Source organism: Lithobates pipiens, unplaced genomic scaffold, assembly GCF_037356315.1.
Source record: "Lithobates pipiens isolate NorthernLeopardFrog02 unplaced genomic scaffold, aLitPip1_a1.2 Scaffold_19, whole genome shotgun sequence".
In the NCBI taxonomy this organism is placed as follows: domain Eukaryota; kingdom Metazoa; phylum Chordata; class Amphibia; order Anura; family Ranidae; genus Lithobates; species Lithobates pipiens.
Window position 1 is genome coordinate 492,233,169 of NW_027507764.1, and position 140,483 is coordinate 492,373,651.

Here is a 140,483-nt window from a genome sequence, read left to right on the forward strand (position 1 = left end):
AATGTATTTTATGTGAAAATCAACACAAAGTGGCATACAATTGTAAAGTGGAAGGCAAATGATAAAATGGTTTTCAAAAATGTTTCACAAATAAATATGTGAAAAATGTGGCATGCATTTGTATTCAGCCCCCCTTTACTCTGATACCCCCTAACTAAAATCTAGTCTAACCAATTGCCTTCAGAAGCCACCCAATTAGTAAATAGTCCACCTATGTGTAATTTAATCTCAGTATAAATACAGCTGTTCTGTGAAGCCCTCAGAGGAATCGTAGTGAACAAACAGCATCATGAAGGCCAAGGAACACACCAGATAGGTCAGGGATAAAAGTTGTAAAGAAGCAGGGTTAGGTTACAAAAAATAAAAATAATAATATCCCAAGCTTTGAACATCTCACAGAGCACCATTCAATCCATCATCGGAGAATGGAAAGAGTATGGCACAACTGCAAACCTACCAAGACATGGTCGTTCACCTAAACTGACAGGCTGGGCAAGGAGAGCATTAATCAGAGAAGCAGCCAAGAGGCCCATGGTAACTCTGGAGGAGCTGCAGAGATCCACAACTCAGGTGGGGGAATCTGTCCACAGGACAACCATTAGTCGTGTATTCCACAAATATGGCCTTTATGGAAGAGTGGCAAGAAGAACGCCAGTCTCAATCAGAAGAAATTATATAGAGGTGAATAAAAAAAAAAAAAAAAAAAAAGGATTCACAGAGCTACTCATGCTGTGAAATTATGTGTATATTTGTTTTGTACGAATCGTGGCAAAAAAGAATTACACTATTTTCTCTCTAGGTCGAGTGTATGTATGTATATATATATATATATATATATATATATATATATATATATATATATATATATATATATATATAATTTTTTTTTTTATTATTACACACACACACACACACACGTTGGCCACTAGATGGGGCTGATGATCACGGTATAAGTATATAACCACTTGACCCCCAGAAGGTTTACCCTTTTTCATGAACAGGCAATTTTTTGCAATACTGCACTGCATTACAATTGCATGGTCATGCAACGCTGTGCCCAAATAAAATGTAAAATGTATGCTTCCCCCCCCCCCCCCCCCCCGAGCTTTTTGCTGGGTTTTTAATTTTTGCACCTAAAACAAAAACAGCAGACAATTTTGAAGAAAAAAAAGAAATCTAAATTTCTTCATAAATTTAGGCCAATATGCATTCTGCTACATATTTTTGTTAAAAACAAAAAAAAAAAACAAAAAAAAAAAAAAAAACATATACTAATAATGGTGGAGAGTAGCAATGTAGAGCAGAACTGTGATATTGCGGTGGACAATCGCATAATGAAACTTTTTGGGAACCAGCGACACTAGGGCCTCACACTTGTACAGCCTGAAAGTCGCGCGACTTGAAGCAATGCCTGTGTAAACTTGGTCTAGTGAGCTTAAGTCGCATCAAAAGTTAGACCAAAGTAGTGCAGGGACTGATTTGAAGCTGCACAGATATGAACAGTACTTATTGGAAATCATGGGGTACAACTTGTCATGCGACTTTGCAATCTCAAGTCACAGGACAAGTTGCAGAAGTGTGAAAGGGGCCCAATACAGTGATCAATGCTAAAAATATGCATGGTCACTGTACCAATGACACTGGCTGGGAAGGGGTTAAACATCAGGGGCGATGAAAGGGTTAAATGCGTGCCTAACCAGCAGATTTTTTTAGTACTGTATGTACTGTTTTTACTAGGGGAAGAGAGGGATTTTATTCACAAATTGGCTCAGTGATTTATCGCAGCAGAAGCTGGCACCCCCAAGGCTGAAGTGCAGAATCACATATATACGCGATTCTGCACAGGAAAGCCGCCCTGTAGCATTAAAAGTAAAAAGGAAACTATCTTTTCATTATGGACAGAGTGGAGAGGGATGAGAACCCCTGTCAGTTTTTATTGCCATCTGTGCCCCATGAGACTTAATTCACATTCAGTATCTCACAAAAGAGTACCCATCCCTCACATTTTTGTAAATATATTTTAGTCTCTTCACGTGACAACACTGAAGAAATGACACTTTGCTACAATGTAAAGTAGTGAGTGTACAGCTTCTATAACAGTGCAAGTTTGCTGTCCACTCAAAATAACTCAACACACAGCCATTAATGTATAAACCACTGGAAACAAAAAAGAGAGTATACCCCCAAGTGAAAATGTCCAAAAATTGAGCCCAATTAGCCATTTTCTCTCCCCTGTGTCATGCAACACCTTAGGGTTAAAAGGACTCAGGTGTGAATGGGGAGCTCTATATAGATGGCCTAGGCCAGTGATGGAGAACCTTGGAACCCCAGATGTTTTGGAACTACATTTCCCATGATGCTCAACTCCACTGCAGAGTGCATGAGCATCATGGGAAATGTAGTTCCAAAACATCTGGGGTGCCAAGGTTCGCCATCACTGGCCTAGGCTATAAGAAGATTGCCAAGACCCTGAAACTGAGATGCAGCACAGTGGCCAAGACCATACAGCGGTTTAAAAGGATAGGTTCCACTCAGAACAGGCCTTGTCATGGTTGACCAAAGAAGTTGAGTGCACGTGCTCAGCATCATAGCCTGAGGTTGTCTTTGGGAAATAGATATACGAGTGCTGCCTGCATTGCTGCAGAGGTTGAAGGGGTGGGGGGGGTCAGCCTGTCAGTGCTCAGACCATATGCCTAACACTGCATCAAATTGCAGTGTTAGGCATATGGAAGCCTCTTCTAAAGATGCACAAGAAAACAGACTAAGGCCATGTATTACTGGAACCATGTCCTGTAGTCTGATGAGACTAAGATAAACTTATTTGGTTCAGATGGTGTCAAGTGTGTGTGGCTGGAACCAGGTGAAGAGTACAAAGACAAGTGTGTGTTGCCTACAGTCAAGCATGGTGCTGGGAGTGTCATGGTCTGGGGCTGCACGAGTGCTGCCGGTGTTGTGTCAAATACTGTCCCCCGTTGGATAGTGTCCGCCCTGTACTGCGCTTGCGCAGTATGGAGGAAAAGCACTGAAGGTCTCCAAAGATGCGCACCGAGTCCAGGTTCAAGCCCCACCATCCAAGTGGACATAGAGTTAGAATAAAAAATAGCCGAGCAAAGAGAGGCAGTGCCAGAAGCATGGTGAGCGAAGCGAGCCCGCGAGGGGCCCTGTTACTATGTGCTACCGTATGTCCACTTGGATGGTGGGGCTTGAACCTGCACTCCGTGCACAGGCGCCGTTCATCTTCGGAGATTTTCGGAGTCTCCTTATCCTCCGTACTGCGCAAGCTCTGCGCAGTACGGGGCGGACACTATCCGATGGGGGGGACAGTTTTTGGCAGAACACCGGCACTGGGGAGCTACAGTTCATTGAGGGAACCATGAATGTCAACATGTACTGTGACATACTGAAGCAGAGCATGATCCCCTCCCTTTCGGAGACTGGGCTGCAGGGCAGTATTCCAACATAACGACCCCAAATGCACCTCCAAGACAACTACTGCCTTGCTAAAGAAGCTGAGAGTAAAGGTGATTGACTGGCCAAGCATGTCTCCAGACCTAAACCCTATTGAGGGCGCAAGGTCTCAAACATCCACCAGCTCCGTGATGTCGTCATGGAGCAGTGGAAGAGGACTCCAGTGGCAACCTGTGAAGCTCTGGTGAACTCCATGCCCAAGAGGGTTAAGGCAGTGCTGGAAAATAATGGTGGCCACACAAAATATTGACACTTTGGGCCCAATTTGGACATTTTTACTTAGGGGTGTACTCACTTTTGTTGCCAGCGGTTTTGACATTAATGGCTGTGTGTTGAGTTATTTTGAGGGGACAGCAAATTTACACTGTTATACAAACTGTACACTGAAGAAATTACACTTTGCTACAATGTCACTACTTTACATTGTAGCAAAGTGTAATTTGTTCAGTGTTGTCATATGAAAAGATAATAAAATATTTACAAAAAATGTGTGGGGTGTACTCACTTTTGTGAGATACTGTATATCTTCATACAGGTCCCTTGCGCTTCCGTTGGTGTTAAAAATCTTGCTTGCTGCATTTTTGGTGAGAAAAGCACCAAAAACTCACTTCCCCGTTGAAATGCATTGAAAACACAACAAGAACGCATCAATGCACCTGTGTTACCGTGCAGTAAAATCATGTGCGTTTTCAGCACCTCTCTATCACCAAAAACACAATTTTCAGCCGCGAATATTTCAGTGCAGCTTGACTAATGCGTTGGGCAAAAAAAAAAAAAATAGGCCCAACGCTCACACGCCACACATGTCTGTGCCGAGGGCCCACTTCCAGGACAGACTGGAAGTGCGCCCTGTCCAAACTAACAATCAGTATCTGGTGGGGCCAACTCATAATCGTGACCACTGTGACAACGCGGAATTTTTCTTTAGCAGGCGCTTATGGTGGCCATACATATGAAGATAAACAATCAATCCACACGGGACTTGTTGATCAATCAGCACAATACATTTTGGCCCCATTATGTTGTATTTTTCTCCAGGACTGACTGACTGATCAGATTTTATGGCAGCAATTGTTTTGTAGAACCTCCTAAAAAGCTGAGATCCTTCAGCAGAATGGTCCTACTGAATGATCCAATCTTTACATACACGTTCGGCGGGCTTTGTCCGCCAAGCACTGAACATTGGAAGGAGGCGAGTGTAACGATGTGTTTTCGGCTGCAGAATTTGGGTCCTGGCATGCTGCCAATGTGCACTGCAGCTGTCTGCTTGTTGGGGAATTCCCCACAGATGTCTGATTGCAGCTTCCTGAGATCGGGGCGCAGACAGATGTCGGGACACTTTGAGGTCTTTGGGTTGGAGGTGTAAATCAGATTGTCCAAATATTGTGTCATTCTGTGTGACTTGTGCCACCTGAAAATAGCGATCTGATGACTGCCACCCCGCTCCTCCGATTTCACTACTTTCTATGTCCCTGTCCTGCAAAAAGTGTTCAATTTAGGTCAGGACTCCATATTTGTGTCAATGTCTTTAAAGGTGCAAAACTCTGGAGCAGCATGACAGATGACAGCTGGATGTATTTTTCTCAGCTGTTAAAGGGGCAGTGATTACAAAGTTTGTCTAGCTGTGTTTGGTATATACATTGGGATAACAGTCTTGACCCAGCTAAACATTTTTCAGTGATTTACTAAAGAAGTTAGTATATTTCACTAAACCTACCAGTAATCATTGATACACTTAATACACATTATTAATACACACACACACACATACACATACACATATACACACCTCATTCACAATACTCCATGCAGCTTTCACACAGGCAGTGAAAGGCGGCTGGTGGTAAGCCGGAAGGATTCACCGCTGGCTTCCCACACAGTTAACATGCCAGCGCCAGGGACCCAAAAGACCAGGCCCAGGTAAGGGCTCCACTGGATCCTTGGGTAAGGACTGGCGGCAGAGGCAAAAAGATTTCAATGAACACAGCAGCCACCAGCACATGGGACATAAAAAGTTAACCAAAATAAAGAAAAAATAATAATTAGCTTTTTTGTTCTAATCAACATAGGAGATGAATTAGACCCCCCTCATGTTTATTGCAGTGTGTGCCCCTATTGGGGAGATTCACCCTCTCCATTTGTCCCGTTTACTATTATCACCAGATGTAACAGAAAATCCTAAATTTGGGTTGTCTCCAGAATAGTATGAGGAACAATCTTCCAAAAGGAACATTAGCTCTGGTTACCTACCAGGTATTCCCCTCACATTACCGATTTCCTTTTCGCTTTCTGTTTGGCGATGGGACAGGAAGTAAAGGGAAATCTCCTCAATGGGACACCTGGCAAAAAAGCATTTTAGAGGAGTTATAAGTCTCCTTCAGGCTGGGTTCACACTGCTGCGGCTGGGAGACCCGGATGTGATTCGCACCGCACTGCAGTGCAAATCACATCCGATCTCTGTGCGATGCGAGTTCGGCTATACAGATAGTATGGCTGAATTCGCATCGCACCCGCTCCAAACTCGCACAGGACCCTTTTTTGGTCCGCAGCAGAATCGGATCACATGGGTGTTCACACCATGCGATCCGATTCCTGTCTGAGTTTGCAGATAGCACTGCGCTATGCGAACTGATCTGGGGGTGTCATTAACGTTTCACTGACACGCCCAGCAGTCCGCATAGGGCAGTGTGAACTGCCGGCAGGAGGCATGCGATGCAGGAACCCGCCGCGGATTTGTGCCGTTCCCGCATCGCTTCAGTGTGAACCCAGCCCAAGTCTTGGTTCACACAATATGTAGGTGCAGGACTACGTGTGATCGCACACTTTGCTGCATCCGCATCAAAAACCTGCTGCTATTAGCAGACACGGAGAATGATTGGGGGGGCATTAATTCTTAATAGTGCCCCCACTGGAACCCATATAGTACGTTTTCCCATGCTGGGAACCTCAAAGCACCATGTGGTTTCCTTGCCACTGCAATTTTGGAAAAGGCATGGGGACCTTTTTCTGCGTTTTCATGTGTACAGCAGCCCATTCTAATGAAACTGCAGTAGTGTGAACCTAGCCCTACTTTAGCCAAAATGAAAAAAGTTCATGCCTTTACTTGTACTTTAAAGAGTAACAACTTTTGTGAAAAAAAAATAAAAAAAGAATCTAGCATATACAATTGCCAAAGTCATATTGTAAATGAATGGTTTAAAAAATTTTTTTTTTAAAAAAATGACCTTTTACAATCTGCAGTGCTGGTATTTTCTGCAAAATTCAATATGGCACAGCCGTTTTCCCATGTGCTCTTGTGTTGCTCTGCAGCTTAATGGAAATCATGTGACTGAGCCCCAACAGTAAACGTTTCCTAAAGATCCAACAGGGGACTCTTTTGCGTCCTCATGCACACTGGGGGCTCTGATTGTAGGTTGGGGTACACTGCCTGCTGGCCGAAGTGGTACTAACATTCACGGCAGTATGTGCCCAGGGACAAATGTTCAAAACGCAGACTGCATTACAGGTATTTCTTATTCCTTACACACACAAACACACAAACACACAATATTCTGACAGCGAGACTCTGCTGTTACAATAAATGGATCAGTGACTGCAACCACTAAACGGTAACAATTTCCCAGCAAGTCCCTTCTACAGAAGTCCAACGATCAGCTTCTGTTGATGAGGAAATGCCACCCATGGATCATAACTTGGCTGATCCCTGCCAACATCAGTCTATGGGCGGCTCAGGGCTTGGCTCACACCCATGCGTGTCAGGAACATGCTTTCCTGACACACACAGAAGTACGTGGCTCTTTAGAAGACACGCAGGGGTACACATCAGCAAACGCACATGCCGTGCCACAACACTACACGGTTCAGTGCAGCACAATTTTACATAAGAGTTGGGGACTTTCCAGTTTCTTTTCAATGGGCTGCCTTGTGGGAATGCACAAAAAACGCACAGACCCGCTTGTTCTAAGTTGCATTGTACTGGTGTGACCCTAGCAAAAATCGCATATATATTTGGAAGACATACTCCCTCATCAAGGCACCTCTGTATGGTGCGGTCCCTAACTAATGGTGGCGACACACACACACACACACACACACACACTTCTATAAATGCTCAGATTCCTCCTGTATTGAAGTGTATTGCAACTGTACCGTTTCCACTAAAGTTGTTAATGCGCTGCGCAAACTGTTGGTGCTATATAAGGAATAATAATAATTCTCTTTAAATCAAGCCATTTCTTCCAAACATCACACACGTGGAATTTGATTGATGGTTGGAAAACGGGATCATAAGTTATTGATTGCATCTCTAATACTATCAGACAACCTTAGAATATGAGTGAATTCATTCTCGAATCATGTCAGTACCAAAGTTTAAGGCAAATAGGTTTTTCCTCCGTCACACTTTTTCGGAGCGTGTCAGATGTCAGCGGACATGTCACCGCTGACACCCTTCCCTCAATAGACCTCTATGGACTGTCCATTCAGGTCTGCCTAAAAAAAATATGACAGGCAGACCTGAACGGATTGTCTGTGTGAAATGGGCCTAATACATGTATTGCTCTGCATGCCCAGGATCTGAGCTCGCCTATGGTGGCTACATGCTTTAATCTGCTTCATGTGTGATTCAATCAAACAGATTGAATAGCCATAGCTTCCCTTGTGATCAATTCTGAAACTGGGTTTAGATCAGATTTAATCGGCCATGGTGGAAAATGTATAATTTTTTTCCATCCGTCTGCGGACCGGATGCCGACGGACTCTACAATCCGTCTTCATCCGATCCCCCATAGGGGAGAGCTGTGCTCTGACAGGTCCGTCCCTGCAGTGTGCAGAGACAGACCTGTCATCTTCCTGCTCAGCGGAGATCGCCAAAGTGATCCCCCACTGAGCAGAGCGGGCTCCGTACATGGACACGTCCGTGTGAAGGAGCCCTTATTCTAATTATTGTAGTGTATGTCCAGCATGGGCGCTCCATATACAAAGCAAGTTCAACCAAACACTGTAAAAACTAGCCAAATCACAGCAACAACCACCTTGACCAAAAAAAAAAAAAAAAAAAAACACCACACACCGCACAAGCATTGAGTCAGTCTTTCCAACCAAAGTCCCATCACAATAACAAACAGATAGGTCTTTCGTGCCACCCTGCCATCCAGCTAAGTACAATGATGGCAGAATCCATTGCTGATTTGCGCCAAGCTCACCACCGACCAAAGTTCCTCCAAACAGACCGCCGTGATGAGTCCTGGGATGACGCCTATTGCCACAAATCGTCAGTGATATGCTATGTTTTTATGCTTGTCATAAGCTGCATTTTATTGGGGGAGAGATAGTGTTGTACCTTTTTATTTAAATCAACAATGTGGCTGTGCCAAGCAAGTGGAAAGGCATAGATAGGATTAGATAACTAACTACTATCTAATAGATAGTAGTTAGTTATTAGGTTAGATTAGGTAATAAATGTAGTGGTACCTGCATAAAAGTTTTGAATGAGGGCAGGCAAGGCATCCAGCTTGACTCCTCCAGAATTCCTTCACTTGGGCTGACACAGGCTGAACGCCGCGCTGGGGGTGACGTCAGCGAGCAGCTCGCCGCCGGGTTTACCAAGATGGCCACCAGCTCCGGAGCTAGGCCGAAGCCGCGGTCTTTCCTAAGACCGCGGCCCGTTCCGCGGATCACATGGTGCGGACCAACTAATCGATAATGAAAATCGTTGACACCGATTTTCATTATCGATAATATCGATTAATCGTTTCAGCCCTACACGCAAACCAATTATTATACACTTAACCAAATTTTTTTTTTTTACCAAAGACATGTAGCAGAATACATTTTGGCTAAAATTTATGACAAAATTCGATTTTATTGGATTTCTTTTAAACTAGAAAGAAGAAAATATTATTATTTTTTTCCAAATTTCCGCTCTTTTTTCGCTTATATCGCAAAAAATAAAAACGGAGTCGTTAATAAATTACACCAAAATAAAGCTCTATTTGTGCAAACAAAATAACAATTTAATTTGGGTACAGCGTAGCATGACCGCGCAATTGTCATTGAAATTGCGAGAACGCTGAAATCTGAAAATTGGACTGGGAAGGAAGGGGGTGAAAGTGCCCTGTATTGTAGTGATTAACCACTTAAACATGAGACCAACAAATGTCAGAAAAAGGTTTAAACTTAAAAAATTACTTAGAACCCCCAAACATTATAATTTTTTAGTAGAGACCCTAGAGAATAAAATAATGGTTGTTGCAATATTTTATGTCACACTATTTGTGCAGCAGTCCTTCAAATGCAATTTTTTTTTTAAAAACAAAATTACACTTTAATGAAAAAAAAAAATAAAAAAAAAAACACAAAACTAAACCAGTAAAGTTAGCCCATTTTTATTTTTATTTTTTGTATAACGTGAAAGATTGTATGCCATGAGAATCGTGATCTTTTTATTCTAAGCAAAAAAAAAAAAAAAAAATTGTGATTCTCATTTTGGGCAGAATCGGCTAGCTCCATCATACAGTATTTTGATTATATTCCTCTCCACCATCGTTTTATCAAGGGATTCCAACAGGTGGTTGAGACTTATGATTGTTTATAAGGCCTCATGTAAACTGGACATTTAACCACTTGCTTACAGGGCACTTAAACACCTTCCTGCCCAGACCAATTTTCAGCTTTCGGTGCTCTCACAATTTGAATGACAATTACTCAGTCATGGAACACTGTACCCAAATGAATTTTTTGTCCTTTTTTTCCCACAAATAGAGCTTTCTTTTGGTGGTATTTGATCACCTCTGGGGTTTTTATTTTTTGCGCTATAAATGAAAAAAGACCGAAAATTTTGAAAAAAAACGCATATTTCTTTGTTTCTGTGACAGAATTATGCAAATTATTAATTTTTCTTCATAAATTTTGGCCACAATTTATACTGCTACATGTCTTCGGTAAAAATAACCCAAATTAGTGGATATTATTTGGTCTTTGTGAAAGTTAGAGAGTCTACAAGCTGTGGTGCGAATCGCACAAAATTGATCACATATGATGTACTGGTGGCCTATCTCGCTTCTTGTGACCCGAACAAGGCAGGAAAGTACAAATACCCCCCAAATGACCCCTTTTTGGAAAGTAGACATTCCAAGGTATTTAGTAAGAGGTATAGTGAGCTTTTTGATGTTGTCATTTTTTTCCCACAATTCTTTGCAAAATTAAGATTTTTCATTTTTTTTTTTTCTCCACAAAATTGTCATTGTAATAGGTTATTTCTCTCACGTGGCATGTGTATACCACAAATGACACCCCCCAAAAAATTCTGCTACTCCTCCTGAGTATTACAATACCACATGTGTGGGACTTTTTCACAGCCTGGCCACATAGAGAGGCCCAACATGCAGGTAGCGCCATCATGTGTTCTAGGAACATAAGTTACACATCTAACTTGTTGACTATTTATTACACTTTTGAAGCACCAGGACAATGACACGTGACACTGATGACAGATGGCACTGATACGTGGCAATGATGACAGGTGGCACTGATGACAGATGGCACTAATATGTGGCACTGATGACAGATGGCACTAATATGTGGCACTGATGACGCGTGGCACTTATACGTGGCACTGATGACACGTGGCACTAATACGTGGCACTGATGACACGTGGCACTGAAACGTGGCACCGATGACAGATGGCACTAATACGTGGCACTAATATGTGCCACCGATGACAGATGGCACTAATACATGGCACCGATGACGCGTGACACTGATGACAGATGGCACTGATAAGTGGCATTGATGACACGTGACACTGACAACAGATGGCACGTGACACTGACAGGTGGCACTGATGACAAATGGCACTGATACGTGGCACTGATGACAGATGGCACTATGTGGCACTGATGACACGTGGCACTGACAGCAGGTGGCACTGACGGCAGGTGGCACTGACGGCAGGTGGCACTGACGGCAGGTGGCACTGACGGCAGGTGGCACTGGGGTGGATGGCACTGGGGGCAGGTAGCACTGGGGTGGATGGCACTGGGGGCAGGTAGCACTGGGGTGGATGGCACTGGGGGCAGGTAGCACTGGGGTGGATGGCACTAGGGGCAGGTAGCACTGGGGTGGATGGCACTAGGGGCAGGTAGCAATGGGGTGGATGGCACTGGGGGCAGGTAGCACTGGGGTGGATGGCACTGGGGGCAGGTAGCACTGGGGTGGATGGCACTGGGGCAGATAGCACTGCTGGGGGCGGATGGCACTGCTGGGGGCGGATGGCACTGCTGGGGGCGGATGGCACTTTTTATTTCATTTTTTTAATTTTTTTTTTTTCCAGAATCAGAACGGCTGCCGCTGCAGCCGTTCATCTCTCCCCTCTCGCACTGTCTGTGCGAGGAAGGAGAGCGGCGCTGCGAGATGATCTCATATGTTTACATATGAGATCATCTCCCATTGGACACGCCGATCACGCTGTAAACGGCCGCTGTGATTGGCCGTTTACAGCGATCTGTGTTTGCCTGTCCCCGGGGGACACGGCGAACACAGAACTTCCGCGATGCGCGCCCGCGGCGGCGCGCATTGCGGAAGTAAACATCAGGCCGTCCAGGGACGACCGCCCGAACGAACGCGCCTGCTCTACGGCCGTAATTCGGCTATAGGGCGGGCGCGAGGAGGTTAAAGATCCCTTTCACAATGAGGGGCTTTACAGGTGCTACAGCGCTAAAAATAGGGACTGTAAAGAGCCCCTCCTGTCTCTCCAGCGTTAAAGCCTGAGTGCTTTTTACACTGGAGCGGTGCGCTTGCAGGATGGCAAAAAAAAAAAAAGTCCTGCTAACCGCATCTTTGCAGTGCTGTAGGAGCAATGTATACACCACTCCTAAAGCGCCCCTGCCCATTGAAGACAATGGGGCAGCGCCACCAAACCACCACTGCAGCAGCGCTTTGCGGGCAGTTTTAACCCTTTTTGGGCCACTATCAGGGATTAAGGCTGGCCCGATAGCAGCCAAAGTGCCGCTAAAAATAGCGCCGCATTACCATTGCCGCCAGGCTCAGTGAGAAAGGGCTCTTACAGCTTCTGTTTTAGGCTTCAGGCATTTTTTTCTGCAGCCAAAAAACTCCTCAACATGAGATCCTATGTATCCATGCACACATTTTTGGCAAGAGCGATTTCTGGCAGGAAGAAAACCCCAAATCTAGAGGGTTGAGAGAAGTATTCGGCTGTAAAAATTCAGCTATTCTGTTTATCAGCGTTTTTGAGGAGATAGAGATTATATATATATATATATATATATATATATATATATATACATATATACACATATATACATATACATATACATACACACACTTTTTTTTTTTTTTTTAACAAGCTAAAAACTCTTTCCACAGCGAACGCTACTGTCCAGTGTGCATGAGGCCCAAGTGTCTTTTTATGAGTGATTTGAGGTCCTGATGAAGCATTTCCACTCAGGAAACGTGTCAACCCTCACTGACCTGGAAGGATATCTATGCAACAAATCCTTTCTCTACTTAAAAAGGGCAAGTTGACCTTTAAAGAAAAATCTGTAAGGTGAACTCACACAAGACCCTTTCCTTCATCCCCCCCCCCCCCGGTCCCCTGGCATTCACCCTCACCCACATGGGTCGTCGCTTCACTGGTCCAGGGCTTAGAAATCCCCTGGCTCAATCTCCTAAACGTACCTCATCAGGAGATATGTATAGGACCATTCTGATTGGTTGGCACCATCACATGGGCGGCGCTGACAAATCAGAACCCACGCAGCCTGTCCTGTCACCGCAGGCGAGAAGAGAAAGCTACTGGGATTTCAAATCCCCTGACTGGTAAAGTGGCAATACCATCTGTAACAGGAGATCGTCAGACTCCAGGTTAGCGGGACCAGCTGTGATGGGAAGGGGGTCCCGTGTAAGTTCACCTTACAGGTTTTCTGTAAAGGTGAAAATACATTTTAAATGGGAAACAAGTGCTAGACTCAATGTCAAAATGTTGTGTTTTTAATGATGAATTTGTAACCAAATAAAGACATGTTGAACTTTTAAAAACAATTTTTTGGAATGTATGATTGTCCATTGGAGGGTTAAAGTCCCATCACACACACGGTTTTATTTACTAAAGCTGGAGAGTGCAAACTGACTTCTGTAGAGACACCAATCAGCTTCCAGGTTTTATTGCCAAAAGCTTAATTGAACAAACTGAGGTTAGACGCGGATTGGTTTCTCTGCAGAAGGGAGACGGATTTTGCACTCCTCAGTTTTAGTAAATAAAGCCCACAGTCTTGCTCTCTGAAATATTTAATTTAGGTAACCACCCTCCAATGGTAAACAAACATTCAGGACCATGCCCATGCATTTAATATAGCCATGTACAACAATGGCAGTAATTTGGTAGAATCCATTGTTAGGGGTTATAGGAAGGAAGTGCGGAGAGTCATCCCACCTATGGCTATCATAGGAGTGAGCCATGGACACCCAACGGTAAACCACAACCAACGTTTTAATGCAAGCTTCTGGTCAACATACCACCTTGATTCCCCCTTGTGGGGTTTACATTTAAAAGTTGGTTGGAAAAACTCAACGGTTGTTATGGGGCTTTGACCAACTTTTAAATGCACACACCAATGTAGTCAAGGTGTTATGTTACCATGACTGGCTATCTTTGCAATGGAACAGTTGAGGTTGACCACTGGGTGTCCATGGCTGGCTCCTATGCTGGCTGTAGGTAGAACTGTCCAATTCCATCACACCAAACGAGGAATCCTGCAAAAAAATCGCCACCATTGATGTACACATCTAGATGGCAGGAAATTGATCTTATCTGATATTGCGATGGGAAGTTGATTGGAAAGGCTCAATGGTTTTTATGGAACTTTGACCAACTTAACATCACAATACCAAACCGATCAGGTCAATTTTCTTCCACCCGGCTTCACTGCAAAAGGTAGCCAATGACAGTAACATGCCACTTTAACTTCTTTGGTTATGTTCACATTTAAAAGTTGGCCAGAGTTCTATAAAGACCATTGAGTCTTTCGAACCAGCTTCCATCCACAATAATGAACGGATTAGGTCAAATTCCTGCCACCCTGTCTAGCTTTACACATAGATAGATTCCACCAAATTGCCATCGGTTGCAATGTGAAGGAAGCAGAGAGCCATCGCACCTAGGACCAGCCATGGACACCCAATGGTCAACCTTAACCAACGTTCCATTGGAAAACGCTAGCTAATCATGGCAACGTACCACCTTGACTCTGTAGATCATTTTCACAAATAAAAGTTGGTCAAAGTTCCAAAAAGTCTATTTCGCCTTTCCACACACAATGGGCAGATTCAGTCAGATCCCCACCACCCTGCCATCTCATCTAGGTACATTGATGTCGATAATTTGGCCAAATCCATTGTTGGGTGTAATGGGAAGAAAACAAAGATCAATCCCACCTACGTCCAGCCATGGAAACCCCCCGGGTCAACCTCAACCAATGTTCCATTGCAAAAGCTAGCCAATCACGGCAATGTACCACCTTGACTCCTTAGATCATGTTCACAATTAAAAAAAAGTTAGTCATTGTTTCATAAAAGCCATTGAGACTTTCCAACCAACTTCCCACCACAACAGATTCAATCGCCCTGTCATCTATCTACAGGCAGCGATGGCAGTTATTTGGCGGAATCCATCGTTGAGTGCAATGGGAAGCAATTGGAGAGTTATCCCACTTACGACCACCATAGAGGCCACCCAATGTTCTTACCGAGAAGACCGCGTTCTGCAGTCCGAAGGGGATGGGGGTGAGCCTGGCCAGAGCGACCACCTTGAGCCCACCGCCCCCTTCCACCACCCGGATGACGGCGCCCAGCCTTTGGCTGCTCTCGATCTTGGCCAGCACCCAGTGGGTGAGCAGCTTCTTGCACAGTAGGTGGGCGATGAAGGTGCCGATGAGGACCCCGATGATGACCAGTCCGATGCCCAGCACCAGGCCATACAGGTAGCCAGCAGCCACATTGAGGACAATGTAGCCCCACACACAGGGCAGGGAGACCAAGATGAAGCCCACAATGAAGAGCAGCACTCCCACCACACTGTCCAGGCTCTCCACCCACAGCAGTAGGTCCTTCAGGTAGTGCCGGGCCAGCGCTAAGGAGGCGCAGCACACAGCGCTCAGCGCACACAGCAGCACCAGGCTCCGGCACCAGCACAGCCCTCCCCCGGGACAACTCCACCAATCACCCGGCGGCGGGCTCGGCGTGTGATGGTCCTCCCCAGGCTCCGAGTCCAGCAGGCTGTCAGAGGGATCCCTACCGCCACCGTTCATCCAGCGGCCCAACGTCTGGCGGCCGAGGAACTGCAGCGCGGAGCCCGTCATAGCGCGTCACGCGGCCGCCCGCAGCGATCTCCCGGCCAGTCCCCGGTGAGGCGGCATCGCGTATAGCGGAAGGCTGAATGGTTACAGACGGCGCGTCCCTGCCAGTGCTTTTCTCTCCGGGGCACTACGCTGCGACTGTGCTCTACGTCACGGGGCAGCGCCCGCCCACTACACGTATACCATTGGCTGCGGGAGGCGAAGCAAGAAAACAATCGCCAGCATCCCACCCGCCCTCCTGCGGGGGCGTGGTCAGGCTGGCCAGCGAAGCGTTTGTGTAGCGCGGAGAGACACGCCCCTTCATAAAAGTTGGCTTACGAAACCACGCCCCTTGGTCCGGGGATTCTCTTTCTGTACGGAGGAGACCGAGAGAATAGTCCCTGCAATGTAATAAGCACACCAACTACTTCCCACCCAGGATAATTCTGCCATTTATTTCCTACATCTAAAAAAAACTTTTTCTTTTTATTAGAAAATTACTCAGAACCCCTATACTTTATATATATATATATATATATATTTATATATACACAAACAGCACTGACTCCCGAAGGAGCAGCTGGTTTTAATGGGCTTACCGTTACCTTCATCACTTCGATTTACGTCGAGGGGTTCCCCGTGGTAGATGGCCCAGAAACTCTAGAGACTGACGACAGATCCGCTTAACCACTAGAGATCCGCGCTATAGCCAAATGACGGCTACAGCGCGGACCTCCTTTTCCTGGGACGACGTCTATTGACGTCGTCCCGTGCACGAGCGGCCTGCGCGCCCCCTGAGGGGCGCGCTCTGTGATCGGCGAGTCTATGAGACTCGCCTGATCACGGATCCGAGCAAGGGGTCGATCCCGACCCCTTACCACGTGATCAGCTGTCAGCCAATGACAGCTGATCATGTGATACAACGGAGCCGGTAATCGGCTATTTTTCCTCCTGGCGCTGAGAGCGCGAGGAGAAAAAAAAAGAGCCGATTGCCGGCGGCCATGATCGGGACATCAGTCCCGATCACGGCCAGCTTACCAGTGCCCATCTGCCCCCTGCCAGTGCCACCTCAGGAATAAATAAGTGCCCCCCGTCAGTGCCACCCATCAGTGCCCATAGTGCCACCCAGCAGTGCCCACAGTGCCACACATCAGTGCCCACAATCTGCCTCAACAACGGTGCTGCACCCCAGTGCCACATATCCGTGCCCATCAGTGTCATCTACCAGTGCCCATCAGTGCCGTCCATCAGTGCCCAGCAGTGCCACCTATCAGAGCCACCTATCAGTGCCACCTATCAGTGCCCATCAGTCCCATCTATCAGTGGTACCTATCAGTGCCCCTTAGTGCGACCCATCCGTGCCACCCATCCGTGCCATCTTATCTGTGCCCATCTTTGCCCATCAGTGCCGCCTTATCTGTGCCCATCAGTACTGCCTTATCTGTGCCTATCGGTGCCACCTTATCTGTTCCTATTAGTGCCGCCTTAACTATGCCTATCAGTGCCCACCAGTGCAGCCTATCAGTGCCCACCAGTGCAGCCTATCAGTGCCGCCTCATCAGCGCACTTCAATGAAGGAGAAAAATGACCTGTTTTCAAAGTTTTATAACAAACTATTAAACATGATTTTTTTTTTTGCATCTTTTTTTGTTTGTTTAGCAACAAATAAAAGTCCCAGCTGTAATTAAATACCGCCAAAAGAAAGCTCTATTTGTGGGAAAAAAAATGATAAAAATTTCATTTGGGTACAATGTTGTATGCCCGCGCAATTGTCATTCAAAGTGCATCAGCGCTGAAAGCTGAAAATTGGTCTGGGCAGGAGGGGGGTTTAAGTGCCCAGTAAGCAAGTGGTTAAAGGGATTTTTATTTGCAAAAACGTAGTAAAAGAGGAAGTAAACCCTGATGGGCTTTGTCTCCATGCAAAGGTAAAGCATAATGGGCCACTATGCATCAACATGAAGCAATGTCTTGTGCAATCTTGAGGTCTATGGACCTCAAGTCGCATCAAAGTCGGACCAAAGTAGTGCGGGGACTACTTTGAAGTCACACAGATATGAACGGTAGTCATTGGAAATCATGGGGTACAACGTGTCATGCGACTTTGCAGTCCCAAGTCGTAGGACAAGTCACACAAGTGAAAGGGGCCTTAGAATTATTGCTCTTGCTATAACGTTTGCAGCAATACCTCACATGTACGCTCCAAAGACATGCTGGTAGGTTAATTGGCTTCTGTCCAAAATTGGCCCTAGTATATGAATGTGAATCGGAGGCCTGGATTGTGGGCTCCTTGAGGGTAGGGTGCAATGTATGTGTGGAGCGTAGGGATGGCGAACTGTTCGCCCGGCGGTCGGTTCGCGGCGAATTTCGGCTGTTTGCGGTCCGCCCGTTCGGCGGACTATTGCCGCTGTTCGCCCGGCGGACTTACCTGTTTACTGTGTAAAAGAACTTTGACCTATGATGACACATCCATCATGGGGTACAGGACAGCCAATTGAGACATTACAGCACATGGACACTTGGACATTCCCCCTAACTTATAAATAGACCCGATCCGGCGGCCATTTTACATTCTTTCGTATGTCACTATAGGGAGAGGTTGCTGTGTGGAGCAGGGAGAGACTGCAGTGACCCAAATCGCTAGCTATTAGGTCCACAAAAGTTCTTTTAAGGACTGGTATGGTATAGGTGTAGTTCAGGATATAGGTTTGAGGCACTGCTATTCAAGTCATTGTTGCAGCAGCCTGTTTTTTGTCAGTGCAGAGAGGGACAGGATGCTGTGTGCAGCAGGAACAGTCAGTTTAATCATTAGCTGTTACTATTAGGTCCACAAAAGTCCTTTTCAGGACTGGTATGATAAAGTAGTACAGGATATAGTTTTGAGTGCTATTCAAGTTATTGTTGCAGCAGCCTGTGTTTTGTCAGTTTAAATAGGGACAGACAGGAAGCTGTGTGTGGCAGTGAGGGACAGTCAGTTTAATCAGTAGCTGTTACTATTAGGTCCACAAAGGTTCTTTTCAGGACTGGTATGGTAATAGGGTTGTACACGTACAGTGGTGTGAAAAAGTGTTTGCCCCCTTCCTCATTTCCTGTTCCTTTGCATGTTTGTCACACTTAAGTGTTTCGGAACATCAAACCAATTTAAACAATAGTCAAGGACAACACAAGTAAACACAAAATGCAATTTGTAAATGAAGGTGTTTATTATTAAAGGTGAAAAAAAATCCAAACCATCATGGCCCTGTGTGAAAAAGTGATTGCCCCCCTTGTTAAAACATACTATAACTGTGGTTGTCCACACCTGAGTTCAATTTCTCTATCCACACCCAGGCCTGATTATTGCCACACCTGTTCACAATCAAGGCATCACTTAAATAGGAGCTGCTTGACACAGTAAGGTCCACCAGAAGATCCTTAAAAGCTACACATCATGCCGAGACCCAAAGAAATTCAAGAACAATTGAGAAAGAAAGTACCGTATATACTCGAGTATAAGCCGAGATTTTCAGCCTCTTTTTTGAGGCTGAAAGTGCCCCCCTCGGCTTATACTCGAGTCATCGCTGTCTGCCCGCTCGATCAGCGTGTCGAGCAGACAGACAGCGGCCATTCTATAATTCAAAAGCCGCGCCTCCGGCTCCGCCTTCGCCTGTGATAGGCGGAACACTGAATTTCCCAGCAGCCTGTGTTCCGCCTATCACGGACATCGTATCATCCTCGTACTACGGACGAGGATGATACGATGTCCGTGATAGGCGGAACACAGGCTGCTGGGAAATTCAGTGTTCCGCCTATCACAGGCGAAGGAGGAGGCGCGGCTTTTGAATTTTACAATGGCCGCCGAGGCGCCGACGAAGAGGGCACGGGACGGAGGCAAGGCAAGGCTCGGCACGGGACGGGACGGGACGGAGGCAAGGCAAGGCACGACACGGGACGGAGGCAAGGCACGGGACGGAGGCAAGGAGGCAAGGCACGGGACGGAGGCTCGGGACAAAGGCTCGGGACACAGGTAGGCTGGACACACACACACACACACACACACACACACACACACACACACACACACACACACACACGGATGGGTGGATGGATGGAGACACACACAGGGATGGATGGAGACACACACACACAGGGATGGATGGATGGATGGATGGAGACACACACACACAGGGATGGATGGATGGATGGACACACACACACACAGGGATGGATGGATGGATGGACACACACACACACAGGGATGGATGGACGGACACACAGGGATGGACGGACACACAGGGATGGACGGACACACAGGGATGGACGGACACACACACAGGGATGGACAGGCATGTCTCACCCTCGGCTTATACACGAGTCAATAAGTTTGCCAGTTTTTTTGGGGGTAAATTGGGGGCCTCGGCTTATATTCGGGTCGGCCTATACTCGAGTATATACGGTAATTGAGATCTATCAGTCTGGAAAGGGTTATAAAGCCATTTCCAAAGCTTTGGGAATCCAGCGAACCACAGTGAGAGCCATTATCCACAAATGGCGAAGACATGGGACAGTGGTGAACCTTCCCAGGAGTGGCCGGCCGCCCAAAATTACCCCAAGAGCGCAGCGACGACTCATCCAAGAGGTCACAAAAGACCCCACAACAACGTCCAAGGAACTGCAGGCCTCACTTGCCTCAGTTAAGGTCAGCGTTCATGCCTCCACTATCAGGAAAAGACTGGGCAAAAATGGCCTGCATGGCAGAGTTCCAAGGAGAAAACCACTGCTGAGCAAAAAGAACATCAAAGCTCGTCTCAATTTCTCCACAACACATCTTGATGATCCCCAAGACTTTTGGGACAACATTCTGTGGACCGATGAGACAAAAGTGGAACTCTTTGGAAGGTGTGTGTCCAAGTATATCTGGCGTAGAAGGAACACTGCATTTCATAAAAAGAACATTATACCAACAGTAAAATATGGTGGTGGTAGTGTGATGGTCTGGGGCTGTTTTGCTGCTTCAGGACCTGGAAGACTTGCCGTGATAAAAGGAACTATGAATTCTGCTGTCTACCAAGAGATCCTGAAGGAGAATGTCCGACCATCTGTTTGTGTACTCAAGCTGAAACGAACTTGGGTTCTGCAGCAGGACAATGATCCTAAACACACCAGCAAGTCCACCACCGACTGGCTGAAGAAAAACAAAATGAAGACTTTGGAGTGGCCTAGCCAAACTCCTGACCTGAATCCTATTGAGATGTTGTGGTATGACCTTAAAAAGGCCGTTCATGCTCAAAAACCCTCTAATGTAACTGAATTAGGACAATTCTGCAAAGATGAGTGGGCCAAAATTCCTCCAGGACGCTGTAAAAGCCTCATTGCACGTTATCGCAAACGCTTGGTTGCAGTTGTTGCTGCTAAGGGTGGCCCAACCAGTTATTAGGTTTAGGGGGCAATCACTTTTTCACACAGGGCCATGATGGTTTGGATTTTTTTTTCACCTTTAATAATAAACACCTTCATTTACAAATTGCATTTTGTGTTTACTTGTGTTGTCCTTGACTATTGTTTAAATTGGTTTGATGTTCCGAAACACTTAAGTGTGACAAACATGCAAAGGAACAGGAAATGAGGAAGGGGGCAAACACTTTTTCACACCACTGTATAATATTTCTTCCAAATATAGAAAGAATATTATACTTGACTGCTGCCCTTCTGCTGCAGTAGTCCTTTATGAGTATAGGGACTGAGGTACAGTTTGCTAATCACAACCTACTAGTTGCACAAAGGTCCTTCTAAGGACTGGTAAGGTATAGTGTACTACAGTATATAGGGTTGAGTGAGGTACAGTCTGCTAATCCTTAAGGACTGGTATAGGTCCACAATATATAGGGTTGAGGTGCACTACTGCTGACTGCTGCCCTATTCTGCAGCAGTCCTTTATCAGTATAGGGACTGAGGTACAGTCTGCTAATCACAACCTACTAGTTCCAAAAATGTCCTTCTAAGGACTGGTAAGGTATAGCGTACTACAGCATATAGGGTTGAGTGAGGTACAGTCTGCTAATCACAACCTACTAGTTCCGCAAAGGTCCTTAAGGGCTGGTATAGGTGTACTATTTGGTGTGCAGTATATAGTTGTGTAATACACGTATAAAATACTTGCACATATAGAAAGCATAGTATAGTGCGTTTCCACTGTCCAGCATTGTGACTGCTGAGCGGTTCTGCAGCGATATTACAAAGAGTGACAAATGCAATCCAAAAAAAAAGTATTGCAACTGGTGTGATAGACCAGTGGCCCCCAAAAACAATAGATTGAAGCGGGGTGTTATATACCTTCTTCCACATACATACTGCACTTCTGTAGAGAGTTTTGTCACAGGGTCATTTAAAAAATGACAGGCAGAGGAAGAGGCAGGCCCTTCCGCAGGGGTGGTAGGGGTAGGGCAGGAGCAACAGGCTTGAGCCAAAGTGGGAAATTGCAGAAGGTGCGTGCGATTACGTCAAAGGAAACACCAGAATTGGTTGAGTGGCTCACTCAGCCTTTCTCTTCTGCACCCTCTGCTGTGCATATTATGAGGGGCTCCACCATCCCTGTGCTATGCTCATTATGAGGGGCTCCCACCATCCCTGTGCTATGCTCATTATGAGGGGCTCCCACCATCCCTGTGCTATGCACATTATGAGGGGCTCCCACCATCCCTGTGCTATGCACATTATGAGGGGCTCCCACCATCCCTGTGCTATGCTGACTTCCTCCTGGGGCTGCTTATTATGAGGGGCTCCCACCATCCCTGTGCTGTGCTGACTTCCTCATGGGGCTGCTTATTATGAGGGGCTCCCACCATTCCTGTGCTGTGCTGACTTCCTCCTGGGGCTGTACCTTTGCTGTACATATTATGAGGGGCTCCCACCATCCCTGTGCTATGCTCATTATGAGGGGCTCCCACCATCCCTGTGCTGTGCTGACTTCCTCCTGGGGCTGCTTATTATGAGGGGCTCCCACCATCCCTGTGCTGTGCTGACTTCCTCCTGGGGCTGTACCTCTGCTGTGCATATTATGAGGGGCTCCCACCATCCCTGTGCTATGCTCATTATGAGAGGCTCCCACCATCCCTGTGCTATGCTGACTTACTCCTGGGGCTGCTTATTATGAGGGGCTCCCACCATCCCTGTGCTATGCTGACTTACTCCTGGGGCTGTACCTCTGCTGTGCATATTATGAGGGGCTCCCACCATCCCTTTGCTATGCTCATTATGAGGGGCTCCCACCATCCCTGTGCTATGCTGACTTACTCCTGGGGCTGCTTACGGTGCAGGTGTCAGTGCTGTATATCACGGTGCTGGTGTCAATGCTGTATATCACGGTGCTGGTGTCAGTGCTTTATGTCATGCTGCTGATGTCAGTGCTCTCTATCACGGTGCAGGTGTCATTGCTGTATGTCACGCTGCTGATGTCAGTGCTCTCTATCACGGTGCTGGTGTCAGATCACGCTATCACGGTGCAGGTGTCATTGCTGTATGTCACACTGCTGGTGATCATCTCCTGCACCCTCTTCTTTGCCTACCCTGACCTTCCCTCTCCCTCTTGCCTTCATGCACTCCACTGTCCTGAATTGTCACAATTTCACATATAAAAAAAAAGAATGCTTGTAGTTGTCGATCCCAGATTCACCTCATACATGTGTTATGTCATTGGCCATGTGGTGGGACTATGTGTGCACAGCTAGTAATTATTTTGTGGCTGCAAATTTGACCTGTAGGTTTGCAAAGTTCGCCTCCCATTGAAGTCAATGGGGCCCGCCGCAAACGTTATGGTTCGCGAACTATCGGCCGCGTTTGCAAAACGTCCCGTCGGAAGTTCGTCCATCACTAGTGGAGCGCTGCATAAATTGACAGCGTTATATGGGTACCTTAAATAAATAATAATATAATAGATGAGCATCTTAATGAGACACAATGTACAGGGATAGGGAAAATTGTAGAAACTCACACTCATTCACTCAGGTTGAACTGGATGGACTGGTGTCTTTATTCAACCTTACTAACTATGTAACTGTAACTATGTATGGTGCGAACACCGTTTACATATGCAGGCATGACCTACGTATGGGTTGGCTATGACTACGCACCTTTAACCACTTGACATCCGCGCTATGGCCAACTGACGGCCACAGCGCAGATGTGAATTCCCGGGAGGCCGTCATATGACGGCCTCCCATGTGCACGCTCCCTGCGCGTGTCGTGATCACCGAGTCACTGAGACTCGGATGATCACCGATCCGAGTAAGGGGCCGGTCCTGGCCCCTTACCATGTGATCAGCTGTCAGCCAATGACAGCTGATCACATGATCAAAACAAAAGCTTGGTGATCGCTTTTTTTTCCTCCTCACGTTAACAGCGGAGGAGAAAAAAAGCCGATCACTGGCTCATCTTAAAGGGACACCAGTCCCGAAACAGAAGAGGCAATTATGCCTCATTTATGCCATATGAAAGTGCCCACAAGTGCCACCTATCAACGCCCACAAGTGCCACCAATAAATGCCCACAAGTGGCACCTATCAATGCCCACCAGTGGTGCCAATAAGTGCCACCTAGAAGTGCTGCCTATCAGTGTAACTGATCAGTGCCCATCACTGCCACCTATTGGTGCCCATCACTGCCACCCATCAGTGCCCATCACTGCCACCTCATCAGCGTACATCAATGACAGACAAAAATTACCCCTTTTAAATTTTTATAACCAAATTAAAAAAATAAACATTTTAAAAAAATAACAAATTCGTCCTTTTTACATTTTTTTAACAAAAAATAAAAATCGCAGAGGTGACCAAATACCACCAAAAGAAAGCTCTATTTGGGGGGATGATAAATTTCATTTGGGTAGAGTGTTGTATGATTGCGCAATTTTCATTCAAACTGCATCACCGATGAAAGCTGAAAATTGGTCTGGATAGGAGGGGGGTTTAAGTGCCCAGTAAACAAGTGGTTAAAGTGGTGTGAAACGCGTCAGTATTTGTGCTTTTATTTCCATTGCTGTATGAACTGTTTTTCAATAAAGGAATGCATTTTGGAGTGCGGCCATCTGGACTTTCTGTTTGCTCACAATTATCTTGTGTACTGAGCCGGTACCCTGTCTAATGGGGAAGGTGAGATGAAGCTATTTGTCATAAACTAACAGTGACCAGAACTGTGTGACTGCGACAGAGTGAACCAGACATGAATAGGTGAAAGTAAGTTTAATAAAGTAAATGCAAATAAATGTGAATACACCACCAATACAAACTGAGTGAACAAACCAAACAACCCAACAGTGAAGATAAACAAACAAACCAGCATATGTAGCAAAAGGGAGTACCAGAATCGTAGTCAAGCCAGGCCAGGGTTATAAATAGGAGGTCAACAGAGGGGGGGACAAGGAGAAAGGGATCAGGTTGCAGGATAAGGTTCCAGGGTTCCAGGTTCAGGTTCAGGATCAGGATCAGGATCAGGATCAGGATCAGGTATCAGGTCAGGGCACAAGGACAATACCAAGGCAAGGTGTGTGTGCACTTGCCAAGTATTTATACAATGGCTGCTATCAGTCATGTGACGCCTGACTGCAGAAGGTAATACCTGCTCCACACTGCCAGGATCCCTCCGCTGGTGGACGCCAGTACTGCGGGCCAAAGATGACATAATTCCAGCAGGGAAAAGCTCTTCTGACAGCTCCAAACTTTCAGGAGACACCTGCTGGTGGATCTCAGTACTGCACGCCAAATGATCTATATTACCAGCGGAGGGAACCTTTCCTGACAGTACCCCCCCTTGAAGGAGCGACCTCCGGACGCTCCAACTAGCGCTTGCTGGGGAAAGTCCATTGCGTCAAGCTGGGCCATAAGCAAAGTCACATCAGGTTGGGTAATAAGTACGTCAAGCTGGGAAGCAAGTACGGGCACATCAAGCTGGGCAGCAGGCACGGGCACATCAAGCTGGGCAGCAGGCACATCAAGCTGGGCAGCGGGCATGGACACTTTAGGTTGGGAAGCAGGCACTTCAAGCTGCGCAGCAGGCAAGGGCACATCATGCTGGGCAGCAGGCACATCAAGCTGAGCAGCGGGCATGGGCATATCAAGCTGGGCAGCGGGCACATAAAGCTGGTCAGCGGGCACATCAGGTTGGAAAGCAGGCATGGGCACATCAAGCTGGGCAGCAGGCACGGGCACATCAGGTTGGGAAGCGGGCACATCAGACCGGGAACCTGGCACATCGGATTGGAAGGCAGGCTACGGCACATCAGGCTGGAAGGCAGGCAGCGGCACATCAGGCTGGAAGGCAGGGACGTCGCACTGGTCAGCAGGCACTGGAATGTCAGGCACATCAGACTGGAAGGCCTCAGACTGGAAGGCCAGGACATTAGACTGGAGGGCATCAGACTGGAAGGCCGGGACATCAGACTGGAGGGCATCAGACTCAAAGGCCGGGACATAAGACTGGAAGGCATCAGACTGGAAGGCCGGGACATCAGACTGGAGGACATCAGACTGGAAGGCCGGGACATCAGACTGGAGGACATCAGACTGGAAGGCCGTAACATCAGACTGGAAGACATCAGACTGGAAGGCCGGGACATCAGACTGGAAGGCCGGGACATCAGACTGGAAGGCATCAGACTGGAAGGCCGGGACATCAGACTGGAAGGTCCATCCCAGAACTTGCCCAGGTCGGATCAGGGTAAGGAGATCGCTCCCAGGAAATCCACTACAGAAACGGGTGAGAAATCTGGGGAAATTGTGTTAACCGGGACTGTATGTAACTATCTACCAGCAGAGGAGTTGCGGGATTCAGAGATAGATTCCCTCTCCGATGTGTCAGGGGTTGATGATTTGTTTGAGACTTTGTCCCAAGAGATGTTGTGGGCCAATGCAGATGATGTAGCCGCAATCTGCAATGGTTCCGGCTGGTTAGCCCTTAATTCGGGGAGTGAATCGCCTCGGGCGATTTAACTTTGCCTAAACCTGTAAATTTGCCCGAACCCAAGAAGATGTCCTTTGCTATGGTGCGCAAATCACCAAACTCCTGTGTGCCTCCCGGGGATGGAAGTGCTTGAGCCCTGCTTAGGCTCGCACGGTCCCAGCGGCTGCTGAACAATTTTTTGCAGATCCAAAGTACTTGAACTTAATCCTAAGAGCCGGTTCACACAGCGGGCGATGCGAGGCGACACGACTCGCCTCGCCTCGCTCTCGCAAGTCGCCCCCGTTCTGTACAATGGAACCGTTCTGAGAGGAGCAACTCGAGTCGCTCCGACTCAGAAAAAAGGTTCCTGTACTACTTTTGGGCGACCTCGGGGCGACTTGCATTGACTTCTATACAGAAGTCATCTGCAAGTTGCCGCTGAGGTCGCGGCAGGTCGCGGCGAGGCAAGTCGGAGTCGCCTCGCCTCGCCTGCAGTGTGAACCGGCCCTAACCCTCTACCCTAAACTGAGAGACTCTGTTTATACTTCAAATAAATAACCCAAAAGAAAATTCAGTGTCAGTTTTCACATTTCTTTGGGCCATCTACCAGGGGAAACCCTAGAAGGAGAAACAGTCAAGAAGGTAACGGTAAGCCAAATAAAACCAGCAGCTCCTTCAGGGGTCAGTGCTATACATTATTTATATATATATATATATATATATATATATATAAAAGAAATAATGCGATGACTGTATTCCACCATGTGAGTCTCTTTGTATGATCCAATCCATCCATCCATGTGGAATTTTTGTGGAGCTGTGGAGGAATTTCCGCAGCTTCAGATGCTGTGATGGTGGATTAATTACCTTAGCCACTTCAATACCGTCAAACGGCCATGGAGATCCTTAGGTTAAAGTGGTTATACCGGGATGACAGCTCCACTTGCAGGCATCATCCCGGTATCAAAATTTTCAGTTGGCGATTCCCTCTTTGGCAGAAGTGACTGACTCAGAGGAACTGCAGTCTGGTCACATAATTTGTAATAAAAACATCTTTGCCATTCTGAAGCTTCCCTCCAACCACTTTGCATATTATTGTATATATATATTGTGATTCTGTACTTGCCAAATATGCTGCAGAAATCTCCCTCCACTGAGTCTGGCTGCATCCATTTTAACTGGATAGCTGAAGCTGCTGCCTGTTCACTTCTTGGATTTACACAGAGGAACACCTCCAGCTCTACAGCTTTCATCCTCTCTTCCTGGCAAACTCTCAGAAGAGTGAGAGAGAGCTGTGCACGTCATAAGCCTAGGCTTTTTACGAGGCAAGAAACAGGAAGTGGACTGTATAAGGTATTTACTGGCTGAAAAATATGTTTTATGTTCCATGTTAAAACAATAAGAGGATGAAAAGTTGAAAAAAATACTGAAGGTCCACTTTAATACAAAAAAAAATTAAAGAGACAGTGTGAAAAAAAAGTTTTGGATAAAATACATAATAAAAAAAACAAAAAAACAAAAAAACCTTTGTGCTTACGTGCTTATGCAAATGCATACGCAAGTCCTGCATGCATACGTAAATGGTGGTGCACTTAGTGCCAGACCTTCCGTTTATCTCTGGTAAGGTGTTTAAAGCATTACTTTTGGAGAATTTTAAGTACCGTAGTTTTGCACCATTCCACGCGTAGACACAATTTTAAAGCATGACATATTAGGTATCTACTTACTCCGCATAACATTATATTTCACCAAACAAAAAAAAAATGGGTATTATATTGTGTTTGCATGCAAAATAATGAAGATGTGTTTTTTTCCAAAAAATTTTATTTGAAAAAAAGGCTGCGCAAATATCATGTGACATAATAATAAAAGTGCAACACCCACCATTTTATTCTATAGGGCCTCTGCCAAAATTATATATATATATATATATATATATATATATATATATATATATATATATATATATATACATATACATACACACACACACACACACACACACACACACACACACACAATAATATTTAGGGGTTAAAAGACATTTTATAGCACAAAAAGACTTTTACATATATGTGAGAGGTATCAGAATTGGCCCGGTAGGAAAAGGAGATAGGAGCCCTGTTAGGCAAGTTTTTCTGGTGAGATTTCAAACATTGGGCGAAGGGATTGAAATCACTATTATTTGACGATTCACCAAGTGCTTTCTGGAACTGCATTTCTTTTTAACTTTAGTTTGATTTAATTCAAATTTTTAGCCTTATGCCCCCTACTAGGGATGAGCTTCGTGTTCGTGTCGAACATACGTTAGACTCGAACATCGGCTGTTCGCCCGTTCGGCGAATTCTGAACGTTATGGGCCGTTCGTGCCAAATTCGTGTGGCGCTCACGGCCCACAATGCGCTGCGTCATCGCAGTGCATTGCTGGCTCATGATTGGCCAAGCATGCACTGTGACCCCGCATGCTTGGCCAATCACAGCGCCAGCAGCGAGGAGAGCCATGATTGGCCACAGGCAGGATGCCTGTGGCCAATCATAGCTCAGGCTGTGTAGTACACGCCCCACACTATATAAGGCTGCCAGCGCGGCGGCCTTGTGTAGTGTGTTGGCGTCTGAAGCAGTTAGTGGGTGTTCTGTGTACCTTCAACACAGTACACACCGATCGTTATCGGCCGATTTTCGATCTTGCTCTTCTGTAGTGGTTGTTGTCTGCTTGCCCTGACCGCAGTATACACCGCTATATTCACCTCACCTATATAGCTAGTGATCTATCTTTTATAATAGAGCTTGCAGTCAGTAGTGTTAGGAGCTTGTGCGTGCTGTCTGCGTGCTCTGTACCCAGTACACACCGCTATATCCACCTACATAGCTCTTCTCTATTTGAGCCCACTTGCCATCTGCAGGAGTTATTGGAAGTTGTGTGTGCCTCCAGCACAGCACAGTATACATCTGTATATACCCCTTTATCTCTGGTGTTCTATAATAAAGGCATCTGCAGGAGTTAGTGGGTGTTGTGTGACTCCAGCACAATATACACCTGTATCTACCGTTTATTGCTGTTCTCTAATAGAGCCATCTGCAGGGCTTAGTGGGTGTTGTGTGACTCCATTACACTGCTGTTTTACCCAACTCCCTTCACGCCATTACCATGTCTGGAAGGCCAGCAAGGAGAGGCAGACAGGCGCGAGCCGATAAAAGAGGGCAAGCAGGCTCTGTGTCTAGAGACAACAGTGCTGGTCGTGGACGCGGTGCATTGTCATCAGCACGTGGCCATGGGACACGCTTGTCCTTCTTTTCGGCAGCTGGACATGTTGAACCGCAACATGCCAACGACTTGGTAGAGTGGGTGACCAAGCCCTCTTCATCCTCCTCATCCTCTCTCACCCAGTCTCAGGGTACTAGCAAAGCAGCTGCCAACGCATCATCTTCCCTCCTCTCAATGTCATCATCAGTGACTCCTTCCCTAGACCCACCACGTCCTCCTGAGGAGTCTCCTGAACTCTTTGAGCACAGTGTTGGGTACATGCTCCAGGAGGATGCCCAGTGTTTTGTAGGCTCTGATGATGACACTCAGCTAGAGGAAGGCAGTAGCGTGAGCGCAGAGAGAGGGACAGCAATCTGGCAGTCATGTTCCACAAGCTGCAGCATACTGCCAGGTTTTCTACAGCGATGAAGAGGGAGGGGATGATGAGGGCACTGACTCAACGTGGGTGCCTGGTAGGAGAGAGGAGGAGGAGGAGGCACATGTCCAACGAGGCAGGATGCCCTCCGGGGGCCAGCTTAGGGGCAGCACACCGACTGAATCACACCGCAGAGCTCCGCCTGTGCAGGGCGCTGCCTCTGCGCGTTATTCTAAAAGTTCTTTGGTGTGGGCCTTTTTTGAGACGAGTGCATCAGATCGCACCGCTGCTATTTGCAACATATGTCTCTCGCGTATCTCGCGTGGCCAAAACATCAGCCGCTTGGGCACCACATGCTTGACCAGACATATGTTGACCTGCCATGCAGCTCGTTGGCAAGCGTACCTCAAATAACCCACACCAAAGAACAAAGCGGACCTCTCCTTGCTCCTCATCAGCTGGCATCTCCAACCCCACTAGACCTTCAGTCCTCTCTGAAACCTGCTCTGAGAGGAATAAAGGTGTAGAATTAGGTGTGTCACAGCCAAGTGCTTCCGGGCACTCTGCTAGCAGTACACCCACGTCCGATTATAGCAGGCAAATGTCCCTGCCCCAGCTGCTGGACCGGCGAAAGAAGTTCACTCCCAGCCATCCACATGCCCAGCGGTTGAATGCTAGCTTGGCTAAATTGCTAGCACTTCAACTGCTGCCTTTTCAGTTGGTAGACTCGGCCCCCTTCCGTGAGTTTGTACAATGGCACTCAGTGGCAGGTCCACAAACGCCACTTTTTCTCACGGAAGGCGATTCCGGCTCTCTACCGGCATGTGAAAGGCAATGTCCTTGCCTCGCTGGACAGGGCGGTCAGTGGTAAGGTGCATATTACCGCTGACTCATGGTCCAGCAGGCATGGACAGGGACGTTACCTGTCTTTCACGGCCCATTGGGTCACTCTTCTGGCAGCTGGGAAGGATGCAGGACAAGGTGCAGTAGTGTTGGAGATTGTTCCGCCACCACGCCTCCAAAATGCTACTATTGGTTGTGACACACCTCTCTCCTCTACTCCCTCCTCTTCTTCTTCCTCCATGGCCTCTTCCAGTGCTCTGTCCTCAGAACCAGCAGTGCTCCGTAGGCATTCCAGGGGCTACGCAAGTACGCAAGCAAAACTATGCCATGCCGTGCTTGCGCTGGTTTGTTTGGGGGACAGGAGCCACACTGGGGCGGATGTTTTGTCAGCTCTGCAGGGGCAGGCCGAGAGGTGGTTGACGCCACGCCAGCTTAAGCCAGGAATGGTGGTTTGTGACAATGGCACCAACCTCCTCTCCGCCCTCCGACAGGGACAACTGACCCATGTGCCCTGTGTAGCTCACGTCCTTAACCTGGTGGTGCAGCGGTTCTTGGGCAGGTACCCCGGCTTACAGGATGTCCTGAAGCAGGCCAGGAAAGTCTGTGTGCATTTCCGCCGATCATTTAATGCATGTGCTCGGCTGGCTGAGCTCCAAAAGGAGTTGAACCTGCCCAAGAACCGCCTTATATGTGACATGCCCACCAGGTGGAACTCAACGTTGGCCATGCTTCAGCGGCTGCACACGCAGCAGAGGGCCATCAATGAGTACCTGTGCGACTACGGCACCAGGACAGGGTCAGGGGAGCTCGGTTTTTACTCACCACGCCAGTGGGGCATGATCAGGGATGTCCTGTCACCATTTGAGGAGGCCACAAGGATGGTGAGCAGTGACAGTGCATGCATCAGTGACACTATACCTCTTGTCCACCTCTTGGAGCATACGCTGCGTGGAATAATGGACAGGGCACTTGAGGCAGAACAGAGGCAGGAAGAGGAGGACTTCCTTGCCTCTCAAGGCCCCCTTTATCCAGACAGTGTTCCTGCTGTGCCACCCATCACACAGGAAGAGGATGAGGAGGAGGAAGAGGAGGAGGAGGATGATTGTGTCAGCATGGAGGTGGAGGCTGGCACTCAGCATCAGCAGCAGCAGTCTTGTAGGGATGATTTACAGTCCCAAGAAACACGTGGACTTGTACGTGGCTGGGAGGAGGTAGCTGCGGATCATGTTGCCCTTCGTGACCCAGAGGACTCCGGACCGAATGCCTCAGCTAACCTACGCGGCATGGCCTCCCTGATCCTGCAAAGCCTGCGTAAGAATCCTCGTATTCTTCGGATCAAGGAGAGGGACCATTACTGGCTGGCCACTCTCCTTGATCCACGGTACAAGGGTAAGGTTGCCGACCTTATCTTGCCATCACAGAGGGAGCAGAGGATGAGACATCTCCGAGAGGCCTTGCAGAAAGGTCTGTGCAACGCGTTCCCAGAGACTGGGAGGTTACAAACTCCTGGTCCTGGACAACGTGTTGCTGAGGCATCGGTCAGAAGGAGCGGTGGAGAAGGTGGCCGTCTGACTGATGCTTTCAGACAATTTTTTAGTCCGCAGCCCCAAGGTATGATCGGTTCCAGCAACCATCGCCAGCGTCTGATTTACATGGTGCAGGAATACCTAGGGGCAAGGTCAGACTTGGACACCTTTCCCACCGAAAATCCTCTGGCTTACTGTGTCTTGAGGATGGATCACTGGCCAGAGCTTGCACAATATGCAATTGAGCTACTGGCCTGTCCTGCATCCAGCGTTCTTTCGGAACGCACCTTCAGTGCTGCTGGTGGCTTTGTTACCGATCACAGGGTGGGCCTGTCCACCGAATCAGTTGATCGACTGACCTTCATCAAGATGAATCAGTCTTGGATCACCCACAGCTATCAAGCACCTGAAGCTGATGTAACCGAATAATTTTTTTTGAAATATCACATCCCTTCAAGACTGCCTATGCTGATGCTGAGTGACTGTCCTGTTATGTTGATTGTCTATCCTCTTCCTCCTCCGCTGATATGTTGGAAGAACATTTCTGGTTCTGGGTGATGCCATCAGCCCAATTTTTCTGCCCCTGTTTAACAGGAGCGTTTTATTACAATTTTTGATGCAATGCTTTGCAGCAGGGCAAATTCCTGCAATAAAACTAGAGTATATGGGAGAGGTTGCAGTGTGGTGGCACCAGCACCAGTGCCTAAGGCCCAATTTTTCTGCCCCTGTTTAACAGGGGCGTTTAATTACAATTTTTGATGCAATGCTTTGCAGCAGGGCTAATTCCTGCAATAAAACTAGAGTATATGGGAGAGGTTGCAGTGTGGTGGCACCAGCACCAGTGCCCAAGGCCCAATTTTTCTGCCCCTATTTAACAGGGGCGTTTAAGTACAATTTTTGATGCAATGCTTTGCAGCAGGGCTAATTCCTGCAATAAAACTAGAGTATATGGGAGAGGTTGCAGTGTCGGGGCACCAGCACCAGTGCCTAAGGCCCAATTTTTCTGCCCCTTTTTAACAGGGACATGTAATTACAATTCTTCATATAATATTTCACAGGAGGGCCCGTTCCTGTGCCCACCCAGAGTAACTGTGAGGACTTATAGTGTTGTGGCACCAGCACCACAACCACCAAAGGTCAATTTTTCTACCACTGTTCAACAATGGCATGTAATTACAATTCTTGATATAATCGTTCACAGCAGGGCGCTCCAGCGCCCAGCAAGAGTCACTTTGAGGGCTTACAATGTTGTGGCAAAACCAACACCTTGTTCCGCCATTTCTGCAGAGCATATAGGGCAGGCCCCTACTTTCAAACATCCAACTTACAAACATCTCCTACTTGCAAACAAAAGGAGACAACAGCAAGTGAGATGAAAAAAGATGTACGACAAAACAAATTATACAGGGGTGATAACCCTTCCCTATGTTTTCCAAAAAGCTTAAAAATCGTTTTTTTGACTGGAGCTACACTTTAAAAATGTACCAGTTGAAAATTACAAACAGATTCAACTTAACACAACAAACCTACACAGTCCCTGTCTTGTTTGCACCGCCTGTATACTCCTGTTCTGAGTATATGGGGCCTGGGGACCACACGCATTTCCTTTTTTTAATATGGGTACCGGGTTCCCCTTAATATGCGTACAAGACCCAAAGGGGCTGGTAATGGGCAGGGAGGGCTACCCATGCCATTTTTCTCAATGATTTTCAACCATATTGCAGGAACCAGATATAACATTAAAACCGCAAGCAGTTTTAAATGATGTTATTTCTGTTTAATGTCATTTTGTGCAGGGACTGTTCTAAACATGGGAAACACGTGGCACTTCACAGGCATACTACAGACACCCCCCAGGCACCATATTTAAAGGAATATTTCACTTTTTTTTTTCACTTTAATCATCATTAAAATCAGTGCTCACGCCAAAACGGCCATTTTTAAAAACATTTCAGGCATTGACCCATGTCCCCTGGGGCAGGAGCCAGGTCCCCAAACCCTTTTTAGGACATTATCTTGCATATTAGCCGTTAAAATTAGCACTTTTAATTTCGAACATTCGAGTCCCATAGACTTCAATGGGGTTCTAAAGTTCGTACGAATTTGGGGTCCGTTCGAAAGTTCTGGTGCGAACCGAACCGGGGGGTGTTCAGCTCATCCCTACCCCCTACACATGATCGGAAATTCCGCCAGCAAAAGTCCGATGTAAGCTTTTGGTCGGAAACTCCGACAGTGTGTATGCTCCATTGGACTTTTGCTGGTGGAATTTCCCCCAGCAAAAGATTGAGAGCAGGTTCTCTATTTTTCCGATGGAAAAAGTTCCAATCGGAAATTCCGATCATCTGTAGCAATTTAGATGTGCAAAATTTCTAAGCATGCTCGGAAACAATTTGACGCATGCTCGGATGCATTGAACTTCATTTTCTTGGTGCGTCGTAGTGTTGTACGTCACCACGTTCTTGATGGTTGAAATTTCAGAAAAATTTTGTGTGACTGTGTGACCGCATACAAGCCAAACTTGAGCGGAATTCCGTCAAAAAAAACATCCAAGATTTTTCAGATGGAAATTCTTCTCGTGTGCATGTGGCATAATGCCCCTTTTACATGATCAGATGGATCAGGGCCACCTGCCAGTTTTTCAGGCAGACCTGTTTGAACGCTCCATTATCTATGGAGCTGCAGATGTAAACGGACTTGTGTTTGGTTACACCAGCCGACATCCAATGCGATCCACTAAAAACAGACGTCTAGTGGAGGATTGGATGGCAGTCTGTTTACATCTGACCAACCATAGAGGTGAGCGGGCTGTGTCTGTGTCCGCTCTGCATAAGAGGAGCGCACCCACCATCCACCCGCTCAGTGGGAATCAGCGGTCAGATTCCCCACTGAGCAGGAGTCCGCTCCGTGTGCAAGGGGCCCTTACACCACCATAAGCGGTGTGGAGGGGACTTTATTTTTTCATTGATGAACACTTTTTGTGAAACACGAGACATAACACTGTTTATTTTGTATCACTTTATTTTATGTTTTGGAACATTGTATATTAGGATTGAGCACTGTATTTGTGAGAGATGTGGAGTTCTTCCTTTCTCACATCTTGATACGTGTTTCAGTGTTGCTCTGCAGTTGTCGCTGGATCACACGTATGTAGACAGTGGTTGCTGGAGGCTGCAGAAGATCAGCAGTACTATGGTGTAACAAATCAAAAAAGTTGCAAATATGTAATTGTTTATTTTTCTATGGACCAATAATAGACATTGCTGGGCAAAAATAGAAAATGTTCTATTCTTTGCAACACAGGAATGATAAAGCCAAATCCTTTTTTCAGTTTTAGATAGAGTGGAGAAAGGTGCACATGTCTATCAGGATTTTATTCTTGTTTGTCTGTCCATGTCCAAGTGGATCAAGGTATTTGAATCCATATAGTATGGCATTTGTGTTTTTTTTTTTAATGTATGTTGATCATTCATGTGAGAGTATTCCATGGCTTTGAGAAGATTGTGATGTCATTATGGCATCATTGGAAGCAGCAGCCAGTGATGCCGCATACACACGATCGGACTATCCGGCCGACTTAGTGTGGGCTCCGGCTGACTTTTTCTTCCCAAAAGTCCAACGGACTTTGAAAGAAGACTTGATTTAAAATTGTCCGCCAGACTCAGCTTTCTGGCGGACAATCCGCTCATCTGTGTGCTAGTGTGCCGGACTTTCCAAATGAATGGACTTGCCCACACACGGACTAAAGTCCGTGTGTTGACAAGGAAAGGTCGGGAAAGGGGGTGGGGACGAGCAACCGTACCCGGCCGCGTGCCCTCCACATGGGGGGGTGGGTGCTTTTTGGCTCGTGTGTGGGCTCCGTGTGTGGGCTCCAGCTGACTTTTTCTACGCATGATTGCTTAATAATTTTTAAAAGGATAAAGCACTAGCCAGTTTTTACTTTGCATGTGGGTGATGTGAGAGGAGGGCCCGGGAGATTATCAGGAAGGAGTATTACATGATGGAATCGGTTGCCTAAAGATATCTACTAAAGGAGGGAGGAACAAATAAGAGGAATACCCTAGAGCAGGGATATGCAATTAGTGGACCTCCAGCTGTTGCAAAACTAGTCCCATCATGCCTCTGCCTCTGGGTGTCATATTTGTGGCTGTCAGAGTCTTGCTATGCCTCATGGAACTTGTAGTTCTGCAACAGCTGGAGGTCCGCTAATTGAATATCCTTGCCCTAGAGGATTAAAAGTCAGGAGCTACAAACACTGTAGAAAGGAATGCTGAACTTCCGGCTCACTTTGCCACAGAGCCGGAAGTGGGAGCGGGTACCTGTCAAATCCAGGTATCTGCTCCCTCCCCCCCCAAAAGGTGCCAAATGTGGCAGCAGAGTGGAGGAGAAGGCAGACAAGTGGAGCGCTTGCCATTTTGGATGGAGCTTCACTTTAAAGAACTCTAGAAAAAAAAAAATATCTGCATGGGTCAACTGCTAAATGTTTTCTAGGGGTAAGGAGAGCAGAGATATACTTACCCAATCCACTGGTCCCCCGAGCATAAGACCTGTCCCTGCCACTTCTGCCCCCCTACACACTAGCGGTCTAGTGGATGAACTCTTTCTTACATCATCACACCCATAGACCGGCTCTGGACATGAGAACAGCAGGAACAGTTTGCCTCTGGACATGGGAGAGCGCTGTTTTCTGAAGGATGGGGTAAGTATAGCCTTTCAGTGTGCCCCTGGACAAAATAAGCGGACACAGCCCCACTGCATGAGAATTTTTTTTTCCTGGAGTTCTTCTTTATGTGATTGGTGATTAGTGACACCATTTGACAGTTCAGTTGAGATCACATGTAACTGTGACAGTTATCATTCATTGCATGCTTGTTTTCGGAAACAGTCACATCAATGGGATTAGATTCGCTTTACCAACAATATTGTCTTGAAACCCTGATTGGCTGAAAGAAGAAGCAATCCTGCAAGACTTTGAAGTATGCGAGCTGTGTGGCAGGTGCTACATCAGCAGCTGCCGTCACAGCTTGCAATAGTAAGTGCCGCATGATGAGAGAACCCAGAGGAGGAGCACAGCTATTCTGCTCACAGGACATGCAGGGAGAGAGGTGAGCTGAGGGAGGAACATCAGTTTGGGGTGGTAAGCTGAGCACAATACCTGGCAAAGTTTAATGCCAGGAGGGAAGTTTGTGTGGAAATATGTGAAGGGTTGGAATAGCAGCGAGTGTGTGTTGGAGCCCTGCAGAGTTTGCAGCCCCCCAAGCTAACATACATCTCCTAAGCAGGAACACATCACTATCTCCCCAAGCATTCTGTCCAGATAATGTACAGTTCATTTATGACCTTTCCATTTAACCCTGTGTTATCCAAACTCTGTTCAATGAAAAGTGTAAACTCACCACATAAACACTCTATATACAAAATAACATTCCCCAATAAAGATCAGAACATGATGTTCACATTTTCATGGAAGCACAATTGAATGAATGCTGATTATTCAGAGAATTACCATATTTATGATTATTGATGATTGTTTTTTTTTTATGTACTAACAGCTAAGCTTCATACACACAATACGAAAATTGGATGAAAAATACCACTTTTTAAGCGTTTGTGCATATGAGCGTATCAATTTAATTTTTTTGGAGGGGGAGTGGATCTTGGGTGGGAGTTCCCACACTTTTTTCCCCAGGACTTGACCCCTGGGAGTACTGTCAGTACCATCGATGCGGTAAGTGCCGGGGTGGTAACCCAACCGACCGACCGACTCACGGGGGGGGGGGGGGGGATGGGTTGGGGGGTGGTTGCAAGTGCATTGCTTGCTGCACCCCCCAAAAGAAAAAAGAGCACCAGCCATTACTGTTGTGCACCACCTTGGATAAACATAATTCCTTATAGACCCCATGGATGTTGCAAAAGGATATTTTTTTTTCTTTTACTTGGCACCCGGATCTCGACTTTCCCTTTATTCTTCTCCTCCTATTTTTTTCTCTTCCTCTTTCCTCCCTGTCTTCTCACAACCTAATGGTTTATATGCACATTTGCTCCATTTCAGTTAAGGGCATTCCTGGAGTTTTTAAACGGATAATAGTTATGTAACATTTAGGATTGGACCCATGTCTAGCCTTTTATTCAGAACCTGGGGTGGGGGAGGTGAGGGAGCTATGGAGGAGGAGAAGAGATCCTTCAAATTATCTTCTAGAATTTTTCTGTAAACTCAGAGAGTTTGAGCTTTTGGTTCTAGGGTTTACCTTGTCTGACGTTTCTCCTCCCTGGCTCTGCTTTCTGGGAATAGTATTATATTTCATGTCACATTATAGGTTGCATTTCACAATGTATCTTGGTAATCTGATGAGTCTAACAATATCCACCCCATGTACTCCAACACCTTTCTTTCATTTCTGTTTTTGTATGGTGAAAATTTCAATAGAAATACATTAAAAAAAGAAATGTGTTGCTCTTGAATTACATGGTTTGACTCACTCTAAAAATTATCAGGCACAAAAAACCCTCAAGGAATCTGCAATCAACCACACTCAGGACCAGTGAAACAGGACTTTCACAAGAAATTGTGTGATATAGCCACACAAAATTCTTTAGTTATATACAGTTTGGTCCATATATATGTAGACACAGGCCCAATTTTTTTCAGGTATTTACCAAAATATATTCAAGCTATAGTTATATAATAGATATGGGCTGAACATCCAAATCGGACGAAGGGTTTAGGAAGTAACTGGACAATTGAATCAAAACTGTTTCATGGCCAGGTGCGGGCTACTCCTGCATTAATTGTTCATAAAATAAGCAGGTAACAGGTCTGGAGTTGATTCTTAGAGTGGTATTTGCAGTTGGAATCTATTGCTGTGAACCTACATCATGCATTCAAAGGAGCTGTCCATGCAAGTGAAACAGGCCATTGTAAGGCTTGAAACAAATTCATTAGAGAGATAGCAGGAACATTAGGAGTGGCCAAATCAACAGTTTGGTACATTCTGAGGAAAGAACTCACTGGCGAGCTCAGTCACATAAAAAAACCTGGATGTCTATGGAAGACAACACTGGTGGATAATCGCAGGATCCTCTCTAAGGTAAAGAAAAACCCATTCACAACATGCAGACAAGTGAAGGACACTCTCCATGAGGGGGGCGTATCATTGTCAAAGTCAACAATCAAGACAAGACTTCATGAGAGCAAATACAGAGGGTTCCCCACAAGGTGCAACCCATTCATAGGCCTGAAAATAGAAAACCCATATTAGGCTTTGCCAAAAAACAGCTAAAAAAAGCCAGACCAGTTCTGGAAAAGCATTCTTTGGACGGATGAAACTAAGATTAATCTGTACCAGGGAAGAAAAAAGTGTGGAGAAGGCTTGGAACAGCTCATGATCCAAAGTGCACAACGTCATCTGTAAAACATGGTGGAGCTTGCAGTGTGATGGCATGGGCATCCATGGCTTCAAGTGACCCTGGGTCATTGGTGTTTATTAAAGATGTGACAGAAGACAGAAGCAGCCGGATAACTTTAGAAGTGTTTAGAGATATACTGTCAGCCCAGATTCAGCCAAATGCAGCACAGTTAATTGGACGGCGCTTCACAGTACAGATGAACAGTGATCCAAAACACACTGCAAAAGCATCTCAGGAGCTTTTGAAGGAAAATAAATGTAATATTCTGCAATGGCCGTGCCAATCACCTGATCTCAACCCAACTGAGCATGCATTTCTCTTGCTGAAGGCAAAACTAAAGGCAGAAAGACCCATAAAGAATAACTGAAGACAGCTGCAGTTAGAGCCTGGAAAAGCATCAGAAAGGAGGAAACCCAGTCTTTGGTAATATCCATGGATTCCAGACCTCAGGCAGTCATTGCCAGTAAAGGATTCTCAACAAAATATTAAAAATGAACATTTTCTTTATGATTATATTCATTTGTCCAATTACAGTCGAGCCCCTGAAATTGGGGGGGACTGTGCATAAAAAATGGTTGCAGTTCCTAATGTGTACTTGATATTTATGTTCAATCCCTTAAATTAAAGCTGAAAGTCTGCACTTCAGATTCATTTGGAATGTTTTGTTTTCATTTTATTCTGGTGGCACACAGAGCCAAAAGTATGAAAATTGTGCTTGCGTCCAAATATATTTGGATCTAACTGTATTAGTTAGAGTATATGCTCCTTATGACTGAGGACGTAAAAGTCAAATCTGCCAGATAAACAGAGAAATATATACACTTGTGGTTAATATCATAAGAAAATGTTTGGACCTTACTGGCACACAAGCATAAATTTAGATAAAATCATATACAATTGTATTTATTCCAAATTACACAATAAAAACACATAATGACCAATAGATCATAAAAACATGGCCTATTTGCAATGGAAAATTATATTATATTATTATAAATTATATTATAAATAAATTATAATTATATTATAAATTATATTATATTATATATAAGTAATATTAATTTCTTAATTATCTTCCTAAAATTATAACCATTTATGTTCCATAAAGATAAGAGCCTCTGCAGAAGTCCTCATGGGTCAACACGTTTCTCGTTTTGCTTTTCCAGGACTCGTAGAGGAAGATTGCACTAGTGTTGTTCTGTACTACTACCCTACCTTTGTCCGCCTTGTTTGTGTCTTAGCGCCCACCTAGGGAGTTCCTTATATGAGAAATACATTGACCCATGAGGACTAATCTTAACAGACTATTATCTCTATGGAATAGGAATGGTTATAATATTAAGCTAATAATTTAGGATTGAATATTACTGTATGAGATAGAACAGACAAAAAAGGTCCTATGCACCTCACATCATTCCAAGACCCTGTGGATATGTGAAATGACAACCTCAGCCGGGCTCCAGCCAAGCCATGCAGTGCTGTGCAGTGTATAGGACCTTTTTTGTCTGTTGTATCATTGGAGGTGGGATAAGTTCTGTCCTTGTCAGCACTCCCAGCAATGTACTATAGGAGAGAATCTGGCTGGACCCCCTATTTGTTGTCTAGTCACTGTATGAGAGGCCGCAGTTGGTACTCATTTACCATTGCATATAATGTAGGCTATGTTTTTATGACCTATGGATTGTTGTTATTGTTTAATTTGTAATACATACATTTGTATAAGATTTTATATAAACTTATGTGTGTCCCACTTGTGTGCCAGTAAAGTCCAAACATTTTCTTTGGGTACAAGTTTGGTAGATATTGTGGATGTGGCATTATAGGAGTCAAGGTTGATAAAAAAAATAAATAAAAAAAAAACATGCTTGGTCATACATTACATTTGCCAAAATTGAGGTTGAGACTGGTGATGAAGTTAAAGAGGGAAATATTAAAGCTGGTATGTCAGGTAGAAGACACGTTGCACCCGTGGCATACCTGTATTAGCCAAAGGCGATACAGCAGAAAAATTACACCTGTACAGACTTTTTCTGGACATCCTGAGTCCTGGTATCAGATTATCTCAAGTGACAGTCATTGACCCTCCAAGAATTCTGGGGACCAGCCACTCCAGAAGTACTGGCGCAGCATAATGGACCATGCCATCTTTTCAGAGCAGCCCAAGTTGACATGGTCACAGGCATTGAACCACTTCAGCCCGGAAGGATTGCCCCCTTAATGACCAGGCCATTTTTTGTGATACAGCACTGCCAGTAAAGTTGATCCGAGGAAAATCCGATTGCCTCTCGGGGGATCAGGCAAATTGGATCATGCTCTGCTGGGGTTTTTCGCCTTCCTCTGGATCAACTGTGGGTATAGAATTGGGTATATGGGATTGTATGATATTATTTATTTATTTATTTTTGTGGTTGAACTGGATGGACTTGTGTCTTTTTTTCAACCTGACTAACTATGTAACTGTGTCGCTTTAACTGTCAGTTGTGCGGTAGTGTGACGTTTTGTACCCAAACAGTTCAGAAAACAGAAAAGTCCTTTCCCACAAATAGAGCTTTTTTTGGTGGTATTTGCTCATCTCTGCGGTTTTTATTTTTTGCGCTATAAACAAAAAAAAGCGTTTGCTACAATAAATATCCCCAAAAAAAAAAAAAAAAAACATTATTCTATCAGTTTAGGCCCAATATGTATTCTTCTACATATTTTTGGTAAAAAAAAAAAACACAATAAGCATATATTGATTGGTTTGCGCAAAAGTTATATCGTCTACAAAATTGGAAATAGATTTATGGCATTTTTATTATTATTTTTTTTTACTAGTAATGTGATTTTTAGTGGGACTGCGACATTGCAGCAGACAGATTGGACACTTTTGACACTTTTTTTGGGACCACTGACATTTATACAGTGATCGTTGCTATAAAAATGCACTGATTACTGTATAAATGTCATTGGCAGGGAAAAGGTTAACACTAGGGGGCGAGCAAGGGGTTAGGTGTGTTCCCTAAGTGTGTTTCTAACTGTGGAGGGAGTGGACTGACTAGAGGAGGAGCCAGATCGCTGTTCTACTTAGTAGGAACAAACGATCTGTCTCTCCTCTCCTCCCCTGTCAGAAATCCCCATTCTGGCTCACATGCCCATGACCACTGGTGGCCGGCAGCGATCGCGCCTGATATGGCTCTTAAAGGAGCCGCCGTACATCTACGGGGATCCATGCAGGAGAGCCAACCTGCCGCTATATATGTATGTGAGCCGGTCGGGAAGTGGTTAAGGTGTCACTAAACTCATATCATAAAAAAATAACTATCTATAAATGCTGCATTACATGCTGGTGATATGTGCCCAGACACTATAAGATTAGTTTTGTGTATTCTGCAAAAAGCCTGGTTGATCCTGCTGCTCTCTATCTCCACCCTCTGTTCATGACCCCAATTCAGCTAGGGATTTTGCAGCTGTGGTGGCAACTTTGCACATGCTCAGTTTTCTCAGTGATTCTCTATGCTGTGCATTTTCTCCCTATCATATCTGAACAGCCCATGTGACTATAAAGTCACACATGTGAATGTATACCCAGTGGGAATGGCAACCCACTGCCTCCCTCCTCCAGTCCATGCCCACTAACCAGCTAAACACAATGGGGGCAGGATATTACATGTATATAAATAGAGGCTATACCTCCCTCTTATTATAACACATGGACTGGAGGGGCGTGAAACAGCCTGTGACTGGCAGAAATCCAGCCACACCATGATACTTTAACAAAATAATAAAGATTTGAGTTCAAATATACTGTATATTTGTATGATGATTTAAAACAGTTTGACGTTGTTTATTTTTACTCTGTATTCCAAGGGATGTTTTTGAACATGTGACCAGCAGCAGAGGACTAGAAGCTCCTCCTGCTTATGTTTCCCTGCAGACAAGCTGGGAGAGAGCTGGGTCATGTGACAGCTGTATGTTGTTTAGGAAAATGGTACTTAGATTTTTTTTATTAAAATAGTTCCAGTGCCATCATCCACATACAGAAATAGAAGGGACACTGTAAATTAAACAGTGTGTGTTTAGTAGTAAGGGGTATTGAATCTTGCAAATTGAATATTGGCAGACATTGGGTTGAATCTTCTGGCCAGGGGCCTAAATGGGGTTGTCATACCCCAAGACATGATAAGTTTCACTTTGAGGTGAAGTGTGTCGCTATGTTGCCTTAAAGTGGTTGTAAACCCTGTACTACCACTTTTACCTCCAGGTAAGCCTATAATAAGGCTTGCCTGTAGGTACTGTGAATATCTCCTAAACGTGCAGCGTTTAGGAGATATTCACTGCACTGATATTCGGTACATGCAGATACTGTGAATATCTCCTAAACGTCTCCCTCATGCCGTTTCTTCAGTAGCTGTGCCGTGACCGGCGGCTCACATGCGCATGTGCGGGGGTGACGTCATTGCGGCTCCAGCCAATCACAGCCCGCAAACCTGGAAATAACTCCAGGAGACATGTCCCCGGCCACAGCGGTGTACGTGGCCGCTGCGGGGGCATCGATCTAAAGGTAAGTATTTCATAATGATCTAATATGCAATGCATACTAGCTCATTATGCCTTTGTCTTGCAGGTTGTTGTTTTGTTTTTTTGAGAGAGAAAGTTTACAACCACTTTAAGGAAGGGTTGAAACATCGGCTGCATCTGACAACTGTGGCATTTTATTGAGAAAAGTGCAAGAACATTGCTGGCTTTCTGCTGAAATTTTGCCTTTCCATATTGACTTTGCACTGTGACATAGGGGGTTATTTATGAAAGGCAAATCCACTGTGCACTACAAGTGCAAACTACAAGTGCAAAGTGCAATGAAAGTGTACTTGGAAGTGCAGTCACTGAAAATCTGAGGGGTAGATCTGAAATGAGGGGAAGCTCTGCTGATTTTATTATCCAATCATGTGCAAGCTAAAATGCTGTTTTTTATTTTCCTTGCATGTCCCCCTCGGATCTATAGCGACTTTACTTCCAAGTGCACTTTCAGTGCAATTTCAAGTGCACAAAGTGGATTTTGCCTTTAGTAAATAACCCCCACAGTTTTCTATCATTTCAAGCACCCCCCCTGCTACACCAGTCGAACACTGTAAGGAATGCAGCTGATAGCTTCAATATTCAAACTTTTCTTTGCTCTATTAAAGATTGCCCATTCAGGCGTTGATCATGGTTGGGCCTGGCATTTGGCCCCTCGGAACCTGAGCACTGCATCCTGGAAGAAAAAGAAGAAGGTCCTAAGCTCCCCTATATTGAAAGTCCCAGGTATTGCTGTGGATGGGCAAAGTGTCAGGTTACTTTTATAGCGACTCTAAACTACCTTTTTACTTTGCATTTGCAGTGAAGATAACATTCAACTACACCGGTAGACAATGTATTACCTTTTTGTCTCCAAATATAGAAATATGACATGCAACCTTTTTTGTTACAGCTGTTATAAAATACTAATGCAAAATAAAAAAAATATTATTTGCACTTATGAATCACCCTGGTATGTGGTAATCCTTCCTGTGCTCATGAATCACTGACAATCATTTTACAGGCTGCTAAAGGTTTGTGAAAAGACAGTTTAGAACCAACAAGCTCCAAAGTCCGGATGAGTAATTATCCTATACTTTGCTACCGAATGCTTGAATGTCAGTTGCTTTACTTCAAGAGCTAATAAAAGCAGATTGTTTTTTTTAAAATAACAAACATATTATTCTAATGCCGCGTACACACGATCAAACAATCGGGTGGAAAAGTCCGGCAAACTCAAGTCCGCCGGACAATCCCCCCATGTGTAGCCTCCGGCAGACTTTTTTGACCCGAAAGTACGGCGGACTAAGAAAGTTGTTTTGCACGCCAATCTTCCAGCCGGACTCGCATTTCGGCGGACAATCCGGTCGTGCGTATGCCAGTCCGCCGTACTTTTGAAATGAACGGACTTTTCCCGCCCGGAGAAAAGTCCGCTCATTTTGAGCGGGTCTCCAGATAGGCGGGAAGGAGACGTCGCTGGCCCCGCCACCTGGTATGGACTTAAAGGGGAACCCCAACGCCGAAAAAAATCGGCGTGGGGGTTCCCCCCAGGTCCACATCAGGCCCATGTCCGAGCACGCTACCCGGCTGGCCAGGAAAGGGGGGGACGTCGCCGCCTTCTGTTCTTTTCTTCTCTTCTTCAGATGTTGACTCGTCGCTCCCTCTGCTCACAAGGACGGGGACCAGGCGCGTGGCGACTTATATAGGGGCATCAACGGATGATGTCCCCGCCTATTATGATGTCACAGTCCCAGCATCCTCTGGGACTGTGACACCATAATGGACGGGGACGTCATCCGGTGATGTCCCTATATAAGTCGCCACGCGCCCGGTCCCCATCATTGTGAGCGGAGGGAGCGATGAGTCAACATCTGAAGAGAAGAAGAGAAGAAAAGAACAGAAGGCGGCGACGACGACAGTGGCGACAGAAGACCGGGCCACCGCGCCTGTAAAAGAGCTATAAGAAGGCGCGGTGGCCCGGCAGAAGAACCGAAGAGGAGGACAAGACCCCCGAAGTCTGAAGAAGAGGCCTGCGGTGAGGAAGAAGAAAGGAGTCCGGCGAGAAGACCCCCGAAGACGGAAGACCCCCGGAGCAATGCAATAAACTATTTTTACCCGGTGTTGTGTTTTTTTTTGTACTTTTTTTCACAGGTGAATGGGTAGGGGAACATTGTACCCCACACTCATTCACATAGGGTGGGGGGCCGGTATCTGGGGGCCCCCTTATTAAAGGCGGCTCCCGGATTCCGATAAGCCCCCCGCCCGCAGACCCCGACAACCAACGGCCAGGGTTGTCGGGAAGAGGCCCTTGTCCTCATCAACATGGGGACAAGGTGCTTTGGGGTGGGGGGGTCGCGCGGCCCCCCCTTCCCCAAGGCACCCCCCATGTTGAGGGCACGTGGCCTGGTACGGCTCAGGGGGGTCGCTCGCTCGTCCCCCCCCTTTTCTGGCCGGCCGGGTAGCGTGCTCGGACAAGGGTCTGATGTGGACCTGGGGGGAACCTCCACGCCAATTTTTTCGGCGTTGGGATTCCGCTTTAAGTCCATACCAGGTGGCGGGGCCAGCGACGTCTCCTTTGCGGGCCCCGCCTACCTGGAGACCCGCTCGAAATGAACGGACTCTCCTCCGTGTGTGTGGGCGAGTTAGTTCATTTCAAAAGTAGGGCGGATAGTACGGCGGGCTTAGTACGCCGTATTAGTCCGCTGAAAAAGTGCCGTGTGTGGGCAAGTAGCCCGTTCGGAAAGTCGGACGGACAGTCTGGCGGGAAGTCCGCCAGACTAAGTCCGTCGGATAGTCCGCTACGTGTGTACGCGGCATTACTTGCTCTGTGCAATTGTGTTGCATAGAGCAGCCTGATCCTCCTATTCTATAATGCCCTTGCTTCTCCCTCCTGCAGAGTTTCCCCATAGCAAGCTGCTACACCCAAGCGAGCCACTGCTCTGTGTGTCCATTCACTCATGGGCCCCACTCTCTCCTCATTGGCTCACTGGCTATGATTGACAGTAGTGGGAGCACATACAGTGCCTTGCGAAAGTATTCGGCCCCCTTGAACTTTTCAACCTTTTGCCACATTTCAGGCTTCAAACATAAAGATATAAAATTTTAATTTTTTGTGAAGAATCACCAACAAGTGGGACAAAATTGTGAAGTGGAATGAAATCTATTGGATTTTTGAAACTTTTTTAACTAATAAAAAAATGAAAAGTGGGGCGTGCAAAATTATTCGCCCCCCTTGCGTTAATACTTTGTAGAGCCACCTTTTGCTGCGATTACAGCTGCAAGTCGCTTGGGGTATGTCTCTATCAGTTTTGCACATCGAGAGACTGAAATTCTTGCCCATTCTTCCTTGCAAAACAGCTCAAGCTCAGTGAGGTTGGATGGAGAGCGTTTGTGAACAGCAGTTTTCAGCAGCAGTTTTCAGCTCTTTCCACAGATTCTCGATTGTATTCAGGTCTGGACTCAGTCTTCTCCTTGTCTGAGCTGAAAGTTTAGAGGGACGGCCAGGCCTTGGTAGATTTGCAGTGGTCTGATACTCCTTCCATTTCAAAATGATCGCTTGCACAGTGCTCCTTGGGATGTTTAAAGCTTGGGAAATCCTTTTGTATCCAAATCCGGCTTTAAACTTCTCCACAACAGTATTACGGACCTGCCTGGTGTGTTCCTTGGTCTTCATGATGCTCTCTGCGCTTTCAACAGAACCCTGAGACTATCACAGAGCAGGTGCATTTATACAGAGACTTGATTACACACAGGTGGGTTCTATTTATCACCATCAGTCATTTAGGACAACATTGGATCATTCAGGCTGGGTTCACACCACAGCGATGCGGGAATGCCGCGAATCCGCGGCGTTTTCCCGCATCGCATTACTCCCGCCGGCAGTTCACACTGCCCTATGCGAATGGCTGGGAGTGTCAATGATATGTTAATGACACCCCCAGATCCGTCCGCATATCGCAGTGCGATCTGCTGACTCGCACAGGAATCGGATCGCATGGTGTGAACACCCATGCGATCCGATTCTGTTGCAGACCAAAAAAAGGGTCCCGTGCGAGTTTGCTGCGGGAGCAATGCGAATTCAGCCATACTATCTGTATGGCTGAACTCGCATCGCTACGGAGATCGGATGTGATTTGCACTGCAGTGCGGTGCGAATCACATCCGGATCTCCCCCCGCAGCAGTGTGAACCCGGCCTCAGAGATCCTCGCTGAACTTCTGGAGTGAGTTTGCTGCACTGAAAGTAAAGGGGCTGAATAATTTTGCACGCACCACTTTTCAGTTTTTTATTTGCTAAAAAAGTTTAAAATATCCAATAGATTTCGTTCCACTTCACAATTGTGTCCCACTTGTTGGTGATTCTTCACAAAAAATTAAAATTTTATATCTTTATGTTTGAAGCATGAAATGTGGCAAAAGTTTGAAAAGTTCAAGGGGGCCGAATACTTTTGCAAGGCACTGTAGCTACCTCTGCTGTCTCAGCCAATGGGGAGCAAGAGACCTGGGAGAGAAGCTCCTCTCGTGCACATTACTGGATAGAGAAAATGCAGAAAATGCATGAAGGTAAAAAACCTTGGGCCTCGCTCACACCTAAGAGCTTCGTTCACGTGCTGTGCCGTGGTTTTTTAAGCTTTTTGGAGAGACACCATTCATTTGAATGGGCATCCCTCTGCTCCAAAAATGTGCCAAAGAAGCTCATGTACCAAATTTTGGAACAGAGACAGGTGCGCTTTGCATTGTGTTTTTGCCACGATTATCGTGCGTTTAGTCGCATGACAACACGTTTGGGGTGCCATTAAGAAATAATGGAGTCACAAATATGTCCCATGTTATGCTGCAAATCTGGAATCGTGGGCAGAATCCTGCGATTCCAAAAAGCTCATTTGTGAATGGGGCCTTAGTCTTTACAACAACTTTGAGCTCCAGCTTTGTACTGAGTTGCCAATTGCCAGCTACTAGCTTAAGGCAGACATGTGGTGGGCACGCCTGCTCTATAAACTGTTGCTGACTGGTAATTCAAAGAGCAGGCAGAAGGGGGAAGGGCATCAACAAACATTTTGCAGGAATGCAGACGCTGAAAAGGGTTGTCACTTTCCTTGTGTTGGGCACATAGCTTAGCAAGGTTGATGGGTCATAACGAGGTATAAGAAAAATCCTGAAAATTTGCCACAAATTAAGAGATTTCAGCAAATTGTTGCCATTTTGGCAGAATGCATTGGAGTGATTTAGGAAGGTGAAATAAAAGTTATTTGGTTACAAAAGCTTCTTCTGGCTATTCTCGGCCCTGTTATTTTGCCCAAAACACCTCAAATTAGTCACATTATTTTATGTATTTTTCACAGAAAGGAATACAGACAATGAAATAAAGAGTAACAAACAAATAAAGTGATAGAACACAAAAATATAGAAATAAAAAAAAAAAGAAGAAAAACATAAATACAAAGAACAAGTGGGGGCTGGTGGCCGGAGCTCCATTTTTTTTTGGGGCGTGGGTGGCAAACAAACCCCCCCGCCTGCTCACCCATTTGCCAGCCCTGCACTTACCCCATCCAGGTCACGGGTTGCTTCGGCGGCTTCCACAGCTTCTCCTCCCGGCCTATCTGGTCTAAGGACCCGCTTCCTGTCCTGATTGGCTGGGAGGAGAAGCAGAAAGACAATAGCAAATGTTGATTCTCTTATGTCACAAGTGGGTGAGCTCAGGGCACAGTGCTCTGCGCCCCGAGCCCAACCTTTTTGATGCCAATTAGAGCCTCTGGCTCTAATCATGTGCTTAAAAAATAAATAAAAAACTCGTAGAACTCGTGCAGCGCCCCTGCTCCCCTTATGGACCCCGCTGCAAAGAACATTGAATTAAAAGAAAACGACTATAACTATCCAACCCCCCCCCCCTCCCCCCTCTGAAAAAAAAGGATAGCATTCCAAGTACATTTAGCCTGAACAGCTTATTGAGGAAAATTAAGAGTTTCAAATTTGGCTAAATTTTGCTGATAACAATTGCTTGTGCATAATTTTGCTAAAATCTAGGTAATTTAAAAACAGTTTCCACGAGTGTTTTTTTTATTTTTTTCCTTTTTATAGCACAATAACAATTTGCTGGATTAGGAAAGTAAAGAATAATTTTTGGATATAAAGGCCGTCCCCGGTTACAAACATCCGACTTACAAATGACATACTTACAAAGGGATACAACAGGAAGTGAGAGAAAACCTCCCCCTTTGAAGGCAAATTCACTCCTTTAATGCTGCATACACACGATCAGAATTTTGTTTGGAAAAAGCTCTGATGGTTTTACCGACTGAATTCCAACAGGATTTCGCTCAAGCTGTCTTGCATACACACAGTCACACCAAATTCCGACAGTCAAGAATGCGGTGACGTACAACAACTATGACGGGACTAGAAAATAGTCAGTAGCCAATAGCTTCCGTCTCGTAGTTGAATCTGAGCATGCGTGAGTTTTTGCACGTCGGAATTGCATACACAATATTTCCGATAGAAACTTTTTCCCTCTGAAAAATTGAGAACCTGCTCTCAATCTTTTGCTAGCGGGAATTCGGCCAGCAAAATTCCGATTGAGCATACACACAGTTGCATTTTACGAACGGAAAGCTCTCATCGGTCTTTTACTGGCTTCCCAGCGTGTGTACGCGGCATAAGAGTTATCATGGGAAAACGTGTCTCCACTGAAGTTTTATCACCAATCTTTGTTTCCACAACAACCCAAAATCTTGAAAATCCAATTGTTATAGGGACAGAAAGTGAGGTGAAATCTTCTGAACAGGGGTACAGACAGCAATCCTTCCCTATGCTATCCAAAAAACATAAAAAATATTTTCTTGCCTGGAGCTACACTTAAAAAATGTACCTCTTTGGACTTAAAAACAAATTCTACTTAAAGTGCTTGTATATCCCTTTAGCACATTTTTACCTACAGGCAGGTCTTTTTTTTCTCAGAGAATAGGTGCAGGAGCTCAGCCATGCCTGCCACACACACATATCTGCCAAATGGCTTCAAATAGTAGCTCTTCCCTCTGCATACCAGGGGCGGATCCAGAGCCTAGTCTCGGGAGGGGCGTTGCCAGAGAATATGTTTTTTTGGGGTAAATTTATCAGGGAAATGGCTGGTATTGGCGCTTCAATCATCACGGCGCCATGGTTGTTATGGTGTCAGGATGATTTAAGCGCATTACTATTATTACATTGTTATAAAAAATCAAATGGTTCAACTCACCATAATGCAGAATCAGTGGGAGCCCCGAGCGTGTCACCTGCCACTGTCACCTGCCACATGTTGCGGATTGTCACTTGCCACGTCGCCTGTCACCAGATGCAGATTGTCACTTGTCACGTCACCAGATTCAGATTGTCACTTCTCACGTCACCAGATGCAGATTGTCACTTGTCACGTCACCAGATGCAGATTGTCACTTACCACGTCCCATGCCACACGTTGCAGATTGTCACTTGCCACGTCACCTGTCACCAGATGCAGATTGTCACTTACCACGTCCCATGCCACACGTTGCAGATTGTCACTTGCCACGTCACCTGTCACCAGATGCAGATTGTCACTTGTCACGTCACTAGATGCAGATTGTCACTTCTCACGTCACCAGATGCAGATTGTCACTTACCACGTCCCATGCCACACGTTGCAGATTGTCACTTGCCACATCACCTGTCACCAGATGCAGATTATCACTTTCCACGTCCCATGCCACACGATGTAGATTGTCACTGGCCACGTCACTTGCCACGTCCTATGCCACATGATGCAGATTGTCACTTGCCATGTCCCATGCCTCACGATGCAGATTGTCACTTGCCACGTCGCATGATGCAGATTGTCACTTGCCACATCCCATGCCACATGATGCAGATTGCCACTTGCCAAGTCCCATGCCACATGATGCAGATTGTCACTTGCCACATCCCATGCCACATGATGCAGATTGTCTCTTGCCACATTCCATGCCACATGATGCAGATTGTCTCTTGCCACATCCCATGCCACATGATGCAGATTGCGTCTTGCTCTGTCCCAGGCAGCAGATTACCAGTCAAGCAGCAGAGAGATGAAGTAATCTCTCTGCTGCCGCGGATGCCTGCACACTGCACATTGAGGCCAGCACTGCAGGGATGCAGGGCGGGTGCCAGGCGGTGAGAGATGATGTCATCTCTCTGCTTTCCCACCCACCGGCTCCCTGATTGGCCAGCAGCCGCTCACACACCGTCAGTGAGCCGAGCCACCCGCTGTCTCTCAACGGAGCCGCCCGTGCTCTCAGCAGTGGAGTTGCCCGCCGGCTCTCTCACCCACGGCGACACCTGCCCACCCACTCATTCGCATTCTCAGAGGGGGCAATTGTCCCGTTGCCCCCCCCCCCTGGAACTACCCCTGCTGCATACAACCCACACCCTCCACTGCCCTCATCTTCTCCCCTCTCCTTAAAAGCTCCACTATCTGTCATATGTTTTACCTTTGTTGCAATATTAATCTGAAACACCTATCCAGCTGTAGTACCTCCCAGCATACTATACTATATTACAGTCACTTGCAAGGGAGATTATACATTAGGAGAATCAACAACTGGTCACCAGGGAAAAATGGAGACCACAGAGGGTGAAGCCTACCACGCATACTCTCCTGCCCATGACTGCACTGAACCCTGGGCACCTGTTCTGTATCGCCCTTGTCCCTGTCCGGCACTCAGTGGGATCTAAGCTATGTTAAGCTATCACTTGTAAATGCAGAAGCTGGACTTTAGTGTTACTAAGTGATAGTTGTGAGCAGGGAACAGAAGATCTGAGCCAGAGGTGGTGTTACCGAGTTCCCCCTAGTTCCTGCTGAAAAAAAACCTGCCTACAGGTACATTGCCTATAATAACGCAAGTAGGTAAAGTGAATATCTGTATGGTTACTTTAGGAGATATTCACCTTACATGCAGCCACTGACGTCAGTGGCAAATGCGCTCTGAAGGTCCGGTGGATGCTGCTGGAAAATCAGAGCTCCTTGCTGGAAATTAGCATTGCGGCTCCGACCAGAGCTGCGAACCCTGAAGAGACACAGAGGAGAAAATGTCGACTGGAATGCATTAAGCATTTCATAATGTGCTAGTATGCGGTGCATGCTAGTTCATTATGCCTTTGCATTACAGGTTCTTTTTTTTTTTTGCAGGTATACAACTGCTTTAAGAAGAAACCTACAGATCCTATCTTGTTTGTAACCCGGGGACTTCCTGTATACAGTCCAAACACCTGTTTCCACTAATTAGGTGACCTGTTTACACCTTTGTTGACCTACCACTGTTTATGATACCAGTCTAGTGTTTACCAGTTAATTATTCATGGTAATCTATAGAATCCCAGTTTAGTAATTACTTTTCCTATTTGCCATTAGTGCTCTCCAATAGATTGCTTTGCAAAGACTACGTTTTGCAGTGTCATATGGGGTTTGGATTCAAGTTACATGCACTTTTTAAATAGTTATTTCATTTTTCATTAAGGCTCGGCTCACACTGGAACCGACTGCGGATCGCACAGGAACACTGCCTGTCCCTGTTCTCCGGTTCAGGGACAAATCAGGGATGAATCTTTGTCTGAATTTGGCCCTGAAATGGAGCTAAAGATGCACAGCGTTTCTGTGCATTGCGCTCCACGCACGCAACGGAAATGTATGAACCAGCTACATAGAGAGCCGCTCACATTTTCCTGCTATGCTAATTGGATGCAGAGAAACCCGTATAGGTGTGAACCCAGGCTTACAGAAACCATAGCACAACATATTGGCTTTGTTAACCACTTCAATACCGGGCACTTAAACACCTTCCTGCCCAGACCAATTTTGAGCTTTCAGCGCTGTCGCACTTTGAATGACAATTGCGCGGTCGTGCTACACTGTACCCAAATGAAATTTTTATCATTTTTTTCCCACAAATAGAGCTTTCTTTTGGTGGTATTTGATCACCTCTGCGGTTTTTATTTTTTGCTAAACAAATAAAAAAATACCGAAAATTTTGAAAAAAAAATGTTTTTTTTTGTTTCAGTTTCAAAACTTTGTAAATAAGTAAATTTTCTCCTTCACTGATGGGCACTGATGGGGATACACTGATGGACAATGATAAGGCGGCACTGATGGGCACCGATGAGGTGGCACCAATGAAGTGGCACTGATGAGGTGGCATTGATGGACACTGATATGTGGCACTGATAGACGGCACTGATGGGCACTGATAGGTGGCACTGATGGGTGACAAGGATGGGTGACACGGATGGGTGACACGGATGGGTGACACGGATGGGTGACACGGATGGGCACTGATAGGTGGCACAAATTGGCACTGATAGCTGGCATGGATGGGCATGGATGGGCGGCATGGATGGGCATGGATAGGTGGCACAGGTGGGCATGGGTAGTCGGCACAGGTGGGCATGGGTAGGCGGCACAGGTGGGCATAGGTAGGCGGCACAGGTGGGCATGGATGGGCACTGATAGGTGGCATGGATGGGCAATGATAGGCGGCACGGATGGGAACTGATAGGCGACATTGTATTATTATACTGTACTAATGGATGCCAATCAGTGCCAAGCAATAATGCATGCCAATCAGTGATGCCCATTGTGGGCACTGATTGGCATCCATTATGGGCACTGATTGGCATCCATTGTGGCACTGAGTGGAATCCCTGGTGGTCTAGGGTGGCATACCTTATCCTGACCATCCCTGGTGGTCTGGTGGCGTCCCTGGTGGTCCAGTGTGGGCATCCTCGGGGGGGGGGCTGTGCTGATAATAGATCAGCACAGGCCCCCCCTGTCAGAGGAGCAGCCGATCGGCTCTCCTCTACTCGCGTCTGACAGACGCGAGTGAGGAAAAGCCGATCACCGGCTCTTCCTATTTACACTGTGATCAGCCGTGATTGGACACGGCTGATCACGTGGTAAAGAGTCTCCGTCGGAGACTCTTTACCGAGATCGTAGTTGCCGGGTGTCAGACTGACACCCCGTAACAACGGTCACCGCGATGCGCGCCCCCGGGGGCGCGCAGCAGCACATAATCCTGATCACGTCATATGACGTCCGATCAGGATTATGAAACCACTTTGCCACCGTCATTTTGTAATAGGGCGGGCGGCAAGTGGTTAAAAAAAAAAAAGTCCAGAAAAAAAAATATTCTGTGTTGCTCTTACCAAAAATACAAAACAAAATGTATAAAAATAAATAAAAAGAATCTAGTTGGACTTTCCCTTTCGGCTGCTCCTTATAATAGATAGCTGCACTCAATACAAAAATATGTTCATTTATATTTTATTACGTGGATAGTTTAATGTGTGCACTTGTGTGATAACGTGAATCATAGCTAGTGCTACCTTAAGTAATGGATTTTTTTCAGGAAATGATTTAACGATATGTGACTACACAACCATAAAAAATGACTGTTCTTTCCGTTTACCATATTTATCGGCGTATAGCACGCACAGGCATATAACACGCACATTCATTTTAAGCCCCTGTACACACGGTCGGAGATTTCCACAACCAAATCCGTCGGATTTTGCCCGTCGGATTTTGTCTGTCGGATCTTGTCCGAAACTGTTGCATACACACGGTCGGACAAGTTGGCGGAAAAATCTGATCTTTCAGAACGTGATGACGTAATTTCGTTACGATGGGACTACATTCAGGCTAGTAGCCAATAGCTTTGATGTAGGAATTTGATCTGAGCATGCGTGGCACTTGGTCTGATCAAAATGCTCTACACATGATCGGATTAGGTCCGTCCGGCCCAGTTGGTCGGGAAATATTTTCAACATGTTGGAAAATTGAGTTGGACGGAGATTCGGAAGGAATCAGTCCGATGCATACCACACACAGTCGGATTATCTGACGACACGGTCCAATAAGACTCATTCCGACAGATTCTCCGACCGTGTGTACAAGGGCTAAGAGTGAAGTTTCAGCGAAAAACTTACATTTTAAATAAGGGACTTTGAAGCAAAATAAGGGGCAGTGCCCATCTGCAGCCTCACCATTTCCATCAATGTAGCCTCATCAGTCCACATCAATGCAGCCTCGTCATTACCATCAATGCCTCGCCATTGCCATCAATGCAGCAGCCTCGCCATTGCCATCAATGCAGCAGCCTCACCATTGCCATCAATGCAACAGCTTTACCATTGCCATCAGTGCAGCCTGATCGATGCCCATCTGCAGCCTAGAAGGGACAGGTAGGGGGCGGGACGAGCGCCAACAGATTACATACAGTGAGAATCTCCTATGAGAGACAGAACAGTGGTCCAATGGCAACCCAGGAGACAGGGACTTCCCTGCAAAGGTAAAAGCATAATGGACTACTATGCATCGCATAGTAGTCCATTATGTGTCACTTACCTGACACAGGAGCCAGCGAAGTCACCGCTGTCCCCTGTAGTCCGGAGCATCCATCTTCTCGGTGGGTCTCGCTGCTCCGCCGCTGTCATTCGGTGAAGCCCCGATGACGTCACTCCCGCGCATGTGCACGGGAGCCGCCACTCGCGGTATGTCGCCGTTGACCGCGGCGCGCTCAGTGCGCCTGTGCGCCGCTGTCTGCGGTGCATGCGCCGTAGACAGCGGTGCCTGTCTTTCGGCAAATATCTCCTAAACCGTGTAGGTTTAGGAGATATTTCTTGGACCTACAGGTAAGCCTTAACCTAGGCTTACCTGTAGGTCAAAGTTGGTTGTAAGGGTTTACAACCACTTTAAGAAGTGTTGGCTGAAATTTGGTTTTAGGTTGTCAAGTCCTAAATCTGCTATGCAACTATCACTACCCTCTCCAGGAACTGACAATGCTGCTGTCCAAGGGTGTCTCCTTTGCTTTTACATCCCAAGTGGAGACACCCTAGGACACCCTAGTGCGGTGCGAATTGAAGCTTCATTTTCAGAGCTGATTGACAAAGTAGTTGTTCAGTGTTTCAGGTCAGGATTTTATCCTGTTCACAAATGAATGACGTGCTATTCAGAAGTGTTCCCATAGAAGGCAATGGGCCTGAATTTGTACCTAAGCCAAACAGCACTGCTCAGAAGACCGACAGGACTCTTTTTCAATTTGCACAGACACACACTTTATTACCAAAAGTATTGGGATGCCTGCCTTTACATGAACTTTAATCGCATCCCAGTCTTAAGGCTCGTACACAGGATCAGAAATTGGAAGTAACATTTTGTCCGATGAATGATCTGACTATTTTCGGATCGTTAGTACTGTGCTTTCAACAGCCGATTCCGAATTTTCGGACAACAAAAACTGGATGTGCAGGCTATAATTTTTTTTGCGTATGCCAACACATTGTCCGATTTCGTTTAGTACAGTTTTTGTTCGAAAAAAAATCATAAGAGCAAGACTACGCATGAAAGAACACATACAAAACAATATAACACATTACAACACTTCTGAAGTTGAATTCGGTCGGAAGAGAATTTTCGTATGGTTAGTAAGTAACCTCTTCACTTTTGACATGAGACTAGCATGAAACAATAAACTGACAAAAATGTGTCCAATAATCTGATCTGTGTACCAGGCTTTAGTCCGTAGGGTTCAATATTGAGTTGGCCCACCCTTTGCAGCTATAAGTTTCAACTCTTCTGGGAAGGCTATCCACAAGGTTTGGGAGTGTGTCTATGGGAATGTTTGACCATTCTTCCATAAGAGCATTTGTGAGCCAGGCACTGATATGGATGAGAAGGCCTGGCTCGCAGTCTCTGCTCCTAATTCATCCCCAAGGTGTTCTATCAGGTTGCGGTCAGGACTCTGTGTAGGCCAGTCAAGTCCCTCCACCCCAAACTGGCTCATCCATGTGTTTATGGACCTTGCTTTGTGCACTGGTCCAAATCATTTGGTGGAGAGGGGATTATGGTGTACCGTGGCTTATCAGGAAATGGGCCTGGCCCCTTAGTTGCAGTGAAGGGAACTCTTAAGGCATCAGCACACCAAAGACGTTCTGGACAATTTCATGCTCCCATCTTTGTGGGAACAGTTTGGGGATGGCCCCCTCCTGTTCCAACATGACTGCTCACCAGTGATCAAAGCAAGGTCCATAAAGACATGGATGAGCGAGTTTGGGGTGGAGGAACTTGACTGGCCTGCACAGAGTCCTGACCTCAACCAATAGAACACCTTTGGGATGAATTAGAGCGGAGACTGCAAGCCAGGCCATCTCGTCCAACATCCCTGACTGACCTCACAGATTTGCTTCTGGAAGAATGGTCAAACATTCCCATAGACTCACTCCCAAAACTTGTGGACAGTTTTCCCAAAACAGTTGAAGCGATATAGCTACAAAGGGTGGGCCAACTCAATATTGAACCCTACGGACTAAGACTGAGATGCCATTAAAGTTCATGTGGGGGTAAAGGCAGGTGTCCCAATACTTTTTGTAATATAGTGTAACAGTATAAATATGATACCATGTATCTCTTCTGTAGGGAAAATACCATCAGTGTATTTCTTCAGTTGTAATTATTGTTAGCACACAGGAGATTGGTTATAAAATCAATTAGGACTTTTGCATTTTACACTAAGCGTGTCATTAAGAACAGCAAGTATCAGGAAACTTGGTCTTTTACAATGACATTTCCTTTCATTTAGATTTGATGCTAATAAGTGAAATAGATGGAGGAGTGAATCGCGGTTATTTCTTTTAAGAGGCATAATCATCAAGAAAATGGATTTTTATGGCAATGGATTAATCTATATGATGACTGCCTTACTTAGTCAACAGTCAATTTGCTTGCATATTGTATCGGTTTATAATGACTAAACAATTAAAAAAAACTAAATTAAATACACATCAACTTATCAATTCTATACAGGTCTTGTAAATAACCATCGAAAATTGCATTTTTGAACAGATTTATTTAGTAATAAATTAGCAGTGGATTATAATAATAGAGCAATTAAAGGCTTAAACCTTTTGAATCAGTGTTACCAATGTCAATAAATTCTTTATTACAGCAATTCAGAGCTTGGCAAATGTCTCTAAGAATATTCCGATGACTGTATGCATGCAGGTGTATGTGGTGTGGTAATGCTTTGTGAATACTAAAATTAAAGTGGATGTAAACCCTCTCCTATACCCAGTAAAGTGAACAGCCCCAGATGATACACAGAGATAAAACAAATCTCCCTACATACGTTTTACATGTATATTCTTTAGAAAGTAAGTGCATATAGTGTTCGGAATTCTTCTTCTTGTTTCAGCACTGGGAGTGGAGACTGTGGGCGACTGTAGAGAGTTCTCAGAGAGTTAATCCAGCCATGTGCAAGGTTAAGGGGGTTGTAAACCCTCGTGTTTTTTCACCTTTTTCATAGGATGCATTGAGGTGAAAAAAGACCTGTCAGTGACCGGCCCCCCCTGTTTTACTTACCTGAACCCTTGAATTTGACTCAGCGGGGATGCGTTGTCTCTCTGCCCGGGGTTCTCGGCTCTTGATTAGATAGATTGATAGTAGTGCAACCATTGGCTCCCACTCCTGTCAATCAAATCCAATGACACGAGCGGCGGGGTGTGGCTGAGTCCTGCATTCGGCGTCTATGGACGCCGAATGCAGGACTCGGGAGTGCGCCCGCAAGGTTACCCCCTTGAGGAAGCACTCCTCCGAGGGGGTTATCAGATGTGGGGAGGAGCCGCCGGGGGGCCCTAGAAGAGCAGCTTTGGGACAACTCTGTGCAAAACGAGCTGCACAGTGGAGTAAAGTATGATATGTTTGTTATTAAAAAAAATAAAAATAAAATAAAAATTACCTTTAAGGGATTCCTGCCCATGTTTATTTGGTCAGCAAATACAGCAACAGAAAAGGCTTCCCACACAGGAGGTAGAAAACATAGTCCCCCAAGCAAAAGTCCATCAAACAAAATGTAAGCCTCTTGGCCAATAAATAGACCTCACTGAGTCTGCTTCAGGCCGGGTTCACACCTATGTGAATTAGATGTGGGATTCCCCGCATCCAATTTGCTTATAAGGAGAATGTGACTGGCTTCCTAGGGCACATATCTTCATTGTGGCTGCGGAGCGCACTACACAAAAACGCTGAGCGTCCTTGGCTCAGTTTCAGGGCCGAATTCAGGCATAGATCCGGCCCTGATTCGAAACAGGGAAGAAGGATGCGCAGCGGGTTATAGTGTGAACCCAGCCTCAGTCCTGCAGGCATGTTCCCTCACAGCCTGCTTCCTTCTCTCTCAGCACCACCACTGATTACACTCAGGTAAGTCAAAATTATATCCCAGATGGGGAAGCAAGTGCTTAACCCCTCGCTTTCTACAGACCTTTCACTGTCACTCATTTTTCTTAAGAACCTCAAGATCCTGTGTGGCAGATACACCCGATCTATCACTGACAGGGGCTTTCTGTCACGAGACATATAAAGTCTTTCCCCACACTTCTAGTAATTTTCTTGTAAGAATGTACATTACACAATGAATGAGCTACACAATCTATGATGCTTGTCATTCTTGGCATGCTGTGGGTAGAGCCCCGTGCCATGTAACATCTGTGCATACGCAAAGAAGTCACATCATTGATGACTGTCAATGGCCCAAGAGGATAGGCAAAGGACTAGCAGGAAGTTAGCCACATTGAATAGAGCTGCAATCGCAGATCTGATCTTTCACCTCTATAGAAGGTCACACTTTATTCCTGTTTCACACGGGCTTCAGCTTGTATAAGAGCAGTGTGGACAGCACGCTTTGACAAAGCATTTTCAGCAACTTTTAAAGTACCATTCAACTCCAGTTTGAAAATGCTGAACATAAATCTTAATGGGGGTGCTGATTGCCATTTTAATAAAGCTGCCTTCAGCAGCCTTTCAACAAGCTTCAAGAAGTGCTGAAGCCTACTAGCAGCTTGTTTAAAGTGGCCATCAGCGCTCCTATTAGGATTACCAAACTGGAGATGAATGCTACTTTCAGGCTGGGTTCACACATGAGCCGCATGCGGCTCATGGCAGGGGCCTGGTGCATCCTGGTTCACCGTTTCAGGTCTGATTTCAGCCCGAATTTTGGGCTAAATTTGGACCCCAAACGGACCAAAAGACGCACAGGGCCCCTGGATATGCTACGGAGATATGTGAACTGGCACCATCTCCTGCTATTGCGAATTGGATTCGGTAAAGCTGCATCCAAATCGCAATGGTGTGAACCCAGCCTAAAGACTTCAACAAAGCTTACTAAAAGCTTTGCAAATACTTTGTCAAAGCTTCCTGTTCACACTGACATTATACAAGCTGAAACACGTGTAAAAAAGGGCTTACAAGTAAGAATTACTGAATTTATATCCACTTCAATCCACCATTCCCCCCCCACAATGCAAAACATATGGGTAAAATAAAAATAATTTCTACCCAGGATTATCTCTACATTGTCTATATGACTTTGTTGGGGACATTGGATCTTGAGCTGCTTTGAAGGCAGTGACTCATTAGAATGCTATAAGGTGGGTATAATTTTTAAATGTGATGACTAAGTCTTTAAGCATTGAATGCCAAATGGAAGTATGTTGCTTTAGATTAACTTTGAAACTGTATATGCGTCTGAATAAAGTATCTCCCACAAATCCTTCTTGTTTTAGATCAGACTAACTCTAGTGGAGGCCCCCTAATGTGTGGCCCACCTGTTGTCTGACCATAGATTGACAAAAAGTGCTTTGTTAGGATACTACACCTGTTACCTCTCTAAACCCAATAAACTGACTACAGCCATACAAAGATGTCTGCACCAGCTTCTCGGAACCTAAAGACTGATTTTTTTTCTCTTGCTTTCCAAACATTCCTGCGCAACAAAATGTTATTTTGAACATTAACAAGTCTCCTTACAAATCTTCCTTTCTTCCCTGCCCTCGCCTTGTTACAAAGCCCAGTGTTATGTTATAATACTATTAGTAGAGGGTCATTCATGATGGACATCTTCATACGACTACTTTAGGAGGTTTAGTAATAATATAGTAATGTGTTAATAAAAAAGTTGAACTGTCCATGAAAAACATAGATTTGGTTTTTGCATCAAGATTTTGGATGCTCTGCAAACACTACCAGCTTTATCATATGCTGGCCATAGATGGAGTATTTTTTCTTCTCTGTCCCTGGCTGCCATCTATAGCCAGCTTAAAACACCTATATAAACTATGTTCATCAAAGCCGGATCACTCACAAGGTGACCTATGATCACTTGTCCATAGAAGAAACCCAAATGACTGGGTGAGGATCAGCTAATGTATCTGGTTACTTTTACTTTGCCTCTTTTTCAAGAATATTAACATCACTCACAAACTCCAGACATATTCCTAGAGCTGGGGAGGTGTTGGAGAGATATGGAAAATGGGTAAAGGAAGCAGTAGCAAGGGTACAACCTGGGCGGTTTGTTTCCTGGGGCTCAGTCACTGCAACTCTCCTGTTAGTCTACCATCACCCAATACAAAACCATGGCACCAAATAGGTATTCTATATCTCAAGGTTGTAGCTTTAAGTGATGAGGGTCAAGGCTGTAGTTTTAGACCTCTATTTTAGGAGTTCAAACACCAAAATGGAAATACGGGCTGGATATTACAACTATAAAAACTAGGGCTGTGGAAATTAAAGATTAATTCCTCGATTAATCGATTCATTTTTTTGATCGATCAAAATTCTTTTGATCGGACCTCTCCGCCGGCTTCCGGGTCTTCAGGGAGTTCACTCCGAGATCCAGTGACGTCACAGACATCGACGACACTGAACTCCTCCCCACTTCCCCAAGTGCCTCCGTCTGATAATGAAGGGAAGGGGGGAGAAGTCCGGTGATGTCGAAGTTCTGATTGAACGTAACGCGTACAGGGGAGGAGCTACGCATGACGTCACCCGCTGCTGCCCTACGGAACTAACACAATTGTCGGCTTTACATGCTGTGTTTTTATCATCTTTATGTGAGTAGTTTGTGTTTGAACACAAAAATGAAATCTTATACTTAAGCGGTGACCACTTAGCTCTTTTCTTTCTACCCATGACCTGGTATCCTTGCTGAGATCTAAAGAGACGTGAGAGAAGTTTATGGTCCGTGTTAACCCTTTTGATACCCACTTGCATGACCACCTGTTTGCACAGGGGTCCATGCCATAAGGTGAGAGTGATTAGTTAGACCGGAGGTAGAGGGATTGTCACGCTACTGTGGAAAAAAAATTACTTACGTCAGTGCTACAGTTTGAATCTAAAACGTATTTGTGTGAACTGTGAAGTTAAGTCATGGATTGTGGAAACTAACTAGTATCGGGTGATTGTATATAGTGTATACCACATTTACCACTGACTAATGCAGAGTTGCAATGCAAGGAGATCAGATAAAAGTAGTTGGATCTGTACGTGCATTATAATTAATCAAATATAGTCGATTAATCGTTTAAAAAAAAATCGATTAATCGAACATGAAAATTTTAATCAGTTACAGCCCTAATATAAACAAGAAAAAGAAGGTTTGTGGAGTCAAATGGTTGTGTACTTACATTAATGACATTGTTCAGTAAATCCTCACATATATCCTTGTAAATCCTTGCATATACCCAGTGAAGTGACTGGCCTCAAAAGATACATAGAGATGAAGCAAATTCTCCTACATAAGTTGTACCTGTTTATCTGTGGTCTTCTCTTCTCTAGGTCTGTTCATTTTTAATGCTTGTCTGAGATGTCTGAAAAAAGAGGACAGGGAACAGAAGTTAAACTGCAAAGCTCAGTGAGGATAGCTCTGAGAGCTGATTGGAGGGAGGGGACACCCCACCCCGCCCTCTTCATACAACACACAGAAACAGAGCTAAGGCTGTCAATCACAGTCGGTGTGCTGGAGCTCCCTCCCCATTACTTTTTTTTCTTCTGGTGTCAGTAAAGCTTGTCAGAAAGGACCAATGCAAATAGCAGAGGAGCAAAGCAGCAGAAAGAAATGAAAATGAATGCTCTTCATTGAGACAAGTACACACTACAGAGGAAGATGCTTTGTTCAGGTTTCATGTCTGAAAGTTTGCAACTTCTTTAAAGCTCAGCTCCAGCCAAAAGTTTTTATTTAGTTTTGGATAGAGAGGAAAAGTTATTTATTGCCATCTGTGCCCTAATACAGGAATTACTTTCACTTTGTGTGAGGACAGGAAGTGATGGGAAATATCTTCAAACAAATTTTTATAGAACAAGGAAGCATTGACACTTAGGCCCCGGTCACACAGGGAATCATGGCAGAATTAGAGTGATTCTCCCTGCAATTTGAAATTGCGTTAAAATAATTGGCAAAACCCATGACACGTGCTTGGGTGTCATATATTCTTAATGGCACCCCAAATGCAATGCAATTTGGGAGTGATTGTCATGCCACAAAAAATGCATATAAAACACGCCTGGTTCAGAGCAAAAATGTGGTCCCTGAGCTTCTTTGCCATGACAATTGCGCAAAGGGTAGCCCCTTTAAGTGAAAGGGTTGTCCTATGTGTGACACGCAGAAACGCATTTAAATAGCTAAAAAAAAATACGTGAATGGGAACGTGTGTTCCCGCTACACTAAATGGGAATGGGGCTTTGTGGTTATATTTATATTGTTATCGGTGAGAATCACATCCTCCACACAGGTACAAGTGAGGGAATATTTACCCAACAGGGTCAAAGAGAGGAATAAAAGTGACAGAATTTTTAAGGGCCCATTCACACCTTTGTGACTAATGCATTAATGTGCGTTAGCATTTTTCAATGTAATTAATTCTAAATGGCACTGCAACATACTAAGGCAATGGGGGAGATTTATTAAAACAGGTGGACACAGAATCTGGTGCAGCTGTGCATAGAAACCAATCAGATTCCAGGTTTTATTGTCAAAGCTCAATTAACAAGTTAGGCCCCTTTCACACTGACGTCCCGTTCAGGCCCGCCTGTCAGTTTTTCAGGCGGACCTGAACGGTTGCTCCATAGAGGTCTATGGAGCGTCGGATGTCAGCGGTGACAAGTCCGCTGACATCCGACCCGCTCCGATCCGAAAAAGTGTAACGGAGCAAAAAGCTATTTTTCCATCCGTCTGCGGATCGGATCGGGTGACGACGGGCACCGCGGTCCGTCGTCATCCGATCTCCCATAGGGGAGAGCGGCGCTGTGACAGATCCGTCCCTGCGCAGTGTACAGAGACGGAGCTGTCATCTCCCTGCTCAGCGGGGATCGACGGAGTGATCCCCGCTGAGCAAACGGATATCCACGGGGCGGATCAGAACTGATCCGCCCCGTGTGAAAGGACCCTAAGTAGTAGTAGTTAGAAGCTGATTGGTTACTATGCACAGCTGCTGTACCATATTCTGTGTTCACCAGTTTTAGTAAACACCCCACAATGCAGCTCTGATGCACTTGTATTGCAGTACATGGTAGCACATTACCATGCATTGTGGTGCACTGCATCAGAAAAAAAAATGTTGAATGTGTTCTGGAAATTTTTATTAATGTATGTTGTCAGATGTCCCCCAGTGTCAGTTTTGCTGTAATACGCTCATGCGAGCGTATTCGCACATACAGAGGTTGCTGGAAGAGCATTGGCTGCAGAAACCTTCCCGTGAACACGGCAGATCTGTTTGCTCTTTTATGTTTTTGTTTCTATTCCTTCTATATGCTGTGATGAGGTGCTACTGTTGCCTGACTGGACGAGTGAACAGAGCATGAGCAGATGACCACATCTCCCTCGCTGTGATGAGATGCCCCCGAACCCAACCCGCGTACAAGGCACAGAGGATCCCAGACCTACCAGCTTTGTCCTCCTCCAAGTCATCCCTCCTGAAGAACAGAGTCTACAAGTCAAGCCATGTTATGAACTCATATGGACTGTAAGGACTGATTCATTTCAGGTGTAAGAAGATCAATATTCATCGAGGGACACATGAGAGCATATGACAGAGGAGGGACTTTTGTGTAAATTTTTAATAATGTATGTTGTCAGATGTCCCCCAGTGTCAGTTTTGCTGCAATACGCTCATGTGAGTGTATTCGCACATACAGACATTGGTGGAAGACCATTGGCTGCGGAAACCTTCCTGCGGACAGGGCAGATCGGTTTGCTCTTTTAGGGATGTTCGTTCATGCCTCACCAAGAGACTGCATCTGTATGCATTAAAGCTCCTAGCATACAGATCTGCGTACATGGGAACCATAGCATAACCATACAAAATTATGGCCCACTGAGCCATGATAGAGTACGGCTCGTGTCATGGTAGAACTTTAGAGCCCTGTAAGTAGTGTTCAGATTGTGAGACACTTTGTGTCTCAAAATAAGCTGACCACATGGCTCTGCACCGACCATCTGCACACGTCACTGCTGGAATTCTATTTGAATATATACATGTGTGTGATTGGTTCTTTTGAAAGAATACAAGTGTCTGGCTGCTTCTGAAGCCACTACCTTCCTTTGGTATTCATGTTTACAGTATAAATAAAAGCAGTAGAGCATTCTATTGCAGGATTTTGCTAACCTCAACGTGATACCAGTGTCTGTCTGTGTTACTTGGAGATAAACAAGCGTGTTTTCCCGGCATTATACAAGAAAGCTATGATTGTGCTTATTAGTGCATTTATTTTTATTTTAGGTACTTATATAGCGCCGTCAATTTATGCAGTGCTTTACATATACATTGTACATTCACATCAGTCCCTACCCTCAAGGTAGACAAGATCCAATTAACCTACCAGCATGTCTTTGGAGTGTGGGGGGAAACCAGAGTACCTGTAGGAAACCCACGCAGGCACAGGGAGAACATGCAAACTCCAGGCAGGTAGTGTTGTGGTTGGGATTCGAACCCTTCTTACTGCTAGGTGAGAGTGCTATCCACTACACCACTGTGCCACCCAGCACATGGAATTATTTGCTTATAGGAGAAGCTTTATTTAATCCACAACACATGCCTGTTTTTTTTTGGGGGGGGGGGGGGGGTGTCCATTCCTGTGCATTGGCAGCCAACAGAAAATGAATGGACTGCCCACATGCAAAACACGGTAATGTCTGACACAACACATGTTAACGCAACACACAACAAAGGAAAGGAGTTTGGGGCTGGAGTTAGATCATTCATTGTGGTGCAATTCTTACTAGAATTTATTTCATCAGCACCAACTGCTGAGATCCCAATCAGCAGCATTAATTTGCTTCACTGAAAAAAGACAAACAAATAAAGCTTTCCATGTTTTCTAAATGATGGAATCAATGAGACCAGATTTCGGTTCAATTTTACTAATGGAAGGGTTGGGTCTAGTGTTACACAGTTCATTTGATCCTTATCTGCTGGCTCCTTGTCCTTGTACTTTTAAAAGGTTAATGCCCAGCAGGTTAATCTGTCTTCTTGCTCAGAGTGATGTTCAGGTTTTGATGATGTGATAGCATGTTCAATGGTTATTCTTTCATTTTTATTTTATCCATGTGACCTTGGTATTGTTTTTCTGGGGGGTTAGGGGATAGGAGTGCCAAGATATATTCACCTAATCCTCTGATCCTCCCAGCGCAAGATCAGTCCCATAGACCATCTCTGGACGTGAAGACATCAGGAAAAGGGAGAGCCATTTTCTGGAGGATCGAAGGATTGGGTGAGTATAAGCTCTGTGTTAACTGCTAGACAAAATGAGCAGTTAACCCATGCAGTGCTCTATTCCTCTCACTGACACCAAAGATGGGGCATTATTCCTCCCACTGACACCAATGATGGGGCAGTATTTCTCCCACTGATACCAATGGCAGAACACTATTCCTCCCACTGACACCAATGGTAGAACACTATTCCTCCCACTGACACTAACGATGGGGCACTATTCCTCCCACTGATACCAATGGTGTGGCAGTATGCCTCCCACTGATACCAATGGTGTGGCAGTATGCCTCCCACTGACACCAATGATTGGGCAGTATTCCTTCCACTGACACCTACAATTGGGCACTATTCCTCCCAATGATGGGGCACTATTGCTCCCACTGACACCAATAATGGTACACTAATAATTCACCTAATACCAAAGATGAGACATTGTTTACTCCCACTGATGCTGTGTCATTTTCTACTCCCACTGGCCACAGTCACCCCTCCTAAATTATGAAGCACAGTAAATTGGCCCTTTGTTTAGAAAGCTTTGAGATCCCTGCTATAGTGAATTGCATATTACACACTTGTCCCTAAAGGCTAAGTCCACCTTGTACAAAAGAAATCATAAATGCACATGTAACAAGGTCCCAGGCCTCCTTCGATATAATTAGAACCTCCAGTGCCAGAGATAGCTGACACCCTTCTGCATGTGGTGGGTTGTGAGGCATGGTGGGTACAGAGTAGTTAAAGTTATTGGGCGCCAAACACTTCTTTAATGCAAAAGAAAGTTTATTTCTCTTAACAAACTTTTTTTGGGGAAGAGAGGGTTAGGACCAGGACATCCTTAGGTAGTGGTAATTAATCGAAGGACTCTGAAACTTCAATAGGAGGACAGCCGTGCAGGGAAAGGCATCCAGCAAGACGCCACATCTGCACATGCAGGAATGTTGCTCCGGTACTTGCTTCAGTTACTCACTGTGGTTTCTGGTAATAAGGCGGATAGTGCCTTACTGGCGACAGCTTCTCCTCTACCTCCGACCATGGCAGGTTCTCCGGCCGGCAGAACCGTCACGTCTGGTTGGACTGCAATTTGCAGCCCAAAACCTGCGCTGCTCTCTTGCTTCTGGATAGGCCCTCAGACAGGCTAGCAGCCAGATGTGCCCTGAATAGGAATAATCTCTGGCTTAGCAGCCCAGGCAGTACAACACACGTCCACCCAGACAGCCATCCAGATGGCACAGAACATAGATCACCTGACTCCACCCAAATATATAGGCTCACCCAGCAGGCCAAGGGATTCAAGAAAACCTCTGCCCATTGGCTGAGATACCTCATATACCCATAACCTGACCTTGCATTGCCCTTCTCATATCTAGTACCTCCAAGTACCTGGTCACCTACTGGTAGAAGAGAAAAGTGCAACAAGGCCAAACTTAGTAAGAAATTAAAGTGGAAGTAAACCCTCCTATCATTTTCAGCCAAGGAAGCTGCCATCTTGATTAATCTTCAACTGCCATGACACCAGCCATTGGATGGTTTAACAGTTTGGTTGAGAGCACAACCAATGTGACAGTTACATTTCTGGCATGCCGGGAATGTAACTGTTTTTTGAAACTGTTAATTTAATGGGTTTACTTCCACTTTAATAGATCTCTATCCATCAACCAGGATAACTACTCTTGGCAAGTCACTTTGTGAGGAGCAACCCTGCTTAAACTCCAGGGTGCTACATCCTCCCTCTGCCCAAGAAAATACATCTCAGTGTTTGCAGATATTTTTTTTTTTAAAACTCTTTAGCCTGAGAGCGAGTGTCCTGGCAAAAACTGGGATGGGCGGGGAAACAGGAAAGGGTTAACAAGATAGATATAGAGAGAGAGAGATCTATCTATCTATATATATATATATAGAGAGAGAGAGAGATCTAGATATATATATCTATAGAGAGATATAGATATCTATATCTATATCGGTATAGATATATTTATCTATATAGATATATATATGGTGTACCACAAACAATAAACATAGGTATCAAATAGACAAAAAAGAAGTTGTGATGGGTCATTTAAGATAATAAAGTATCAAAAATATCTATGTACAATTCTAAAGGTAGGGCTGTACAACAACCTTAATTCCTCACTATCTAGCTAAAATATATGTACAGTGACAATATAGAAATGGGTTAGTGTTGCCAAGGAAGATGCACCGACACAGCAACACCTGAAAGAGAAAATCAACAGCAATGCAAATGCATCCTATCCTATAGTAACATGGTGCAATATATATACATACGTGATTAAACAGGTTTCAATTGTTCTCAGCCAAAGACAACATAGCAGGTTGAATATACCCTATAAAACATTTACATTATTCATATTGGAAGAGCAGGCCCAATCCCCAATGGAAAATGCCACCTCCTACTCATTGAACAACAAACTTACGCTTAGAATATAATGTGAATAAAGTTCACTCAGGTCAGCACTGTTCACACCACCTGGTGACCACACTAAAACAGTTTAGACGTATGGTTTAGTCTGTTATTCTCATGCATGGTGGGGGTTTACCCCTCTATTACAGCCTGATCTAGCTGACACTTATGCCGCGTACACACGAGCGGACTTTTCAACATCCAAAGTCCGAAGGACCGAGTCCGTCAGACTATCCGATCGTGTGTGGGCTGCAACGGACTTTTGATTCACCAAAGTCTGACGGACTTTAGAATATGGAACATGCTTCAAATTTTCCCGAAGGAACTCCGCCGGACCCGGTCCCCTTCGAAAACTCCGCTCGTGTGTATGCTACTCCGACGGACTAAAACCGACGCTAGGGCAGCTATTGGCTACTGGCTATGAACTTCCTTATTCGAGTCGGGTCGTACGTCATCACGTTCGAATCCGTCGGAGTTTAGTGTGATTGTGTGTGGCCAAGTCCGTTCAGCCGAAAAGTCTGTCAGAACTCCGTCGGAATTCCAGCAGAACTCCGACGGAACTCCTTTGGAAGTCTGTCGGACTTAAGTCCTCTCGTGTGTACGGGGCATTAGAGTCCAAAACAGGTTCCAGTCCATCAATTTCCCTCTGGTTGGACTATATTTCCCAGCAGTTTTCCTTCTTCTCCAGTAATAACTCCAGCAAAAAAAAAAAAAAAAAAAAGGCACAGCTATATTTCAGGCAACCAGCAGCCAGGCCTTAGTGCAAGGGACCGCACTTCAGGACATAGATCCCCTTGCAAAGACATCCTCAGTATGTCCATATGACAGCCGGGGACATAGAAGATTTTTTTTTTTTCTCATCACTTGGGAAGCAACAACCTGCTGAAGATCACAGGTCGCCCTTCAGGGTGGATCAACCCCAACTACTTCAAACTTTAGTCAACATGGCTCAGGTTGGCACTCCATGTATCTGCCGGCAGCATCCAGCCCAGCATAGACCAGGCAGTACAGCTCTCTGGAATGTTCTCCACTAGCAACAATTTAAATGTGTGTGTGAAGTGGCTGTCAGCATAGCGTCTGTGACATCACACAACATATTTTTAATCCAGGTGGTAATGGTACCATTTTGATGTTTCACCAGTAATACCTGGGGTTGGGTAGAATTACAGTCTCCATGTGCATTCACTGTGGTGACAAATCACTTTAGCTCCTTTTTGTTTGGTCAGCGGATGACTACACCATCTAGGTTAAAGTGTATGTAAACCCATTGTCATCCTTTCTAAACGACTGCCATAGGGGTTATCTAGAAGGATATACATGCCTCCTGCATGTATCTTTACTTGTCAAATGTCTCCCCTCTGTCTGCTATGAGACCCAAAAAACTGCAGATTCTGTGGGCGGGTCTGTTGTCTGGAGATCGGCGGGTGGAGTTGTGATGTCAGACTCCCCACCCACCTCTACAATCCCCTAGTCAATATGCATATTGTGCTGTGTGTTTCTTACACTGAACTTCTGCTATGATCTCTAACATCCAGTCTTAGGTCTTAGGCCGCGTACACACGCGGGGACTGTTCGCTGAAACTTTGTTCGTCAAACAGTTGCCGCAACAGTCCGCTCAAAATTTGCATGAGCGGACTTGCCCACACACGGCACTTTTTGAGCGGACTGTTTCAGCGAACTGTTTGCCAAACAGTTCGCTCAACTTTTGAAATGAACGGACTCGCCCACGTAAGGCGGAGGCAAGTCCGCCCATTTCGAGCGCGTGTACAGGTAGGCGGGGCCCGCGAAGGAGACGTCGCGGGCACCGCCGCCTGGAATGGACTTAAAGGGACACCCAACGCCGAAAAAAATCGGCGTGGGGGTTCCCCCAAAGTCCACAACAGACCCTTGTCCGAGCACGCTACCCGGCCGGCCAGGAAAGGGGGGCGAGCGAGCGCGCCCCCCCCCCTCCTGAGCCGTACCAGGCCGCGTGCCCTCAACATGGGGGGTGCCTTGGGGAAGGGGGGGCCGCGCGGCCCCCCCACCCCAAAGCACCTTGTCCCCATGTTGATGAGGACAAGGGCCTCTTCCCGACAACTCTGGCCGTTGGTTGTCGGGGTCTGCGGGCGGGGGGCTTATCGGAATCCGGGAGCCCCCTTTAATAAGGGGGCCCCCGGATACCGGCCCCCCACCCTATGTGAATGAGTATGGGGTACAATGTACCCCTACCCATTCACCTGTAAAATAAAAGTACCCAAAAAAAAACACAACACACGAGAAAAAATATTTTATTGCACAGCTCCGGGGGTCTTCCGTCTTCGGGGGTCTTCTCGCCGGACTCCTCCGCTATCTTCGTGTAGCTCTTTTGCTAGCGGAGGAGTCCGGCTTTCTTCCTCCCCGCCGCCGGCCTCTTCTCCCGACTTCGGGGGTCTTGTCCCCCTCTTCGGTTCTTCTGCCGGGCCACCGCGCCTTCTTGTAGCTCTTTTGCAGGCGGTGGCCCGGTCTTCTGTCGCCGCTGTCGCCGCCTTCCGTTCTTCTTCTTCTTGTTCTTCTTGTTCTTCTCCAGGAGATGTTGACACGACGCTCTCTCCGGCCACAATGCCAGAGCCGCCCTGCGCTGCCACTTATATAGTGACAATGGGGCGGTGTCACATGGTATATGTCACATGGGTTGGTCACATGGTGACCCCGCCCCCTTACGATGTCATAGTCCCCATGTGACATCAACCCATGTGACCAACCCATGTGACATATACCATGTGACACCGCCCCATTGTCACTATATAAGTGGCAGCGCAGGGCGGCTCTGGCATTGTGGCCGGAGAGAGCGTCGTGTCAACATCTCCTGGAGAAGAACAAGAAGAACAAGAAGAAGAAGAAGAAGAACGGAAGGCGGCGACGGCGACAGCGGCGACAGAAGACCGGGCCACCGCCTGCAAAAGAGCTACAAGAAGGCGCGGTGGCCCGGCAGAAGAACCGAAGAGGGGGACAAGACCCCCGAAGTCGGGAGAAGAGGCCGGCGGCGGGGAGGAAGAAAGCCGGACTCCTCCGCTAGCAAAAGAGCTACACGAAGATAGCGGAGGAGTCCGGCGAGAAGACCCCCGAAGACGGAAGACCCCCGGAGCTGTGCAATAAAATATTTTTTCTCGTGTGTTGTGTTTTTTTTGGGTACTTTTATTTTACAGGTGAATGGGTAGGGGTACATTGTACCCCATACTCATTCACATAGGGTGGGGGGCCGGTATCCGGGGGCCCCCTTATTAAAGGGGGCTCCCGGATTCCGATAAGCCCCCCGCCCGCAGACCCCGACAACCAACGGCCAGGGTTGTCAGGAAGAGGCCCTTGTCCTCATCAACATGGGGACAAGGTGCTTTGGGGTGGGGGGGCCGCGCGGCCCCCCCTTCCCCAAGGCACCCCCCATGTTGAGGGCACGCGGCCTGGTACGGCTCAGAAGGGGGGGGGCGCGCTCGCTCGCCCCCCTTTCCTGGCCGGCCGGGTAGCGTGCTCGGACAAGGGTCTGTTGTGGACTTTGGGGGGACCCCCACGCCGATTTTTTTCGGCGTTGGGGTTCCCCTTTAAGTCCATTCCAGGCGGCGGAGCCCGCGACGTCTCCGTCGCGGGCCCCGCCTACCTGGAGACGCGCTCGTAATGAGCAGACTTTCCTCCGAGCAGGAACAGTTTGCTCATTTCGAAAGTGGCCTACACACGGGCGGACTGTTCGCTCAAACAAAGTTTCAGCGGACAGTTTTTCGGAATTTCCGAAAGACTTTGTCCGTCAAACTGTCCGCTGAAACTGTCCGCTGAAAGCCCACACACGGGCGGACTGTCCGCTGAAACACTGTTCAGCGGACAAAGTTGAGCGAACAGTCCGCCCGTGTGTACGCGGCCTTAGAGTAGAACCCGTGCATCTGGGGCATGCTGAACTGAACACCCAGCAATCATATCCAGCTTGAGATCTGATTTTAGGTTTTGGGGACCCATTGAGCCCCATGGTCCTTCTCAATGGACCTGACGATGCTGATCAGCGGAACTGCACTGGCTGACAGCTTAATTTGCACACTAGCGCTAGTAGTAGCAGGTGCTTCACCTTCCTTCACATTGCTTTTTAACTCTTCATCACTCTCACCCCACTTTCCAGAGTAACACAAAGTGTCCGAAAAGAGTTCCAATAGACTGTCAGATGGAATGGCTGAATCTGAAATAGTAGAGCACTCTTTAGCCCGGATGTAGTTGTGCTCAGCACGCGCCTTGACTGGTACAACTATGGCATCCCCTTTGACGGCCACTGGCATCACTTCCCCCACAGGCGCACCACTCTCACTCCTTGTTGGCTTACCTGGCTGCAGTATTTTCTTCCCGGGTGGCTCGGACATCAGCGCGAGCACCTGGGCCCGACCGCGACCTTGAGGAGCAAACGGTGCGCTGGTACTTGGAGTAATCATTGCGGCAGGGGCAGCAGCTTCCTGCACAACTTGAGTGAAGGCCACTTCCTCAAGCGTCACCCCCGCTTCTCTGCTGGGTCCCTAGCATGGCATTCTAGATACCTCTCAAGCTTCACCCCTGCTGGCCTGCTCAGTCCCAAGGTTGGCACACAAGGCTGCTCTACAAGCGTCATCTCTGCTGGCTGGGTCCCTGGCTTGATACGCACTGAAGCTTCCCCATCCCCATCCCGGGTTGGTGAGAATGCTACTCCGGTACTTGCTTCAGTTACTAACTGTGGTCACTGGTAATAAGACGGATAGTCCCTTACTGGTGATATCTTCCCTTTTACCTCTGACCACAACAGGTTCTTCCGGAACTGTCACTTCTGGTTGGACTGCAAGCCTCAGTCCCAACCCTGCGCTGCTCTCCTGGTTCTGGATAGGCCCTCAGACAGCCTAGCAGCCAGATGTGCCCCGGGATATGCCCAATCTCAAGCCTAGCAGCCCGGGCAGTACAACACACGTCCACCCAGATAGCCACCCAGGTTGCACAGAACATACTGTATTTATTATAATTGATTGTTGCACTGCTTAGGTCAATAATATTGTGCTGCCTGATTTTATATAGTATTATTAGAAAGAGCAGACACGCCACTTTTTTGGTAAGCTGCAGCCGTTTTAACATATAGTATATTTAAAATATATAGAGGAGATTCTTTATATACACACTCTCATTTAAAAATATTGTTGTATTCTAATTGTTATATTGTTTCCTGAAGTGAGACTGTACTAGATAAAATAAAAGCGTAATTATGGTTTTCAAAGGAAGCATAACATGGTATATGATTACATGAAATGTAATGTGTATGTGATTCTGCTTACATTTTTGGTTAGACTATTTTTGTAGTTATAAAACTGTGCTAGTCAAACATAAAGGTTTGGCATTTTACTTATTGTAAAGTAACATTTGGTAGCTCTATTTATTTATTTTTTTACTTTTTGTGGGTGTTGAGTCATTAAAGTCCCGCGCTCGTCCACGACATCCTCTTCGCCGATCAGACTGGCCGCTGATTGGTTACAGTGGATGGATTGAAAGCAGCGCAGCCATTGGCTTGCGCTGCTGTCAATCACAGCCAATGACGTGGCGCACCGGTGGCCGGGGCCGAGTGATACAGCAAGGGGCTATAGCCGCCAGCTGTATCACGGGAGCGTGCCCGCAAGCACTCCACATCATGTGAGGGAGCTTGCGTGAAGTTGTGGAGTCCATGCGGGAGGAAGCAGAGACAGCCGCTAAGGGACCGCAGAAGACCAGGTTCCGGGCCACTCTGTGCAAAACGAGCTGCACAGTGGAGGTAAGTATAACATGTTTGTTATTTAAAAAAAATAAATAAATCCTTTACAACCCCTTTAAGCTTTGTGTGCATACTGTGTATACTGTACTGTATGTAGCCACCCTGACCTAAGCAGGAGTGACTATTTAAATCTAGTGCTGCTAGGCTGTAATCAGACTAAGCTATATTGATTGTTCTGTGTTTATTTGGTCCACTCGAAGTCCAGAGTTATCATAAAAATAATCCAATAATGCTGGGTTATGAATATTTGTCTCCATGGCCCAGTGGCGACGGGTGCTCAACATTTTTGGGGGGGCACAAACAAACTGAAAAATTCAGAAAAAAACCCCCATCAATTGCAGCCTCATTGTACCATCAAAGCAGCCACTGGCCATCAGACGCAGACACTGTGCCATCTTATGCAGCCACCGTGCCCATCAATTGCCGCCACTGTGCCATCAAACGCAGCCACTGTGCCCATCAATTGCCGCCACTGTGCCCATCAAATGCTCCCACTGTGGCACCAAATACTCCCACTGTGCCATCAAATGCTGCCACTGTGCCATCAAATTCTACCACTGTGCCCCATCAAATACAGCTACTGTGCCCATCTTATGCAGCCACTGTGCCCCATCAAATGCAGCCACTGTGCCCCATCAAATGCAGCCACTGTGACATCATTTGCAGCCACTGTGCCCATCAAATGCAGCCTCACTGTGTTCATCAAATGCAGCCACTGTTACCTTAAAATACAGCTACTGTGCCCATCTTATGCAGCCACTGTGCCCCATCAAATGCAGCCACTGTGCAGCATCAAATGCAGCCACTGTAGCCATCATATGCAGCCACTGTAACATCACATGCAGCCATTGTGCCCATAAATCAGCCACTGTGCCCATCAAATTCAGCCTCACTGTGCCCCATCACATGCTTCCACTGTGCCCCATCAAATGCAGCCTCACTATGCCCATCAAATGCAGCCACTGTGCCCATCAAATGCAGCCTCGCTGTGCCCATCAAATGCAGCCACTGTGCCCATCAAATGTAACTACTGTGTCCCATCAAATGCAGCCTCACTGTGCCCCATCAAATGCAGCCTCACTGTGCCCATTAAATGCAACCTCACTGTGCCCCATCAAACACAGTCAAAGTGCCATATTAAATGCTGCCAGTGTGCCCCCCGCCCACCATCTCTACTTATCCTGTCGGTGGGACAGCTCCTCAATATCTTCTCCCATCCTCTGCTATGATTGGATGCCTGATAGGCGTCCAATGACAGCGCCTGTTGTTTCAACCAATCAGGTAACGGGTAGCAGGTCTGAGCACCTGATTGGCAGTGAGGCAGTTTAGTATTAGGAAAGTGAATATTCATTCGAAACCTTCAATTTCCCCTCATGTTGCTACAGAAAAGAATTTTTGTGGCTGGGAATTGTCTTTTCTTTCCGGGAATTTACTTTTCTTGCACATGCGCATTTCTTTTTTGATTACATTTCTCGCTCGATTCTCCCATCATTGATTAAAAAATCATTTGTTTTTCAAAAAATTTCCAACATGTCTGATTACTCAAATTTGATGGCCCCACAAAAAGTTGCTACAGCCCTCTAATGGTGGGAAATACGAACGAAAATTCTTTTGAAAATCGACCCATGTATGGCCTGCTTAGCATCTCACCCAGGGAGTCTATGCTGCAACTGCTCTACATTCTAGTGCCTGAGAATCACATGATGCTGGTCTAGAATTAAGGTTATTTTACTTGTGAAGGCTTTGAGTATGAGTTGAGCTGAGTCTACTGTGTGCTTTGAGTGTCCTTTGCCCTAACCCTCTCTCCCGGAGCTTATAATAGCTATGACAGTGCAGAGCCAAGTCAGTGTGAAGATTTGGTGGCTTTGGGGACACCTAGCCCTTGTACACACGGTCGGAGAATCCGTCGGAATGTGTCCTATCGGACCGTGTCGTCGGATAATCCGACTGTGTGTGGTATGCATCGGACTGATTCCGTTGGAATATCGGTCGGACCCAATTTTCCAACATGTTGGAAATATTTCCCGAACAACTGGGCCGATCGGACATACTCCGATCATGTGTAGAGAATTTTGATTGGACCAAGGGCCACGCATGCTCAGATCAAATTCCTACATCAAAGCTATTGGCTACTAGCCTGAATGTAGTCCCATCGTAACGAAATTACATCATCACGTTCTGAAAGATCGGATTTTTTCGCCAACTTTTTCCGACCGTGTGTATGCAACAGTTTCGGACAAGATCCGACGGACAAAATCCGACTGGCAAAATCCGACGGATTTGGTTGTGGAAATCTCCGACCGTGTATACAGGGCCTAGAGTTCTCATCCATACAAGGTGAAGGTTTCAGGATGCATGTCCCACAGAGAGGAAACAGGATTTTCCATTTCCTCTGGTTTTTGCAAATCCTAGATTGGGTTTCGGAGCCTGGAGGTTTTGTAGAGTCTTGTTTGGGATGAATCCTTCAACCCTGGGCCCACATTTTGCTGGAAACCATCATACTGATTGTGTAGGTGTACACATGATTTTTTTTAAGGAAGCTGATTATTGTTCAGGGCTTCATCTGGGAGACAGAATGTTTTGTCCAGGAGTCAGGGTGTGCGTGTTGACAGGTGCAGTCTATTTTCTCCACTGCAGGTGGAGGGAGGGAGAGGAAGTCAGTAGAAACATGGTTCCTCTATGGTTTCCTCGGTCATTGAGGCAGCAATCTGGTTGGAGGCTTAAAGTCCATATGGCCCTGCTGGTCATCTTGGGTCGGGCAGAGTCTATTTAAGACCCTTGCTCCTGGGATTGGCATGCTTTTAGCATGTGAATAGTGCAGGGACAGGTTACCACAAGGGACAGTCTTAGTGGCAGGCAAAGGCTCCAGACAAATAGAGAAAGCACAGGGATCCAGTATGCTTCCTAGAAACATCCCCTCTTGGGCTCAGACTGGCCAGGCTGCATTTCACCCCTCAAGACAGATGCTTTAAGCTTGACTGAAATCTGCTCCGCTACATGCTGCTATCATCTGTGAGCGTTCCTGGTTGGGTTTCTTCCACTGGGCTTGCTGTGAACTGTTCTACTCTGACTACAGTACAAGTTCTTTCAATTGCATCTGGACTGAGTGTGTGTTATTGTCGCTGCACCACGCAGCTACCACCTACATGCCTAAGTACACCTGTGAACAGCTACAGATGGCGTAGGTATGCACAAGAACCTGTATAAGTATGAGCATACCTCCCAACCTTCTGAAATGGGAATGAGGGACACCTTTTAGCATAAGTATGTAGGCATAAGACACACCCTTTGCCACGCTCGCCTTAAAGGAGTACTGTGCAAAAAAATGATTGGTTAAACCCCCAAGTGCTTTTTTTATCACTACTATTCCTTTTATATTTACTTTTTAAATTTACAAATGCAGCAATTTGAAATTGGATGAAAGGTTTAGCTCTGTAAAACGCTTTTTTGATAGATAAGTAGTGCATTTCATATACAACTATATAGATCAGACCAAAATGTGAGACAAATGAGGAGGAAAGAGGGACTTTGTGCCAAATGAGGGACAGTCCGTCGAAATCAGGAGCATTTGGGAACTATGGTGTCACTACTGTTTGTAGGATCATACTAGGGCTTGAGAATTGACAGTAGAGCTGTGGCACTGCAAGGAAAAGTCAGGACTGATCAGAATACATTTTGTGACAAAGAAAAGAAAAATTGAATCTGCAAGGGCGTGTTGTTTTGAGCTTTATTCCAATAAGTGGCCAGATTTGGTGAGTGCATGCTCTTACAATTTGAAGCTAATTATGCTGTGTAGGGTATTTACTTTTAAGAATGTTTGAACAATTAACAGAGACTGCCTATGCATGATAGGGCAATGTACAATGAAGCTAAATAAACATTAACCAGAATGTATAGATTTATCCTGTTTATGTACAGGCTGATCCTATGTCTTGTTGCAAAGTAGCAGCTGACGCAAGAAGAACACAGATCTGCAATCTATCCAATCTGCTGTAAGCCACTGCACTCGGGATAACAAACATTGTTCAAGGTCCCGTTATTTATAGAGCTTTATTTTGTTCTGTTTCTCTAACCAGAGAACTTCAGGATCACAATGACCCAGTGCAGCGGTTTCAGACTTAATAACGGCAAGTTAAAGCAGTGTAGCGTCACCCCTGTAAGTACTGCTGGAAGATTAGCATCCCCAAAGGTTGCCCTGACCTTGCAAGCCTCCCGATACCCCTGACACCCTGGGTTCTGACATAATTCAAAGAGAGAGAAGACTCCAGGGAAATAATAGAGATTGCAAATGGGTATTTTACTGTATATTCATGAGTTAATAAGGGAAAGAAGAATGCAAAATGTAGGTATTTCTCAGGTTGCAAACCTTAACATTAAAACAGAATTACAGAGGTATACTATGAAATGGCAATAATAATGAATAAGGCTCTAAGAGAACCTATGACCCAAGGTACAAGAGGGGGAACAATCTCATTTTTGTCAATCAGCTCCCTCTAAGCCCTGATGCCATGGGCATAAGGAAATAACAAAACCCAATATGTGAAACCTAAGTAAGAGTTCCCCTTTAAGATAACCAGGTACTGTAAACTGAATCCTTTGGGTGGAGGGGTCCTTGAAGTAAGGATGTCCAAGATCTTCAGCTAGCTATGAAGAGGCCCAAGACGTTGTTGTGCAATGGCGACCAGCAAAGGTGAAGAGAGCAAACAAGAGGTCTCCCAGTAATGTAGGAAGGGAAAGAGTAAAGGTGTCTGCATGCAGTGTCTCTGAATGTGAGGTTAAGGGTGGGCTTCTGCCCACTCTCCACTCCTGGAGATAGCAAGGCTTGCAGAGAAAGGATATCCAGGACAGGCTCTTGAAAGATCACCAGCCAGAAGAAGATGGCAACTGGCCACCTGGTGATGACCCAGGGATTCAGTGGCATCTGCATAGGTCCAGGTGAAAGTGATCCTGGATAGCCACTCTGTCGATAAGAGGCCAGTAGCTGAGGATCTGCCTCTAGGTATAAGGCTCACTCACAGAAAGGCCCTCTGCGCTGTCCGGGCCATGGCGCCCCTCATACTGACCAAGGAAGCCTAGCTTCTTGCTCCTGTAGCTGTAGGTCTCATATCCCAAGAGAGCGAGCCCCTCCCTGGACCATTCTATTTATCTGCTCACCCAGAATTTTTTCTTTCTTCAGCCAGCTGTAACTTGTAGTTTGCTGCAGCATTTAGATCAGTGGCGGCCCGCCCATAGGGGGTGCCCGGGGCGCCGCCCCCCCTCCAGGCAGTTACAAAAAAAAAAAAAAATTGAAAAAAAATTTTTTTTTTTAAATGGCCCTTTAAAAAAAAAAAAATGAAAAAAAGTCCTTAAGTGCACTGTGTACGAGCGCCAGACACAGTGCAGCGCTGGACACAGTGCACTATGTGAAGCGCCACGTCAACGCATTCACAAGATTTCAAACGCGGCGCTTCATTTGCGGGGTTTTAACCCGCCTTGTGGCGCAATTAAAAGTGCCGATCTGCATCCGCCCGGCGCCCATAGGTTTACTATGCTATGGGCTTTGAGTGGCAGACTAGTTAGTCCATCACTTCCGGTCTTCCCCTGTGTCAGACCAGTGCGCCGAGCGGAGGAGCAGAGGAGCAGAGGAGTGAACTCCTGCGCTATGAAACAACAACAAGGTAGATGCTGGAAATCCACAGGAGGGGGGCAGAGCTGAATGATTCCACTGACAGCCAAACGAGGCACAGCAACACCAGTGGAGATATTAGAATCACTGACGATCACACAAGGCTGGTCTCCTTATTTCTACAGGATGGATGGAGGGGGAGGTTTCACACGGGCTGTGTGTTTATCAAGTGCTGATCATCAATGCTTCTATTATCTCCACTGGTGTTGCTGTGTCTTGGTTTGGCAGTGTCAGTGGAGGCTCTTGTGAAACACACAGCCCATATGAAGCCTCCCCCCACCCACCCATCCCTCTGTCCCTGATTCATCCCACCCACCATCTCTCTGTCCCTGATCCCTGATCCATCCCACCCACCCACCATCCCTCTGTCCCTGATTCATCCCACCCACCAGCTCTCTGTCCCTGATCCCTGATCCATCCCACCCACCCACCATCCCTCTGTCCCTGATTCATCCCACCTACCATCTCTCTGTCCCTGGTCCATCCCACCCACCATCTCTCTGTCCCTGATCCATCCCACCAACCATATCTCTGTCCCTGATCCATCCCACCCACCATCTCTCTGTTCCTGATCCATCCCACCGTCCTTCTGTCCCTGATCCATCCCACCTACCATCTCTCTGTCCCTGGTCCATCCCACCCACCATCTCTCTGTCCCTGATCCATCCCACCAACCATATCTCTGTCCCTGATCCATCCCACCCACCATCTCTCTGTCTCTGATCCATCCCACCGTCCTTCTGTCCCTGATCCATCCCACCTACCATCTCTCTGTCCCTGGTCCATCCCACCCACCATCTCTCTGTCCCTGATCCATCCCACCGTCCTTCTGTCCCTGATCCATCCCACCTACCATCTCTCTGTCCCTGGTCCATCCCAACAACCATCTCTCTGTCCCTGATCCATCCCACCAACCATATCTATGTCCCTGATCCATCCTACCCAACATCTCTCTGTCCCTGATCCATCCCACCATCCTTCTGTCCCTGATCAATCCCACCCATCCATCCCTCTGTCCCCGATCCATCCCACCCATCCATCCCTCTGTCCCTGATCCATCCCACCCACCCATCCCTCTGTCCCTGATCCATCCCACCATCCTTCTGTCCCTGATCCATCCACCCATCCCTCTGTCCCTGATCCATCCCACCCACCCATACCTCTGTCCATGATCCATCCCACCCACCATCCCCCTGTCCCTGATCCATCCCACCACCCCTCTGTCCCTGATCCATCCCTCTGTCCCTGATCCCATTCCACCCACCACTGATCCAACTCCCCACCCCACCTCCATCCCTCTGTCTTTGATCATCACCATCCCTCTGATCCCACCACCAAAGGCAAACATGTAAGATATTGCATTATTGCAGTCACTAAATGTGATGACTGTATTTGTTTTATTTTATTAGGCTTTCTTGTACTTCATTGTCTGCGGTGACCTCTGCCTATTGCTGTTTCCCGAGCACCTTTTTTGTGTTTCCTGTTTTTTTTTCTCTGGTGAACGAGGAGTGTGGCTGGGCTGTCAGACATATTGATGTGTCATTAGAACCTGGTGTATAATGTAGAGCCTGGTATATGATGTACAGAGCCCTGTCTATAATGTAGAGCCTGGTATATGAACTATAGAGCCCTGTGTATAATGTAGAGCCTTGTATATGATGTACTACAGGGGACGGAGTTGGTGCATTCTATAATGGGTGGGGCTTATAGGAAGTGGGATGGGTCAAAAGGGTGGGCGTGGTCTAGCGCCCCCCCATCTTAAAACTTCACCAGCCGCCACTGATTTAGATCCATTGGAATCCTAGCTTTCCGTACTACATGTCCTAGGATCCCCTGCTTTCAGTAGTGGTCTCTCTCTGCAATCAGGAAATAATGCAATAATCCCCATGCTGGGCACAAGAGGGAAGAAAGCACAATGTAATCTTTGTTAACGAATATCCCATAATGGCAAAAACGATATAGCTAGTACTTGGCTACAGCAGGATTAAAGTGATTGTAAAGGTTCTTTTTTTTTGTTTTTTTATTGACAAACATGTTATACTTAACTGTTCTGTGCAAGGGTTTTGCACAGGGTGGCCCTGATGCTCCTTTTCTGGGGTCCCCCAGCAGAATTCCTGGCTCCTCCTCATCATTGATTGCCCCCACAAAGACCCGATTTCCATGGGGGCACTACCCTTGGCCGCTCCCATGTCACTGGATTTGATTGACAGCAGCGGAAGCCAATGGCTCCCGCTGCTATCAATCTGTTCAATGAGGAGAGAGACAGCAGCTGGAGCTGCTGTGCTCGTCCCCATCGCTGGAACGATTGGGTTCAGGTAAGAAAAAGGGGGGCTCTGGGGGGAAGCTGCAGCACACAAGGTTTTTCACCTTAATGCATAGAATTATGCATAGAATGCATTACGGTGTAAAACCTTGAGTCTTTGCAACTCCTTTTAAACCCAAAAGTAAATTTTTTATATTGCAACTTACCAATTCCTAGATGTGATGGCTGCATTCAATTTATTTTTTAGGCTTTATTTATTTTATTTTCATCTGGTGACCCAGCCAGTACGTCTGTTGTTTTTCAACAGAATAAGCTGTCCTGCAAATGTAGCAGGTAAGGGCTGAGACAATCCATTTACTACTGACAGGGGTGCTTACAATGAACTGCTTTTATTTATTTATGTAAAACCATTAACCCAAAACAAAAAAAAACTGTTTCTGTAGCTGCTTATAAAGTGTTAGTTGGACTTTGTCTTCAATTTGTTAGTCAAGTCCATCTAAATCTGTTAGTACATCCAACACTCCCCTCTCCCCTGACTGAAAAAGCTGCTGTCTGTGTTGTTCCTTCATACAAAGTGTAGGTACCCTAATATAGGAGGTGCGAAGAGGGAAAAAAACTAAAAGAGAAAACGAATGCAGCCACCACATCTAATGAATTGTAAGCTCGCAATATATTACATTTTTTGTTTTGGGTTTAATATCACTTTTATAAGACTAAAACTGGCTCTATTTTTGGGATATTGAAAACAGTAAAGCACATAATTGCATGGAAATGAGAGAAATACATAGACTATGCCACTGGCTGCTGAGGCTCCGCCTTCTTATTTCTACATTACCAATGTGTGGTGTGATGTTGGGTTTGGTGGGATGAATCACATCAGCCAACAGGGGATATGCTATCCAACACACCCAGTAGTCTTGGAAAGTAGCAATGCCTAGAGCTCTTTGAAAGAGCTAAGATTCATCACACCACCCGCTGGAGAGGTAAGTATAATGCCGCGTACACACGACCGGACTTTCCAGAAGAATCATTCAGAATCAGAATCATTCCGTCGGATAGTCTGATCGTGTGTGGGATAGTCCGACCATTTTTCTTTAAAAATTTCTGACGGACCTAGAAATAGAACATGTTTCAAATCTGTCTGACAGACTCAATTTCTATCGGGAAACCCGTTCTTCTGTATGCTGGTCCGACGGACCAAATACGACGCAAGGGAGGCTATTGGCTACTGGCTATTGAATTTTCTTTTCTAGTCCCGTCGTAAGTCATCACGTTCAAAACGAACAGACTTTCATGCGTGGGCAAGTCCGTTCGTTCGGAAGTCCATCGTAACTCCATCAAAAGTCCCGTCAGGAAGACCGTCGGACCTTTTCTGCCGGAAAGTCTGGTCATGTGTACGCGGCACTAGGCTACATTAACACCGGTGAGTAGAGCCCCTGCGGATAGTAACGTCAGGAATCAGATAGTCCTGCTGCAGCTCTCAGCGGGTATTCGCCACTGTCTACACAGCCAAGGATTAGCTGCGGTGATTGCTGGTTTTACAGAGCTGTGACCACCGGCCACCTGTAATTACAGTGAATGGGGCTGGCAGCTACACCCACCTGTTGAGAGCTGCAGGAGGAACTGCTGCTACAATTCGCACCAGTGTTCTGTCAAAACAGGCAACTTGTCGAAATCTCCAGAAACGTAACTTCTGGTGACTCTCCAGCATCAGTAATTAGACATTTAAGCCCCATATACACTATCAGATTTTCTGCATATTTTTTCCTTCAGATTTACCAAAACCATACCATACCATACCAGATTTTACCAAAACCATATAATATGAGGTCAGACCTTAGGAGTTTCAATTTGTATGCAATCCGGCAGGCCTTTGCACTACAAGGCTTTGGTAAATCTGAAGGAAAAAAATCAGCAGAAAATCTGATAGTGTGTATGGGGCTTGAGACGAGTTGGCTGTTTTAACATAACATCGGCAGCGTACACACTCCAGTAGACGATATAATGAGTGGACATTGTTAGTCTGCCTGCTAGTAACCAACAACATGGCCGCCCCTGAGGCGGCAACAACTTTTTTCCCCCTTAGCCGCTGTTCTATTAAAACATTCAACACATCACGTACCAGAGTGTGCACTGCCGGCGTTGCGTCAAAACAGCCAACTCATCCAAATGTCCAATTGCTGATGCTGGAGAGTCACCGAAAGTGACGTGGTTGGAGATTTCAACGAGTTGGCTGTTTTGACACAACACTGGCCTTAAAGGATGTGTAAAGCATGTTTGATAAAAAAAAACAAAAACAAACATGTCATACTTACCTCCTCAGTTGGTTTTGCACAGAGTGGCCCCAATCCTCCTCTTCTGGGATTCCTCTGCAGCGCTTGTGGCTCCTCCTCTTCTTGAGTGCCCCGTTGGAGAGCCGCTTTCCCTTGGGACACTCGTGTGGGTGCACTCCCATGTCCTGCTTCTGCGCCCATTGACACAGACAACAGTACTCACCCACGCCCCCCGGTCATTGGATCTGATTGACAGCAGCGGGAGCCAATGGCTGCGCTGCTATCAATTTATCCAATGAGGACCCGAGACACCGGCTGGAGCTTCCGTACTCGTCTCTGTCACTGGAACGATTGGATTCAGGTAGGTAAAAGCGGGGCTCTGGGGGGCTCCTGCATCACAGAAGGTTTTTCATGCATTCTATGCATTAAGGTGAAAAACCTCCAGGGTTTACAACCCCATTAATCACCACCAGTGTGAATGTAGCCTAAAGCTACTTTTTTTACAGGGTAGTGTTGGAAGTTGGAAGGTTTTCCATCACCTAATAGGGGCACTTTAAAGTCTCATGCCCACAGGTGCCTGGGGCTTCATGCATAGAATGCATGAAGGTAAAAAAAAAACCTTGAGCCTTTACAACCACTTTAACTTATGTAAGGCTTCTTTTACATGGGACAGATCTGTGATGATCCGCCCCATGGACATCCGGGGCATCCGCTGACGGAGCAATCCCCGCTGAGCAGGAAGATGACAGATCTGTCTCTGCACACTGTCTCCCTATGGGAGATCGGAATCTGCAGTCCGTCGTCACCCGATCCGATGACGGATGGAAAAGTAGGTTTTTCCTTCATCACACTTTTTCATATCATAGAGCGGGTCGGATGTCAGCGGACCTGTCACCGGTGAGATCCGACACTCCATAGAGGTCTATGGAGCATCTGTTCAGGTCCGCCTAAAATCACTGACAGGCAGGACTGAATGGATCGTTCGTCTGAAATAGGCCTAAGCCCCCGTACACACGGTCGGACATTCCAACGGAAAATTTTGCCCTCCAAAGCTAGTGTTGTGTATGGGTTTCTGTGACGCCCTTGCTTCCTGCTACCCTATATGTAATATAAGGTAAGTACTCTTCACCTTGCCTTTAACATGACCTATGTACATACGAGGAGTGCTGCCCTGAGGCTTCAGGTACAATTAGACACCGTTTGCAAAGCTCCACTTGATCTGTTCTAACTAAACCATGATGTTGATGCACTTCAGTGGTTTCTGTGATATATGTCTAAACCTAATTCTGTCAGACATGGTTGAAAGTACAGGAAATAAAGTGAGGAAACCAGTCAGTGCTTCTCTCATGTAGGAACTGGGTTCTACTGACTGAAAAGTCACTCAATGTTGGATTAGTATGGTCCCAACTCAACTGTGCTGCTGTCCAGTAGCATAGGATTGAATGCTTGGAAACTGAAAGCAAACAAGGCTGACAGTGCTCAGGAGCTGGAATAATGAATTGTAGATGGTGGCTGCAATAAACCACAGCATCTCCAGTAAAAACAATACAAAGTATATACAAAAAAAACAAAATAAATTAAATATACATATTAGATATGTAATTGCAACATTACCGCACTGATTGTAAGGCTGGCTCGGGCACCGATGGATCACTGTATCCAGAATGGGGAAATCCATGGGAAGGCGCCGACCATCATGGCCACAATGTGGAACAAGCAGACAGTGTGTTCCAAGCCAGACCCCCTGGTGTGTGTGGATGGTGTCACTGGAGCCCTAGCCAGAAGCACGGTGCCCGAAAGGGAAAGCCGCTGTAGCTGGCGTGTCTGAATGGCGTCACTGGAGCCCTAACCGGAACTACGATGTCTCAAAGAGGAAGCCGCAGTGGCCAGCGTGGAACGCAAGCATACCTGTTGCCATGACAACGTGTTTCGTGCGCATGCGCTTTATCAAGGCCTTGACTTGACGAAAAGCGTTGTCACTACAACAGGGACATATGCATTCCATGCTAGCCACGGTGGCTTCCTCTTCTGGGCATCGTAGTTTTGTTCAGGGCTCCAGTGATGCCATCCACATAGCCCGGTGGGTCCAGCTTGTGGCAATGATGGTCGGTGCCCTCCCATGGATTTCCCCGTTCTGGACACAGTAATCTTTAGTGCCCGAGCCAGCCTTATGCCCTGTACACACGGTTGGACATTTCGACCACAAAATCCGTCTGATTTTTTCAGACGGATTTTGGCCGAAACTTGTGTTGCATACACACGGTCAGACAAGGTTGTCGGACAATACGATTGTTTGGAACGAGGTGACGTTCGTTGCGTGCGACGGGACTACATAGAAGCTAGTAGCCAATATCTTTGGACTCGTAAATCTAATCTGAGCATGTGTGGCACTTTGTCCGTCGGAATTCTCTACAAACGATCGGATAAAGTGTGATCGGATTTTGTTTTCGGAAAATTTTTATATCCAGCTCTCAAACTTTTTCCGTAGTAAAAAGTCCGATAGAGCCCACACATGGTCAGATTTTCCGACAACATAATCCGATCGGACCTTTTCCGTCAGAATTTCCGACCGTGTGTACAGGACATTGCAGCCAGCGCGTTAACGTTGCAATTTCATATCTAATGAACTATGTATTGTTTTTACTATCTTGTGAATAAATCATCAGCAAGTTTACTGGAGATACTGTGGTTTATTGCAGCCACCATCTACAATTCATTATGCCAGCTCCTGAGTGTCTCTCGTGTAGCCGATATCTGCTCTGCCAAAAAGCCATAAAATAGGTGAATTCAATAAAGAATTTGGTGGAATTTGCAATCACTGTATACCTGGTAGTACTAGTCACAGGCTGGGGCTTCAACCATCTCTTATGCTGGGTGTATCAATTTTGTTTCAGAAAAACGTTGCATGATCGCAGAATTGTCAGTTAAACCAACGCAGTGCTGTATCGCAAAAAATGGCCTGGTCAGGAAGGGTGCAAATCTTTTCAGGCTGAAGTGGTAATGCAATGCATGTGAACGCATAGGAATGGAACACAACTGAAAGTAAAGATATAAAAAATAAATTATTGTTACTGTTTTGACCCATTCAAGGATTTGTCCATTCATAACAGATAAAATGTAAACACATGCCAATCTGCACAAAAATGCAATGTAATATAATGCAATGCATGAAAATGTATGTTAAATGCACAGGTTGGATGGGGACTGTCAATATACAGCCATTGTCTGGCCTCTCAAGAGATGCTCAATAGGGTTAAAGTCAGGGCTCAGGCTGGGCCATTGTAAGACTTTCACAGAGTAGTCCCTAAGCCATTCCTGTGTTGTCTTGACTGTGGGCTTAGGATTGTTGTCATGTTGGAAGATGAACTTTTGCCCCAGTCTGAGCTCCTGAGCGCTGTGGAAAAGGTTTTCATTGAGGATATCTCTGTACTTTGCTCCATTTAGCTTCCCCTCAATCCTGACTAGTCTCCCAGTCCCTGCTGCTGAAAAACACCCCCATAGCATGATGCTGCCACCACCATGCTTCACTGTTGGGATGGTATTGGGCAGGTGATGAGTGGTGCTTGGTTTCCTCCAGACATAATCTTTAGAATTGAGGCCAAACAGTTCAATCTTGGTTTCTTCAGACCAGAGAATCATGTTTCTCACAGTCTAGGAGATTCCTTCAGGTGCATTTTTACAGACTCCAAGCAGGCTTTCCTGTTTTTTGCTTCCATCTAAGCTACTCTGCCATAATGCTCAGATCCGCTACAGTGATAGTTGTCCTTCTGGAACTTTGTCCCAGCTCCACACAGGATCTCTGCAGCTCAGTCAGAGTGAATATTGAGTTATTTATTACCTCTCTTAGGCTCGATTCACACTAATGCATTTTTTAATGCATTTTGCAGAAATGCAGGGAAATATTTTAACATGGGTTCCTAAGGAACATGTTTACATCAATGTTACATAGTTACATAGTTAGTCAGGTTGAAAAAAGACACAAGTCCATCCAGTTCAACCACAAAAAAATAATAATAATATCATACCAGCCCATATACCCAATTCTATACCCACAGATGATCCAGAGGAAGGCAAAAAACCCCAGCAGAGCATGATCCAATTTGCTAAAGCAGGGGAAAGAATTCCTTCCTGATCCCCCGAGAGGCAATCGGATTTCCCCCAGATCAACTTTACCTAAAAATTTTAGTACCCAGTTACATTATGTACATTTAGGAAATAATCCAGGCCTTTCTTAAAGCGGTAGTAAACCCGCAATGTTTTTTTTTTTTTTTTTAAACCTGCAAAGCAAAAGGCATAATGAGCTAGTATGCACCGCATACTAGCTCATTATGAAATACTTACCTTAGAACGAGGCCCCGACATCTGGCCCGATCCACGCCGAGGGAGCCGACATGCTCCCTCGGCGTCTCTTCCGGGTATCGCGGCTCCGGCGCTGTGAGTGGCCGGAGCCGCGATATCGTCACTCCCGCGCATGCGCGCGGGAGATTTCAGTCCGGCCGCACGAGCGCTGCCGGATTTTCACGGAGAGAACCCCCTTGTGCGCATGCGCCGCTGCAGTCAGCGGCGCATACCGAGGGGAATATCTCCTAAACCGTACAGGTTTAGGAGATATTTTTTTTTACCTACAGGTAAGCCTTATTATAGGCTTGACTAGTGTAGTCTGAATGTTCCCCTTATATTATTCCTTACCCATACCTTCCCCTATTAGAAACGAGACCACACCATAGGTTGGAGTAAACTGGCCACAACAGCCTTTATTAAACATAACTCAAAATTCACTCCAATAACTTGTAAATATGAAAATATCTAAATATATATAGATATATAAATATAAATAACTTTATTACCATTAAACCACATTAAATAACATTAGCTGCCCATTCTGGTGATCTCTGACGGTGACCCCACTTAAGCCAATACCAAATCACTGCGGTACACCTGACCAACTTCCCAAAGGCCTCCACCTGTGACCGGTCGGAGACAACTTCCGCCAGTGAACATAACCGTATTCCCTCCAACGTTCAGGAATACCCAGAGGGGCCGATCGTTAGATGAGCCCCCCACACCCTCAGATCCCTTCTGAGTACCTGTCTACCGTCAGAAACCACCAGAAAACACACCGCCAACACAGGAAAACCTTCAGCTGCCGTGACAACCGACGAAACCTGCAAAAGAAGAAAAGACCAGCAACAAACGACACAACAAAACAAACACATAACATTAGGGCGGGAGGGCGGGAAAAACTGCCTCCTCTGTGTCACGCTGGGATCCGAATGATCCCCTAAAGCCACACCCCTCCCTTTTATATGACCCCTCCCCTACACTGAACTTGCTTCCTGCAAACCTTTTTCCTCAGCTCCACCCATAAAGCTTAACCCTCTGTGTCCCTCATCCACACTGTCATGTCCAGCACTCCTTATATCATTGCATTCTTAATCCGTGCTTCTCTTGACTAGTGTAGTCTGAATGTTCCCCTTATATTATTCCTTACCCATACCTTCCCCTATTAGAAACGAGACCACACCATAGGTTGGAGTAAACTGGCCACAACAGCCTTTATTAAACATAACTCAAAATTCACTCCAATAACTTGTAAATATGAAAATATCTAAATATATATAGATATATAAATATAAATAACTTTATTACCATTAAACCACATTAAATAACATTAGCTGCCCATTCTGGTGATCTCTGACGGTGACCCCACTTAAGCCAATACCAAATCACTGCGGTACACCTGACCAACTTCCCAAAGGCCTCCACCTGTGACCGGTCGGAGACAACTTCCGCCAGTGAACATAACCGTATTCCCTCCAACGTTCAGGAAAACCCAGAGGGGCCGATCGTTAGATGAGCCCCCCACACCCTCAGATCCCTTCTGAGTACCTGTCTACCGTCAGAAACCACCAGAAAACACACCGCCACAGCCCGAAAGGGTGACCCCCTCAACCTTGAGGGCCACCCCACACCCTAAGAGCTTTTTTGTATACCCTCCTGCAGACCCAATGACCAAAGGTCAATACCCACGTCCGACCCCCATCCTGGTTTTGTTGATGCTTACCATGGACCTAGCCCACCTCCACACCGATCTGCCCACAATGTCCGACCAAACCAAGATGGTACCCGGGAAGCGGACTCGTAAGCGCAAAACATCCGCCCTAACATAAGCTAAGATGTCCCTTTCCTTCCGTATGCCCAGGTCGTTGCCCCCTGCGCAAATGACCAACACATCCGGGGGCCTGTCCCTCATTGCAAAGCGCTCAACTTCCTTCATCACACGCTCCCACCGCATGCCCGGGAATCCCAACCACATCAACCTAGCCTCCCGCCCGGGAATTCCCAATGGCCTGCCTGCCGGCCGAGCATCACCTCTCCCGGCCCCCCAGCACACGTCCGAGTGCCCTAGGATCCAAACGAGGCGTGAGGAACCTCCATCTGGAATGAAAAAACATAACACAGAACATATAACAACCAACCAACGTAATATACCATAACACCTGTAACTCCCAACCCCATACTGCAAAACACTCCCAGCCGCGCCCCAGCTCACCCCAGGATCAACTGCGGCCGGACATACGAACGGAACCTCTTAGATTCCCAACGACCGATCCGGCGAACAATCGACTCAGCCAGCCCACATCGGGCAGCCTCAGTGGCCGCCCCAATACGGAAGGAGTGCGACGAGTACTCCCGGTCGTCCAAACCCACAGTCCGCAGGCACCGTTGAAAACTGACACGAATTGCAACCTAGAGAGAAAAGAGCCCCCCGCATGCAGCCAGAAAGGCCCCCCCCCTCCAGCCGCACCGCCCGAAAGGCCCTTACCGCCTCCACAGGGCACACTGCCGAGCCCGGCAAGGCAAACAGTATAATCACCACTCCCCTGCCCAGCTGGTCAGGCTTGGACCTCCGCCACCGTATACTCACCCGATCAGCAGCCACCTGTACATCCTGATCCAACAGCCCCTCAGCAACCCGTTTAGACCGACACACCAACTCCCCAGTCCCAAACGCCCCATAAAACGCCAACGAAAAAGCCGCTGTGAACAGGATGGCCTTGTAAGCGGAAGAACAAACTTCCACAAGCCGGGAACAAATCGCCACCAAGTTATCATACTTCACCAGCCTGCGCGCATCCCGACCTTTCCGTTCCCTCCTATACCCCTTCAAGGTTTGCCGCACCCAAAAATCCGCATTCCCGTCCGGCTCTCCCCACAGCTTAAACAAAAATGCCAACCCCGCCAATTTCCGATCAATCGACGCAGGTGCCAATCCCATCTCAATGTTCCGTGCCACCCAATACAGCACCAACCAGCGCTGGTCGGAGCCCCGACCAAATGCTCCAACCCAACCATTCTGACCACACCCTAGAATAGGCCGCCCACGTGGACTCACTCAAAGACCCCTGAATCCAACCTGCGGCGACTACAAGGGCATCCCCCACATCCACCCAGGGCAAGACGCCCTCGACTCCTCCGTTCTCGGCGCCAGATCCCGGAACTCGTCCCACTGAAAACGAGAGAGCGAGTTAGCCAAAGAATTCTCCACCCCAGGTATGTGCACTGCCGAAACGTAAACATTGAGCCATAAGCACCGAAACACCAGCTGCCGTAGCAGCCAAATGGTTGAGGACCTGAACCACCCCCATGCCGTCTCAACTAATGCGCAACTTCATATTACGGAACTCCTCCCCCCACAGCTCCAATGCCAACACCACCGGGAATAGTTCACGCAGAACCAGGTTGCCCAACAACCCCGCCACCTCTCAAGATTGCGGCCAAGGGTCAGCACTCCACCGTCCCCGAAAATACGCCCCATAACCCGCCGACCCAGCCGCGGCAGCGACCAATTCCACATCGAAATTGCTCACTGGCCCCGACATCCACATGTCCCGCCCGTTACAAGAGGCTAGGAATTCAAGCCACGCCCGCAAGTCTTCCCTGTGTTCCTTCCCGCAGACGCACAAAATGGTTAGGCCCATTCACCCCGGCCGAGGCTGCCGACAGCCGTCTGCAGAACACCCGCCCCCATAGGGATGATCCGGCAAGCAAAATTTAGCTAGCCCAACAGAGACTGCAGGGCCCTCAACCGGACCTTCTACTATCCTTGCATCTCCGCCAATTCCATTTTCAGATCAAGTAATTCATTCTCGGGCAATCGACACTCCATTGCCCTCGAATCGATCACTATCCCCAAAAAACTCAAGTCCGTAACTGGTCCCTCTGTTTTATCCCCCGCCAACGGTACCCCGAACTTACCTGCAATGTGCTGCAACGTAGACAGAAAAATCGCACCCACACTGGAGGCAGGCGGGGCCCACGCACAGAAAGTCGTCCAAATAGTGGATGACCGACTCCAGGCCCGAAACGTCACTCACCACCCACTCCAAAATGAGCTAAACGCCTCAAAGTAGGCGCAGGAAATGGAACAACCCATGGGCAGGCACTTACTCATATAGAACTGGCCCCGCCAATGGCACCCCACATCTGCCTTGGCCATAAGAGCCCCCCATCCAGAAAGCCTGACCCACCTCACCGCCGCATCAAAAGACGTGTATGAGACCGTACACGCATCAGGGCCGATGAAGTCATTGACCGACCCCCCTTTAGGAAAGGACAAGTGATGAATCAAGCGAAATTTCCCAGGCTCTTTCTCAGGAACTACACCCAGCGGGGACACCACCAGGTCGCCCCACGGTTGCACTTCGAAAGGCCCACCCATCCGGCCCAACGCCACTTCCTTGCCCAAGTTTTCGCCTACCACCCCCCGGGTGTACCAAAGCCGATCGCAAGTTCCGGGCCACTGGGGGCACCTCCGCCAATGAACAAGGAATCCTGAAACCGTCCCGAAAACTCCAAAATCAACCCCCGCGCCGCCTCACCATCCGGATACTTACTTAGGAAAGGAAGTATCCTTTCCAGGGTTACCGGCGTCATCCCTTTCGTGAGCAACATCGCCGGAACGCTTTCCTTTCCTGAAACAGCGGGACAGTGCAAGGGCGCCGCCGCAGCCGGAGCACTCGTGCTTAAATCGGCACGCTCTCCCGAATTTACAAGCCCCCCGTTAAAGGGCCAGCACACACCCCACTTTTTCCCGGCCGGCAGCCCTGAGGACAACACACTCCCGCCCCCCCCTGAAGAAACGGAGCAGGAGTCCGAGCCGCAGACATAAGCCTCATCCAGAGGCTGATGTCTTTGTGGTCCCAGCGTAGTTCCGGCCGCACCGCTTACTGGACTGTTCGTCATAACGCAGCCATGCCACCCCCCCCATACACCCGATAAGCCTCTCCAGTCGCGTCCATACAGCAGAACAACGCCGAGCAATGCTCGGGGTTCTTCTCCCCAATCACGCTAGCTAAGCCAGCGAACGCCTGAAGCCAATTGGAGAAAGTGCGCAGAATCAGCCGATACCTACGCTGCTCCTCGTCGTCCTTTTGGAACTGTCCGGCTTGACCCTATCCAAGTTGAACTTCTCAAGGGGGAGCAAAGAGAAAATCTCCACATACTCACCCATGCCAATATTCTCCCGCACCTCCTGCTTCAGGCACGCCCCCACCGGGCCCTCGAATCAACATATACTTCGCACCGGGCAGCATCCGCAATCCTGACCACATCGGTCCACGCCCCAGGTTCCGTGACCACTGGGGGGACCCCCGTGCCCCCAGGCCCCATGTCTACCACCTCCCCAGAAGCCGCAGCGGTTGGGGGGTCCACCACCGGCGTGGCCCCGGACCCCCCTCCCCCCGACCCTGGGCCCGCAGCCATCCAGGGACCCACTTGCGGCGCCCCCGAACCCCCGGCAAACTTACCCACCAGGGCCCGCAGCCCCTCCAAGAAGGTCCTGCAGCTGTCCGTGGGCCCCCCCAGGGCGACATGCCCCACCCCCGCCGACCGGCCCTCTGCCCCCATCCCCTTGCCGTTCTGGGATACCGGGTCCCCCAGCAAATCCCCCAAGGCTTCCGTCAGAACCAAAAGATCACGTGACTTACCTGGCCGCACCGGGGCCTTGCCGACAGTCATGGTTTTGTGCGCTGCATGTGAAAATTCCTCCTCCTGCGACAGCTCACCCTCGGACTTGTCCTCCGCGGTGCGCGCTGGGGGCGCCGCCATCCCCCTGGGCGAATCGCAGACCTCCTGGTCAGCGCGTTCAGGCGCCTCCCGCAGTGCCTGTGGCCCCCGACCACCCCCGGCATGCTGGTGTCCAAGACCAGCCCTGCCAGGCACCTAGGTGGCTACCTTCATCCCACCCGCCCCATCCCGGGAGCTGCGACCCCCCCCCGTGCCAACCCTGCCCCCCCACCGCGCGTGTCCCCATGCTGGAACCCCCAGTCCGAGGATCCCCCCCTTCCGCTGCACCCCCAAGGCGGCTGGACCCAGAGCCCCCCGCCCGTTCCCCCCCCCCCCGTTCCCGGGTGCCGGCCCGACCCGGAGCCGGCGCCATTTTGCCGCGAGGCCCCGCCCCCCTCCGGTCGGCGGCGCAATGACCACCCGGACCAGGGAGAGCCAGGCACCTTCCTCTTCGCCGGGGGACCGAGCGGTCGGCCCCCGGGCTCCGACAGTCACGAGGTGGACGAGGTGTAGGCCCTGGGGAAAAAACGCACGCAGCGGCGCCTCACCTGCATCACCGACATCCTCCGCGGCGTCCTCCAGGTCCCCGCAGCCACTCCGCTCCGCACGCCTCCGCCGCCCGTCTCAGCCTCTTGAAAATCACATCCAGGTCGGCCATTACAGAGGAGCAGAGAAAAACTGCCTCCTCTGTGTCACGCTGGGATCCGAATGATCCCCTAAAGCCACACCCCTCCCTTTTATATGACCCCTCCCCTACACTGAACCTGCTTCCTGCAAACCTTTTTCCTCAGCTCCACCCATAAAGCTTAACCCTCTGTGTCCCTCATCCACACTGTCATGTCCAGCACTCCTTATATCATTGCATTCTTAATCCGTGCTTCTCTTTCCTGTAGGTAAAAGTTAAAAAAATGACCATACAACCACTTTAAAGAAATCTACTGAGCTGGCCAGAACCACCTCTGCAGGGAGTCTATTCCACATTTTCACAGCTCTTACTGTGAAGAAACCTTTCCGTATTTGGAGATGAAATCTCTTTTCCTCTAGACGTAGAGTGCCCCCTTGTCCTCTCTGTTGACTGTAAAGTGAATAACTCAACACCAAGTTCACTATATGGACCCCTTATATAGCTGTACATGTTGATCATATCCCCCCTTAATCTCCTCTTATCAAGAGTAAATAAATTCAGTTCCTCTAATCTTTCCTCATAGCTGAGTTCCTCCATGCCTCTTATCAGTTTGCTTGCCCTTCTCTGCACTTTCTCCAGTTCCCTGATATCCTTTTTAAAAACTGCTGCCCAAAACTGACTGCATAGTCCATACCTCTCTTAATACAAGAAAGGACTTTGCTCGCTTTGGAAACTGCAGCTTGGCATTGCATGTACAGTGGTGTGAAAAGGTATTTGCCCCCTTCCTCATTTCCTGTTCCTTTGCATGTTTGTCACACTTAAGTGTTTCGGAACATCAAACCAATTTAAACAATAGTCAAGGACAAAACAAGTAAACACAAAATGCAATTTGTAAATGAAGGTGTTTATTATTAAAGGTGAAAAAAAATCCAAACCATCATGGCCCTGTGTGAAAAAGTGATTGCCCCCCTTGTTAAAACATACTATAAGGTCGCGTACACACGGGCAGATTGTCTGCCCAACTAAGTTCGTCAGACAATCCGACAGACAGTCCGTTCAAAATTTGCATGAACGGACTTGACCACACACGATGAGCAGACAGTCCGCTGAAAGCGTGCGCGATGACGTGTACAGCACGTACGACGGGACTAGAAAAACGACGTCCTATACACTGCAATGCAACCTTCGGCCGTGTAAATCCTTTCTGAGCATGCGCCATACTTAGTTCGTCCAACTTGCCTACACACGAGCGGACTGTCCGCTGAAACCAAGTTTGGACGGACAAAACCAAGTTTGAACGGACAAAATTTCGGAAATTCCGTAAGACTTTGTTCGTTTGACAGTCCGCTGAAAAAGTCCGCTGAAGCCCACACACGAGCGGATTGTCCGCTGAAACACGGTTCAGCGGACTAAGTTGGACAGACAATCCGCCCGTGTGTACGCGGCCTAACTGTGGTTGTCCACACCTGAGTTCAATTTCTCTAGCCACACCCAGGCCTGATTATTGCCACACCTGTTCACAATCAAGGCATCACTTAAATAGGAGCTGCTTGACACAGTAAGGTCCACCAGAAGATCCTTAAAAGCTACACATCATGCCGAGACCCAAAGAAATTCAGGAACAATTGAGAAAGAAAGTCATTGAGATCTATCAGTCTGGAAAGGGTTATAAAGCCATTTCCAAAGCTTTGGGAATCCAGCGAACCACAGTGAGAGCCATTATCCACAAATGGCGAAGACATGGAACAGTGGTGAACCTTCCCAGGAGTGGCCGGCCGCCCAAAATTACCCCAAGAGCGCAGCGACGACTCATCCAAGAGGTCACAAAAGACCCCACAACAACGTCCAAGGAACTGCAGGCCTCACTTGCCTCAGTTAAGGTCAGCGTTCATGCCTCCACCATCAGGAAAAGACTGGGCAAAAATGGCCTGCATGGCAGAGTTCCAAGGAGAAAACCACTGCTGAGCAAAAAGAACATCAAAGCTCGTCTCAATTTCTCCACAACACATCTTGATGATCCCCAAGACTTTTGGGACAACATTCTGTGGACCGATGAGACAAAAGTGGAACTCTTTGGAAGGTGTGTGTCCAAGTATATCTGGCGTAGAAGGAACACTGCATTTCATAAAAAGAACATTATACCAACAGTAAAATATGGTGGTGGTAGTGTGATGGTCTGGGGCTGTTTTGCTGCTTCAGGACCTGGAAGACTTGCCGTGATAAAAGGAACTATGAATTCTGCTGTCTACCAAGAGATCCTGAAGGAGAATGTCCGACCATCTGTTCGTGTACTCAAGCTGAAACCAACTTGGGTTCTGCAGCAGGACAATGATCCTAAACACACCAGCAAGTCCACCACCGAATGGCTGAAGAAAAACAAAATGAAGACTTTGGAGTGGCCTAGCCAAAGTCCTGACCTGAATCCTATTGAGATGTTGTGGTATGACCTTAAAAAGGCCGTTCATGCTCGAAAACCCTCTAATGTAACTGAATTAGGACAATTCTGCAAAGATGAGTGGGCCAAAATTCCTCCAGGACGCTGTAAAAGCCTCATTGCACGTTATCGCAAACGCTTGGTTGCAGTTGTTGCTGCTAAGGGTGGCCCAACCAGTTATTAGGTTTAGGGGGCAATCACTTTTTCACACAGGGCCATGATGGTTTGGATTTTTTTTCACCTTTAATAATAAACACCTTCATTTACAAATTGCATTTTGTGTTTACTTGTGTTGTCCTTGACTATTGTTTAAATTGGTTTGATGTTCCGAAACACTTAAGTGTGACAAACATGCAAAGGAACAGGAAAAGAGGAAGGGGGCAAACACTTTTTCACACCACTGTATATAGTTGTCCCTGAAGACTTTACTACACACAAGTGGGCATCCCATTTTCCCCATGCAAGTTTAATCCCCTAAAAAAACAAAAAAAAACCCCAAAGATGTTTGGACTGTTTCCTGACTACGTGTGCTGTGGAAAATGTTGTGTGCCTGGCTGTGCATGGTGGCGGATCCCATTCACCAGCGGCTCCTGTGATAGGAGATTGTGACCAGCTCTCAATTGAGCCAGTTCACACATGTCCGTGGTGGCTGCAGAGCAGCTTGTACAGGGGTCCTGTGCGTCTTTGGCTCAGTTTCAGGTAAAAATTCAGGCCTGATTAGTCCGGACCCCCTGCTGTGAGCAGCGTCCACACAGGGTGAACCCAGCCTTAGATATAACAAATAGCACTTGTTCATGTTCTGCAGATTAGCATTTAGCATTAGTCATTTATTTCTCTGTTACTTTGGACCCAGTCCTGCTGAGCTTTTGATGCTCAGGGTGTTATCCTGACCTAAAGTTTGATTATCATCATTACTGCTCCTGTGTTCTCAACTGAACCTGGATAGTATTCTGAGTAGTGTCATTGACATGGTTGTGACTCCAGCAACAGATATTAATCTGCTGATTTATGCAACACCCTCAGATCATCCCATAAGTACAGAGTGTCACTGGCTCCGCACATTCATCAGTCAAAGTAACTGGCAGAAAGTGAATGGAGATAACAGGCCACAATGCTGATTAGAGGGTATTTTGTTTATTTGAGAGCATTTTATATAGTACAGTATAATCTGGAAACAGCCACTCTAGTCAATTAAAGTGGAAGCCCTTTCTTAGAACATGGTGACTGGCTATTGTACGCCTGTCAGTTTTGCCCTCTCTCTGAGTAGCCAATTCTTGCTTTAGAATAGGGGTAGGGAACCTGTGGCTCTTTTGATGGCTGCATCTGGCTTTCACCTCTCAATCCGCGGATTGCGTGGTGTGCGGATCTGTGGATTGAGCCCATAGGAAAGGCCGCAGCTTCGGCCTAGCTCCAGAGCTGCGGCCATCTTGGTACACCCAGCGGCGGCCTAGGTGAGCAGTGCGCTGACGTCATCATCACCCACCTCAACTGCTCGTGGATCTGCCTGCCTGTGTAGTGGTAAGCAAGCAGACAATCGTAGGGGAGATGTGGATATTACAGTGGGGGAGATGATGTGGATATTACAGATAGAATTGAAATTAGTTGATTAATCGATAAAAAAAAAAATTTGTTAGTTTTAAACATATTGTATGGCTCTTGCGGAACTACATTTTAAAATATGTGGCGTTCATGACTCTCTCAGCCAAAAAGTTTCCCTACCCCTGCTCTAGAAAGAAATCATTTACATATGTTTCAAATAGGGTGCTTTATGCAATGACATAGCTCCTTAGACTCAGTCTGCCTGGACAGTATGATCACCTGCTGATTACCCCTAACGTTGGGTGTTCTACGTGTATTAATGTTGCTACAATATGTAAAAATTGTTAGAAATGGATCTCTTTGTCTGATCAGGTATCATTGAAAAGAAAATACTCTTTTTATTAAAGAATAGTTTCTTCAAAGTAACTTAACAAGCATGCCAGTCTACGTGATCATTAGATGTCAAAGGTCAGATAAAAGTAAGCATCCGCTGGCTACTATCATTAGTGTTATTAAAAGAGCAGTTGTCTATGAAGTTTTTGAATGTAGTACTTAGAATAATAATAAAGAAACCACACATAGAACAAGGAAACATATCATTGAGGGTTGTGTGTATGAGCTCTTTCATTTGTTGGGAAGGATAAAGCTATTTACGTGAAAACATGTGGTCAGTGCCTAAACAAGAAGAAAAGTTAAAGTGGATGTAAACCCTCACATATAGCCAATGAAGTGAACAGCCTCAGAGAACACAGAGATGAAACAAATCTCCCTACATAAGTTTTACATGTATGTCTGCTGTTTTCAGCTTTATATACTGTTTAGAAAGTGCACATCGTGTTAGAATTTTCACTTTTCTCATTCTGCACTGTGAGAGAAGTCTTTGATTATACCGGGAGACAGCTGATTGGAGGAAAGGCACACCTCCCTCTCCAGATAGGCAGTGAGAGCTGTCCAGTGAGTAAAGCAGCTTTCTGCTAATCTATTTATTGCACTCGCCCCGACACAAAATTTCAGGCTGGCTTTATCTCCTGTGTCGGAGAACTAGTCAGAAGTCATCATGCTGATAACAGAAGACCGGAGCAGGAGAAAGCCACTGGACCTAGTGCTTTGAAGAGAGATAAGAAAACACTGCAGATATATGTGCCCAGCTCAAATTTCATGAATCAAGTTCACATCCACTTTAAAGTCCTGAAATCTTTCTTATCTCTCCAATGTCACAGAGGAGTCACCAGTGTTAAATTCAATCAAAAAAAAAATATAAAGACCTAGTTTTGACTCAACTCCACAAATCGCCATGTTTGAAAAAAAGAGGAAAAGAGGAGAGAGTATTTCTAATTTACAACTGCCAAATATTAATCCCAAAATATACAGTAGAAATAGATCATTTTATTCAATAACCATAATATAATAAAACATAACATATACAAAATGCATTTTAAAATATTGGCCATGTTTTTTTTTAAAATGAATATTGTATATGCCATATTAAATGATAGTTATTGAATAACATAATTAAATTATTTTAATTATTAATTATATAATATATATAATTATATAATTAGATATATTTAATTAAATAATTAATTAATGAAATACATATTTTGAGGATTAATATATGGCAGTCATACATTAGAAAAACTCCCCCTCTTTTCTTTTTTTTTTTTTTTAATCAAATATGGTGATTGTACAGTTGAATCAAAACAAAGTTTTTTGTTTTGTTTTTTCAAAAGTTTTATTTTTTTTCAAACTGCATCAACTGTAGAATAAATTCACTGTTATCTAGGATCTCTGTGTTGCCCACATCCTACCAGCACACTTTTATCATTGCATTGCATGTCTAACATGACATCTGCTGTTAGTGAACGTAGCTGAATGCTACCCATATAGTGCTTAGTTTTGACATATATTCAGTTGACACTTTCCTGTCATTACAGATTGCTGTCACAGTAGACATAATCTGTCTATGCTTCACAATCACCTATGGCCAGCACTGTAATCCTGAACAAAAATAATTGAGTGCACTACAACTAGTTTTTATGGGCCATATCTTAATATGTGCTCCCTACAACCAGTGTGTGTATGTGTGTGTGTTGGGGGGGGGGGGGGGGGTAAGTCAAAGATGGCCATGAATAAGTATTCAGTAAAGCAAAGACTGTCCCTGGTGTTTTGTGCGTGTGAAAACTTAATACATAACTTGAGTCTCAGTAATAAGAATGAGAGGACTGAGGCCTATGACCAAGGCCTGTGATATATTCTAATCTTCCTGAGCCTTGCTCGCAAGTTGGAGATTAATTAAAGATTTGAAGACTGCAAGAACAGTTGTACTTAAGATCTAGTCCTTGACACATGAATAACCTCAGTGGGGAGCAGGGTTGTGAAGTAAGGAAAAAAACGACTTCCCTAAAAAACAGGGCATGTAGCTCTGAGAAATGAAGCATGAAAGTACCTTTGATTGACCATCTGTGCAGGGCCGTCTTTAAGGCAGGGCAAAAGGGGCAGCTGCCCAGGGCCCTGTCATTGTTGTGGGGCCCAAAGCAGCTGCCTCATACATGCCAACTATCCCAATTTACATTCCCTTGTCCCTTGAAGTTTTAGTCATGTGCTGCTACTATGGCTGCCCAGCTCTGCCCTATTGTGTACAGATGACTCACCTGCAGACCCTGTGTTTACGTGTAAATACTGGCATTCATATGTAAATAGCAGTGACATGCATATGTAAATAGCTGAGGCCAATGGCATTGATATGTAAATAAAGGCAGCATTCATAGGTATATCATGCCCCCCTGCAGTGAGGAGAAGATGTGCTGTAACCTATTGCAACCAGTGAGCAGTATTACTGTACAGTAATCTCTAGCAGCCAATCAACAAGCAGAAATGTGCTGTAACCTCTAGCAACTAATCAATCAGCCTTAAGGAGTGCTGTAACCTCTAGCAACCAGTCAGTAAGCAGTAATGATATGCTGTAACCTCTGGCAACCAATCGCAAACGCTGCCTGATCTGATACAGTAAACTGATTTTAAGTCTAGCTGCTATTTATTTTATGTCTCCGAGAAGGTGGAGAGCAAATTGCATGGGGGGTGGGGAAATTTTTTGCCCCGGTTCTAATCTATATTAAAGATGGCCCTGCATCTGTGGTGGTCTCCACTGGGGAGCATCCGTTGCTTATTTCCCTCACCTCACTGCTTAGACAAATGCAGTGTGTGGAACTTTTACCACCACCCCATAGCCATGAACAATACCTTCTACTTTGCCCTACAAAAATATATACGGTTGCTTGACCAAAAACTCTCCAATAGCTCTCCTGCTCCAAAACCTGGCATGTGTGTACCAACCTGTGATATGACAGCTACTCAACATTGCCAGTTTGGAAGTAGGAAAATTGCAAGAATGCACTGTATTTTAGACAGCCACTCCTGGACATCTAGGATGTATACTGAGATATATATTTAAAAGGGTAAACCTTGCGCTTGGTGTCGTGAAAATACAGAGTGCCGCAACCAAATCCCGAATACTGAATTGAAAAGACTTTGTGAATAAAACTGGTGCACTAACTCTTTAAATAAAGGGCTTTTAACATGTGCAGAGTGTTAAGTAAAAAAATTTGAACTATTTCATACAAATATGTCTCAAAGACCTATATACATAACAAATTTAAAGAGGAAGTAAACCCTGATGAGTTTACTTCCTCTTTCATTCCCTGCAAAGGCAAAGCATAATGGACTACTATGCATCGCATAGTAGCCCATTATGTGTCACTTACCTGACACAGGAGCCAGCGAAGTCACCGCTGTCCCCTGTAGTCCGCCGCATCCATCTTGTTGGTGGGGTCTCGCAGCTCCGCCGCTGTCATTCGGCGAAGCCGCGATGACATCACTCCCGCGCATGCGCACGGGAGCCGACACGCACGGCAGCTCCGTCGCTGAGAATGCCGCGCAGAGTGCGCCTGCGCGCCGCTGTCTACGGCGCATGCGCCTTAGACAGTGGTGCCCGTTTTCGGGCAAATATCTCCTAAACCATATAGGTTTAGGAGATATTTCTTGGACCTACAGGTAAGCCTTAATCTAGGCTTACCTGTAGGTCAAAGTGGTTTGTAAGGGTTTACAACCACTTTAATATATATACAAAATATTATCAAAAAAGTCCATAATCATTGAATCCATGCTAATCCAGTTGTGTCAGAAATGTGCTCAGTGCTTCACACTGAAATAAAGTGCCCCAGTGCAAGCAAAGGTTCTCCTCACTATAAAAATGCAAGCCTCTTACCAGATACAAGAGATCTAGAAATCAAACTGCGTTTATGGTATCTACGGATACAGTAGCTGGTGCTCTCACCATCAGGTATCTCAATGATCTGTAGATTCTGTCAAAATAGAAATGGCTGCAGTGTCCCCACGGCTGGAATTGGATCTGACAAGTGTTCCACGATCCCCATGATTAATGGGCAGGCATATTATGCATGAAAAACAAGAAGCGAAATGTAATAAAGTTTAAAAATTATGTCTTCAATTAAAAATTTTGCCTACATGTATCCCAAAATCAATACACAGTGGTAAAAAGCAAAGCCATGGGACCATCCGACCGGCTTGTGTGGACGTCACACACTAGATCCGTCCAATGCGTTTCCCCAAAACTGGTGTTCTCTGGGATTGGATACTGTATAAGCACTTCATTTAAAAGGATAGCGCACCTGTTTTTTTTCCACATGTATACCGAGATATCTTAAACTTGGGTGTTTCCTCCAAGTTGGGCTTATTCGATAATGATGCCATCAGTTTTCAACCTAAAACCTACGGGCACTCGGTCAGTCAGTTTTGAATGCCTCTGGCCAGTTTGGGCTGGTTTTAACTATGGCAGCATTTTTAATCGCACTGATCGCTGTATAAATAGGAATGGTCCCAAAATAGCACCAAAAGTGTCCGATCTGTTCACCATAATGTCGCAGTCATGTTAAAAATCACTGATTGCCGCCATTACTAGTAAAATAAAAATTATTAATAACAATGCAATAAAACTATCCCCTATTTTGTGGACGCTATAAATATTGCGCAGACCAATTAATAAACGCTTATTGCATTTTTCTTTTACCAAAAATATGTAGAAGAATACGTATCAACCTAAACTGAGGTGATCAAATACCACCAAAAGAAAGCTCTATTTGTGGGAAAAAAAAGGACATCAGTTTTGTTTGGGAGCCACGTAGCACAACCGCGCAATTGTCAGATAAAGCGACGTGGTGCTGAATCGCAAAAAGTGCTCTGGTCAAGAAGGGGGTAAATTCTTCCAGGGCTGAAGTGGTTAATGAGTACATAGTCACAATGCAGTCTTTAGAGGTGTACAGCATGAACTCGCCCTGACTTCTACAGTTCAAATATATCAGGTCTGCCCTATCCTCTCTGCCTCTGCACCGATCAGCGATCTCTTTTGTCCCTTCCATTTATAAAAGGGGCATTGAATGACATGTAGCACCAAGAAAAGGACAATTTAGTTTCTTGGAAGAGGAGGAGGAGGCGGCTTCATTAATTGCTTGAGCTCCTTCACCTACATACCCCTCTATGGACCAGCATTGTTAACATTTCAGCTATGGGCCCATTGATTTTGCAATTACTTTTTGTTGCAAACAAAGCTTTTTTGGCAGTACTGTTTCCCCCCCCCCCCCCAAAAAATTTAATTTAGAAGTAATCATTTTAAAATGGTTAATGTTACTATAGATAACAGGTACACATTTGGGATTTGTATGTTTATAACAACACTGACATTTTATTTCTGGCGCAAAATATACAGAAGTTATAAATAAAATATTAAATATAATATTACATGTACAAAGGTAATACATTTTTATATAGACTTGATTGCAAAAATATAAATAATGAAAACGGAAATAGCATGCACATGAAAAAATACCCACCAACCCAATAATGATGATAATATTAATAATAATGTAAAAAGGGTTAATTAGGATTTCCTAAGGGATAATATGAGGTTAAATAGGATTTTCCTCCGTCTGCAGAATCTGACCATTGCGGAGACGGACGATATCGGGTGTCTGCTGATGTTCTATGTTTACCATAGATTTATTATCATTTTTATTTTTAATTTGTATATCACTTGCACATGTGATTTTCTCATGCGTTTATGTCACACACATATGAGTCTTCTTGTCAGTATTTATGCACATATTACTCTCATGACGTATACACACGGTCGGAATTCTCGTCGGAAAAAGCTCTGATGGTTTTCCCGACAGAATTCCAACGGAATTTGGCTCAAGCTGTCTTGCCTACACACAGTCACATCAAATTCCGATCATTTATAACGCGGTGACATACAACACATACGACGTGGCTAGAAAAAGAAAGTTTAATAGCCAGTAGCCAATAGCTTCTGTCTCGTAGTTGAATCTGAGCATGCATGATTTTTGGCGTGTCGGAATTGCATACACATGATCGGAATTACCGATAGAAAGTTTTTCCGTCGGGAAAATTGAGAACATGCTATCCATTTGTGGCTGGCGGAAATTCGAACAGCTAAATTCCGATGGAGCATACACACGGTCGCATTTTACGATGCAAAGCTCTCATCTGTCTTTTTCTGGCCGGAATTCCGGTTCATATGTACCCGGTATCGGTGTTTATTTGCACATCACTATTTTCACTATGTTTGACTCACTAGTTAAACATCCACTCCTATAGGTGATCCTGGGGGGGCCAAGGTTCCAAAAGCACTGCATTTTATATTTCCTTTTTTTTTTGGGCTAAATTTGGACATCATATCTGCAAACCCCCGGTCACGCCATCACAGGACTGAATCTGGAGGCTCTGGTAGGTCCAAGGCTGTACTAAAGTAGGAGCAGCATAGGTTTCTGCTGCAGCTCAGCACAATAAAATTGGTGACTGTAATAATGGAAGAACCGATAGGAAGAAAAACACACTTCTCCGAACAAACCAGGAGCCAAACATGCTTAGATTGTGTAGCCTCTAACCCCTTATACTGACCAGTTGCTTGCTTAGTGTCTACTACCAAAGAAACCTACATGTATTCAAATATTATGGTCTACCTTGCAGAATCAGTAGACTGGAATTATGAACAAATACTTAACAGCAAGTGCTGCCCTTGTTTATTCATAATATACAGTGTCATAGTGTCAGCTCAGCATTCTCCATGACCAGTAGATACTGACATGATTTGAAGGGTATAAAGGTGGCATATTACTGACTAAGACTAAGTAGGCTGATGGCACCATGTTGCGGTGACAATGTTCCTTTACATACTATTGTGTTGGCAGTGATCATATGTCCTAAATGCACATATGCTACATGGACCAAAAATAAATTGGTGCTGAAGTAACAGGATGGATGGCCCTGTTGATATAACAGAGTAATAAGTGGTAAGTTTGTAGACATTTGCAATTTGTTTTGGTCTGAATATAAATTCAGACGAATGTTTGGTTATTTGGAGATTTGGATGTATCCGAATCTTCGAATAAAATGGTAATGAATTTCGTTGAAATTCGCTTAATTTTGTTTCGTATATTGATTGTTTTCTAACGAGTTCCACATTTCTGGAACGATTTGGATTCAGATCGACCGATTTGAAGTCAGTGTGAAGAAGGAGTGGGACATTTATTTTTAGTATTTAAATAAAGTACTTGTCAACACATTCGTGGTGCGTCTTTTTACACTTTTTTGGCTGAATGAGTAGGGGTACTATCCGGGGGGGGGGGGGGGGCTCACTTGCATCCCCCGTCCCCCCTTTTCATGGCCTGCCAGGATGCATGCCTGGATAAGGGCCTGGTACGTTGTTTTTTCTCAGCATTTTTTATTGCTGGAATACTTTTGTTTATAGTTAAGCTGTCAGCGGGGAAGCCCACTGACAGCTGATGAGTCATGGGTTATTAACCACTTCAGCGCTGGAAGATTTGACTGCTCAATGACCAGGCCATCTTTTGCGATACGGCACTGCGCCGCTTTAACTGACAATTGCACGGTCGTACAACACTGTACCCAAACGAAATTGACGTCCTTTTCTTCCCACAAATAGAGCTTTCTTTTATTTGATCATCTCTTTGTTTTTAGTTTTTTTTAACAGTTATAAGAGTGATGACAGAAAAAAGGTTCATCAAGTCTGCCCCTTTTTCAACCCCATGTTTAAATTCATAATATATGTGTACCACTACCACCATGGATTAAAAAAAAAAAATAGGAAGGTAGGGGAAGGAAGTTTTGAAGTTTTGGGGAATTTAATTCTCTGCAATCTCCAGGAGACAGCTGCCAGATTGGACACCAGTGCCCCTTGTGACCTGCATGCCCATCTTGGCTAGGCCAGAGCTTATTTAAGCCCCTGGTCCCCTGATTTGGCACACAGTCTGTGATTGGTTAGTGTAGGGTCAAGTTCCCCATCTGTTAGGGGCAGTGTTTAGTGTTAGAAAGAGGCTCCAGAGAAGTAGGGACAGTGGAGGGATCACGGTACTCTCCACTTAATAAGCCTCCAATTTGGGTCAGATCAGCCAGGCTGCACTCCCACTCCTCGTTGCATAATGGGAAAGGATCTTAACCTTGAAATGTAGGCTTCCTCCTCCGGTTTGCTGCATATATACACTTTATTTTCTCCCAAATCGGGGGAAAGTTTGCAGTGACCTAGTCTAGAAGGGACCTGTTGGTATCATTTAGACTAAGCCACAGATGGGTGGGATAGGCACTTCACCCCTAGTAAAAGAGAAAGTTGGGGGGGGGGGGGGACTGTGAGATAGGAAGGTAGGAGAAGACAATATAGGAAGAAAAAAAAGGAGGCGAGATGGAAAGAAAGGGAGGAAGAAAGAAAGGAAGGAACAGTATAGCAAGATCTGCAACAGAAAGGAAGAACCAACTCCCCTAAATTTCAGTTTACATTTCAATCCAGTAATAAACTGACTGCAATAATGTCCCTGCTTGCTGATTTCGTCTTCATTGACATTGGTACAAAGTGCAATTTTGATGATGCAAGTGTGGTGAATATAAATATTCATGAGCCACTGTTGCTCATATCATTAAAGTCATGCCTGGGCTCCGGACTGCAAGCCGGCTTGTTGAAATAAGATAAATATATTCTAAGTGTGCAAAATCTGAACAAAACTCTGGATAGCGGCACTCCGGATTGAGTAAAAAATAATAAATAAAGTGCCCTTATTTCTTCAAATGCAAGTGCAAAACTCCATTGAACAACACATCACAGCAAAGGGGAACAAAAAATAGAACAAGGTTTTGACGCGTTTCACGCTACAAACAGCGCTTACTCGCTGTTTGTAGCGTGAAACACGTTAGAACCTTGTTCTATTTTTTTTGTTCCCCTTTGCTGTGATGCGTTGTTCAATGGAGTTTTGCACTTGCATTTGAAGAAATAAAGGCACTTTATTTATTATTTTTTACTCAATCCGGAGTGCGGCAATTGAGAGTTTTGTTCAGATTTTGCACACTTGGCTTATGCAATCAGCCTGCACCTGTAACCCCTACCTACCTGGAGAGCTAGTAGCCTGTCAGTGGATTGACCTGAAGCGGTGAAATTTCTGTTCTCTTTGTCGACTTTCTGGATCTCTTGCATAAATATATTCTACTAAGAAACAAAACTACAACAAATACCAATGGATTTTTACTAACTGCTCCTTCATCTGGATAAAAAGACACGTTTCCAGAAATACTTTGCACTGTCATCGTTGCTTCCCTAAAGCAAAAATCACATTCTTCCTTTTTTTGTGAGCTGTACAAAATCATTGCATCTTTATGTTCTTCTCTATATTGCTTACACTTGTTTTATAATATTTCTTATAATATTGCTTACACTTATTATATAATATTGCTTATAATATTGCTTACACTTATTTATCGGTGACTCATGGAAATTACAAAACACAGTAAAAACAAATGTATTGTTGAGATTCTTAAACGTCTACACATGGATTGAAGTTATCTCCCCTGCCAGCAATTCGGTGGGATGGACGCTGCTCTTCCCTCTGCTGGACAAATATTCCCAATTGACACAGACTGTGGTGAACTAGTAACTTTTTTTTACATTCTCACTGTACAGAAGTAGTATATACTCTTGTTAGGATATCTAATAATTAATAAAGTAGAACTTTAAGGTAATATTAAAAATGGGTGAGCAGGCAGTAATTTTAATGCAGAAGAGACATGCTTTGTCTCTGGCATTAAAGTTACTTGCCTGCCTGGCTCTTTATCGTGAGTTGCCCAAAATCCGACCGCCTGAAGATGTAAGTGGCTGGGGAGTGAGCTCGGGGGCGCTGCATAGCTGAAGCCGAGGTGACTATAGTTCCGCTTTAAGGTATTTATTTTCATTTATTTATTACAGGTACTTGTATAGCACCGTCAATTTACGCAGTGCTTTACATATATAATGTACATTTACATCAGACCCTGCTCTCAAGGAGCTTACCATCTAAGGTCCCTAACTCACATTCATACATACACATATTAGGGCCAATTTAAACAGGATCCATCCAATTAACCTACACTGTCTTTGGAGTGTAGGAGGAAACCAGAGTAATGGGAGGAAACCCACGCAGACATATACATAAAGCCAGAAATGTTTTTCTTTGTCTTTGTCTTTTTTTTCTTTGTTTTAAAGCGGTATTGATTTTTTTTTTTAAAAACACCGCAAGGCAGGGATTTTATAACAAAAGAGACCCAAGTGATCAAAACCTTCATAAATGCACCCCCCCCCCCCCCCCCCTACACACACACACACACACACACACAAGCAGTAATGTGAACTGAGTATAGCACCCGCTGTGTGCTGTGGTGATGTGACTCCTGTGCACATGCAAGAACCAGCCATTCAAGCCGCCAAACAGGCAGAACCAAGAAGGAAGACTAGATGAAGATGGAAACACCTGAGACCAGCGGGAGCAGTGACAATACAGCTCTGAATAGCTCCATTGACATGTAAGTCTGGCATAATATGCTAGTATACAGTGCATACTAGCATACTATGACTTAAACCTACAGGGGGGCCTTTTTTTAACCATGTTTACTACTGCTTTAAAGTGGTTGTAAACCCTAGGACACAAAAAAAAAAAAAAACCTGCAAGACAAAGGCATAATAAGCTTGTATGCATAGCATACTACCTCATTATGAATTACTTACCTGAGATCAAAGCCCCTGCAGCCATCCTCATACACCGCTCCGGCGGCCGACATCGCTCCCGGATTTAGTTCTGGGTATTGCAGGCTCCAGCTCTGTGATTAGCCGGAGCCACGATGATGTCACTCCCAAGCATGTGTGCGGGAGCCACCGGTAATGGCACACTCACTGAAGCAACGGCACGTACGTGTCTTCACATACTTCAGTTTGCTTTAGTGCGCATGTGCCGATGACGTCGGCACATGCAAATACAGGGGATATCTCCTAAACTGTTCAGGTTTAGGAGATACCCAGGGTAGCTACAGGTAAGCTAAGTTATTATAGGCTTACTGTACCTGTAGCAAAAAGTGTGTTGTAAGGGTTTACAACCACTTTAAATACAGCAGGAAAGAGGAGCAAAAGGAAATGAAATGACATAAGTGAAGGGCATGCATGACAGGGTTAAGCAGGGCTCAGGGAGAATAGAGTTTATGTAAAAGATTAGGAGATTGGTGGGTTAGGCTGGGGATTGGAGCTAGCTGCATGAAGCACCAAGTGTGTCCCTCCCTAGCTCAGTGGTAGCATTGGGAATGAGCTGTGAGGAGCTTCAGGACCATGACTGAGGTAGAGGCTTTACTGGACAGGCTTAGGGCGGAAGCGGTGAAAAGGGGGGATGGATGGCTGCAGGGTCAGCTTATAGCGCCATTAGGAGAGGGGTCCCAAGAACTAAATAGAGCAGGGAGAGAGTCCGCACGAGCTCGGCGGTTATGGCTGCCAGAGCACTTGTCTCCAGACTACCCCCCAAGGCTCAGCGGCAACATGGAAGTCCCTTGAGGGCCCCCTGTGAAACGATCACCAGTACACACAGCGGGGGGTTCTGGGAGGAATCCCCGGCATGGCCGTAGCATGGCTAGTGGGGCTGCTGTAGGAACTGCAGCCCCCACTAGGCCAAACACGCGGACGGAGACGGAACATGCGGAAGCCTGCCTTTTTCCAGAAAAACGTGAGGACGGCATGATGGAAGGTGGAGTGGAGGACAATTCTGAGAAGAGAGGAGAAGGAGAAGTAGAAGAGGCCAGATGGTGAGAGCCTGGAGCCTGGTGAGAGCCTGGAGTGTGGCTTTGTGGGTTCCGTTGCTCCCACTGGGCTCGTGATGGCAGCTCATGTGCCTTCTTAAGGTGGTCGCCCCTAGGTGAGTGTTGGCCTTACCGCGACTTATGCCTTGACTGCAAAGGCTGTAGATGGCAAAACTATTGTCAGCAGTGGACTCGTTAAAAAAAGCCCACACTGCGGAGCCATGTGACGCCGTCCTGGGAGCGCCAGATGTGACCGTACATGGTTGATGCCTCGCTCCTGATACATTAGCAGTCTGGTTTGTCCCTGCTGTGCAATGTAAGTTTCGCCTGCTTCTCCTCCCTATCTGCTGGTCCATATCTCCCTCTGAACTCCACTCCTCTTCCTCTCTTGTGGGCACCCACGTGACATCACTAGACACGTCATCATCAACGTCACCTTCCCCACCGCTATAATTAGAGATCTTGGAGTAGGCAGCAACACCGACCAACCTCCTCCTTGGGCTGATCTGGGTACTGTCGTCAGACTGCGAGTGGCGGTTGTTGCTACCTCCTCTTCCTGATCCAATGCCAATAATGGCTGCGTATCGGCAATGTCTTGTGAAGGATCGGAAAATAATTCCTGTGACTCAAGCGGAGGGTATATGGTGGTGGCGGTGTTGGTGGTAGTGTCTTTGGGGGTGCACACAGCAGAGAGTGAAGAAGGTGCAGATTGAGAGGATGAGGAGGGTGCAGAAGAGTAATGCTGAGAGAGCCACTCAACCAAGTCTGGTGCGTCCTTTGACGTAATCAAATGCACCTTCTGCAATTTGCCACTTTGGCTCAAGCCTGTTGCTCCTGCCCTACCCCTACCACCCCTGCGGAAGGGTCTGCCTCTTCCTCTGCCTGTCATTTTTTAAATGACCCTGTGACAAAAGTCTCTAGAAAAGTGCAGTATGTATGTGGAAGAAGGTATAGGGCACCCCACTTCAATCTGTCGTTTTGGGGGGCCACTGGTCTATCAAACCAGTTATAATACTTTTTTCTAATTGCGTTTGTCACTCTTTGTAGTATCGCTGCAGAAACGCTCAGCAGTCACAATGCTGCACAGTAGAAATGCACTATACTATGCTTTCTATATTTGCAAGTATTTTATACGTGTATTACACCCCTATATACTGCACACCAAATAGTACACCTATACCAGTCCTTAAAAGGACCTTTGTGGACCTAATAGTAGCTAGCTAGTAGCTAGTGAATTGCAGACTGTCCCTGCTCCAAACACCAAACTGTCCCTCCCTACACTCAGAAACGACAGTTGCAGAATTGGTCAGCAGCACTGCATGCAGTGCACTATAATATGCTTTCTATATTTGAAAGAAAGTACATTATACGTGTATTACAACCCTATATACTGTACACCTATTTCAGTCCTTAAAAGGACCTTTGTGGACCTAGTAGCTAGGGAATTGCAGACTGTCCCTGCTCCAAACACCAAACTGTCCCTCCCTACACTGAGAAAAAACAGCTGCAGAATCAGTCAGCACTCAGCAGCACAGCAGTGCACTATAATATGCTTTCTATATTTGAAAGAAAGTATATTATAAGTGTATTACAACAACCCTATATACTGTACACCTATACCAGTCCTTAAAAGGACTTTTGTGGACCTAATAGCAATAGCTAGTGATTAGACAGACTGTCCCTGCTCCTCACAGCATCCTTTCCCTACACTGACAAAAGACAGAATGTAAAATGGCCGCCAGATCAGGTCTATTTATAAGGGGGTATGTGCATGTGGTGAAATGTCTCAATTGGCTGTCCTGTACCCCATGATGGATGTGTCATGGGTCAAAGTTCTTCACAATGTAAACCAATATGTCCACCGCGAACAGCGCCAGAAGTCCATCGGTTTGGCGAATCGCGAACGAGCAAACTTTGCCGTGAACCGACTGCCGGGCGAACCACAAGGCCATCTCTAGTCATAGTCACATTTTTCTTCCTCAACTTTGGTCTCATCTAACCACAGCACTTTCTCCCAATCCTTCTCTGAATAATTTAGATGTTCATTAGCAAACTTCAGACAAGCCTGTACATGTGCCATCTTGAGGAGGGGGACCTTGTGGGCACTTCAGGATTTCAGTTCATGGTGGCGTATTGTATTACCAATGTTTTGTTTGGTGACTGTGGTCCCAACTGCCTTGATATCATTCTCAAGCTCCTCCCATGTATTTCTGGGCTGATCCCTCACTTTTCTCATGATCTTCCTCATAATCAGGCAAAATCTTGCATGGATCCCCAGATCAAGAGCGATTGTTGGTTATTTTGTATTTTTTCCATTTGTGAATAATTGCTCCAACAGTTGTCACCTTCTCACCAAGCTTCTTGCTGATGTTCTTGTTGCCCATTCCAGCCTTGCGCAGGTCTACAATCTTGTCCCTGAGATCCTTTGATAGCTCTTTGGTCTTGCCCATGATAGTGAGGTTTAAATGGAAGAAAGAGATTCTGTGGACAGGTGTCTTTTATACACATAATGAGTGGTCGTTAGGAGCACCTTTATAAATTGTCAGGACTAATCTGTGTACCATACGAGCACATACTCTAGTGTGTCAGAATTATTGTTGGTTGGTATTTATAATTTATTTTACTCACTGAAATGCAACCCAATTTATAACATTTATTTTATTTTTGTGTTTTTTTCTGGATTTTTGGTTTATATTCTGTCTCTATCATTTAAAATACACCTATGATAACATATAGCCCCTTCATTTCTTTGTAAGTGGGCAGACTTAAAAAATCTGCAGGGGATCAAATAATATATTTTTTTAGCCACTGTATTTGCTTCACGTCTCACCCTCCTCTGCAATCATTTGACTGGTCGAATGAGTAGAATACATGTTAACCTGTTGCTCCCAGTGGTTTCTCCCACCAGCCTGTATGTTTTTTATTGACGTACGGACCGGATTGAGAAACAACAGCAAGCAGCACGTTATTCTCACACCAAAAAGGGTGTAAATACTTGCAAGGGACAATGAGCAGTGAAGCAGCAGCTCCTTAAGAAACAAGCCATCGGGAAGGTAAGACTAAAGGATTATGGGAAATGAATCCTATAATTTTAAGCTCCATCTATTGGTTATAATGTGGTATTTTTTCAAACCACTCTATTTTTTATAAATAAAATTTGACCCGGTGATGAACTATAAGGAGAACATTCAATTTTGCCCCATTTGCACAGAACAAATATACCAGCAGGTCCTCTGGATGAATAGTTATACAAACTTTTTCATAAATACACTCCTTTAAGTTTCAGTAGCGGGTTCATCTTGAGGGAGTAAATTGTAGTTATTATTTCAGTGTGTGGCATTAGAAATAGGCAATCAATATGATTATTCAGATCGGATCTGTGATTAGCCACTTTGTATTATTGTAAAATGATTGTTAGCTATAATAAGCAGCACTTTCACTTTTTCTTCAGATCTCAGTGTTCCTTCTCAGAGATCCTTATCTGAACTAATACATGAACTATGAACTTCCTCCTTGGAGTGGGATAGATAGATTTCACAAAGTCTGTACACTTATATTTGGCAGTTAGGTTCTATTGAGGGGGGAAATGATAGGGTAACGGCGCCAAATACAGATAACAAATAATTCTAATGCTGCACTTAAAATTAGTAATAACTAATAACTCATAAAAAATAAAAATAAAGGGCACAATAGACAAATTATAATAAATACACAGTGTTAACCAATTAATAAAGTGCATAAATTCATAATAAATCTGAAATGTCCATGACAAACATTTGTGATCAAATCTTCTTTTATATGCTCCAACACCTTGAATTCTAAAGTGCAATGTGCTTCAAAAATCTCGTTGATAAAAGTGCTTCACCCAAAGTGATAATGAAATGCACTCACCACATAGCCTTGGCCATCTGGTGAGTGCATTTCATTCCAATCATTCATGTGCAGGAAAGACCAGATCCCAATCCAATATGCAATTTTAAACGTAAATTCTTCACCTTATGTATCCTCTACTGCATTTATCCGACTTGCATCAAGTGATTCTGTGGAATTTGCTCTGCCACAAAGAGCCACAGAAGGCAGGAATAGTGTAATATTGCTTTTTAATTGCTTAAATATAGCACTTACATAGTCCAGCATAGGTTCAGCAAAACAAGCAGGGAAAGCAGAAGCCGGTCCGACACCGCTATATGACACGTGGCATGTACAGTGCGTCTCAGCTATCCGAATGGAAGTGGAGGGCTCCTGTTAATGTGCATGTCAAGCCTCGCTTCTATGCATTTCATGCTCAAGCGCACGTCATCAGGAAGTGAAGGGGTTATATCATTGAATTGGGGATTTCTCTATAAATTCATGGCTTTTGGTCACTTTGTGACCGAGGCTATCTGGTGAGTGCATCTCCCTATCACTTCGGGTGAAGCACTTTTATAAACGAGATTTTTGAAGCACATTGCACTTTGGAATTCACGGTGTTGGAGCATATACAAGAAGATTTGATCACAAATGTTTGTCATGGACATTTCAGATTTATTATTAATTTATGCACTTTATTAATTGGTTAACACTGTATTTATTACAATTTGTCTAATGCGCCCTTTATTTTAATTTTTTATGAGTTATGTTCTATTCATCTCCTTAATCTCAAGTTATGTTAGTTTTCGTAATGTGTGACACTTGCTTGTGTGTACGTGTCAGTACTCAACAAATTCTCTCCAAGTCAAGCTTACTATTTATATATTGACTAAGGCTGGATGACTTTCTCAAAGCTGTTAAAAGTTTAATTCTCAAGTAGCTGCAGCACGCATGCAAGTGCACAGCCAACAACATTTTCAAAAGGTTTAGGCCTCATGCATACTAAGCTGTTTTTTTTTCTGCTTTTAAACACCCCTCCATGTTAGCCTGTGTGCATGCACACATAGGCGTTCAGAGGTTGGGCTATTTAGAGAAATAAAAACAAGCCAGCGCATCCAGGAGCAACAGCGTTTTGTCAGAAAAAAACACTTGACGCATGTGACTGCTCATGGACAAATTCAAAACATGTATTAATGCTAGGCACGTCAAGTGCTTGAAACTTAATTCATTTCAATGGCCAGAATAACTATTCTGGCCAATGAAATTAATTAACGCCCCATCACTTGACGTGCCTAAGCACGCCTAAATGCTGCTGCCAGGAGGAAAAGCATTAACGCGTAACTGCAGTCTGCTCACATCATTTCTAATAAAAACCTCTTTGCCATTTTGAAGCTTCCCTCCAACCACTTTGCATATTATTTTATCTATACTGTGATTCTGTACTTGCCAAATATGCTGCAGAAATCTCCCTCCACTACGTCTGGCTGCATCATTTTAACTGTGGGCAGCTGAAGCTGCTGCCTGTTCAGTTCCTGGATTTACACAGACACACAGAGGCACACCTCCAGCTCTGCAGCTCTCATTGGCCCTTTTATGACTCAACCCTCTTCCTTCCTGGCAAACTCTCAGATGAGAGAGAGAGCTGTGCATGTCATAAGACTAGGTTAATGACCAGACAAGGAACAGGAAGTGTTCTGTATAAGGTATTTACTGGCAGAAAAAAAAAATATTTTACTATCCAAACTTAAAACAAGGGCAGAAGATTTAATAGATGGAAAAAATGAAAACATGACTGAAGAGCCACTTTAAGGACAATTGGGCAAACACCCTCTGTGCACGAGGTCTTAAAATGGGATGCAACTACATTCTTGCAGCAAAAAAAAAGTTTCTATGTAAAGAATATTCCACTGGCTATCAGAATATCAAAACATGCTTTTGAGATTTGCTCATTATTCTATGTTACTATTGCTTGCTTTAAAGTCAACGTGTTTATTGCCCATGCTGCCCTGTTTCTTCCCAGCTTAGGCCAAGACTGCAATAAAAACCTGCCAGAAGGTATAACCTTTCCCCATGTATCTAAAACTAAAGAGCTAAAAGTTAGTGGAAGTTTTACTTTAATACTGTAAAAGGAAATATTAGATTCAGGGCCCGGACAAGGGGTGGGCAGGAGGGCCAGCCGCCCTGAGTACAATGGTTTATTGCAGGGATAGGGGTGCCCTGACACTAACCCAAAGGGAAGTGGGGGCACAGTTTGGAATCTATGCCCTGGGCGCTGTATGACCTTGTCCCAGCACTGGTTAGGTTAAAATGTTGAATCTTGTGTGAATACTACTCTTATGCCCCCCATCCCCATTATATAACACTACCATTATTATACTGCACTCTTCTGCATTAAAGTTGCTTACCTGCCTGCCCGCATTGTACACGGAATTGCACACACGGCCGAAGATCAGTACTTGGAAGAAGACTGGCCGAAGATGTCAGCGGTCATTGAGGGAGCTTCAAGACACTGCAGTGGAGATAAGTATAGTTCTGCTTAATAAATAATCTTAATAAACACATTTGAAGTAAATGACTTGCCTCGTCCTCTTACTATGCCACCGCACACTTCCTGTACCCCGCACCATCATTTTCAAACAAAGATGTCATGGGTCGGTGGCATAATCTTCCTTACTGTTTGTTAGTTTATGAACAATAAGAATGTGAACAATTCTGCACTTAGATGATAATTAGCAGTAAACAAATCCTGCTTGAAAATGAAGCCACTAGCACAAGGTAAAGAGATACAAAACCATCAATCAACATCAATATACAATATAATGTGCAGTGCTATTATCAAAAATACAGCCAAATATATTTTGCATGTCCCTGGTTTTTGTGAGTTGTGCTGAAGTGAAGCCTGAGGGATTAACTGGATTGTAACACCCATTGTGGACTTGTTTGGGATTTTCCCTAAAGCGCTAACGACTTCTCAGTAGTAGTAGAGCCATTGGGTTCTGGTAAACATCCAACCTCACTCCTGTCTTTAATGGATTTATGGGAACTTTCCTTAGGATATTTGAAGCACCTCCTACACCTTTGTGGATCTTATTGTGCACATGAGCACTGTTACTTACTGGACTCATTCATACATTATGTTTTGGCTGTATTTTTGATAATAGCATTGCACATCATATTTTGATGCTTACCAAGAATGCCTCATCTCATGCACCATATGAGATCTGGGGCGGCTTGTTGCTGTTCAATAACAAGCCATCCCAGGTCTTGTGCAATACATGTGCAAGCTCAGGTGACGCGCATGTGTGCCTCAAGAAAACCAGAAAGTACAAGATTAAAATGGCAAGTAACAATAGCTGGCTATTATAGGAATCGCCCATCCATATTATCTATGTAGTGGCCATAACCCTTGCAGGGCAGCCTTGACTTATTGGGCTTACCGGTTACCTCCTTGAACGCTGACACAAATAAAGTCCTTTTGAAAGGTTTTATTCTTCAGTAGTAACATCCAATAACACAGTCTCTCATGGGAACAGAGGACATGGGTGAAGAACTCAGGCACCTTGAACTGCAGGTCTAGCAAAGTCTCTAATTTCACCCAGAGAGTAGACACTCGCGGCTGGGTACTTCAAGGCTGAACAGATCCCTAGCCAGAGATCATGGCAGTCAGCACATTGACTCAAAACTTGAAGCAATTCTATGAATGTGTACAAGTTGTAACTAAGGGCGAACAGGAACCTTTTCCTCAGTACCTGGAACGTTCTCTGTCTCCACAATGGTACTGGAAAACGTGAATTCGTCAATGTCCTTCCCAACTCAGTAACCAGGCACTTCTCAGGATGCCACTTGTTGGCCCTCCTCCGAAGAGTCCTCCCCCAGTCACTTCCACGAGCTGTGGTGCCTCTCCATGCCGAGTGCACACCCGGACACCTTGAATCCTCCCTCAGTTACTGCGCCTCGGACCAGCTGGGTCCAAAACTCGCAAACAGACGAATCCCTACCCCAGACCAAACAGGTCCATTGGGGCATCTAAAAGGAACATTTGGGGGATGTCAAACACCCCGTGACCCCTCACAGGGCTATCCCGGTCCTGGAACCAGAACAGACCACACAGGCCTCACGAACCCCTCTCCTTGAACCACGTGACCCCCACTTCTTAAGTAACCCTTCCCAGACTCCTCAGCGGGCCCCGGCACTCCCACGGATTGGTTCAGAGAAGGCTGATACCTAAAACATCCAACCAGGCCTAGTTCTAGCCTATCATGTGCACCTCAATGTTCACATGACCAGGCAGAACTTCTAACACAGCCCGGCCAGACTGAAGTTAAGGCCAACCTATGTAATTAACCCTCAAAACCCCTACTGTTCTGAGGCAAAAACGTAATTTACATGCGTGTGACATTTTGTCCAAAATATCATCCGCTACATCTACTACTTACAAAGAACACTTTATTTAGATTTTACTGGTTTTCCTCACGATGAACATTTTTCCACCATCTCAATGTTATACCTTTTAAGCAATGCGTAAGTTGACACAGAGAAGATTGATTGATATATATGTTGTGATGTTGTTACATACTGATTCTTGTGCTTTTTCCAATTAGGCCATTTCTCTTTGCTTCCAAGATAAAAAGGTCCTGAGGAAGCTTTGTGAAACGTGTCGGCCTCTTGGATAATATAGCAAAGTCCTAACTGTAGTGCTGTTTTGGCCCACATCACACAATAGGGATTGTTTTTCCAATGTTTTTGTATCTCTTTTTTAATCATTTCTAAATATTCAATAATTTTGTGTGGGTGTCCCTGTCTGGTACCAGTAAAGTCCAATCAAGGTATTCTTTGTAAGTAGAAGAAAAAAAGTTCACCAAAAAATATTTGCTTGTAGAGAAGTATTTAAATATTATTTTAATAATGCTTATGGATGGGAACGCTGTCCTGCGTGCACCGTGTACTTTTATGTTTGGCGGGTAAAGGACCGGTTTAAAATTGGATGTACAGAATAATTTATTGGCTGAGTTTGTTTGGCATGCACTCGGACCCCTTCCAACTACTGTGCTTTTTTCATCTCCTAGAATTAATAATGCTGTACATTATGCACAAAACAAAGGCTTTTAAAATATTACATTTAAAGTGACAGCAAACAGGTTCCCTTATCAAAGTATAACACGTTACATATTGTTTCTGCAATCAGACATAAAACGAGCGCTAGCAGCACTCTTGCTACAAAGACAACAACTAATTCTAATGTAACATCAAAGGCGCACCACACTTTGTTCCTATCCTTTCCCTGATACAGTTACAATGTATCTCTTTTATCTTACATAAAACACATTAGCATAAGGTACTTGTAAGAGAAGAGCGCAAGCTCTTATTGTATTCCAATGGAATATGCACACCTTTGTAAAATTTATTTCGGTAATGATGTTATCATTTAAAAAGACATGACATTTTTGTTACACATTGCACTAAATATATGCACTGCTAAAAGAATTTTAAATGCAGTGTGTTTTACCTTTGATTATAGACATGATTGGTATACACCAGTCAGCTATAACATTAAAGTCAGACTAAAGTCTCATTTTTTTTCCCGTTAAAAATAACAAACATGTTATACTTACCTGCCCAGTTTAATGGTTTTGTATAGAGCAGCCCAGATCCTCCTCTTCTCAGGTCCTTTTTCGGTGCTCCTGGCCCCTCCCTCCTGTTGAGTGCCCCCACAACAAGCAGTTTTCTATGGGGGCACCCAGCTGAGCCACTACACTGTGTGTCCATTCAGGCATGGAGCCACGCCCCGGCCCCACCCCCTCTCTTTGCTCATGGCTTCACTGACTTTGATTGACAGCGTTTGACAAGGGTGCTGCACTGCTGTCTCAGCCAATGAGGAGGGGAGTTCTGGACAGCCGAGTCTCTCATGCAACATCTGTGGATCTAGACGGAGCACAGGTAAGTATTAGGGAGGCTGGTGCACACAGAAGGATTTTTATCTTAATGCATAGAATGCATTAAGATAAAAAAACCTTTTGCCTTTACAACCACTTTAAGATCCCTGACCGGTTAAGTGAAAATCTTTGATCACCTTGTTACAATGGCATCTGAAAATCAGGGGGATATATTAGGGAGCATGTAAACAAGTTGTCCATGAAGGGGATGTGTTGAAAGCAGAAAAAATTGCCATCACAATGTGTTGTGTATGGAGCTGCATAGCCGCAGAGCGGTTAGGATGCCCACACTGACCCGTCTCTACAGCCAAAAGGGACCTACAATGGGCATGTGAGCATCACAAATGGACCATGAAATGAGATCTGGTCTGATTAATTGTGTGTTCTTATACACCACATGGATGGCCAACGTTGTGTTAACACCAGGTTGTAGTATGGGAGGAAGGCAAGCCAGCGGTGGCAGTATGATGCTTTGGCCAATGTTTTGCTGCAAAATCTTGGGTCCTGCCATTCATGTAAATCTTTTTTTTAATGTACCATCTACCTAAACATTGTTGCTTATATAGAGGTAGGAATAGTGCTCACTTGTTGGTAAAGTGGGGTGCCCCATTGGTGGTAAAAGAGGGAGGAATAGTGGCTTGCCCCATTGTTAGTGAAAGGAATGTTGTCTCATTGTTGGTGTAAGTTGGAGCAATAGTGCCCCATGACTGGTGTCATTGGTTCATGTCAATTGGAGGAATAATAAACCATCATTAGTGTCAAAGAAAGAAATGGTGTCTCATTGCTGGTTTCAGTGGGAGGATTAGTGTCTCGTTGCTGGTTTCAGTGGGAGGATTAGTGTCTCATGCCAGTGGGAAGAATGTGTCCCAAGGTCTGGAAAAAAAAAGCAGGAAAAGGGCCGCTTCTGGCCTCCAGGATGACATTTAGAGACCACTGGTTTAAAGCCCAGAACTGAGACTCTGCAGGGAGATCAAAGATTACAGTGGATAAGCTAAAAGTGCACTTTAGGTGCAAGATCTGTGCAGATAGGTAGGAAGTGCAATGAAGTTTAGGATAAATTTAGGGATACACTGTATTGCTCCAAGGTTTTTTAAAGATCTCAATGAAACACAGGCTCTGCAAATGGTTGGTTTTCATGAGAGTATTGATGCAGATGAGTTTAGTTGCAGGATATCTCCCTGGCATTTCCTGCTGTCGGTTTCCTTGATGTTGACACAGTGGCCCATGCCTGGGTAATGTGTGTTGAAACAAATCAATTCTGTCTCCCAAGTATTTACAAGCCGCTTCCTTGTTCTTTTTTTTTCTTGGCTAAATCAAGCTGTCATTATATGTAGGACATACATATTTTATAGTGTCAGCAGTAATTTATTTAATTCAAGCATTAATATGGCAGTAATATATTATGGAATATTTTACAGAACGAAAGAGCCATTCATTCAGTTCCTGTCCCCTGAAGCAACTTATATTCTGAAGTCCATACCATGGTCTCACACATTTTGAGAGGAAGAAATTAAAGAGAACCTGTACTAGAGCCTGCCATCGCCAGACTTTTCTGATAAAGCTAGTTCCTGCCTGTCATGCTGATCCAGTGGCTTTAGAGACTGATTGGAAGTATAATGATCAGGAATTCTGACCTTACCCTGACTTTCCTGACCTACATGCTTGTTTAGGAGGAAAAGAAAGCGAATGCCCTTGTGTTGGTCTAATACTGGGGTAAATATTAGTGGCCATTAGACCTAAAAAAAAATGTGTATAATATATATATATATATATATATATATATATATATATATATATATATATATATATATATATATATATAATTGCTATTGTGCCTGGAAATAATCAGTTAAATGTAGCGGCTTTGTTATGTTGCTATCAAAGACAGGAGAATACTGTCAAACACAATGCATTTTGGCAACAGCCAAGCGCCCCTCAATGGAGGTGTGTCTACATAAAATACAGGAAATTTGCACAATGGAAGACATCATAGCCTCATCCAACCATAATAAAGAATAATTTCACAAAACCTGGTTTTATTGGTTTGACTACACCTTCTGTGCAGCCTACCCTACTGATCTCATTAGCTAATTTCAACCTCTGCATTGGGCCTTCTTTAGGTCGACAATGGAGCCTTTTCACACAGACTCTTTTTGCTTTTGCTTGCTGGGGAGCTGGAAAGGATGCCCATACCCAATCCAGATTTTTAATTTTTTAGTTATTTTGCCCATGCTTTAGTATGACCCCATAAGTCCACTGGTATGAAAGGCCACCCTGCGTATGTTCAAGACCCTCTGGTGTCACATCCTATGTATACCTACTGCAATGTCCGGGGAAGTCTTCCCAATCTTGCTGGCTATTTATGTTTTGAAGGACTTACTGAGACATCATCCAGTATTTTTGTCATACTGTTTATTATTTCACTAAGTACTTTTTATTATGTACACCAATGACATTATTATGGCCTATTGTTGATTTTTCCTTGTCCTACTCTGACTGTTCGCTGTATTATGTGAAAAATGTAAATAAAGAATAAAAACACGATGCAATTAAAACGACTCTGCTGTGAAAACTCGAAAAGCATGTTTCATTGCAAAGAAGATATTACCTTACCTTGCCTGTCACTGATCTCTGCTTAATTAAAAAGAAGCCGCTGTAATAACACTTTTCAGAGAATAGCATGTACAGATTTTTGGTACCCTGCTGCACTCTGTGGTTCCTCCACACAACCCCCACATCACTACAGGAAGCTCTTAGCACAGAAGAGGCCATAAATTCAAAACTCCCTGTTGGTTTCTGAAAAGTCGTCAAACATTAACTTTATTTCAATACAGCACAGCGTGGTAGCATGGGCAGCGGGAGATGTTAGTATTTATTTACTATCTTCTTTACAGGGAAACTTAATGACAGTTTAATGACAGATCTACTTTAAAATTTGCATTTCAAAACACTTTAAAAAGCGAGTTCATTTGGGCCAGGACAAAAGGGGTGGGGGAGGGATAAATGCAGTTTGACCTAAAATATACTTTTCCTTTAAGGTGTACTCAGACTGTACATTCAACCCCTTGGAGTTGGCTCCTCCCTCCCCTTCTAGTTTGCTTTGAAAGCGGAAAGTGGAAGCAGGCTTCCTGATTATGTGATCATTGTGACTGGCTGTCAGAGTGGCCTTATGATTGCTTATAAGGGACTTATATAGCCTCTGGTCGACTGGGGGCTATACTGGGAGAATGCAGTGAGTGCGTCCACAGCACAGAGTAGGGAACTGGCATTAAGGCCCACCGCCACACTTTTTTTGCTAAATAAACGCAAAAATACAGGAAATGTGGTAAAAAAAAATATTCTTTTGAGTTTTTGTTATAAAATTGTACAATAAAGACATTTTTCTTCTGCGCTGATTAGACTGCACTAATTGGCACTGATGAGGCTGCACTGATGTGTACTGATGGGGCTGCACTGATGTGCACTGATGAGGTGGCACTGACGAAACTGCTCTGATGAGGCTGCACTGATGTGTACTGATGGGGCTGCACTGATGTGCACTGATGAGGTGGCACTGACAAAGCTGCTCTGATGAGGCTGCACTGATGTGTACTGATGGGGCTGCACTGATGTGCACTGATGAGGTGGCACTGACGCAGCTGCTCTGATGAGGCTGCACTGATGGGCACTAATGGGCTGCACTGATAAACTTCACTGATAATCAGGGCACTGAGCCTTGTCAGATCGTCTCTCCTTTCCTAACATGCGATTTCCCTTTACACAGTTTGGACACACTGATTGGACACAACTGTTCACAGGGTAAAGGACCACTGTGATTGGCTCTTTACCTCGATTTTTGAGCAGCTGGGTCTAAAGCACATAGCGATTCCAGAGTGCGCCTGATGCGTACATGTATGTAGACATCCATGGAAGTCCTCCCAGAACTGGAAGTCCACGCTGTATAGCACGGGTGGTAAGTAGCTAAAATATAATGTTCCTCTGGGAGACTGAAATGCATCAAGCTGGATCTGCCTGTCAATTGTTGCAAAGTCACCACACTGTCAAGAGCAAGTGGTACAAGCTGTTAGGAGCTTGTGCCCCTATTTTTCCTCCTGCTGGCTGTTCTAGTACTAACCCGGTTCTAACCTTGGCCTGGCTCTGACTGCACTCCTGGTTCCTGATTCTGTACCTCTGCCACCCAATTGTTGCCAATTTCTGCCCACGAAAGAGAAAGTGCAGAGATGCCTCTAAATGTAGCCGGTTTTTTAGCAACAAGTATAAAAAACAACTCACATTTGGGTGAGATAAAACAAGCACATCAGGTAGTCCAACATCCATGGGTCAGCATTTGCACTGTTAATGGCATCTCCGCTAATATGGGTCCAGAAGCCGGCTCCATGTGTGGAAGGATCCAGGAAAGCGGGCTGGAATGCTCGTGGAGCACACTGTCAAGCACGATGACGTCACTGGACGTTCCACAACGTGTTTCTGAGCATGCGCACTGGCGATGACAAGGTCCTTTGTCAAGCTGGAGATTGCTTCTACTGTTACACCCTTCAAGAGGCTTGCCCTGAGCTACTGACTGACTTTACTGAGGTCCAACGATTCTATTTTTTGATGGACTAACTGTTTTATTATTCTTTTTTAGATTATGTATAGCTGGTTATAGGAATGTGTTAACTATTGCGCCATACCACTGTTTTTGTTTTGCCAATTTCTGCCCACCTGACCATGCATCTGATATAGTGGGGAAAGTGTTTACAAATTATATCAGCGAATTAATTATTGATTTTCATTTTCTGTAAACATATTCATATGCAAAGAATGGCAAAGATCACTTACAAAATGGCAGGGCGAATAATCACTTACAATGTCTGGATGGATTCAATGCATAGTACAGCATCTTGACCAGCCGGTGAAATTGTACCTTAAGTCTGTAATGCCCTGTACACACGATCGGATTTTCGGACGACAAAATCTGTCGGATTTTTTCTGACAGATTTTGGCCCAAACTTGTCTTGCATACACGCGGTTGCACAAAGTTGTCAGAAAATCCAATCGTTCCGAATGCAGTGACGTACAACACGTACAATGGGACTATAAACAGGCCAGTAGCCAATAGATTTTGTCTCGTAATTTATTCTGAGCATGCGTGGCACTTTGTCCGTCGGAATTGTCTACACACGATCGGAATTTAAACAATCGGATTTTGTTTTTCGGAAAATTTTAAATCCAGCTCTCAAACTTTGTGTCGGAAATTCCGATGGAAAAAGTCTGATAGAGTCCACACATGATCAGATTTTCCGACAACAAGATCCGATCGCACATTTTCCGTCGGAAAGTCCGACTGTGTGTACAGGGCATAATGATCAATTGGTTGTTGTGGTTATTTTGCTTGCATATTGCTCTATTCCTTATTAAATCTAGAAATATGCCTTTATATTCAACAAAATAAATAAAAAAGGTTGTATGGAAAGCATGTGTCTGACCTCGCCCAAAGGTTTTATTATAGGTTTTGTAAATACTAGGGATTCAACTTTCTGCTCTCCGAATGCTGTGTTCCATAAATCAATGACATTTACTGGGTCAGCTGCTGCATCAGTGTATAGTACCATTAATACTATTGTTCTCACAATATAGTTACAGGATTAGCATCCCAATCAACCTTCAGTGTGAAACAGACTATGAAGCAATGACACAGCCAGTGACAATGGTTTGTTGTAGAATATCTTGATAGAGGGTTTCAAGGCAAATTGTAAAATGAAAAACAAAAGAAAATTTTAAAATACAAGGTGAATAAAAGGAGGTTGCACGCAAAAGCAAGTTTTTTTTAATGGTTCTTCTTCACACTTTAAAGAGAAGTATGTTTTTTTTTTTTTTTGCAGATCTATACTTACCTACAGTGGCAGCTGGTGCTCCATTTTTTTTTTAGGGGGGTGGCAAACAAACCCCCCCCCCCCACGCCAGGTCCGCACTTAACCCATTCAGGTCACGGCTTCCCCGGCTTCTCCTTCTGGCTAATCCAGTTTTAAGATCCACCTCCTGTCCTGATTGGCTGAGAGAAGAAGCCGGAAGACAATAGCAAATATTGATTCGCTAATGTCACAAGTATGTGGGTTGTGCACTGTGCTCCGAGCCCATCCTTTCTGAAGCCAATTAGATCCTCAGGCTCTAATACTTGACAGCATGCCAGGGTGAATTGCAGTGGTCCTGAAAAAGAAAGGTCAACATTGCAAATATTGACTCTTTGCATAAACTTAATGTAATTGTCAATAAAAGCCTTTGACACTTATAAAATGCTTGTAATTATACTTCAGCGTAGCAAGATCTTTTACCTCTTTTGGTCTAATGAGAACCTTCAAGGTCAAAGATAGCTGACATCCTTCAATATGTGGTGGGTTGTGAGGCATGGGTGCAAAGATGGTGAAAGTCATTGGGCACCAAACACTTCTTGGATGTAAAAGAGGTTTTAATTCTTTGGACATGCCTTTTTATATTTTTGGGGACAGAGGGTTAGGGCCAGGACACCCTTAGATGGTTACAAACTCAATTGGCAGACTCTGAGACTTCAATAGGAGAACAGACGTACAGGGAAAGGCACCACTTCTGCACGTGCAGGATTGCTGTCTCCTATGGTAACAGTCCTTTAACAGTTCCTAACTCAAACCTATCAGTTCCTTCAGCTCTACTACAACTGTTCCTTGTAGTTCCTCAATACTAAGCTCCTAGTCTCTCACTAGACCCTCTGATTCACTGAATATGAATCCCTTTAGCACATCCAAGGTTTGCGGTGGTATCCCCTCAAGCGTCACCCCCGCTTCTCTGCTGGGTCCCTAGCTTGGCACTCCAGATACTCCTCAAGCTTCACCCTTGCTAACTGGCTTGGTCCCTGGCTTGACACACAAGGCTGCTCTGCAAGTGTCTTCTCCGCTGGTTGGGTCCCTGACTTGATCACCGCCTGAAGTTTCCCAATTCTCCAATGTGCCCTTTGGTGAGAATATGATTCCAGTACTTGCTTCAGTTACTCACTGTGGTCCCTGGTAAAGGCGATCTGTCTCTCCATGGTGACAGCTTTCCTTCTACCTCTGACCACTGACAGGTTCTCCGGCCAGCAGAACCATCACTTTTGGTTCAACTGCAAGCCACAGTCTCAACCCTGCACTGCCCTTATACTTCTGGATAGGCCCTCACACAGCCTGGCAGCCAGATGCACCCAGGATAGGCCCAATCTCTGGCCTAGCAGCCCTGGGCAGATGACAAACGTCCACTCAGATGGCAGTCTGGGTGGCACAGAACACAGATCACCTGACTCCACCTGAATATATAGGCTCTCCAAGCTGGCCAAGGGATTAAAGAAAACCCCTGCCCATTGGCTATGACGCCCACATACCTATAACCTGATCTTGGGTTGCCCTTCTTGTATCTAGTACCACCAAGTACCCGGCCACCCAGTGGTAGAAGAGAAAAGTGCAACAAAGCCAAGCTTAGGGAGATATCAATAGATCCCTATCAATCGACCAAGATAACTACTCATGGCAAGTACATTTGTGAGGAGCTCCCTGACTAAACTCCAGGGTGCTACGTCAGTATACCATAGTAACATCTGACAAAAAGATCTAAAAACACTGAAGCAGCAGACATTGTGAACATGTATATTTTTGCTAATCTCAAAACCTTTAACCACTGCTGTAGACAGGCGAGTATAGAATGCTTGGGGGGTTCTGGGGAAGAAGATGGGCAGAGCTAAACTCCAGGCACAAACATATTATTTATATACTGTATGTTCCTCAATAGTCACAAAGGAGAGGATTTCACTTAGTTTGCACCAAATGCATTTGCATAGCTCTCAACTGTTCCTGATTTCAAGGGACTGTCCCTGATTATGGAACAAAGTCTTTCCTCTTTCCTCCTCATTTGTCCCTCATTTTGGTCTGATTTATACAGTTGTATATAAAATGTGCTACTTATTTATCAAAAAGTATTCTCCAGTGTTAAACCTTTTATCCAAGTTCTAAATTGCTGTATTTGAAAATTCCAAAAGCCAACATAAAGGAATAGTAGTATTAAAAAAGCACTTGTGGGTTTAACTAATCATTTTTTTAAATAATAATATAATTCTCCTTTAAGGCCGGGTTCACACCGCTGCGATGCGGGAACGCCGCGAATCCGCAGCGTTTTCCCGCATCGCATTACTCCCGCCGGCAGTTCACACTGCCCTATGCGGACGGCTGGGAGTGTCAATGATATGTTAATGACACCCCCAGATCCGTCCGCATATCGCAGTGCGATCTGCCGACTCGCACAGGAATCGGATCACATGGTGTGAACCCCCATGCGATCCGATTCTGTTGCGGACCAAAAAAAGGGTCCCGTGCGAGTTTGCTGCGGGAGCGATGCGAATTCAGCCATACTATCTGTATGGCTGAACTCGCATCGCTACGGAGATCGGATGTGATTTGCGGTGCGAATCACATCCGGATCTCCCCCCGCAGCAGTGTGAACCCAGCCTAAGGGGGTGTGGCAGGGGGATGTGTCCTATATCTACATACCTTTGCTAATAGGTGTCCCTTATTCCCATCTCATGAGGTTGGTGGGGTATGGCATTTTTAACTCCAGGTATTAACAAATATAATGAGAATTAGCCAGCGCTAATGGGAGTGTGGCAGCTTGCAAACAAGCGGTTAATACATAAACATCAAAGTGAATACATAAACAAATGCGCAACGCCAAAAATGTTACAAAATGTTAAAAAATATATATAAAATGCCCAAAAATCAGTGACACTATATAATAAAACTATATACATAATGTCCTTAACATAGTCGGTGATATAATGTATGAAACTACCACCATGACCAGATGATGCAGTAACTTGTATTAGATGTGCCACACTCCATCCTCAAGTCTCAAGTGAAAAGCAAAACTCACCAGAGAATATAGCTGCAAAGAATACAGTTGAAATCAGCACAATTAACTGACTACAGCTTGCTGGCACCTCCTCCGTCAGCACAGATTCTGGATACATTGACTTCGAGATACTGGAAAGCAGCAACCCAAACCGCACTGGAACAAAAATCCCACAAGTGAATGTAATAAAATCATGTGTAACACTTTTTTCATTCAATGATTACAGATCAACAGTTCAGCAAAAAAGGTTGTTCTACTTGCATAAAAAGCCACTGCTTGGAACCTGAGTACAGCGGCATGACGTCAGCAATGCACCACCGCTTTGTGTTTTGTCCAATGTGACGTAATCAGAGGGAGTGCAAAAACAAAAATAAACACAGTTGATTCTGTCAGAAATCCAGTGACCTGATAACTTCCTGTGCTGCTGTTTCATAGATACAATACTGTTAGCGAACCTGGTCCTCCTAAGACAGAAAGTGTGTTGCCAGCAGAATGGCCAGGTAAAAAAAAAAAAAAGAAAAAAAATCCTGAAAAAGGGAAACAAATGCAGCAACCTCATCTAAATACTGGTAAACTGCACTTTTACATTTTTATTCCTGGTAACTTCATAGCCTTTTAAGCCTCTGTAAAAAAAACAGATGTGGCAAATCTACTTTGCTCTTATCAATAATATAAAAAAATTGTCATACATATGCATGTTCTGTATGTCCTTCTTAAGCCGCGTACACACGGACGGACTGTATGGCCAACTTAGTCCGTCAGACAATCCGACGGACAGTCCGTCCTACTTTCAAATGAACGGACTTGACCACACACGATGAACAAACAGTCCGTCGAAAGCTTGCGCGATGACGTGTACAGCACGTACGACGGGACTAGAAATAGGAAGTCCAATACACAGCAATGCACCCTTCTGCCGTGTAAATCCTTTCTGAGCATGCGCCATACTTAGTCCGTCGAACTAGCCTACTCACGAGCGGACTGTCCGCTGAAACCAAAGTTGGACGGACAATATTACGGAAATTCCGAAATACTTAGTCCGCCAGACTGCACACTGAAAAAGTCAGCTGAAGCCCACACACGAGCGGACTGTCCGCTGAAATGTGTTTCGACGGACTAAGTTGGACAGACAGTCCGTCCGTGTGTACGCGGCTTTAGATTTTAAGCTCTAAAGAGCAGGGCACTCTGATTACTCTTGTACCAAATTGTATTGTAACTGTAATGTCTGTCTGCCTTCATTTTGTAAAGCGCTGTGCAAACTGTTGGCACTATATAAAACCTGTATAATAATAATAATAATTATGGCCAAAGCTTTTTAGCCATACTTCTCTTGTGGGTTATAGGGGTGCACTTACTTGTGTTCTCTCGTAAGCCAGAATCTGTCAACAGAGAACTAAAGCTGGCAGTTGGCTGATTTCTCAAAGCCGCTCAAGGCTGTATGGATCCCAACCATATTGTCAGGGTCCATCCAGATGCCCAATGGGCAGCTAGCTCAGCCTCTCAGTGCACCAATCAAGCCTGACAGCCACTCCTGTCTCCTCTCCAGTCCATTAAGTGCCTGGAGGGGCAGAGCAGAGAGCAGTGACTGACAGTCACCGCTCTCTGCTCAGAGCAGATTAAGAACTGAGCAATCATCTTTCATGTGATCACTCAATTTTAAAGCTTAGAGCCAGTGGAAGACAGATGCAGCATCAGAGGATGCTGCAGCATGGAGGTATGTGTGTTTGTTTTTCTTACATACACCAAACTTCTCTTCATTAATCTTTTCTATTACTTTAGCATATTTGACACTGGAAATGTGATTTTTAGGTCTTCTTTAATCCAGTGTGTCTCTATACTGTTTGAATCTTACTGTGGCTGTTAAGTGCCCAGCTTCCTCTTCTATAGCCATAAAATAAATTTGGCCAATTTCTCCAGCTGCCAGCAAGAGTCTTAGTTTCTACAGCACCACATGGGATGATGGTGCTATTTAAATAATAAACTATTGGGTTTTGTCCCTGGGCGAGGGACCAGGGACAATAACACTAAAACAATACACCTCATCTCTTAAATCCTCCGACACAATCTAAAGGCCTGCATTATTTCCATTGATGCCGAGAAGGCATTCGACCGTGTCAATTGGCAGTTTTTACACCTTTCAGTGGAACAGATAGGCCTTGGTCCCACATTTGTGTCTAAGGTAATGGAACTGTACTCCTGCCCTGCGGCCTCTAACCTGGTCAATAGCTCCTCCTCCCCCTCATTCCAAATCTCAAACAGAACTCGTCAGGGATGTCCTTTATCCTCCCTATTTTTTGTACTGGTGATAGAACACATTGCAACAGCCATTAGACAAAATAATAATATAGTGGGTATACAGGCACCATCTTCCATTCACAAACTCTCGCTCTACGCAGCTGATCTCCTCGTTTATGTACAACAACTCCACACGTCCCTGCCTTCTTTGATGCAGGAATTCCATACGTTTGGAGAACTTAGTAATTTTAAACTTAATATGTCCAAGACAGAGGCCCTTAATATATTCTTATCACCCACCATCCTTACTCAGGTACAAACCAATTTTCCATTCCAGTGGCGTACCAGGGTCATCTCCTACCTTGGGATCACGATCCCATCCAACTTATCTGATCTCTATAGCCTCAACTATCTCCCCTTACTGTCCTGACTCCAGAAGGAACTAGACACATGGAACACGGCACCATTACCCTGGTTTGGCCGCATAAACATATTTAAAATGGACACCCTACCCAATTACTTTACTTATTCCAGACAGTCCCTATAAATTCCCCAAAACAATTCTTCAACTTCCTCAGATCCATGACCATACGTTTCCTCTGGCACCAAGGGATGTCCCGTATCTGCCATATCTTACTGACATACCCCAAAATACGAGGTGGAGCAGGTCTCCCAGACTTTGAACTGAGCCACAGGGCTGCCCTACTCTCCAGGATCCTTGAATGGTTTCCCGGACCCTTCCCTAAGGCTTCCACCATGACAGAACAAGATCTCTCCACCTCCGACCTCGGGGCTGTGCTGTGGGGATACAGACAAAAACGATTCCTTCTATCAAATTCCTCCCCACTAACAATTGCAGCACTGCACCTATGGTACAAAAAGGGACTGTCATCATTATTATCCACAGACCCCTCACCACTCACATCATCACTATTTGACCACCCTGCCCTCCCCCAGGGTATGGGGTCCAACGCGGTGGGCCCATAACTCCTCTCTACATGGTCTATAGCAAGCTCATTTGTACACACTCATCATACCAGGAGAACAAGGTAACTGGCTTACAGCTCTCCGCATATCCTCCTTCTGCTCGGACCTATTCTCCTCTTCCCAAATACACAGGCCCTTGACAGGCTACGAACAGATGTGCTCTCTCTCAGAAACACCGAAACATCTACTTTCCACCATTTATAAATTACAACACTCACTGATCCATGACCAACCCCCATCTTACACCAGGAGGTGGGCCACGGACTTAGCAAGGGATCTCTCTCCAACGGAATGGCAAAAGTCCTTCTACTTCACGCATAAATCCTCCATGTTGGAGGTGCGGTGACACAGAGGGAAGTTATCTCCACATATGGTGGGACTGCAGAGCCATCCAACCCTTCTGGCCCCAGGTTTTCACCATCTACAGTAGCCTTTACGATCGACCAATGATACCCACTCCAGAGGTAGCTCTATTGTCTATGCTCCCAGGCTTCATATCCTCGCAAAAACTAACTCTGTTATGATTTTTCCTATCAATGGCCAGGTAACTTATACCACTTTTTTGGAAAACCACAACCACCCCTCCTCTGTCCTCCTGGGTTTCAGTGGTCAATGACGGCATGCGTATGGAAGAGATGATAGCCCTGGATAATGATACCTTTGATAAATTCAAAACTCTATGGCTCAAATGGATTGAATACTCTACCTCAGATGCCTTTTAAAACCCTATTGACCCCCCTCCCCCCCTGAAATAACCACGTCCTGTGCTTCTGACCCTCCGGCGTGTTGCACCAAGGTCTGCTCACCACCTTATCCCCCCCCCCTTCTACTTCCCAGCCTTCTGACTCCCCCCCCCCCGCTTTTTCTTCTTTCTCCCCTCAATTTTACACTATAATGGCTTAGACCTGGATGTTCTTATTCCTATTCTCCACCAGATGTTCTGCAATACAAGTTGGACTAAACCGACCCATACTAGCATATGGTTATATACAGTGGTGTGAAAAAGTGTTTGCCCCCTTCCTCATTTCCTGTTCCTTTGCATGTTTGTCACACTTAAGTATTTCGGAACATCAAACCAATTTAAACAATAGTCAAGGACAACACAAGTAAACACAAAATGCAATTTGTAAATGAAGGTGTTTATTATTAAAGGTGAAAAAAAATCCAAACCATCATGGCCATGTGTGAAAAAGTGATTGCCCCCCTTGTTAAAACATACTATAACTGTGGTTGTCCACACCTGAGTTCAATTTCTCTAGCCACACCCAGGCCTGATTATTGCCACACCTGTTCACAATCAAGGCATCACTTAAATAGGAGCTGCTTGACACAGTAAGGTCCACCAGAAGATCCTTAAAAGCTACACATCATGCCGAGACCCAAAGAAATTCAGGAACAATTGAGAAAGAAAGTAATTGAGATCTATCAGTCTGGAAAGGGTTATAAAGCCATTTCCAAAGCTTTGGGAATCCAGCGAACCACAGTGAGAGCCATTATCCACAAATGGCGAAGACATGGAACAGTGGTGAACCTTCCCAGGAGTGGCCGGCCGCCCAAAATTACCCCAAGAGCGCAGCGACGACTCATCCAAGAGGTCACAAAAGACCCCACAACAACGTCCAAGGAACTGCAGGCCTCACTTGCCTCAGTTAAGGTCAGCGTTCATGCCTCCACCATCAGGAAAAGACTGGGCAAAAATGGCCTGCATGGCAGAGTTCCAAGGAGAAAACCACTGCTGAGCAAAAAGAACATCAAAGCTCGTCTTAATTTCTCCACAACACATCTTGATGATCCCCAAGACTTTTGGGACAACATTCTGTGGACCGATGAGACAAAAGTGGAACTCTTTGGAAGGTGTGTGTCCAAGTATATCTGGCGTAGAAGGAACACTGCATTTCATAAAAAGAACATTATGCCAACAGTAAAATATGGTGGTGGTAGTGTGATGGTCTGGGGCTGTTTTGCTGCTTCAGGACCTGGAAGACTTGCCGTGATAAAAGGAACTATGAATTCTGCTGTCTACCAAGAGATCCTGAAGGAGAATGTCCGACCATCTGTTCGTGTACTCAAGCTGAAACGAACTTGGGTTCTGCAGCAGGACAATGATCCTAAACACACCAGCAAGTCCACCACCGAATGGCTGAAGAAAAACAAAATGAAGACTTTGGAGTGGCCTAGCCAAAGTCCTGACCTGAATCCTATTGAGATGTTGTGGTATGACCTTAAAAAGGCCGTTCATGCTTGAAAACCCTCTAATGTAACTGAATTAGGACAATTCTGCAAAGATGAGTGGGCCAAAATTCCTCCAGGACGCTGTAAAAGCCTCATTGCACGTTATCGCAAACGCTTGGTTGCAGTTGTTGCTGCTAAGGGTGGCCCAACCAGTTATTAGGTTTAGGGGGCAATCACTTTTTCACACAGGGCCATGATGGTTTGGATTTTTTTTCACCTTTAATAATAAACACCTTCATTTACAAATTGCATTTTGTGTTTACTTGTGTTGTCCTTGACTATTGTTTAAATTGGTTTGATGTTCCGAAACACTTAAGTGTGACAAACATGCAAAGGAACAGGAAATGAGGAAGGGGGCAAACACTTTTTCACACCACTGTACATAGATTTCATTGGTTTACAATCAAAATATAATTACTATATAGACTGTTTTGTACTACCTCATGTATTGAACATCCAGCTGTAATGTATATTGTGTTGTTTTTCCCTGTTAAACACAATAAAAATATGTTTGACTCTAAATAATAATTATTGCTGCTATTATTATTTTTGTTATGAGTCTTAGAATGTGTATCTCTTTTAACTGACATATTCCACAGTTGTTGTCTTTCTCCAAAGTTATTATATTCATTTTAATTTCAGTTTATGCAAATCTCTGAAATTTGCATTCACGGCTCATTTACACCTGCGTCGGTCTGTGAAAAGCAATGATGCAGGTGTAGCTGACAAGCAATTTGGAGGCGATACTGCCGCTTCCTGAATGCCTGTGTTTTTTTTGTTGTTTTTTTTAGTTTTTTTTACAGCCAAACAACCTTTTTTCAACTGAAGCAGTTGTGGCATCATTCAATTGAATGGGTCATATTCAAACATGTAACTGAGAATAGTTAGCTACATACTAGCTCATTATGCCTTTTCCTTTGCAGGTCTGGAAAAAAATAAAAATTCAGCGGGTATACAACCGCTTTAACTTCTAAATTGTAAACAGCAGGGCCCTCTGATTCCTCCTGTATTGAATTGTATTGTAACTGTACTGTCATTCTTCACATTGTAAACACTGTGCAAACTGTTAGCACTATATAAATCCTGTATTATAATAATAATAATAATAATAATAACCACTTGCAGACTGCTCGCCCACAATGTACTGGGGACAGGCGGCCTCCACAGGAAAAAGCAATGTACCCTGATCGGCTGGGTGCAATCACAGCCCAGAGCCCTGTGCTGATAATCCAACACAGAGCTCTGCAGAGATGGAACAATCTCTCTGTTTCTTATCTCTGCAAAGCAGGGATAAGAAACAAAGGAACCTGTAGTAAAAAGCAGCACACATTACACACATTGCACATTGCTAGGCACAGATTTAACCCCTTGATCACCCTAGATGTTAACCCCATTCCCAGCCAGTGTCATTAGTACAGTGACAGTGAATAGTATTAGCACTGATCACTGTATTAGGGTGACTGGTGATGTCAGGGGTCTACCTTTGCAAAGGCTAGTTGTCATTGGTCTATGCAAGGGTAACACTTTATACTCCTCTTCTTTTCCTGTGCTTTTATTGTCTATATTGGAGCTTATAATAATATATCTATTCCTCTGACTATTTGCAGCTTGATTATATCTGGCCCCCTTTTTGTGCCCAGGCACTCTACTCACTTTGATACTAACCTATCTCGCCTATCAACAATCTAAATTGAATAGATTGATTTGAAGACGAGTAACACCTTTATCTTAATGCTTTACTGTTTATGCCCATACATTTTAATATAGAACATTCCATTTATTTTCATTTCATTTCATTATTTTGTAGGCTTTTGTTGGACTAACGACTCTTCCCTTCTCACTACTTTGCACGATTGCCCCATTTATTGGGGTAAGTATACCCTCTTCGTGCGGTGTTATTATTGACCACTATTATACAGTGCCTTGAAAAAGTATTCAAACCCCTTGAAATTTTCTACATTTTGTCATGTTACAACCAAAAACGTAAATTAATTTTATTGGAATTTTATGTGATAGACCAACACAAAGTGCCACATAATTGTGATGTGCAAGGAAAAGTATAAATGGTTTTCAGCATTTTTTACAAATAAATGTGCAAAAGGTGGCATGCATTTGTATTCAGCCCCATTTACTCTGATACCTCTAACTAAAATCTAGTGGAACCAATTGCCTTCAGAAGTCATCTAATTAGTAAATATAGTCCACTTGTGTGTAATTTAATCTCAGTATAAATACAGCTGTTCTGTGAAGCTCTCAGAAGTTTGTTAGAGAACCTTAGTGAACAAACAGCATCATGAAGGCCAAGGCAACACACCAGACAGGTCAGGTTTAAAGTTGTGGAGAAGTTTAAAGCAGAGTTAGGTTATACACATCCCTGTCATTAAGGCCAGAGACAACATCTCAAGGAAGAAGAAGAAGAAGAAGAGAAGAAGAGAAGAAAAGAAGAGAAGGCGGCGACAGAAGACCGGGCCACCGCCAGTAAAAGAGCCGGAAGAAGGAGCGGAGGCCCGGCAAGAAGAACTGAAGAGGGGGACAAGACCCCCGAAGTCGGAAGAAAACCCCCGGGTGGCGACGAAGAAGAAAGCCGGGCTCCTCCACTAGTAAAAGAGCTAGTAGAAGATAGCGGAAGAGTCCAGCGAGAAGACCCCCCAAGACAGAAGAAGACCCCCCGGAGCTGTGCAATAAATTATTTTAAACCCTTGTGTGGTGTTTTTTTTTACATTTTATTATTTCACAGGTGAATGGGGGGCCGGGATCTGGGGGCACCCAATCAATGGCCAGGGTTGTCGGGAAGAGGCCCTTGTCCTCATCAACATGGGGACAAGGTGCTTTGGGGTGGGCACGTGGCCTGGTACGGCTCAGGAGGGGGAGGCTAGCGACGTGTCAATCTGGCCGCCAAAGGCGGCGACATT

The 140,483-nt window shown here is 45.4% G+C and overlaps 1 protein-coding gene and 1 long non-coding RNA gene across 2 annotated transcripts in view; both read right to left on the reverse strand.

Annotated features, from left to right (window-relative positions):
- TMEM64 (transmembrane protein 64) overlaps positions 1-16,002 on the reverse strand; it is a 51,255-nt gene extending 35,253 nt beyond the window's left edge. The window contains exon 1 of the mRNA XM_077492999.1: positions 15,232-16,002. Coding sequence (XP_077349125.1) covers positions 15,232-15,843 — 612 coding nt within the window. The 5' untranslated portion in view covers positions 15,844-16,002. The remainder of the gene's footprint in view (positions 1-15,231) is intronic.
- Positions 16,003-35,753: 19,751 nt separating this feature from the next.
- LOC143997404 (uncharacterized) lies at positions 35,754-119,772 on the reverse strand. The gene is made up of 3 exons (XR_013277683.1): positions 119,704-119,772; positions 64,268-64,328; positions 35,754-35,903 (listed from the first exon to the last, which is right to left on the reverse strand). It is a non-coding gene; the product is annotated as an uncharacterized LOC143997404 (long non-coding RNA).
- Between the last annotated feature and the right edge of the window lie 20,711 nt (positions 119,773-140,483).